Source organism: Dreissena polymorpha, chromosome 1 (assembly GCF_020536995.1).
Source record: "Dreissena polymorpha isolate Duluth1 chromosome 1, UMN_Dpol_1.0, whole genome shotgun sequence".
In the NCBI taxonomy this organism is placed as follows: domain Eukaryota; kingdom Metazoa; phylum Mollusca; class Bivalvia; order Myida; family Dreissenidae; genus Dreissena; species Dreissena polymorpha.
The window spans coordinates 38345596-38489774 of NC_068355.1; the positions used below are offsets into that span (position 1 = coordinate 38345596).

Consider the following 144179-nt stretch of genomic DNA (forward strand, 5'->3'; position numbering starts at 1 on the left):
GTTACAATTTTTATTCCAATAACGACAAAACTATAATAACCAACGCAAATCTGATGAATACATATAATTATAACGTTATGCTTTGGTAAGATATTTAAAATTCTAACCTATTTATCTGTTTATGCAAAGAAATGATGTCTATTCTTGTATACCTCAACATTAAGGATACATATTGACACATAGATAATTCATTTTTTTTGGGGCAAAATATTCCTATGTTTGGCGATTAAAAAAAAATTGCGGAATATATACTCTTGCGATAGACTTACTTTTGCGGGATACTCTCCATGGAAATTACCACCTGAGATTATTTCCCCATGCTCGGCAAAGACCATCTTTTACTTAAGTTAAGATAAAACCAATAAGCTAAAATGTATCATATGCTTACCTCATTTGTTGCTTAAGTTTAAGTTTTACACGATATTCTCATTTCTAAATGTGACGGCGATTTCATAATATATATGTGCTATACGTGTACGTTAACATGTTCATTGGTCAAAGGGTAATAACCCTTAACAACGGGTATGTACACTTCTGCTGTCTTCTTACTATTGATGTAATTTCAAAGCATTACATTAAACATTGAATGTCATAAAATCAATCTAAATGTTGTTCAACAGATCAATCAACCGCTATCAAATTAAAGATCGCGCAGCGCTTTTATTTTGAGCATACACAAATGGATACAGGGTTGTCCGTGGCACTGTTAATCTCCGTGGTGATCACTCCGCGCACGAAGTCGACCGTGTCGTTCGAAATGCCGTGAACCTGCGGCGGAAGTACCTTATATATTTGAGCCTCGTTCTATGACAACTGGGCTTAATGCATGGGCGTAAAGTGTCGCCCCAGTTCGCACAGGCTAATCAGGGACGACATTTTCAGCGTTTATGGATTTTGTTTTTGTTTTAAGAAGTAATTTCTGAGCACATATCCAGTTTATGCGAAAAGTGTCGTCCCCTGATTAAACATGCGGACTGCACAGGCTTATCTGTGACGACACTTAACGCACATGCATCAAGCACTACTTTCCAAGAAAGAGGCTCATTCAATACATGTAGTCAAGTACCAGTAGATGGAACAACTGTTTGTTTTACATACTCATTGACTGTAAGTGATGATGGAAGTTAAACCAATAGACACATTTTTAATAAATTATTATACCAGCTTCAATATATTGCCTTTCTTGATTCTATTAACATATTGTTTGGAACGTAACGCATGTGATACAGCTTCTGAATTGATGGAAATTAATCGTCAACCAATGTCTCGGTGCAGTGATAATACGAACACAACATATTAAAATTAAAAGGTCATCGTGTTAAATGCATTAGAACGAAACATTTCCAATGCGATTTTATTGATAAAAAGGCACCAGACATGAAACTCGTGGCGTTCGTCGTTTTTCATAAGAGTGAACGCAGGCATTTATTAAAAATGTTTTCTGTAACCTGTGGTGCGCAGCGAAGAGTGTATGCATCCTGCACCCGGTCACAGAAACGATGACTTTCTGAAATAGTATGATACGTTACATTGTATTTCGCCCAACTCGTGTGATCTGCTATACGTATTGGTATAAAACAGCTTTTAAAGGTTCCAAACCAATTTGAGAGGGTGTATAAATTTGAAAGTTAAGTAACTACCGGCTATTTCAGACGGATGGGTCTCCGAATGCAAGAGTCCTCTTAGTCGCCTGGCAACGCGGATTTGACCCGGATGCGGCCGAACATTGTGGATGTCTGTAATACATCGGTAAACGCGTTATGAATGAACTGATTAGATATAATGTCATCATATACAGACCTAACAGAATGAATAATTAAATGCTGTCTGATGTAAATGTATGATGAATTTATATACTTGTTCGATCGGCAAGTTTACACGTTGGATGTTTCCCAGTATTTTCGTTAATAAAGGTTTACAGTAAAGCATGGCTTTTGCTCCAAGGATAAAGCATCGACTGTATTATACAATCTTAATTATATTTGGTCAAAATGATCTATGTATCTAACTCACTGCTGTCGAATGCACGGGTCGTCCCCTTAAGCACTTCCAGCGACAGCGCCGCTATCACATCCGCTTGGCGACAGATGGCGCCCGCACGCTCCACAGCTGAAATCACATTTTTCCGTTGTCTTTAAATTTTATTCACTCTCTTTTTGTCTTTATGTACATAATATTGAACATTATAAACGCCGTTTGACCTACATGATTCTGCATTCTATACATGATAGAACGCAACTTTAGATAATGCTTATTTAAATATTATAATAATAACACTGATAATAGTTATTGTAATAACAATTACTATAATAATAATAATTATTATTATTACTATTATTATTATTATTATTATTATTATTATTATTATTATTATTATTATTATTATTATTATATTTATTATTAGTATTAGTAGTATTAATAGTATTATTATTATTATTATTATTATTGTTGTTGTTGTTGACGTTGTTATTATTATTATACGTTTATGAAATGTTAGCAACCTTAAATTGAAGTAACATTTAAAATATGAGGTTTCGTTAGTTATAGTCATAATCTCGTGGCATGTCAATTGCTGTCGTCCACGCAATAATCTTATCAAAAATGCACTTATATGATGCATGTGTAATATATGCAATAAGTTAAATTGCTGCCGATGGAATGATGGAATCAACGCACCTTCCGCTCCAAGGGAGGTTATGAGTTGTGTACCGTTGATCAAAGCAAGGCCCTACCAAAGAAACAAAACACATACATTTTTGCAATGACAAAAATATGTTTAATAATATGTCTAATAGATCCGATTTCACTAAAATGGTCTTTAGTGCATAATAATGCAATGACGGATTGAGTCAAAACAGAAGTTAAATAATATTTCTTTTGCGTTTACCTCTTTCGGTCCAAGCTTGATCGGTTCCAGATTGTTGAATTCCAAAACCTGAAAGACAAGTAAATAAGGCTTCAGTAAAGGCTGCCTAAATTATCCGCTTTCACGATTCCAAGCGATACACTATTGACGGGTCAACGCATCACTTATCTAGACATTTACTCAATATTTGTTTTATGGCAAACATTGACACTCAATAGTCATCGATCTACTAAGTATGTCAAAAATGACATTGTTTAATACACTAACAATTTCATATTCACTAAACGTATTGCTTTTCACGATGATTTGTGCGTTTTTATGTCTTGACACAGCGAAAAGTATAACGATCGGTCGAATCTGTATTGCATTTATTTTATTGGACAATCTAACACATAAATGGAATTTACAAAAAGAAAAAGATATCAAATCTTAAAAATCTGGCATTAAAACAATTTCGATTAGTCCACATACTTAAAGGAATCTATCTTACGTTTGAATTGCACCTTTAAAAAAAGATCGAAATTTGTTCTTGTGTGCGCATGACCAATCGTTACTGCTTACGTATTTGGCATCGGCCCAGCCGCTTTTGGGACTCCACATCTTTCCCTCTCCCATCATGCCTAGCGCGAGATGCGAAAGCGGGGCCAGGTCTCCGCTGGCCCCTACCGTTCCCTTTTCGGGCACCCAGGGCAGGCACGAAGCTAAACCAAACATTATGTGGATCTTCATTGATCACCATGGTCATTGTACTACGAACAAATATAAAGCTACACGAAAACAAAGCTGGCATCGTATGACGCATGGACAGCATCATCAGTTACCGGTATTTTCCTAAATATGTTGATTTAATAAACACAAATGCAACTGAAATGAATGTAATAAATGTAGCAAATGGGCAAAATAGTATTAAGGAACAAACTTGAAAAAGCTAGATGAACCTGCGACTAGCCATGTACAATGCATGATTGTTCAATTATATTAGACATAAGCCATTAACCACATTGACATTTTCCATATACATCTGTATAACCAATATTGATTCGCCGACCAATTCTGAAGCATAAGGCATACAGAATATTCGGATAATGACTCAGGATTCTTATTTGGTATGAGTCATTCGGGACATGCTTAGAAATTTGTTATAAATGCTTGCAAACCAGATGTGCTTCAGTGAGATAATGCGATTCGTGTTCTGAGAAAACTGGGCATAATGCTTGAGCGTAAAGTGTCGTCCCAGATTAGCCTGTGCAGTCCGCAAAGGCTTATCAGGGATGACACTTTTCGCTTTAATGACATTTTTCGTTTAAATGAAGTATCTTCTTAGCAAAACTGCAATTAAGGCGGAAAGTGTCGTCCCTGATTAGCCTGTGCGGACTGCACAGGCCAATCTGGGACGACACTTTACGCACATGCATTAATGCCCAGTTTTGCCAGAACGAGACTCATGAGGTGACCAGCTCTTGCCTACCATTAAAAGCGGCAATGTACTTTTTCAGGGTTTCCATGGATATTCCACTGTATCCTTTCGCCAGAACGTTGATTCTCAGAGCCAGCAGCATCCGGGTCCTTTCTGGTGATAGCGGAGGACCAACACCTGTAGGTATCGAGAAAAGCAACGCCTATATACACATGCCAAATAAAACAAGTTACTGTCTAACAAGGATAGCGAGCTTATTTTTCCTATCATACTTAGGAAGACCTTCATACGACTTCGAGTTGTAATTAAGATACATGTATATTATTTTAAATGAGCCGTAAATATAAATGTACAAATTGTTTACCGTAAAACAGACAGTTAAGTTATTTGTCAAAACATGCATTTAAAAAAATGCAATAATGCAATCGCTTTTCTTTTTTAAATGGATTTGTATTTGGTTGTATTAAAAATGGAACACTTTCATTAAAAAAGGAGTCACAAGAAATAATGATCTACCGGCTGCATGAGAGCGAATTAAGTTTTCTTGCAGCTCCCTGCAAAAAAAGAATGGCTGATTAGGGCTCGTAATATGGCAAAACAATATTCTTGATAAATTATAGTCTAGTTACATTCATTATATTATATAAATCACATGGCAGGTAAATTACGACACCTTTCATTGTACATGCATAGGTTTTTACCAACAAAGAAAGTTTGTTTCCACGAATGTCGCTATAAAAAGTATGGAAGATAAGTCGGTCAAACTTGTTCGTCGTTTTTAACGATTTTAAATGTATTGAAAATATGCAATGAAATGCAGATATTTCCAAATCAACATTAAACATTTGTGTCGTTTGTTAATTTCCGACAAATTGCAGTTAATTATAGATCGAAAGTGATTAGTTTACATGTATACAGACTGCATTTTATTTATGTAAAATATACAGTTGTTAACATACTAGAATTTTTTAAATGTTTAAACGAAAACGTTAACATGTTATATTAAATGTTTTATTCTAATATTTTTTACTTATAAGTATGTACGTAAACATGTATCTATTGAAATAAAGCCGAAATCGTCAAAAGATAAATGTTTTCACAATGACGATTTTTAACACAATCAATCATTTCTATGTGATCGTAGTAGAACAATAAATGTAATAATAATGCTATGTCATTTTGTCAGTTGCCTTTCTCAATAATATTAAACCATTTATGCCTAGTGGACTCTTCCATCTTCTAAATTAGATCAATTTATTTCCAAAATTAGGGATGTCTAGTATATTTAGTTCTATATTTAGAATATTTCTTACAGAAATTACTTTAAGCAAACAGCGCAGACCTTGATGAGACGCCGCATCATGCGGCGTCTCATCTGGGTCTACGCTGTTTGCCAATGCCTTTTTTCTAGACACTAGGCATAAATGGGTTAAATCTTGACTTACACAAGTTTATCCTTGCTTATAACTGTCCGGGCAAATTTGCCGAATCCCGTGGATATTCCATATACCACTGTGAAATACATTATATCGTACATAAATGCACACACATACTTAAAGTAAGAAAAATAAGTACTAAAGGAGAAAACTCATTTAATTTATCAAACAAGCAACGATTACACAATAAATAAGAAAATCTCATATAACCTTGCTTGTATGTGAATTTAATCGGAAATAAACGTCGGATATTTGTACAATCTAACGTTGTGTTGCTTATAAAAAGACGTTCATTATTGTTAACAGAAGGAAACGCTATATGTAACATTTTCTGGAAATTCGTTTACTGAAGAAGGCATGTGGTCGAAATATTTTATATAAAAGAGTGACTGTATGAATTTTTAATAATTTTCTCCCTCTGGGGATGCAATACATAGAGTATAAAAATATAATTCCGTCCCATTTACGTTTACATTGTGTTTTTTTACCTTTGTTCTGACTGAGAATTTCCTCTAAAAGTGCGCGCGCCTTATTCACCGCCTGCTCAGCTTCCGGTGTTAGCTTAATGACAAATACTATAAATTTAGCATTTCATAATTGGTATAATACGAAGTAATATTTACACGCGCAACTAGCGTATTGAATAATAATACTCTTAAACAAACATGCCTATAAACCTTAACGCTTACAATTATTTAAAATTAGAATTTAGTGGGTAGGTTAGGTGAAAAAAAACAGATGAAATAAACTGTATAAACTATATCCGTTACGAATCGACGTTCTTTTAGCATATTCTTTATACAAAATGAATTGGTGGTATCTGTTAAAATACAATGTACGTTTGCGGCAGTGTATGGCGAGCTGGGTCGTTTTCCTTGAGAGTGTATAAAAAAGATGCGTGTCATTAAATTTTGGTTCAAAATAAAGCAGAAACCAGATTCCTTACTTAATAAATTGTTGCTAGATTTCGATGATGTTTATGTTAATGCGCATATTACTAACTGGGGTATTAAACTCAAGATATTGCTCAAGATATTGCTCCAGGATTTAGGATTGCCTTTTTTGTACTATAAATCTGATATAACCACTAGTGATGTTAATTGTATTTGTCAGCGTATAAAGGATATCAGTATACAAACATGGGTTAGTGATATTGATAACTTGCCTAAACTTGATACGTATCGTTTATTCAAATCAAATTTTGATTTTGAAAACTATTTAGATATTGTGGTTAACGATAGGGTTAGAATTTGTTTGACTAGACTTCGCTGTTCTGCACACTCACTATTCATTGAAGAAGGTAGATACAGAAATATTCCAAGAAATGAACGAGTATGTACAAGATGTAATATGGGTGTAATTGAGAATGAATACCATTTTTTGTTAATTTGTCCATTGTATAGAGATTTAAGAAAACTATTGTTACCTAAATATTATCTACGCTGGTCTTCTATTATAAAATTTAAGCAACTTATGTCTACTTCGAATAAAAAAAACATTATTTAACTTCGCTAAATTTACTAGAATGGCATTTAATTTAAGATCTAGTCACAATTAGTATTACGTATGTATAAATGTATATTGTTTATTGTTGTTTTGTGTTTTTGTCAACATTCGCACAACCATTAATCATTATTGCATGTCCATCATATACACCATACTTTTCATCACAATTGTTGTATATGCATTTATGCACACCGTCATTACATGTATTATGTATGTTGATTGGCTATGTATAAATGTATTTGCCAATAAAATTGACTTGACTTGACTTGAATTGACGTTTTTTTTGCATATTCTTTATACAAAATGAATTGATGGTATCTGTTAAAATACAATGTGCTTTTTTAAAACGGTCTTTACTTTCTGTACTCTTAAACTTACAGAAATTTCCATATGACGCCATATACCTTAACTAACAAAGGGATCTGTTTTAAAATATTTTCAAGGTAAAGCAAAATTCGTATGGCAACAATGACTTATATGCAGCAGCATAAATAAAAAAAATTGTGCTTAATTGAACCGTATTTGGTCACTAAAATAACATGACTGTCCCGATGTATGGCAGTAGAATCTACAACCGGAAGTTATGAGATATGTTATCAAAAACATGTGCCAAAATGGATCAACGATCTTGTCCTCGCTTTCATTCTTTCACGTATGGATACCATTCCTTACATTCGTGAAATTCATTAATTCCCTGGCTATGTTATTTTATATAATTTATCTTGTATATGTCTTAAACAAGTCAATATTGCTACCATGATGAATGTTTTAACCTTAAATAAGAAGAAAACATCGGATTTCTTACATAAAAGCTATATTTAGTACAACTTTGGTTTGAATTTCCGTAAGGGGCATTTAACTTCACATTTGATTTAATATCAATCTTCATCGGATATTGCTTTTGCATAATACGCATTACAAAAATGATAAAAAAAACTCGTATTGATATTTGGATCGAAAACCAAACGGCCTTTTCTATGATGTGCAAACACCTAATATGCAATACGATACCTTCAGAAGATAATGTCCCTTTCCCAGCCGGACAAGGTCATCTATTGACAGACTGTTACCATCCAGAGACAGGTACTATAATTGAAACGAACCATTTTTTATCACTTTTGCTCATTATAGTTCATGTTCAAGGTACGTATTAAACTAATTATCTGTATACACAGATGAATGTTTGATTAGATTTTCGAAGATTGCATGGCTTTTGTCATATATAGAATTGTTTTTTGTGTGAATATTGCTCTGCAGCATTGTTGTCATACTTTAGACGGTAATAGTAAATGTATATACGTATGCTTATGCGTATAATTATATGTCATTTAACCATGATGTGATATATTATTAAATATTGCTTGAACATAATGAGTAAAACTTTACAATCAGAGAAACAACAAAGGGCAATAACTTTTATAACACCTTAACATCCCAACGCATCGGCCAAGAATATTGACCTTACCTGAATTTGGAAAGCAGTGATCTATGTACGCACACCAATTTGGATTGCGTTATCTCATAATTTAATAGTACATGATGAACCAAAACATCTGAAGGTCATTTAAGCGTTTGTCTCCTTTACGAGACAAGGATAATCACATAAAATGGTGAATATCCTGTTTTAAGTAAGTTTATTTATAAATTAATAATATTATTGAGATATATATTTTGTATATATTTAAAAAAAATAAAAATTGTAAGTAATCGCTTCTTACCTCAGTTGCTTTCGTTGTACTCGACAATGGACTGATTAACCGTTAAGGGCAATGACATCTCAAAATTGCTTATATGATATAAAAAAAGTCCTGGATTTCTACCAAAACTCGTGCTCATGCAGATTTGTATTTGTTTTTGTTCGGTAAAGAAAGATTTCGCCACTTTGTATTCACTTTAAACAAAACAAATGACTAAGCCATGCATTTAAAGAGAACAGTTCTCACAAAAAAAATCAAATTGAGGAAATGAGGAAATGGATACATTTTCTCTTCCATGTAAACTGGCTCTGCAGGTCCGGTCACTGGATTGGACATGTCACTTTCCAAGACTGAAACATATCACAAGACGTCATGCTGTGAAACCATTATTATTCGCCAGGCATTAATTTTCGTCTATTTCGCCAGTGGACCGATTGACCAATTGAAGATCCTAACGAATGAATATGTCCAATGTTTAAACAAAATTAAGACTAAATTACCGTAGGCATGAGGCATTTTAAAATCCAATGTTATTCTCGCATACATACTTCGTCTGTTTCATAGTGAAGACAAATCCGGTTTGGGTACAAAGGGGTGCACATTGCACAATGTACATAACTGACACTTGTCAAAGATGTAAAACGAGAATGCGGTTAAGCTGTTTCAAGGACCTATACAAACAAAAGGATGCTCAACTTCAATGGCCCGAAGAACAAGCTAATGGACACGAGACACAGTGAGGCCATTTTGACACACCGAGACCGTGAAGTACAACGCGATTAAGTCAGATTACGATTGGTTATTAACCAAGTGTTGCCAACAAAGATGTATGCATTGCAAAGGTTTGTTGAATATGAAACATCTTATTGTTTTATTTGTTATCGACAATGCGTTGTATTTACTAATAAAAACAACTGTGTATAGTTTCGCCAAAACATGCGAAATAAAGCAAAAATGAAGAGTAAACTGTTCTGCGTTATTACATTTGTATTGACATAAGACAGCATTATTCTGAGATTTCTGATTTTATCTTTATGAAAAGTCGGTTGAGTTACAAAAACTTAATAGGACTATACAGTCATAGTCATTTTTCATTGTTTAACCGCTATCAGTTTTGTATACATTATATATGTCGTTGCTTTTTTCGAAAGGCTCTGTCAATACTAGCTCCATATTAATCATGTTGGTATCTTTACAAATTTTACATTTCAGCGCATTGTGTGGTGCACATTTATTTGCATTTTTTGAAAATTAATAGATTTACAAGCTCAAAAAGGTATAAAATTTGTCATTTTTAAATAGTTTAACCACCTTCTGTCCGATTCTGCCTTTAGCATTTATCAAAAGGTCGATGGTTACAAGATATATACTATTCGTGTTGGTACAAAAGGAACAATATATACCGACGATAACGAAATCATTGTCATCCAGGATGTCGCGTATGGAGTCACTGGGATCCAGGATGGCGCCGCCCTTGGCCTTCCGCACCTCGAACACCTTCTCCTTCTGGTCGTCGTTCTCCAAGTTCTTGTTCCGATAGAAGCGGCGTAGCGCCTCATCGCCGAAGCCTCTTATCTTGTCCGTCGGTTTGACGGGTACTGCAAACCATTCGTCTCGAACTCTTACAGATAATTTCATTTTTAGCACACAAATATTTATCTAAAAATGTTTATTACTTTTCCAGGTTTCTGACTTGGTCAATTAATTTTCAATGCGATTTTGAGAGTTCAACGATTTAGATACTCTGACGGTGACACTTAAGACAACTTATCCACAGTGACCAGAGCGATTCTTGATTTCAAATTTAAGTGACTGTCATTTTATGGTGTATGAGCTATGAGCAGGCGAAGGGCCGGCCGAATCGTCAAATTTCCAGTTCGAGCCAGGCAAGATAAGATAAGCGCGTGAAATGTGGCAACTGGCGCTTTTGACGTACACAGGTACTCGATAAGAAATAGAATCCATATGATAGTTTTATATAAACAACAAACGCTTTACATTGTGAAACCATGCAATTATCACATAATCAAAATACTTTTCATTCGAACTACTTGAGAAACGTGTAGTTATGATTTACTAATAGGAAACCATGTGCTAGTGGTACATAACCACTAAAGCCGATTGTTTTGTTTTTCTTTCCAAATGTTTGTAGCACGATTATCTAAAATTTAAAAGCTTTTATTTCCGAATAGTTTAATAAATTGTATTAAATAATTAGAAAGAAAAATAAGTAAGATTACACCTTTAATATTTTGTTATAATCTCTTGTGTTAATGTTTGTTCGATTTTCATATTTATACGTGTTTTAATATATGTCTATCGATAAAAACTTTAAGATCAACTGACAAAACAGAGTGACAAAAAAGTTCATTTCAAGTTAAGAAGTTGTTTGTATTTATTGGTCTCCCGCAATATAATAAGAAGAAATGTCATCGTTTGCTTTTCTTATTATTGAAGAACTATTAACATGTAGCGAGCAAGCTTTTAAAGCAATTTTTTAGGTATTTTTTTTAAACCTGTATTCGCGCAATTTGAGCCGCAATTTCACATTTTAATCGTATATTTTGTAAAACATATATGTATTGATTTATGATTTAAAAGAGCATAATCATTGGTCAGCATCCGAATATTGTTCATGTGACTTGACAACAGCAACATTTGCAACGAGCTTACAGCTGCTTGCAAGCGCAATTCTTTCTGAACGAGTTTTATTTATTTGTTTTAATTGGGTTTTAATAAAATGTACAGATGTGTAAATATTCAGAATAACTAGTAAGTATAAAGTATAGAAAATCGTTTATTTATCTAACGTGGTGTCTTTAAAAATGACCTAACATTTAATTTTTTTATTAAGGTAATGTATTGAGGATACGGTTCTATTAAAGAAATATAGTTTAGTAGTTTGAAAGTAGTTTGATCACATATTAAGTACATAGTCATAGTTAAACTTAATAACTTATAATTCAGAGTAACAAAGTCTATTTTGGAATGAATCATATTGCAAAATATCTCCCTTTTGTTTATTTGGATTTCGTGTATGTTTTTCGGGGGGCTAGATGAAAATGATGTGTACGCAATTTGCAATGCCTACGGCATTCGCGAGGTGCGAAGCGCCTAGCCGGGGGGGGGGGGGGGGGGGGGGGTGCGGGAGGGTGTATTTACTGCGGCAGTCTGTGCACATGATCTCTCCTCGGGTACTATACTGCGGTAACGGGCCAATATATAACTTCCCGGCCCTTACCATTCGTGTAATGACCTCTAATAAAAAGACTATTCATTAAAAAGCAGTCAGAAAGTAGTTTTATCATTTGGCAGTGCCTTAGATCTTCTAATTAGAAAATACCAGGATTGGATATACTGGCCAATATAAGATAGGCCTACATCTGTTGGTGGACTAAACTTCGAAGACAAATGTTCGAAAAAGATGTGAATGATTTAATAATTCTATGAGCATAGTAACGAACCTTGTCGGGAAGCTTTAAGAAGGAGCTGTATTCCAGGTTGTTCTCAATACTTCATACGTCCGACATTATATCTTGTTGTGGTGGTGAAAATTGTTTGTTTTGGGAGGCTTCCATGCAGAGGTTATGAAGAGAGCGTATGAAGTAATTGTATTAATGAAATTACCAATAAATCAAAGAGAGACAATTATAACATTACCTGCTCTACGAGCTGTAAGAGTTATCCACCAGTCAGTTTAAAAATTCCGCCAAATATTGTCTCAATGCGTTACAAAGTAACTTCGATTTTTCAATTTGTTCGCATCTGCGTTTTTGCGTGCGGTTGCTGCGCGTCTGATTTAACACATATATAAAGTCACACTCCTAGGAATCCAAGACCTATTGGGTTTTTATGTGGCAAATTATGTACTATGTTTCGAATACCGTTTGATTAAATATAAATTATAACCTTATCAAAAGTAGTATGCTCATGGCTGAATTCGCACATATGGTATTGCGAAGAAACTGATAGGACCTGTAAATAAACTCCGACTGACACAAAAACACACGAAAATATAATCGCGATTATATTTCAGATTTTGAAATTTACCGCTAAGATAAACGTAGGCATATTTTCCGGGTATTACGCTCCGCATTTTAGTTATTTGATGTAAAACGACTTTTCATTGGTCTTTAATTTAAGATACGCTTTACGATTTGTCGATTTATCGACTATTATCACGTGGTTGACAAAGGACTCAGTAGCAACAAGTTACAAAAGCAAAATGAGACACAAAAATATATCAGACGATACATTCTAGAAAAGTATGGGTTACGGTGAATTTTTCAGATCTGTAGTTGTGAGTATATATTCTCTCGAAACTGTTTTGAGTTGCACATATTTGTCAAACAATATATTTTGTGTACGCATATTTAAAAATGCTGTGTCTTGGAGACGCAAGTGGTAGGGCTATAGTAGCCTATATAAATATTTTGAAAAACACAAGTCTTATGCTATAAATCAAACAACATATCTTAACACAATAATAAACACTGGCTGTTTTAAAATAAATATTAACAAATATTGCCCTTTTTCAAATTATGTTCAGAATTTTTTGCTGATTTTTTAACATAAAAATTTAAGTTTATTTATCAACATTAAATTGAAAGAACAACAACTTCTGAAAGATTTAAATAAACACTGAACATTAACTATTTTATCACAAATATCCTCCAATAACCTTGAGTCGAGCGGTTAAGGAAACAACTAATACTATGTTTGTGGCTGAATCAAACTAAGCAAAAGAAGGATTAGATCTTTAATGTGTTCAACTTTTACTAGTTATAAAAAACAACAAAAAACTAAAGCAAAACAAACTTGACTGAGACAAAAAAACTTGATCCTTCTGTCTGATCATTTACTATTAAATTTGAGTATAATAATTTCAGCCAGTCGTAACTAGAAATTGTATGGATGCGGAAACCCCAATTTACCTTGACCGAGATAGAATTTAAGTAATCTTTCATAAAAACAAACCACCATTGTTAGCAATTTGTATTTAAGACAATCCTTTCACATAAATAATGTTGTAACTATTAAACGTAATTATGTTTTTTTAAACCACTGACTGTCATGTATTATGTTAGATAGCATGTACCATACTTATTAGTGTATGATCAGTTGCTCTTCACATGACCTTTTGATATGTGTAGTAAAATATGTTTAAGACTGAATATGTACTACGTTAAATTCATAATAAATATCTGTTTTGCTGTTTGTTTGAAAAAACTGAACATTTTAGTTAGTTTTATGGAAAATGAATCCTTTTACAGGAAATGCTCTTAAATGATCTATAATTGCTAAACACTTTGCACACATCATCATTATTTGTGAACAGTATGTTGATGTTTGTTTGTCTAATAATAAACACATGTAATAAAATATATCTAATTGTAACAGTATTTCAGTTTTTATTATATATAAAAATTTAGACTGAACAGAATGATATGAAACATTTGAAAAATGCAGAGTTGTTAGGTTGTCATCAAGAACTGATCAGTGAGAAACTAACAACTTAGAAAAAATACACTATCAAATGGTGGATCTCCACTGTGTGAGCATTCTTTAGATCTCCCCCATAGACACCAGATACTGGTTCTAGTCCCAGGAAACGGACTCGAGAGCGTTTCACATAAGCTTTAAGTTAGGCTTTCTTTGCAATTGAGCCAAAATAAATAGGTTTTAACTAAATTGCTGATCTCTAGATTACCTTGCTTGTTTTGTTGGAAACATCTACATTTGTAAATGTAAAATTAATAGTCTATTGTGGTGTTGAAATTGTTTAAATTAAGTTAACAACTTAGGTCAATGCATCTCTATAAATTGCCAACTATATACAGAAAAGAGGGTTATTAGAAAGTAACAATTCTTGGACTTAATTTAAATTGTCATGTCCTATTGACACATTCAATGTAAAGGTTTAAAGATGATGATGAAAACAACGCAATTTAATACAGGTTATATTTTTGCAATGAATTAATCCATAGGCTGCCTAAATGTAGAACATTGACTAATACTTAGCAATATTCCGTGTCACTGAAAGATGTTCAGAAATTATAAAAAACAAAACGGTTGAAGTCAAGAAGGCAATAATAAAAAGACTTATAGCTGCTGTAGACATATGCATTCCTGTCTTACTTTTCGGCAAACGAAATTCTTATCTAACTCTTTATGAGCTATCATGATACACAATCGGTATTTACCAGTAAAAAATATTGCTCCGTCCATTTAAAATTCAAATACTTATTCCGTTATTGTTTGTCTGTTAGACCATGTGACAGCGATATACCATGTCTGTTTGATTGATACGTTTGTTTAATTAACACCTGGCCAGTGATAAATATTACATATAATGTGTTCAGTTATAGTCATTAAAGTCTTAAATCAGAGCTCCAGATAATGTTTTGTGAAATTCTTAAATTACTACCAGATTTTCAAAAAGAATTCTTAACTCTGAAATTTTATTCTTAACGTTACAACTAAGTTTTGGAAAATAATTCTTATTTTTTCTGAATGACCTAAAAATAAATAATAATGGTTATTTTCATGCAAAAAAAAATCAAAATAAACATACTAGCAACTTTAATTATACGAGTTCAACAGTGTCTTTTCAGAATTATACAATTTTATTTTTCCAATACCTTCATATGCCCAAACTGTGTTTAGATTGCATGCCTTAGATGAATTTTTACATATTTCACATTTAAAACGGGTCTCCCCTTCAATCTTTTCAACGATTAGCCACGGGACTTGTCCCTTCCACTCGTTCAATGTTTTTTTGTGTGTTTAAGTTTGGACCCGTCGTGTCGCGTTTTTGTTTAGCTTTTCCGACTGTGTCGGCAACTGAACATACAACATCGTATAAGATATGTTCTATAATGTCTTTCTAAACATTTAACTTCGGCTCACTTTGCGTACAATATGTTAAAAGCGTGTTTTGGACGCTTTGCAGTTTTTTAGGACGCTCTCTGGGCGCCGCCATTGTTTTTTGACAGAAAGACTGTATACGCCGCTTTTATTGGAAAAAATGCGCTTTGTTAAACAAACCCGATAACCATTCTAAATAAGCACCGCAAAGATCTTTAATACGCGAAAAGAACTCAATAAAAATCGATACGAACCGATGTAAAAATAATATTCGTAACTTGATTTTGTAATTCTTAATGGTACGACAAGATTTTAAAATAAATACGTAACGGACTTGAAAATAATTCGTAATTACGAAAATACGACCCTTATCTGGAGCTCTGTAAATAAAAATAAATCACTAACCAATTTTTTTTTAAAGCACAATACAATGCAGAAACCTTATAAGCATGCAAATAGTTAAGAATCATGCACTACTACAATTCAAGTACCATAATAAGTTAATAAAATCAGATGTGCGATCTTATCATCAGTTTCTACTTGTAACCCAGTTCTACAGAACTGATAGACTGTGAAGTTAATTACTATGAATTGCGTATTCAATTAATTTCTAACTTTACTGGACTAAACAGTTATTAAAACCCATATCTGTAAATGGGTGCATGTCTACCATTTTTGGGGTTTATAGAGGTATATTTGAATTCTGAAACAAACAGATGATGTACTACAGCTTTTTTGCATCATAAAGTAAAAAAATCGAACAAACGGAGGGATTTTGAATTTTAAACATATAAGGGAAAATACTGGTCAGTCTTTTTTATTTAGTGAATATGTTAATGGGATGTAAGCAACTAGCAACAACAATTAAACATTTCATATTTACTGTCCCATGCTTATTAATGTCATCGAAGCTGGGAAGAAAATGAAATAATATCTTGTATGTGGCATCGATTTTTGGTTTTCATCGACTTGTTTTATAGAAATCTTTGTGTACACACCGGTCTTATTGACCTGTGTACTAACGCGAAAGGAATTGTGGGTAGCACTTCTTTTACGAGTGAAAAGTGAAAGCGAAAGTAGGTCAGGTAATCGTGCTTCTGCTAATCGCTATCAGTCTTAATCGAGACTCAAAATCAGAATTAAACATAATTATAAACACATTTTCTTTAAACAACATTCCGTTTTAAACACACAATAAAAACGTATTTATTTTCATTATTATCATTTTCATTCCTACGCAGAACTACTTTGGCGGAAGCTTAATTCCCCAAACCAGGGGAATGTGATGCGTCTTAGTATAGAGGTGACAATAACGTAGTGACGTCACCATCTATTTATAGAATCTCATAGAAATAGAAGTGTTTCAGGACTATCATCTTGAATTTTGTGTGTAAAAATCCCTGCTTATTAAGGAGGCATGAACACATTTTATAATGTGCATATACACATTTTATAAAACAAAGCTTTTAGTCTATAAACAACTCTTCTTTTTACACACTTTTACTAACTGGCATAAGAATGTCCAACATCTACTGGTTCTTGTTGTTCCCCGGGGGGGGGGTAACTTCCCAAATTTTACGTTAGGGGTGTCCCGCTGAGACTTCCGAAATGTGACCCATTTTTATACTGGAACTCTGACAAAGTAGACCCATTTTGATACAAGATTTTTGAAAAAGCATACCCATTTGTATACGATACCATTGAGAAAGTGGACCCATTTAAATACTAGAAGTTTGATAAACTGGACCTATTTAAATGCTAGAATTTGATAAAGTGGACACATTTCATACAAGAATTTTAATCTCTTTCATATCAATACAGAATACTTATTGAATTAGCTATTATATCTTTCCTGCTACTGAAATTTACTTGTTGATACCCATTTATATAAACGAATGACATTTATCAGACCCATTTTGATATTGATACTTTCAAATCTATATGCATTTATATACAAGCAAATTTCTGATTTTAATATACTTAGATGCTAAAAACCATACCCATATCTATCATTTAAGGCGAAAAACAAACACACCCCATAAAATCGACACACCCCTATATACCCGTAGGAAGTTACCCCCCCCCCCCCCCCGGGTGTTGTACTCACCAAAATTGTGTTACAACCATGTTTGTTTTCTTCAAGTTTTGTTTCCTTCCATGATGAGACAAGGCCAAGAAAATTATGCACACAAATACCTAATAAAATATACATTTCTTCATCGCCATCAATCTTTTTCCATTTTAAAGCACTTGGTGTTAGCAGGCAATTCTTAGTGGATAGACATTCTTTGATCGAATGACAACAGAACGACCTATTCATCAAAGAAATTTCCATTTAAGTCAACATCGATTTCTTTCGAAAAGTTAATGACACTTTTCTTAATTCATCATTACGGTCAATTGTTCAACAAAACATGACTTTATTCGAGTACATTCGACATTTAAAGAAATCGCAAATTTAGTCTCACCGGTTTTATTCGAGTAATATATTCCAACACTTATATTCCCATGGTTTATAATAATCCATAGTAAACACACACACTCGTACCAAATGCAGACATAAATAGCGTCCTTGATCTGAAAGACGCAATAAAGTGATTTCGTCAGCTGTGTAGTAAGTTAAGGTCTAGGTGTGTAGTAAAATAAGCTCTTTTTAACATATGAGGAATTATGTAAGCTACTTTGCGTCTCGGTAAGAGTGTCTGGCTAGTGGCTACCACGTGGGAGACACTAGTTCAATCCCCCGTTTGTTTCAGGGTTTTTCATTTCAGCTAAAATAGTTTAAACGAAACGCCGCCTTTGGATTGAGAAAGTACGGCTTTTATTTATATACGGTATATACATATTGATTTAAAAAGTATACATTTTATTCACATTTAAATCCAAATTTAAGAACAATGAACGAGAGTTGAAAGGCAATCAAAAGTCGCCAGAGCAGGTGTTGAATAAAGCAACCTGTTGAATAAACCTTATCTTTATCCAACAGGTCTTTATTTGTTATATAAATTCATTTAGCTGTAGGATAAATGGCTATCCCCTTTGTATTTGTTATGTAAAACGATACTAAACGTATTGATGGTGAATGTTGCAATATTGCACATTGTTATCTCCCTTGTATTTGTGATGCTAATGACTACATGCTCATTCATTTTGAGTGTTACTATAAATGGTTATTTCTCCTGCATTAGTGAAATGGTATGGTATGGTATTAGTATTTGTTATGTAAAAAGCTACCAAATGTATTGATTGTGAATGTTGCTATATTGCACATTGTTATCTCCCTTGTATTAGTGATGTAAAATGACTCCATGCTCGTTCATGTTGAGTGTTACTATACATGGTTATCTCTCCTATTTTAGTGATTTAAAATGATCCCAAACTCATTCAGTGTATGTGTTGCTATAATGTACATGTTATTTGTAATGCCTTGAATTACGGATTTCAAATGATTCCATACTTATTCAGTGCAAATTATGCTACAGTGTACATGTTATCTTTCTTGCATTTTTTATGTAGAATGATGCCATACCCATTCAATGTGAATGTTGCTGTATTGTACATTATTATCTCTTCTATATTAGTGATGTAAAACGATCACACATTCATTCAGTGTATGTGTTGCTATATGGTGCATGATTATCTCCCTTGTATTAGGGATGCACATTGAATATATGCTACAAGATACAAGATACAAGATACAAACTTTTATTTCAAGTCGGTTAACAATAAATAACAGTATAACATTAGCTATGTATAGCTATTGACCGACACATATAAATAGTAATATGGTTATGTACAAGGCAAAAATAAATAAATAAATTTTCATATTTCTTGTTAAAATATCAAAGGCATATTTAGTTTACTAACAAAGCACATGATAATAACTTAGCAACTATAAAATAACTAAGCAACTATATAATAACTTAGCAGCTATATAAAAGATATAAACACATAAAAAAGTAAGCTTGTAATTAAAACATAATTATTTACTTAAAGGGTTTACAATAGTTGTGATGAAAGTATATTTACTTAATAATGATTAAGCTTATTTATAACAAAGCATATATCACAGTGTGCATGAAACATAAGAAACATGCAAGCAACAAGCAGCCAAAATTTTAGCAACTTAAACAAGCAAGCAACAAAAAGCCAAAATTTAAGCACTTACATATTCAATGAAAGTTTAATTTACTTATAATGATTTAACTTACATATTTATATTAAAATCAGGTTCATTGCATGAGTAAAAAGAAAAGGGTATATCACAGTGTGCATGCAACACAAAAGCAAGCAAGCAACAAAATCTAAAAAATGTAGCACTTTAAACGAGCTAGCAACAAAAAGCCAAATAAAAAGTTTTTTCAAAAGTACTTGTATTTGGCTTATTAATCACTTTAAGCACTTTTTAAATACACAATGATAAGCTTATATCACAGTATGCATGAAAACATAGAGCATGCAAGCAACAACAAAAAGCAAAAATTTAGCAGCTATGTTTGATACATGCAATAGGAGCAGCGGCAGCTCTCACCGTCCCAAGAGCTAACCAAACTGGAGAACTGGTTGAAATGTACTTGGTCCCTGAAATGTTGGGGGAGAGAGTTCCACAGTTTGGCAGCCCCGAAACGGAAAGAGTTGATGCCGTAACTTGATGTTCTTACTTGGGGGATTTCAGCAGTTCTGGTGTATCTAAAAGAATAGGAATTAGATTTAAGATTTACAAGGTCATTAAGATAAATTGGAGTTTGATTATTGATTATTTTAAATGTTTCCAAAATAATTGATCTTAGTCTCCTAATTTTTAATGAAGGCAATTTTGACTTATTCAATAAAACGTCATAAGTTGAAACATAATCGTCATAAATAAATCTTAATGCTCTCTCTTGAATTTTTTCCATTTTCTTTGTATTTACTTCCCCACAGTAATGCCATACTACAGGACAATAGTTAAAACTGGATAGGATAAAAGAATGATAGATGGTAAGTTTACCTAATTTACAAAGGTGTTTTCCAATTCTTTTCAAAACATTTAATTGCCTTGAGGCTTTTTTACATATGTTAGATATATGGCTATTAAATTTAAGTTGAAAATCGATTGTGACACCTAATAATTTTACTTCTTCGTCACATTTAATAGTGTGATTATTTCCAAGATTGAAGGATGTAATATGTTCTCTAGATTTTTTTCCAATGGCAATGCCTTGAAATTTATCTGGGTTGGCTTGCATTTTATTGTTTGAAAACCAAGCTATTAGTGTTTTGCTATCTTCTTCAAGAGTACTAACAACGTCTGTTAAATTCTGTCCTGAGTATGAAAGGGTGTTGTCGTCAGCATAATTATACAAGCTGCTATTTGAAATGAAATAAAAAATGTCGTTTATAAAAATGTTAAATAAAACCGGCCCAAGAATAGACCCTTGAGGAACTCCTTTGTATAGGTGTAAAAACTGACTATTTAAATTTCCCATACGGACACACTGTTTTCTATGTGAGATGTAATGCTCATTTAGTGTGATTGATGCTACATTGTGCATGATTATCTCCCTTGTATTAGTTGTGTTAAAATATTTCAAAGATTTCATACTTATTCAGTGTGAGTGTTGCTTTTTTACATGTTTTTTTTCCCTTGTATAACGGGTGAGTCCATTATCATTCAGTGTAATTGTAGGTATATTCGTATGTGCGATGTTATATCATTCCCAATTCATCCAGTGTGAATGTTGCTATATTGAACATAGTTATCTCCCCCCTTCCCTCCTCATTTATATATGGGTTTATTGTACATGGTTATCTCCCTTGAATTAATGATGTAAAGTGTATTCCATACTCAAGCAGTGAGAATATTGCTATATTGTACAATGTTATCTCCCTTGTATAAGTGATTAAAAAAAAATGTACTAATTCAGTGTGAGTGTTCCTTTTTACATGGTTATCTTCCTTGTATGTGGGATGTAAAATTTTTCCCTATACATTCAGTGTGATAGTTGCTATTTTGAACATGGTCATCTCCCTTGAATGAGTGGTATTAAATGATTACATACTTGGTCTGTGCGAATGTTGCTTTATTATACATTGCTATTTTATGCATATGTGGGATATAAATCCTATTCTTTTCTCACCTTTCTGTGTGAGTGTAGGAAAGCAGAGGAAGAATGTTTAATGGGAGGAAAAGATCCTAGTGGAACACACGAGGCAGTTTTTTTAGATCATCGATCAAGGAATATCTCTTAAACGCTATTGAACATATATATTCTCTTAATGTACTGACGAAATAAATTTGATGTGAAAACCCCAAAAGCAACTAGAAATAGCGCTGCACGCTGCGTACCCCCACGCCGCACGTTTGACCGAGGGGGCACCCCAGGGTTGGTGATGGGGCCATGCATAGTTAAGATTGACCGTATTGTCCCAAGAGATGTTCAGTATCAATTGGAAGTGAATCGGTGTAGAAATGAAGAAGATAATGTAAAATAACATAAAACAATAGATGTGTTTGTCAGAAACACAACGCCCCCTCCTGCGCTGCTTTGATTTAGTAAAACAAATATATTTGGCAGACTCATTACTTATCTCCCTATAAAGCTAATTACTTCCCTTGAATTTGTTTTTGAACTTTGACCCTACACAATGCCCCCTCTTGCGCCGCTATGATTTATTTAAACAGAATTTATCATTTGGCAGGTTCATTACGTGCCTCCCTTTAAAGCTTATTTCTTCCATTGGATTTGTGGTGTTTTTTTACCTTTGACCTTGAAGTATGACCTTGACCTTTCACCACTCAAAATGTTCAGCTCCATGAGATACACATGCATGCTAAATATCGAGTTGCTATCTTCATTATTGCAAAAGTTATGGCCAATGCACCATACCGGGGGCATAAAAATGAGTGAAAATCTCTGACCCGGCCCCACCCCAATCCTCATAACTTTTGACCCAGGGGTCAGATCAAAATTCCAAATAGTGTAGGGTCGCACATATGCTCATAGCTACCATGAGTGTAAGTTTCAAGGTTCTAGTGCTTATAGTTTAGGAGGAACGGACGGACCGACGGACGGACTGGCGAATTGACGGACGGATTGACGGACGGACGGACTAACAGACGGACAGACAGACAGACGGCGCGGATAACCACAATATCCCCACGTTTTTAAAAATGCGTGTGGATAAAAAATTATCATCTACTGAAGTGTTAGTATGCATATTTAGATAACAAAAGCAGAATATAGGCATATTCAGATACCACAAGCTGAATAACCATGTATTAAAATATCCTGGGTGAATTGATTAAGAATACATATGCACAGTTTTGTTCATACAATCTAAAAATGCAAACACGCTTAATGATAATTTGACTTACAGATAAAATATGTTGGAAACTTTTGTTAATTTATGCATATTATTTTAAATTGGTAAAGTATTTCTTTAATGGTTTGTTTTTTTTGGTTTGTTCTTCCACATGAAACAGGTTTGAATCCAAATGAAGGCAAATTGTTCTTATGTTTTATTTATTTTGTCGCAATTTTTAGACTTAAAAAATATAGTATATTTGTAACAATCTTTGAACAAGGGGCTTTCAATGTCTTAAAATTATAAAAATATGCATTTTTGTTGTTCACTTCTTAGACAACAACCAACCATTTTGTCTTATGAAGAGCCTGTGCTGTAGTAAAGTATGGTTGCTATGAAACCAGTATTCGACTGTGCTCCCAAGCCCTGCATTCAGTCCAGTATGGTATCTTGCCCAGTTGTCATGCCAATTCAACCTGCAATGCAATCAGGTGAGAGGACTTGAACCCTCGCCGCCCAGAGAATTAGACCTTGCCCTTCACAGGGTGCGAGAAGGGGCCCCAGCCCTTACGCAAAGGCCTTTCTGATGCGTGCCTTTACTAGGAAACGGCCGCTGAAAGAGTATGGGAATGATGTTACTACGTCAGCCAAGATTTACACAAACAAGAACCACCCCAGGTTTAGACACTTGTCCAGGAAACAAGTGTGTGTGCAAGATAAGTTATATATATAATATTTACAAAAAAAGAAAAACGAATCGCATGCTAAACCAAAAAACAAACAACATTTTGATTTTGTAAGGTAGCTGCATTTTGTTTTTAATGTAGATAATTTACTTTTTATTGCATGTAAGTTGTGATGTTGACTTTTAACTGCACTTTCTCATTTGTGTTTATCGTGTGGGAACAACTTCTGAGTACTTAATCGCATTATTGTTAATTGGTATTTTCAAACTTGTTTTTTTTCTACAATTATTTGGTGCCTTTTTCATGATTTAAAATGTTATGAAAGGATAAAATAATTTAAAGTTTTACCAAAAACTAAACAACATAAAATTAAGAAGGTTTGTTTTTAAAGTACATTATGTGTGTATTGAATGGCTCTTTAAGCTTTGTGACATTTATTTTGTGTGTGTATTTACTTTAAAATCTGTATAAACAAATATCTTATGAAAAAGAAAAGCAGCAGCAATGCAATAGCTTTACGCTATGTTGATATAATTAAAGAACGTGACTTCAATGAGGGCCAAAATTTTTGGTTTATTTTGACAATGTGGCTTTACAGTTTCAGTTTGACAGTACATATTAAAGCATGTAAACTACTTCGTTTTTGTTTACCTGTGCTGAGTAATTTCCAGCCAGGCCATCCAGTAAATCCTCTTAAGCATTAGAAGGACGCTAGCTCCAGTAGCAGTGAGCACTAAATCTGCTCGAGGGTACCAACTCATTGGACAAGTGTAAGAGGGGGATGCCAGCAAGCTTCACCAAATAATAAACCAAGTTTACATATTACTATTTCATATTGCAGAATGTTAATTGTAAAAATATTACAACCGGGTCAGCAAGCTCAGTTTATAGAGATCTAGACAACATATACAAGGATCGCTGGCCATATTTACAGCCCCACAAAATAACGAGTGTGTTGGTGGTTATCATTTATAGATTTATTTTCTCTTCACGGTTTAAGTGTGTGTGTGTGTGTGTGGGGGGGGGGGGGGCAGTTACTGGTAACTGCAACAAGAATGTGTTCTTAGTTCTGGTTATTCAGCATAACCAGGATACTCAATTTTAACAAAAGTTTAACAATACTGGAAAAGTTATTGTATAAGATCGATGTGCACATAGTCTGTCACTGTAAAAAGTATTGATTATCGCCAATAAAACATTTCAAAATGGAGTGGATAATACAGAACTTGTGTCAAGATTCCATATGTTCAATTCATATACCTACGCCATTCAAAGGCCTATACAAATTTGCAAATTGAACGTATTGAAAAAGTATGTTCCCACTGTCCCCCTGATCAACGGTCAATGCCCAGTAGGTCACAACGTGCATGTTTCGGATGCAACACACCGTCGCATTTATGGGGAAATTGTCATAAAAACGTTAACAATACGTCTGCACCCAACGATCAACGCATTTGTGTGCGTCCCTTCTCGCGACCTGTTCGTGATAATAGAGCAAATAATAACTTCCTTTCCCCAAATCCACGATAATTGCCCCTAGTCCCTGATATTTCACTTCGTTCAAACCCTTGCCAATCCAAATCGGAAAACTGATTGTAGCTACTAATGATTTGATTTTTTGGTCGAGTGCAGTTGACAATCAAGTTTAGTCTAATTTCATTTGTTCAATTTATTGTGTGTGATATTGAGTCTGAGTGTATTATTGGCAAAGTTTTTCTCCACGAACATGTCGATAGTATCAGCTATCGACGGCAATGTCTAACTGTTGGGATGAAAACCATTCCTTTGTGGATAAGTGGTACTGTGTTACTAATGTGTAGAGTTGAGGAGCATAATACCACCAAAATCCCGGCGCATTCTCATGATTGGGTTCCGATCAGCATTCCTTTCTCAGAACATTTGGAACCAACAGACTTTATTGAGCCTTTATTCGAGTTAATAGAAAACATGGAATTTACATCGTTGGTTGTATCGTTGATGTTTCAAAAGCAGATACTCTAGTTAGTGTTGCCAATCTTGGCTCAGAATCGGTAGCGTTATATGCAAAAACAACATTGGGTACATGAGAGTCATATTAAGAATGAAATGATGGCCCACGTATAGCACGAGTTACAGCGGAAGAGCTCTGTCAGTCTCTTCCAAAACATTTGAACGTACTTTTTAAACGTCACGATGTGCATCTAAACGAGTCTAAATAGGCATATTTCTTCTTTGTAAATATAAACTTGTTTTCTCCTCTTCTTCTTACGACAATGGTCGCACTAATTTAGTGCAGCATACAATACCGGAAATGCAGCTCCCATCAGACAACCACCTCGTCGCTTACAAATTAGTAAAAATTCCATTGACAAGAAGGATATATCTAAAATATAAGACAGAGGTATAATTTGGCCATCTAACGGTGCGTGGGCACACCGCGGTGTTGTATTGATTATAGGCGACTCAATGATGTAACAGTTAAAGACGCATACCCCGTCCCAAGAATGGATATATAACAGCATTGACACACTAAGCGGTGCTTAATCATTTTCGTCCATTGATCTTAACATCGGCTACTGGTTGAAAGACTGCATGTGCAACGCTCATGGGATTGTACCAGTTCTCTGGCATGTGTTTTTGTATCGATAATGCTCTTTCTACATTTGAGAGGCTGATGGAGAATGTACACGGAGGTCTGCAATGGGAAATATGTCTCTTGTACATGGATAATATTAGTTATCCATGCTCCGTAATTTCCGATGATGAACTGCCTGCACCTGTTCCAGCATCCCCGCTTCAAACTCACACACCTCTTCTCTTCAAGATACTCAAACTTGATACCAAACTTCGCTATACCTTCACCTCTTCAAGATGATCTCCTCACACTTACCCTTCAACCCAACACTCTTTAAGATCTTCCACCAGCGACACCAAACTTCGATTCAACTCCACTAGCCCAGGATGATGTATACACATTTGCCATTCCCACTCCATCTGAAAACATGTACAAACCTACTACGTCTGCAAAACTTCTCATAATCAAAGCTAGATCCCTTCTTATTCATGGTAACATGCCTCTATTTCCTGCTGACAAACGTGACTTGGCAACTATTGAAGAAGAGTCTGTAGTTCTTTTTCCAATTCTTTTTTGGCTCACAAGAACTGGAAGCTCACCCCAGACCAGCGTCTTCTAGCTGTTGAATTTACCAGTGGAACGGACCAGTCCCCTTTTAGTAATGAGGGTGATCTTCTCAATGCCTTAACTTTTCTCTCCGAGAATTAATCGGCGCTCCTTGATCAATTCAGCCACATCCGTGTTAGAATCTAAATGTAATATTAAAGTAAAAATTGTCAAAATGGAATGTTTTTGTATTTAATTTAAGTAATTACATGAAGTTAATATGTAAACCGTATTTAAATGTTTGTATAATAATTTAGTGTGTACGCATCAACAAGATTATACTTGCTTTGACGGACATTTATTCATTTTAAAATTAAAAAGATAGACATTTGTGTCAATTTCCATACAATGTAATGTTGTGAACATTTTTCATGAAAAATGGACATTTTATTAACAGTGAAAATTTACTGTAAAAATATTCACACTATAAAGTTGCTTAAGATTGTATTATGTGGACTTTGTATTTAATATTTTAAACATAAACTTTTTATGTGTAATATTGAATTGTGTCACATGGACATCAACATGCACTATTAACAGTGTTTCAACGACAGTTTTGTTAAATGGACATTAAAGTCTTTAAAAGTGATATCCTTACCTGAAAACTGTGAACGAACAGCCTCATCTTGAAATCTGAACTGAAGTATACATGAAACTAATGTTATTATAATAAATGACATTTTTGACTATGGAATGTTTATTTTGTGATGTATTTTCTGATTGTTGTTATTGTAGGAGAAGTTCATCTTTTAAAGGTAGGGGAAATGTATGGTCCTGGAGTATTAATTAACTTGTTTATTATTTGTAATTTAATAATGTAAACAAACTGTAATTGTTTTAAGTAGAATTTAAGTATATCAAACCATTATGGTTGAAGTGTTTAGTGTTATATTAGTGTTTTAATGTTATATAAATTGATAGTGTCATTTGAAAATGTTTTATCTAACGATGATGAACAGAACTTGAATTCCAAAACTCACTGTCAATGCCCGAACTTCAACGAAGCTAGTCAAAGCGTCATCTTGAAATAATTATTTTGTTATATTAATTTCTAAGTGATTTAACATTTTATTTTTTTATAATAATACGACTTCAATTTACTTTAATATAGTTTTTCATTGTCGTTAAATGTTCATATTTGTTGTTATTTGTGCGAAATTCGCCATTCCTAAAAATTATTTTTCAGCTTTTGCAATATTTGTATATGTATATATATATTATATTGGAGGATTTGCAGGTGACCTCGTTCCGCACATTGTAGCTTTTGCCGGTGGTATCGCTGAACTTTTCGGCCTCCATCATGTACGGACAGATTGCGCACCTCTGCGCTCCACAATGTCAGAGGTGCGCAATCTGTCCGTACATGATGGAGGCCGAAAAGTTCAGCGATACCACCGGCAAAAGCTACAATGTGCGGAACGAGGTCACCTGCAAATCCACCAATGTAGTCTACGCTGTACACTGCGAACGATGTAAGACCTTTGTATACGTAGGGGAAACGGGAGATACCCCGTACCAGCGACATCTCCTTAACATGTCCCGCATACGGAGTCGACACAATGACCCGGTTGCCGAGCACTTTTACACGAACGGCCACAGCGTCGCGGATTTCCGGGTCATGGGACTCGAAAATATAAATGGACCAGACGAGTACCGGAAGACCATCGAACAACTTTGGAAGCGTAAATTGAGGACGTTCAAACCATATGGACTAAACACAAAAGACTAATAAAAATGGCGCGCAATGTAACGTTCAATAATATAACGTCACTTTCGCTAAACATGATATGCTTCACAAATAAATGCCGCTAAAGAAGACCGAGAGGTCGAAAGCTACGGCAAATTTTATAAAAGCGTTTTATTTAATATAAACGGCTAAAAGCGACTTAATTATATATATATATATATATATATATATATATATATATATATATATATATATATGCTCCTAAAAATGTTTTAATAGTTAAAATATGATGTTATTGATGAATTTTTACCGCTAGAGAACATTTTTTAAGGATTTCTAAATGCATTTGATTGGTTGTTGTAATCCTAAGTCATTATGATTGGCTTAGCCTTATTCCTTAGTCATCTTCATCGGTTGGTGCGCAGAATCCTCAATCCTAAGTGATTAGAGACAGGTATAAATAGCGCCGATAAACAACTTTTGGTAACTGTTAAGATCTGTTTAAATCGATGATTGAGAGTTGCCGTCAAAATCTTTTTATCACTTTATTTAAATTAGTTAACTTACAATTTCGTATGGCGTCATTCACCATTCCTAAGATGGTAAGCCTTATTTAGTCTGACAAAATGAGCGTTTCGTTAGGAACTCCAGAGAGCTTTATTATGAAAGTTTATCGGCTTTATTAAAATTATATACTGTTGAATGATCTATACGAGAACTGGTTCATGTGGGATAATTCAAATATCAATAAAACAAAGATTTTGAAACATTGCAACTGTGTTCTCCACATTATTTAAACTGCCATTCTTGCACGGGCACCGACGACAATTAACAAAATATAACATTTCCCGTGCCTATAGATGGGTTATCCTACACTATGCATATATAACAAAAAGTACTCCATCATCACGTGGTACTCTCATCTGGTTAACATCACAATACAGTCATTTGATTCTCACCAATATTGCAGCATTATGAAGTCAGTAAAATACGACTCCACTAGTATGCTGTCATTACAACAGAATTCCATCACCATATAGTCATCTTAATATGACTCCATCTTTAAGCAGTCATCTTAACAGGACGACATCACCAAGCAGTCATCAAAACAGGACTCCACCACCATGCAGTCATCAAAACAGGACTGAATCAGCATGTAGTCATCTCAACAGGACTCCATCACCATGCAGTCATCACAACAGGACTCCATCACCATGTTGTCATCACAACAGCACTCCATCACCATGTGTTTATCTTAATCAGGACCTCGTATTCATGCGGTAATATTAACATGGCTCCATCAGTATGCATTTATCTAATCAGGACTCCATCACAATGCATTCATCCACACATGAGTCCATTACCATGAAGTCATCTCAACAAGACTCCATCAGCATGCATTTATCTCATCCTCCGGACTCTATCACCATGTAGTCATCGCAACATGACTCCATCACCATGTAGTCATTACAACATGACTCCATCACCATGTAGTCAACTTAAAAGGACTCCATCACCATGCACTCGACACAACAGGACTCCATCATCATGTAGTCAGCAAAACATGACTCCATTACCATGCAGTCATCTCAACAATATTCCATCGTCACTTAGTCATCTGAACAAGACTCCATCACTGTGTAAACATCAGAACAGGACTTCACCAAAATGCAGGCACCTCATCAAAACTGTATCACCATGTTTGCATGTCGACCAGACTTTAGCATAATGCATTCATTGGAACAAGACTTTATCACAAAGCTCAAATCGCCTCATACTGATTTAGTATTTAAAAAAAACTTAAGCAGCATGCACTCCTCTAAAAACGACTTTGTAACCCTATTGACAACTCAATTAACCCATCATGTTTTTAAGACTTCATAACCATGCTTTCATCTCAACAGATCTACATTTCTTTTCAGTCAATTATAACCGACTTGAAGTCACCATAAAATCATTTGAACAGGACTTCATGGCCATGTAATCATCGCAACAGGTCTGTATTGTAATAAAGTTTCGTCTGAACATGACTTCATCACCATGCAATCTTCGCAACAGGACTGTATAATAAAGCATTCGTCTGAACAAGACGTCATAATCTTGCAATCATCGCAACAGGACTTTATCATAAAGCACTCTTCTGAACAGGATTTCATCGCCGTACAATCCTCGCAGCAGGACTTGATCATAAAGCATTTGTCTAAAAAGAACTTCATCACCATGCAATCAACTCAACATTGACTTTTTTCTAAACATGGACAAGTCTTAAATTTTGTTCAGCTTATATTGATCTTATCAGAATGCGATCATCTTAATAACTCTTCTTCTTTATGTTGTAATCTCAACAGGACTTCACCACAAGGCTGTCTTTTAAAGAGGACTTCCATCACCATGCGATCATCAAAATATTGCTGCATAGTGACAGTATTGCATCACCATAATGGCATCTCAACTGGTCGCCGTCAACAGACATCCATGCCGCAAACACTACTTCATCGTTCAGTAGACTCATTATGACTTTAAATGTATCATCATACAGTTATCTCATTAAGTTATCTCAATCATATTTAATCAATGCTTGTTAATGAAATGTCATTTAATCAGAATACATTTATTTAAAGAGGGCTCTTATCAGCATACATTGAGATTATTAAATCACTTATTTGTAATAACAACCGGAAACGTCCGAAAAAAGACGTTATCACCGTGAAGTTATCTCAAGATGACTGTTATCAACATGTTCATAGCATTATTTCAGCAGGTCTTTCTCGCCATGCAGTTATTTAAACGAGTATTTGTTCCAACTTAAAAGGGCATGTCGAAAAATAAAAAAGGTATTCTATTCTTTATTAGAGCATTTAAAATGCATATTAAAACAATAAAGTGACACATTAACGGGCGCAAGAAAATCAATAGTAGTTGTAAAACCGTTATGAATGAAATGTGAAATAAAGAACCGCTTAATTGAATTGAAGTAAAATTCTTATTGAAAGGAGACGTGTATCGAAATCATAGAATTGTGTGTATTTTCCTGAATTTCGTTTTGACCAGTTCACCTATATAACATTGAAACCCGGCCTGACAACTTATGCCTTGTTATAAACATGTCTATATTAAGTGTATATACCCTTTAAAATCAATTCGAACATAAATTCATATCATTTCATTTACATGTAAGCATATTAACAAGACGTCGTGACCATGTACCATGTAATTTATAGAAAATGAATAGGCATAAAACCATACACATTGACAATAGCTCTTCAGCGTGCAGTCATTCAATGGGATGTTTTCATTGTGAAGTCAGCTTACTATGCAATGGCATGGGCACTATTCAGCCGCTAAATGACATATGCAGTGTCACCCCTATACACTATAACAGTGAAGTGTAACAGTAAAGTCCAACGTGCCTTAATAAATTAAGAACATGTAATATCGTCAGTTCAGTATGTTTAAAAAATAACGAAATTGTATTTAAATTTCTAACATGATTTGTGTTCATGCTCGTAGCAGGTTTGTTTCTGTCAAAGCCTGTCCACAAGGGACCAACTGATAACCAAAGGATTGAAATGAATGATCTGCAATAAACATAATTGGAAGTATATGATAATAATAAAACAATGCAAATAGAAGATTTTTTTAAATATCAATTGCCTTACAAGTAACGATGGTCGAATACATACACAATATGCGTATTCAGCAATAAAACGATGTCACGTATGTATATCATGTCTACCAGTGTCTCGCTCTTATGTTTAACATACTTGCACTGACCTAGTGAGCCACAAAATAAGTCTGAACATGTGTTATCATTTGTATGCACATGTATCTAATTATGAACATAACAATACCATGTCTGCACAAAAAAATTATATCTTGCTTGGTGTGCAAGCGCTGTGTCGACTTAGGTCATGTGGTAATGTTATCAACTCGAATTAGCCTTCTCTTGACTGTAACGATCACACAAGAACTTATGACACTTCATCAAGCATTATTCACAGTCAACAGGATTGATAGTGAACGCTTAACGAATAATAGATAACCAGAAACTGATAAAGTCGTGTTGTTCGCCCTGTGCCATTAAAAAATGGTGCAGGGGGATTCAAGAGTCCACATGTCCTTGTGGCCATGCCTTGTTTCATTGATGGCCATGCGATACAAATTAAGAACACATTTTTTACATGCATGTAGGCGTACGAATAGCGGAGGGGGGGGGGGGATACATGCAGAAGGTTTTGCAATAAGTGATGCGAATGAATAATGAGAAAGAGTATCACATACATGATTTGGGCTAAAGCCAATGTCATACTATTAGGTTGCCACATAGATATTGTACGGAGCGTAATTTTGTCCGTTATGTGTTTTATCTCTTGAGGTTTTCCTATTCGAAAGTCAATGATAGGTGTTATTAACAATCCGTTGTCACACAACTTGTGTTCATTGTTATATCTGCAAACGTAAACTTTAATTTGAATCTTCTGTTAGGCTTATTTGATTTTGTTAATTGATATTAGTGATACTTGCTTACATTTAAAGCGAGTTGATTTGTAGTCCGTTGATGGCGAATTTATTTTCATATACCGCAAATGCATTCGAATCAAAATGAGGAAAAAATGCAACAAAAGAAGACAGTATAAGAACGTATTACTTTAAGCTTTACATAGCAAATAAAAAGGAACGAGAATGTATGTTATCGACGACTGAAATTGCATACCCGTAGCCAGGGGGGTGCGTTGGGTGCGTTTGCACCCAAAGATTTTTGACGATTAAACATAAAGTGTACTATAAGTTGCACCCAACTTATTTGACGCAAAAAAGGTTATTGAACCTTTTCAGGAACCCAGTGAGTCTTCGTATTAAAGCGTTACAATAATGTTGTATTCAATATGCAACCGAAATGTCACCAACTAATTTCTCGATGAAGCCATTTCCAAGATACTATAAATAAATAAATCGATATGCGTTTTCCGTACAATGCAAAATTATAAACCTGACTCTCTAATCCATATTAAATCGATACTTATTTATAGATATTTGATACTTAATGGTTGTTTTGTAACTTTTGTCATTAATGTCTGTTAAAGCTATAACTGTATTAGATATCATAACAAAAAGATGAAGCCTACGTATTGTGGGTTGAAATCCGAGTCTTATAACCTTTTTCGACAATGATATCTATGGCTGGAAAAAAAAACAATTTGATTAACTTGAATAAATAATCTTATAAAAAAGAAAATACATTGTAGATGATTATTTATGGAATGTTATGCCAGCTTCCGAAAATGACTGAAATCAAAGGAAACCCTGTCGACTAACGCCGAGGACTAATGAGTTACAGGTTAATAATTTTGCATTATTCCAAGATTTATAACAATTAATTTACACATTGTGCACAGCACTTTCGACAGACTGCGTTGTATTTTTGGTACATCCCCGTACAGCCATTCTCGGATCCCCTAAAGGGTTTTCCAGCAAAAAATATCAGCTATGCCCAAGACAGGATATATTTTTTTGTTGAATGGCAAGAAAACAAATCATTTCTACAAAGCAATGTAGCTTTTTGAAGTTTACCAACACTTAATGGCATCTGTTCTGCTCCACATACAGAACTTTTTACAATGGTACAGTTATGTCAAACTTGACACTGGGAAATATGTCCTACTCTTAAACAGTTGTTATAATGAATTTTAAACGTTATAACATATGATCAGGTGGACGTTAACGTTTAATGTTCATTAACTGTGACGGATCTTGAGCATTATTGGCAAATAATAACATCTTATTTTTCAACGTCCTGGTATACATTGTTAAGGACTTTGAGACCATTATTTTGTTAAACTAGTTTTTACAAATAAGTTATATTTTTTTATAAACGAATTTCAGAAACATATAACAATTAAGGCTTTACAAAGACCCTATAACCACAAATTACTGATAGGGCCAGTAGTTTGTGGTTATAGGGTCTTTATAAAGCCTTAATTGTTATATGTTTCTGAAATTCGTTTATAAAAAATATAACTTATTTTTAAAACTTGTTTAACAAAATAAAAGTAACCAGTTATAATATTTTGATTTCTGTTTCGTATTGATGCAGCTTAGAGAAGACCCAGTTTTGTAAATCAGTGTCTGTTGTACAATACACTATGAGCACGTTTAGAGCAATGCTAGACCTCTGGTACTATCCTTATGGTAGCAAACAAACAATCGTTTTTGATAAAGTCAACTATTTCCATTTAATTTGATCGATTTATGAACGGCAGACGTTTGGAATGGTAAAACACACACATTTTATCAAGATTCCAATGAATAATGATATTTTATACCGTTCTTATTGCTGATTTGACATTCTATAAATGGGTTGTTGCATATGTGTTCGCGCATTCTAGTGTCGGGTTAAACACCGTATAAAATGATGTATTTCCGTGACTGATCGAAAAAGGTGGCTATTGAAAAACGGTAGTGGGGAATACATGTATGTTATAACATATACATGTCTACTGAGTGTGGTCAATTAAAGTGAAATTTCATATAAGAACGCTCTATGACTTTAGTCTCTAAATACAGATAAAAGTCACCAGAATACAGGAGTTAAGGTTTCATTTTCAAAATTTTCTAGGGATAGAATTCCGAAACTCTCAAATTGCAGGAAGGGGACATCCCCTCCCGCACATACCCCATTCAACACTTCGTTGCTCAATATAATCTTTGATGGGAAAGATCGCACCCCTTTTTCAAAACCCTGGCTACGGGCCTGAATTGATTTGTAATTTATGCCGGTAGCATCATAGATTTAGAGCTGTATTGAAGATTGTGTCCCCTTTTTTTCTTTTTATCATTATTGATCGATTAAAACTAAGCGATAGGCCTTTCGATACGCTGTTTTCCTTTTGGTCGAAATTCAAGGTTAGCAATTAGCATTGTGGGACAGAAGTTTTAAACGGAATGTATCCGGTCCCCTGACTCTATGCAAATGTCATACTTTACCACGACACTTATTATTCAATATAAAATTAACATTAAATACTCATTATTCTGTTATAAGGGGTACTAGTAAGCAAACGTTGAAGCGTGTCTGTACATTGATTTTAGGAATATGTAGACCTCATAACAATGTGATCTGTATATACTTATGTACGTATGGACTCGAGCAAGAAAGAATTCAGGATTCATGCGCATAATATTAATACTCGTTCTTTAAGTCATGTAGCACAACTACCATCAGTAAAATCAAAAAATATAGTGTTACTAGTGTGGGTAATCTTTATTAATTTCGACAATAAATGAACACATACAGTCGAATTGATGCATTTATGACTTTATAAGTAACAGGTCTTTTACACAATAACTCTTGTCATGCTGAAGCACAATAGCAAAATTAAACTAAACTTCGTTTACACTGAAAAAAGCGGCACTATAATCGCTTGAATATTGTCGTTTCACATGTTTTCTAATGGTAATGTAAACTTTTCTTGGCATCATTAAACAGATGATAATAATTTCTAAATGTGTGTATTGTCGTTTTCATCGTTGTTCATGACCCTTTACAAGTCCGTCACTTTTCGTTCTTTCACCCATTTTGCGATGTTTGGCAACGCATCCACTCGCTTGTAGTGTTCTTCAAACAGTGTTCTCCCCTCAAATAGGTCGACTCCCGTTTTTTTGAGGCGGTCACGAATTGCGAACATGGAGTTGTATATGAGCAAATCTGCCACACTTACCTGTAAATAAAGGTTATTTTTAAAACTGTGGGTATTTGTTAACACGTGCATGACAACAAATTGAACACATTGATTGGTGATCTCTTGTTAATACAAAAGCAACATTATTATTTATTTACTCGTATAACATATATTTTATTAATTGGAAAAAAATGTCACAACTGTGCTGTTTGCACTCCTTTAAGAGGAAAGACTATTGTATCTCACGTATATTTAACTTTTGTTACTTACTTTCGCTCCAACGTAAAATCCGCTTCCACTTTTGTTCTCTTTCATTCTTTTCTCAACGAGATTGAAGTAGACCGGTGCATTTGTCGTCTTAAACGCGTTAATAAGTTCTGTCTGAAAACGAACGCGTGAACGTTAATTTGTTAATTATACATCTAAAAGTCACCAAATAGGTTAAACGATCAAATTAACACAAACACATCCATAACAATATACATTTAAATGTGTATTAAACTTGTATTATAGAGGTTTAAACTTCATTTATCCCCTTGAGAAGAAAGTATTTGATTTTGTGGATACTGTTTTAAATATAAACACTGTTCTCCAAGTCAAACTGTATTTATTTTCAAGTGTGGCATTTAGCTTATGTCCACGCTTTTCATGAAAAAGTGTACTTCTTACCGTTAAATTATAACGGTATGTGCCTTACTGCTAATTAGAAACAAAATGTTTAGTATCATTTGCGTGTACTTATGCTTCTTTTATTGGACGACCCTTGAAATATTCACCCTATTACCGGTATTTTTCAACGCAATCATGTGAAATTAGTTTGTTCACATGAAACTGGGCCTTTACGTGTAAATAATAAAGAGAAAATAAATTAAGGCGGATGTCACTTATTAAACATAAAAATGTAAAATATAAGTCATAATATTTCATTTTATGTTAATGTTTTTGTTTGTTAAAATGTGATCAAAAAATTGATGAAATTTATATTTCAAAATTTCGTCAGAGATGGGTCTTAGCAAAGATGTTGGTAAGTATTCCAGATCATCTTCTTGGTTATTCGGTTAACAAAACAATAATAGAAAATGGATTCGTAAACAACTGTAACATCAGGCTATTTTTTATAATTATCGTTTCCTGGCGTTAAGTTTCGTCCCACAAAACAAACTAACCTTTTTTGTCTCGTCTTGTTCAGAGTAGATTTTTCCAAGGTGATTATTCCTTATTTCTGCGAAGATCTCCATAAGCTCGTCAATCAATAATGCCTCTATATTGTTTGATCCAAACAGGCCTAAATATTAAAATGGACAGTTGATGTTGCTCTAACAAAGAGTTAATATAATTGCCTCATATATCACAATCTTGTTTTCATGTGCAATCATAAACTGGGCTATTTACAAATGTTAAATTAAACATATTTTTACGAATGACAACTATTGTTTGATACATTTTAACTGTAAAGGTAGCGTATGTCATCGTACCGAACTCCTTTGCCAGGTATCGCGTTATTGCCATACTCTGAGTTATCTGCCGACCGTCCACTTCCAGCACTGGTACCGTTTTTAGCGGAAAATCTGAAAATAGCGATATACATATTATACCGTTATTACTGTAAGTTTTCATAAATGAAAATACACATGCAGATTTCCAAAAGCCAGCGTCCGAAGACTTCGAGGTATCCCGTCTACGTTAAGAAATACATTAAATGTGTTAACTAAATAAATCTAAACACATTAGATATGACACATCGGTCCCGTAAAGACAGCATAACCGCTTGAAGCTATCGGGCGAAATATCTGTCTATAACTGGTACGCATGCTTATTAACACGAATTATGCAAATAAAACGGTCCGCTAACTTATCACATTAATTTGCCAGGTTTTATGTCCGTCATAAGATTGTAAAAACAAACGCGATTTGCCAACGGATTAACGTTATAAGGTTGAATTGATATTAAATGCAATTGTTCGAAAATTAAATTGTAAGGGAAATCTCTGTGTCAAAAAACAGGCTCGCACAAAGTTATTATTTTTTACTAAAACTGTGTTTATCTTATCATTTTGAGCAGTTCATGTAGCATTTAATAATAATGTGTGTACACCGGCATTTGTAAATACGCATTCATTAACTTTTTAACATGATTACAATTTTTTAAAGCATCAAATCGTCATAACTGACACAAGTTAACATCATGTAGTTGCACATAAAACGACACATAAACAAAACTTGTGAATGATAATGGCTCCGTCAGACAATATTTCAACTGCACAACCACAATTGTCCACAATCGGTAGCACAACCACAATTGTCTACAATCGGTACGCATAACTATTTTCACAAATAAAGCGTGTAAAAGCAAGGTATTGATAAAACACGTGCACGAGTTTGATATTTATTTAGATACTGTCTGTTTGATATGGTTGCTTTTTTGTTTGTATTAAAACGAAATTTACCTGGTTTGTGTTGTGGCCATTCCTCTCGGCTGAATCTGATGTCCTGGAAATCAACTCCGGCTTGTTTGAAAATCAAACGAGGCAGCTCAGCTAACCCTCTAAAGTCGAAATAATACAGCTTGTACGATGGCATTTTGTGGAAGTTCTTTCAGACACTGTGTAAATCCAACACAGACGGTATCTAATATACCGCAAACTTAAGGTCTTCTTAACAGCGCAAACATGCACTGATAACAAATGTAAAGCTACCATATTGCAAGCGTAGGGATGTCCTAGATAGTATTTCAGTTGAAGGTCGGTGTAATGAAATAGAACACTAGTTTGATACTAGATTTGATAAGCGGATAATCATGATAGGGATTTGATGTGACGACACTCCGTCATCGGTTATTGTGGCCTTGCAAATAAAAAATACGTATGTCGATAGATTGTAGAAAATGTAGTTCCTTGTAGAATCATTTAAAAATCAGAAAATTATAAAGCGTTACAAACGCGAAACGATTGTATTATTTCGATAATTGAATTTCGAAAGTTATGTTGTTATCGTTACAGTATGTGATATGAAGACGATTGCTTATTTAAAATATAAAATACGTGTTCTGTTATGTCAGCACAGATGGCCAAGTGGTTTTAGTGCTAGACTTTTACGCCATGAGTAGGGGTTCGAGCCCAGATGTAAGGATTTTTTTCTATCTTGATTTTATTTTTGTTTTATTTGGAACTCTTTAGTTCTGATGTTTTTATTTTTCAATTTAAAGCATTAAATTACAAACTTCAAAGTATGCTAAAATATGTGAAAAGGTTTCCAATCTTCGTCATTTCATCCGCTAAATTGGATTCTTTAAAATGGTCAATTTTCAAAAATAAATCTAGAAGAAAACTTTGTTGCGAACGTCGCCCAGCTCATAAGTAAAATTTCACCAAACAGACAGGACTGGGAACAGCTTGGTTATTTGGTACAACGATTACCAGGCCATCCGTTGATTTACGAGTTCAAATCCTCAAATGTAAAGTGTTAGTGAGTTGACTTTTCAATAAGAATATTTCACACACACACACACACACACACACACACACACACACACACACACACACACACACACACACACACACACACACACACACACACACACACACACACACACACACACACACACACACACACACACACACACACACACACACACACACACACACACACACACACACACACACACACACACACACACACACACACACACACACACACACACACACACACACACACACACACACACACACACACACACACACACACACACACACACACACACACACACACACACACACACACACACACACACACACACACACACACACACACACACACACACACACACACACACACACACACACACACACAAACAAGCTACTAACGACTTAAAATCCAAACAAAACATCACCAAACAAAGCATACTCTTTCCAAAATTTATTTAGCTTTCACTTGCGGTTTGTGAAGTAGGCATTTAAAGTTATTTCACCAACCGTACTCAGAAAATAAATAACAAAAGTCAATGAAAATGGGACTAACGGAAAATATGTAACCATAGTGACAATTCTGTTCTTGCTTTGTGTAAACAATTCTAAAACGCTTATAATGCACACATTTGCTGAGTTCTGGTTGATTGCACCTTTGCTTATTACACATTACATGACTGTTTCTGGTCTTTCTTTCACCCATTTTGCGATGTTTGGAAGTGTTTCCACTCGCTTGTAATGATCCTCCAAAAGGGTTCTCCCATCGAATAGGTCCACTCCGAATTTACCGAACCATTGACGAAATCCGAACATGGAGTTGTAAAGGAGTAAGTCTGCTACACTAACCTATAAATTATTGATTTAAATCAATTAAGTGACCACACATTAGTTTTTTAGTTTTATCTTATTGCCAACTGAACAATGTTAGATGGGTCACATTGTTTCTTAACATATTTATTGATTCAAACTGCTTTTTCAATTTGTGTTCCAATTATATGATGTTTAACACGACGATTATTTTTCAACAAGCAAAGGAAACGTTGCTTAGGATTTATCTTGTTTTTCAGATATATTTCGTGATATATATATATTGATAGAATATTTTATTTGTTTACTTCCAAATAAATGTTAATATCGATATGCGTAAAATGTGTTATTAGAATAACTGTGTTTGTATCTTCATCAATATGACACATTGCAAGAACCATATGACTTTACTTTTAATGTCATACTTTGCGGTTTAAGATCAAAACTTGTATGGTGGGGATTAATGACATTTAACATGGCCATAGCTATCTTCGTGTATTTTCTCATCATATTGAATACTTACTTTCGATCCAACGTAAAATCCACTCCCCCCATTGTTCTCCTTCAGTCTTTTCTCAATAAGATTAAGATAAACTGGAGCAGCATCCGTCTGCAAGGCTTTCACAAGTTCAAGCTGTAAATATACGCGTTTTCGACTGAATTCAGATATTTTAACCTACGATGCAGAAATCTTCATACGTTAATATGTCTTGTGTTTATTGTTTTTAATTCGTTCGGTGTGGTGTGATTTTGACATTTTATATATTTTATGGAAAAAACAACAGGATTATATTTTATGGTGATTTACTGGAACTATTGGCGGTGTCTTTATAACAGTTCGCTTACATAAGATGTATACATCACGTGTTATATAGTATCCTGAAATAACGACAATATCATTCTTGCACTACATTATATGAAAGTAAAATTGAAATCAGCCACATATAACATAAGAAATAGCTTACAATTTCTTTTTTTTTAATAGATTTTGCATCTGGACTCAAATAGCTATAATTTATTGTTGTGTTTTTGTGGACAATGCTATCGTTTCATGCAACTGTTCCGGTTATTATTTTATCACTATATTATAAAGTATGGGAAAATAAATAATAATTCTTACTTTTAAATATGAACTATAATTGAACTATAAGACTTATTCTGACGTCACAGTAATAAGTGTACATCATTATATGATAAGTGATACTTGTAGCCAACTAACCTTTTTTGTTTCGTCTTGTTCGTAGTAGATTTTCGTAGCGTGCTTACTCGATATTTCTGCAAACAGCTCCATCAGCTCGTCAATCAATAATTCCTCCATATTGTTTGTTCCAAACAGGTCTAAAACATACAGTCTGAATGTTTATGTGGTTGTTAACAAACATACGGTCAGAAAGTTTGTATGTTATAAACACGTTATATTTTAAAAGGGAAAACACGAAATAAGGTCGTATATATAGTTATATGAGCGTACATGATGCGTATTATTGTTCTATTAACAATCTATCATTGCGTTTAAGTCGAACAAATACTAGTGATGTTAACACAGTTTGGAATAATCATACCGAACTCCTTTGCCAGGTATCGCGCTATGGCCATACTTTGACAAATCTTTTGACCGCCAACTTCCAATACTGGCATTGCGCCGATCGGCATCTCTGTAAGATGCAATCAACAAATGGGCTTGAAATCAATTTGCAAGTCGGTTTGTCGTATAAATGTTAAGGCTTATTTCTGCAAAATCGTCATGGCGTATTTCGTCGCTGTTCTTCGAAAACCGTGTAATTTTTTACAACTTTTCAATAGGCAAAAAAAAAAACATTTTTAAAATATAATAATTCAGATAGTCTAAAAAAGGAACCAAATATTAAAGAGAAAACTGCAAAAGTCCATTTTTTGAATTAAAATGACAACAACAGGCTTTTATATTTTCATAAATAAAAAGTATGCCCATTTTGATTAAGACTATCTAAATTAATATATTTTAAAACTTCAAAAAATATTTAAAAAATGTATTTTGAAAAGTTGGAAAAATTGACTTACGCAGTTTTTGCAGAAACAATTAGTGCACCAATGAGTGTTCAGGATTTTCTCACGTGCTCATAACTATGCCTTCCAATTGGATATGAAATTCAGTATTTTCGCAGAAAATGACCCGTGAACCCGCCGTCCTTATAAAAACAAATAACAATTTGCGCCAAATTTGACTTACGTGGTTTTCGAAGAACAGCGACGATTTGTGGATTTGAAGAATGTCGCACGAAGGAACGACAAAGATAGACATTAGAACGAAATTAATGGTTCACGTTTATGTCGTTTTGGCGGTAATAAGGGACTTTCAACCCCGCCAGAACAACAAAACGAGCGCCAATAACGACGTGTGTCGCCATGTTTGTAGTACAGACGTTTTCCGGTGTTGGAGTCACACCCGGAGACTAGCCGTAACAATATGTCAGAAATCAGCCACCATATATCAATGCCGCTTGTAAACACTGTTTTGTATTTGTATTGATATGTGTTTCTTAAACAGCACGCTTGAGTTTTAATATGGAATCATTGAACACAATCCTATCAAAGAATGTCGTACCATATATAGAATATTAAAAAGCATTTCCATTTAAAAGAAACACGTTATATTATGCGCGTGTTTCGTCCTTAACGCCTGTAATCACATATGTCCAATCACTCAACGTGTTAGTATTTTTAAACCGTTTAGAACTAAGACTTAATAATGTGAACAACGATAACAATTCAATAAGTATTTATTTAGCTTCATGTGGTACTTTAAGTGCAAAAGATGAATAAACTTAAGTTAAGGTAAATTAAAATACCTGGTTTGTGGTGTGGCCATTCATCACGACTATATCTGATGTCCTCGAACTCAACACCGGCCTGTTTAAAAATCAAACGAGCCAGCTCGGCAGCCCCTCTGGCCTCGAAATAATACAGCTTGTACGATGTCATTTTGCCGAATGTATATATGTTTAGTCAATCCAAAAACAAATAGATATAAAATTATCTAAAATGTAGTCTTATTTCAAACGCCCCTAAATATACCGATACCAAATTAAATGCATCCCGGTTTAAAGTGTGTAACCGTTCTATAAAATGTCCCTGTTGGATGCGATACTTTTATATTGTAGTATTGTTGATAACATGAATTACATTATGAAGATTAGATTGTGATACGTTTTGGTCTTTATCATCTTCATGATATAAATAGTGTGTCAATAATTTACGGCATCATATGAAAAATATATGCGCGTCACTTGTGTTATTAAGGTACATAATATATGCGCGTTACTTTTGCTATTAAGGTACATAATCTAGTGAAAGAGTAACAGTTGTAATACTATTTCTTCATGATTTCACATTCTTATTCTTTTAATAATAACTATATCTATTGTTGCGAAACAACGGCACCAAAATGTACATAAATAATTCCATGTTTGCCGATCATCACATTTTCTTTCGAGTAAGGTTAATTGTTACAAAAACTTTGTGTCAATGTTACTTACCAGATCAGCACAATACTTTGGGAATCTTTAGATGTACATGTATGTTGCTATGTAATTGCCAGGGATAATTATGAAAAATTTCCCATTCAATTATGTGGATTATATCGAATAGGTGTATTATTAACATAAATTATAGATTCGTAACGGAGTATTGTACACGCTATATATAACCACATATTCATGAGATGCATTAATATTTATGGACTTGAATTTATACTTCATGATGGTTAGTTCTTAAATTTCGACAAGAAGTGATTTAGCTGAGAAGTGTTTCTTAACTTCATTGTAGTGTGCCTCAACCAGTTGTAATTCGGTTGGTTTAGTGAATTTTTTTCATCAAATTTAATTTTTCGTTAAAATATGATTATTTATCATTCAAAGTGATGTTTTCACTAATTAATATCATAGCCATAACCACCTGTGTATATTTACAGTTTTATGTTTTGTCAATGAATTTTTGCTCGGTGTGAAGTTTCAGATCCGTTTAAACCGATTTAAACCTCAATGCTTTGCATTTACCGTTACAAGGCGGTTACCACAGCTGTAATCATGCTTTATGTTAGACCTAATCTTTAATATCATTCTATAATCTACCCCACACCCACCCCACCCAAAATAATAAGAAACAAACACATCAACACCCAATCAATCAGCAGTAACATAAATGGGCTACTGGTTTCTTGCCTGTGAACATTGGTGTACAAGCGAATTTACTGATTTTATGTTTTATTTCATTGGTCATTGTAAAATAAAGAACTCTTTATACCAAACAAATAGGAAATTGTGGCATGTCAATATGACAACAAACAAACAAACACATATTCTGATAATTGTTCGTAGTCAGATGTGTTATTTAATTATATACATGTCACCTGGTCTTCAGTAAAACGAATTCGCCTGAAACCTGAAAAATTTGAACAACTGATGTTATACTTCTGCAGATGCCAAGTGAGCCTCGGGTTGACAAGTCATTATATGATTTTCTGTCTGCTTTGCTGCTGTTTTTTCATCCTCTGATAGGCTCTTGAAAATTTCAAACTATAATCTCTGGCCAAATATAAACTGTGACAAAAGCTACCGCGGTTCGAACAAACATCTGTAAACTACGCTTTATTCGAAACTTTAATTGTTGGCGAGTTGTTTGCAATCTTAAAAAGCCGTCTCAGGTCGTTCCTGCACCCATTTTGCTATGTTTGGCAGCACCCCAACAAGCTTGAAGTGTTCCTCCAGCAGGGGTCGGCCCTCGTACACGTCCACGCTGAACTGCCCCAACCACTTTCGGTTGGCGTACATGCTATTGTAAAGGAGCAGATCGCCCACAGTTACCTGAAATAGTTCGACTGTTTTAGTTTGTTGGTGATTTTTCCCCGTTATTGACAGTAGTTCAGTCATGTAACAGCGGCCTGTTTACCACCTAACGCTGTTCCTGGTCTGCTAGTTCCATGTTTACATACGTATGTCAGTAACTAGCAACTGGCTACTTAAATCACTTGTATAAAGAAAATTGTCTTAGAAATTATTTCATTACCAATCAACACAACTTATTTGGTCGGGGAATCGAAACTGCCTTCATGGATTTTCAGTCGAGTGCTCTACCGACGGTCATTGATTTATGGTGAGGGATTCTGTTGGCTAACCGTTGCTTCATATTATTCTAGCATATAAGCACACGTAGTTGCATATGACAAACAACATTCTTTATGAGCGACATATGACTTTGCAAAAGATCGATTATAGGGCTATACAGTATGCTTTTTTCTTCTCTCCAGAAATAATACTCCACGCATTTGCAATAAAGCATTGGGACAAAAAAATGAATGAGAAATGACACTGGATGCGCAAAAGGCAGATGGAAGATATTTAAGTAAGTAGCGGAAACTATTTAACGTTAATATACGTTATGTACCCAAACACTTACTTCCGACCCAACATAAAAGCCACTTCCGCTCGTGTTCTCCTTCAGTCGTTTCTCGATTAGGTTCAGGTATTTTGCAGCGCTATCCTTCTTAAAGGTTTCTGCAAGTTCTGCCTGAAAAATGTGAACACCGTGTAGAAGCTTAATCCGGATATTGCGCAATTTTACTGTACATTTATACAAATTTCACTCTGCGAAGCAGTGCGCGCATTATTTTTTGAACGATGTCTCGTATAAAGAATTCCGCATGTTTTTCTTTCATTCTTTTTTTTAACGATTTTTCATATTATAAAATGTGTCGTAAATCTTTGTCGGTAACGTGTCAAATACTTGTTCAATTGCTGGGTCATACTGTTATCAGCCCACATATGTCATAAAACTCTAATAGGCATTAATGAACATTTTGAACAGGCCAAATTTTGTAATAGCTTAAACTGTTAAAAATGGATGTGTGTGCGTTAAGAAACTTTGAAGCTATTGACCAAATATAACTATACAAATTGCATTTTTTTTCATGGAGATTTAAAACTGACAAAGTCAGTAATTATTTGTGTACATTTAAAAAATAAATTAGATTAATTAAGTGGTATACAGTCAGTACAGATTACGTAAAGTTATAGTTTATATCATCATTAGAACATTTGCCTTCAATAACCAATTCAAAACACCTGGTTTACGAGGCCTCACATATTTTAGAATTTTTTTTCACACCCAAATGTAGTGGGCTATCATATATTGTGGTTGGTTAAAATATCCAGTACCTTTTTGTTTTCGTCTTCTTCATAGAAGATTTTCCATAGGTGGTTGTTCATTATTTCCGCGAATATCTCAAACAGCTCATCGATCACGAACGCTTCCATATTGTTCGATCCAAACAGCCCTGAATTATTAATAGAAACTGGATAATGTCTGAATTGCATGCAAAAGCAATTGACAATACTACATGCATTCAATTTTAATACACATTAGATGTTTTCTTTACGTTACGTTTACCTGCTATTTTGTACTAAATGCTTAAAACAAGATTTCACCATGTGCAATTTCAAACAAGGCTTCCATTAGAAAACGTCATGAATTGGAACATAAAAAAACAACAGCACACTAATTTTAATATACAGTACCAAACTCCTTTGCCAGGTATCGCGCGATTGCCAAACTCTGACATATCTTCCGACCGTCCACTTCCAACACAGGCATTGCACCAAGAGGCATCTCTACAAATGTAGAAAAACTTTCCAGAATACTTCCATCACTTGGTTGAAGGGACTTGTTCACAGTGTTGTGTATGTTTGATAATTGCAATTAAATATTTTACGACAAAAACCATAATATTTTACATCTAAAAATTGGGATTAAATACTGGAACTTTCGGAAGCAAACATCAACTGGATATCACTCGACCATTCTGGCTATCAAAGATAACAGCGTTATGCAAACGCAGTGTTAGTAATATGCGTATAATGCAAAAAGTTACTTAGAAGACGCATGCCGGATATGCGGATACTTTGATAACGGTTGGCACTTCGATAACAGAGAACAACAAAAGCCACGCGCGAGAGAAGAGTTCTCAGCTTTTTGCATTTATGTTATGTTCATTTGGTTTTCAGACACGAAACATTAGGTCGATTAATGGCATAGCACTTCGTATTGCGTAGAAAGAAATTCGCGGAGCAACAAAAAAAACGAAAAAAACAATCCATCGATAATCAGTATCAATTGGATGATTAGTACATTTTTCTGCAGCATAGAAATACTTAAAATAAATCAAGACTGTGCTCACTTTTCGAAATAAAAGATCAATATGTCCATACATGTAACATCATGTTACCTTTTAGTTACTAACGTATTTGAATAAATTGCAAATGTTTAAAAAGTCGGATGCCAAATTTTCATGGACTACTTTAACCGATCATCTCAATGACAACCGCACTTCTATCCGATTACTCGACACTTTTTACCAGATACAACGCACTCTTAAGTGAATCAGAAATGAAGAATTCGCTGTGGAATATCTATCTATATATACTGCCAAGCGCCCTTTTAGAGCATTATAGGCAGAGGGGACATTATCGAGTCCGTTTCCTGGGAAGAACCAGTACTAGGTGTCTATGGAGGAGATAATGAGAATGCTCCCCGAGTGGGGAGCGAACCCACGAACTCCCGATCGCTAGGCGGACATCTCATCCACTACATCCACCGCGATCTTGGTGTAGTAAGCAGGCAATACATTAAAAATTATGTACTGACGTAAATTAACGAGAGCGCCGATGGCGCTGAAAGCATAGTTGCAAGATACAGGGAAGTTGCTGATGAAGTAAATGTTTAGGTCAAAATATACTAAATAGTTTCCTTATATGTTTCGATGTAAAAGCGACAACTTTGAGTGAAAATAAATACAACATTTTGCACATAGAGACCCCCATAACCATACCTTTTCTTGACGGGCATTCTTAGCTGAATCGATTTAAGCAATAAAAAGATATATCATGTTCAAACCAAAAAAGAAATCGACTGTTTTTTGCGCCTTTTTCTCGGCCGTTTTCTAGTGGATTGTAACCTTTTGCAGTGCCATTTTATACTTTAATCTCCAACTTTATCCTATTTCAGGGATTTAGTAGTGAACACCTATGCTTACCCTATCAATATCTCCAAACGATAAAACCAGAACAACAGTCTAAAGTGTATAACATGCCTTCCGAGGAAAATATGATGATTTGTTTAGAGAGTACAGCCCTTCATGACTCGATTATTTAGTATATTGTAACCTTAACGATTGCTGACATCACGAGTCGCCCCCCCCCCTTGTTACCAAAATGTTCTATTTTTAGAAACGGGAATTCCAAATAGTGACGAATGTGAATGGTTACAAAATGACATAACTATGAAAATAAATACGTAGAATTACATTATTTCACGCATACCATTATTCAACCATCCGTTTTCTTTTCCGACTTGATACATTTACAGCTTTCCATTTAATATTTTACAGACACAACACTCGTCAAGAATTCGCGCGAATCCATTAAATCCGATGCCACATTTAAACCGTTAGCTCTACTCGTAACGTTATTTCTGGCTCAAAGTAAATCATTTTAACTTCAATTAACACATCTCTATTACTTTCAAACTCTACTTCATCAAATCCATAGAAAGGCAGGTCAGAATCCATGTCATAAATCAGAAAACATTCATCGTACTCCGCCATTTTTTACACATTTTCAAAGAATAAAAGTCTTTATACCCCACTTCCTGCTGAGAATATGTTTTAATTTCTATTTATAATTAACGGATGAAATGTTACATATCCTTAAATCAGGGCCTTATGAATTCAGTTATGTTAACATTTGACCTCTCACAGAACAGTAAACAAAGGAAATAGAAATTAGGAGTGAGGTCACTATCAACAAGAACATAATTGTTTTACGAACGAAATTTGTTTAAGATTCTTAGAAGGTTTTTTCACGTAAAACGGTCTTAGAAAAATTCACTAAAAACGGTGTCAGCAATATTCTTGGAAGAAAACGTTAGAAAAACGTTTCCAAAAAAAAACTGTAAGAATTACCATATACTCAATTAAATAGATATTTCGTCTGATTTTTGATCAGGTAAGGCTTCATAATGGTCAACCGATCGATGTGGGTTTTCGAAATGTCGTATATACCTTAAGCATAGGTGCGTTGCACCTATGCTTAAAACGAATAACCGAAACATTTTCCTTTTCCTTTGAAATATGATCATGATTTTGTATAAATGTGAAAGATAAATGTAAAGTTAATTCGATATGTCTAATGTTTTCAGTCTATATAAAAATATATTGTGCAGTTTTCAAGTCCATCCATGCAACCGCCGGATCTTCGCTTAGAACACGAACTTAAACAATTTAAACTAACATTCTTTGTAGCGAAACTGTTGATCTAAAGCATGTATAATTATGACCTAATGAAGGTACTACGGTCATTACTTACATATTAGAAAGCATTCCATAAACCATTCCTCTGTAAAACTGCTAATTAGGATTTAATATCATAAGCGATGCGGTTCCGCAATTCTTTATACTCAACCAATAAAGGGATTTAGGGTTACGTGAATCACACATCGAGCTAACGTTATTTAGAGCCCTGCTATTAAATAAAACTTAACATGATCGTGTTGATACACATGATCCGTTGTGTTTTCATCTCTCTGAATCTCAAGTTACCACTAAAAAGAAGTTCATTAAGTAGATAATTATTTCCGGACGTCACTTTGGCGCAGAGATGTATTTAGTATTCAATTGTTTGAGTTAACCCATCTGTGAAATAGTTTAGCTCACTCATCTAATGTTTATCCAAGGGATTATAAAATATTGGCGCAAAGGGACACCTGTATATGAGAGAAGAGATAAAAAGCAGTCAAGCATAAAAAGCTTGAGAAACTCATGGAATAGAGCCTCAAGAATCTATATAAGGGCTGAAACTTTCAATTTGTGCAATTACAATTTTAGACTTATTACTGGAAATCTGTCAAAATGTTCAAGTGAGATAAATGTGAGAATCGATTTTAAGCAAGATGGACTTTGAACAGGCACATCAAAGACAGACATGAAATTCAACATATTCATTGTTGACTACAAGATTGCGATAGAAAATTTCTGAGACGATACTATTTAGTCAACTATTTAACCTCAAAACATAACTTTCCAAAACAGGAGCAAGAAGAATGGCTATAAGAGAGCATGTTCAGCCATCTCATAAGTCATTCCAATCAGGATGACATGTACATAATTGACTACAGTGAAGTTGATTCATTATTAGATTTATTAGGAGAGAAGGATGAGGAGGAGAAATAAGGGTATAGATTTTCACTCATTTTTCGGCGGAGCTGTATACGCCAGCTTTTCACCTTACCTGACCTTTGTAACTGTCCAATAAACTTCAAATAAAACTTCCCGCGGCTAATTCAGAATGAATATACTTCATTTATCCCAAAGGCTGATTTGAGCATTCCACAAGAACATTGGAAACATGTCCGCGTCTTTGTAACACTGTTTTACTGCGTGTTCAGCATGAAACATTTTTATCTCTAATGAAAAGGCTTAATAGATAGAACAGTTTTACACTCAATCTCGACATCAATACAGTTTGTGCGTGCATCTTTTATACTTAAAGGCTATGTTCTCATATTTAGTACATACTTCCATATTCCTGTCAGGATGTTAACATGTAAAAGTATATATATATATATCTATAAAGAGCAGTGGAAGCGATGCCTCATTTTAATGCATTGCATCCTTACCCGCGAGGTATCACGGGTCAGTTTGCGGTAAGTGTGTGGTTTATTTACAGGTCATAGCTGCGTCTCCGAATACGCTTATGTGCTGACCTGAGTTCGCGGCCAGTGAAAGAATCGTTATATAATATAGACGCTATCCGTGAACTAGGTGAACTGGAATTTTCTTTCGACCAGAAAGATGTTAAGTGAAGATATTCAGCGATATTATTATGGTATGTCAATAATAAATTCTTAATGTGTTTTCAACAAGACCGTGATAAATATTATTTTTAATTAATTTAACAAGAATTATTCCACTATATTGACTAATGTATTAAGCATGAGCGCGATGATTTTCGATACTGTTAATTATCGAATCAAATAGCAATGCCCGACAAACCACTAAAACAGGTTTGTTCGAAGAACGCGCGTATAAATATTTAAAATATGTTCGAATACTTAGCGTGTGGCCGGTTGACTCATATGTTTAAATTTAACTTCCATTCTTTTTTTGGTTTTCGGTTTCGTATCTATAGGTTTATGCAATACGTAATAATGTAAAATAAGCCGCGAAAACTCCACGTAACATCCCGTACTGCGTGTGATGCAGCTAAGAACTGCACAGAAAAAGATATTCGCTATCCTTGATCTCATTTACTGAACTCTTTACTTTTCACAAACTCCAACCAAAATAAACGCCGTATATCTTTTTTAAAAGATATTTCTTGTTTAGGTTATTTACATGATCTTCTTCATTTCTACATTGAATTTCTTTAAATTTATACTGAACATTACTTATGACAATACGGTCACTCTCAACTATGCATGGCCCCATTACCAACCCTGGGGCGCCCCTGTGTCAAACATGCGGCGTGGGGATACGTGTCGGCCTCTGCCGCGCCATTTCTAGTTTAAACATGTTTTAAGTCAAGATTGAGTCTCCATACATCGCTTTAAATATTACGTGTTCGAGTTCTGTGAATAGTGTTTTTATTCCCTACTTATAATTATGTTTTTAATGCAATATTATGTCATGAATCTCTGCCAGTGCTGCTTTTATTAAAATACACTAGGAGACACTTCTAACGCATCACTTAATCATATCAATATAGCTCCCTTATTTTTGATCGGATTGTGTTGAAATTTGGACCAAGAATAATTCAACACATATCTGATAACTCCTGAAAATTTAATTGAAATTGAAAAACAACAAAATGTAAAACTTAACAAATTAAAAACGTCACTTCAAAAGTCAAAATCGCAAACTCGTACAACGTTAAATAATAGCAATGTGAAAATAAAACGCATGAATTTACACGTCTTTATAACTGACCGGCTTGCAACATGCCGATTGAGCAATTTCGCTCGTGAATATTCATACCAGCCATAATATTTTTCTTAAATTAATGTTATGTTGTTCTTGTGTAAAAAATTACCTAAAATTATGAAATTGAAATTAAATTAAAAATAAAATGTATATCGCCTTTTACTACACTTGGTGATTTTTCTAACGCAACACTTTTCAAACTTACATATCTCAGTAATGAGTAAATATTTTTATTTATAATTGCACATGTGATCATTTGACTACAGTATGTGCAAGCTAACAATAAAATCGTTCATCCGTGACGATCGGACGCTTTAGCAAGTGGGAAAGGTAGCCTGTAAAATGTAAAGTGCGCGATTGCGCTTCTGAATATTCATACGAGCTATATTGTTTTGTAAATAAATTTGATGTTTTTCTTATGTAGGAACCCACCTTAAATTGAAAAAAATTTAATCGCGTTTCAACAGTTTCACGTGCTAAAATACAGAACCACACCTACCCCACGTGCTAAAGCGTCCAATCGTCCCGGATGAATGATTTTATCGTGAGCTTGCATAGAACGTAGTCAAATGATAGTATGTAAAATTTTAAATCAATATCTTTACTCGTAACTGAGATATTCAAGATTGAAAAGTGATGCGTTAGAAGTGTCTCCAAGTGTACTAGTAGTCAACACATTGATCTTACACTCAATGCATAAATCATCAACATTGATTTTGCACCAAATGCATAAATCTTATCAGGTGAGACAATGCACATTATTAGGATAAGCTATATCCATGTTATATTTTTAACCGTCTTCATCGATCCATTATTTCTCGTGCTTATGCACTGACAATACACTCATATTGAATTCACAGATAGATAAATATTTGAGAACACTTCGTAATTGTTTGAAGCATGCATTTTTGCATAATACAATTGTATTGACCCTGAATATACTTTGTGACAACTTCAAAACGCTTTTCACTCAAGTGTGTATTGTATCTAAGTTTGTACTGTTTGAGTATGTTATATCATTTGTAACTGAAGTTGTTGTTTTAATTGACACCTTACTCTAATGCAATGAATTTGAGACGTTTACGCGTTTACGGTTGTGTTAAATCGTTTTCCGGTCTCAAATTTATACCGTCATGCTTGCAAATTTTTATTTAAACCAAATGTTTACGTATTGTGGTATTTTGTTTCTTATAGGTATGTTTTACTACATTAATTTTGAAGTAAGCGGGTACTTAAAAGTAGCTTTATGCGTTTGTTGTAACAGTCATTCTAATAGTCTAGTTACTACAGATTGCTGTTGACAATTATGGTCCGTGAAGTCGGAGTCGGTCGATACAATTTACTGCGAAATCTGATGTTGAGCTGTACAGTAAATTACATATTTTTTTCTCAAATGCTTCACAGCGTTCTAACCAAATGTTTCCCACCAAATGCACTAGCTATTTAAAGTGTTATTACTCTCGTATAATTTTGTTACGCAGTTATAGTTTTCTTTGCCTGTATATGTACTGAGCGCGTGACGATAAATAGTAATGCCAATGTATTGCATTATATTAACACTTTGTCTGAAATTTTTCATGCTGTGTGCATGCTTGGAAATCAAACCGAGTTTTACATAAATATGTAAACGATACATAACATGTCTTTAATCTTCAAAATTTGTGTTAGAACTTCATTAATCTAAGATGCGTTTAAGTAACCACTCAATCACTATAGTTAATTGAATAGAGACGCTTAGTGCTAAATATAACAAAACTGTTCACTTATTCAGAGTACTTTGAATCATCGAGGCGAAAGTTTTAACAATTCAACAACATAACGCATATCTCTCATTATTTTGAATACTATTCAAATACGAAACAAGGGCTGTTTGAAAACATGCATGCCTTCCATATGGACTGTCAGTTGTAGTGGCAGCCGTTGTGTGAATACGTTTTTGTCACTTTTACCTTGACCTTTGACCTAGTGCCCTGAAAATCAATAGGGGTCATCTGCCAGTCATGATCAATGTACCTATGAAGTTTCATGATCATTGGCTTAATTATTCTTGAGTTATCATCAGGAAACCATTTTAATGTTTCGAGTCACTGTGACTTTGACCTAGTGACCTGAAAATTAATAGGGGTCATCTGCCAGTCATGATCAACGCAGCTATGAAGTTTCGTGATCCTAGGCGTCAGCATTTTTTAGTTATCATCCGGAAACCATTTTACTATTTTGAGTCGCTGTGACCTTGAGTTTTGACCTAGTGACCTGAAAATCAATAAGGGTCATCTGCCAGTCATTATCAATGTACTTATGAAGTTTCACGATCCTAGGTGCAAGCATTCTTGAGTTATCATCCGGAAACCATTTTAATGTTTCGAGTCACTGTGACCTCGACCTTTGATCTAGTGACCTGAAAATCAATAGGGGTCATCTGCCAGTCATGATCAATGTTTCTATGAAGTTTCATGATCCTATGTGTAAGCATTCTTGAGTTATCATCCGGAAACCATTTAACTGTTTCGAGTCACTGTAACCTTGACCTTTAACCTAGTGACCTGAAAATCAATAGGGGTCATCTGCCAGTCATGATCAATGTAGCTATGAAGTTTCATGATCATAGGCGTAAGCATTCTTGAGTTATCATCCGGAAACCATTTTACTGTTTCGAGTCACTGTGACAATGACTTTTGACCTAGTGACCTGAAAATCAATAAGGGTCATCTGTCATTCATGATCAATGTACCTATGAAGTTTCATGATCCTAGGCGTTAGCATTCTTAGTTTATCATCCGGAAACCATTCAACTATTTCGAGTCTCTGTGACCTTGACCTTTGACCTAGTGACCTGAAAATCATTAGGGGTCATCTGCCAGTCATGATCAATGTACCTATAAAGTTTCACCACATTCGACCTCAGCTTCCGGTCGCCATTAACGCAAAGAAAAAATTGTAAACAAAGATAAAACCGCCATATAAAAAGAAAACAAAGAAAACAGACGAAACAGAGGGGCCGACCATTACAACATCACCCACTACGCTGTATTGTCCCTTGCCCGTCCATTGATTCTTTTTTTGTCTTTTCGTAATTTTCTAAAAACTTGTAGCATTTCGGACGTCATTTCGGACGTCATTTGGTATTCGGAATTACTTTTGGCTCTTTCATCATATAAGTTAAAAAATAGCAAATGACTAATTAACCATCTTTATTTACTTGTATACTATATTGGGTTGTTTACCGGTGCGGTGCTTACATTTAATGCTTTACACGTACTGTGAACTGTGCTAATTAAAAATCATTGTGATATTCACACACATTACATTTAGGATTGCCACTAAACCAGCATGATTCTTTTCTCTTTCATTTCTTTTCAAACAATCTTGCGTAAACCACTCAAAATGTCGTGTCACAAAAGATCATCCAACAAACCATCATCTATCCCACAACACCATGCCCTTTAAGTGCCTCCTCCAGTCAGCTGGAAGTGTAGCCCCTATCATGTCCTTTCTCACCATTTTCCAACTGGCCTCATGTTTGGCGGGGGTACTCCCCGGACTAGTTGAGCGGACGGTGCCCTTGGCGTCTGGCTGCGTGCTATTGCAGCTCAAGTCCGCTCAAGCGCTTGCCACCCTTCTTTCTAGGGGAATTTTTTTCCTTGGTCAAGTCGCGGTCCGGGCCTTATCCCCGTCGAACATGAGGACGGTCCACGGTCATATAGCAGGGATCCCGGAAAGCCAGGACTTGATGGAACTTCAGACATCTCTTTCTTTCAAACCTGCGATCCCTATTTCTGATATTCTCATCACCAATTTGGAAAGGGTTGAGCCTTATCGCCCTGCCCCACCTGGCTTTCCGAGACTGGTCAAAATCTCTTTCTTAACGTCCATACCAGTCCCAAATAATTTTTTGTCAAGGACACTAGTATAGCCCTCGACATTCGTCCCTACCCTGACACACCTGCCCGTTGTTTCAATTGCCAGGGCTTTGGACATATAACCAGCAGGGGTAAATGCTCAAATATCACCTCTTGCTGCCGCTGCACCGGCGCTACTTGCCAAAAAAGGTGCACAAACAAATTTCGTTTGTGCGGCCAGCACTCGTCATCCTACCAGGGGTGCCCCTCCTATAAGAGGGCTATCCATATAGCCACCTTTGCCAATTTTATGGGGTCACCTGGTCCGAGGCGGAGAGCAGGCTACTTGCACCTGACACTGTGAGCCACAGCGTGGGCGCCCAAAACACCATCATCACAACCGGTTCCGCTTTTTCACCTTAACATGCCTCTCCCGTACCGGTACTATCTCGCCCCAAGCCGGGAGGACATGCACCATAGTTAAGGGGCTAGCGGGTTAGAGTACCCCCCCCCTCAGCCTATTAAAAGGGAACCCTCCCCAAAGGTTACTTTCAATCATACACCTGACTTACACACCACCCCCCTCCCTGTATCGCCTATCCAAGGGGATTCACCCACACAGAGACGCCCTCCTGTGGCTACCAGGGAGTCCTCCCCGTCCAACACGTTGACCGACGGTGCTAGCGACACCACCTGTAGTGGCACATACACTGTCAGACGACTCTATGTTTGATGTGTAGGGGAGAGACTCTCCGGTGTCAGTGCACTCCAGTATATTGGAGAATCTTACTATCTCTGGTGTCTGTGAAATAGAGAAGGAAGCCCGAGTTAGTGTCCCCCCTAACAGTTCCAGAATGGTCGACTCCCAGACATCCCCAATGAGCTCCCCTACCGACAGCACCAGCAAAGGTAACTCGTTTGCTGGGGACTCATTTTTCAAAATAAAGGATCCGCCAGCAACAGGTCCCACATATAGGAAAATATATCTCAGCGAGCTGGCGGATCTGGTTGCTGAGATACTAAAGGACCAGAAAAGGCCCACTGGGAGTCGTGTTATATCCTACATCTATAACAAAATTGATTCTCGATTCAAAAATTGCAGAGAATCACTAACAAAGGTCATCCCCCCTGATAAAATCCATTCTGGAACTGGGGATCCTCCAATAGTAGCAGATCCAGGATGCCCCTCCCCCCCCCAGGCCAGCGGTACCCTCTCCGTTAATAAGAAACATGTTCGGCTTGCCAGAACCCCCGCGAAATTCAAAGAGGCCTGTGCAGGCCATAAACTAGGAGTTAAATATCCTCATCATAAATTAAATCAGTTTAAACGCAAGTTAATTTCGCACCACTATGGACAGTAACCTGCAAATCATTTCATTCAATGTTGGTGGTCTTACTGCCAACAAATTTACAGAGTTAAAATATTTTATTGACAGTAACTCTAGTACCCATATCCTATGCCTACAGGAAACCAAATTTTCCAATAGTACTGTAAAACATATACCTGGGTATAACTGTGAATTTAAGAATTTTGTTAATATAAACCATAATATTGCCGGTGGCCTTGCCATATATATTAAAAACACAATTAATTATGAACACCTGGGAGTGAACAACCAATTTAAACCTGATGGTAGCACTGCTATTGAGGCATTAGCAATTAAATTTGTTGTTGACAAGAACCGGCCTCTTATCCTGGTCAATTTATATTCAAGAGGATGTGATCTTGAAACTCTGAATGGCCTCTTTAAGGAATTAAGGACCATTAAAGGACCCTTTGATGTAATATTCACAGGCGACTTTAATGCACATCACCCTGCTTGGGGTTCCATCAATTCAGATGCAGAAGGTCGGGCGGTAATAGAATGGTTGGACGAGCAAGATCTTATACTGCTCAATGACGGTTCTCCAACCAGACTTAACCCCACTGGTTTAAACTCCCACATTGACCTTACTGCTGTTAATGCCAGGATAGCAAGTGCGTCTGCATGGGCAACCGTTAATGATACCATGGGATCTGATCACCTCCCACAACAGGTTACCTTGCTCAACTATATTGCACAGGGAACTTAGGCTCAATGCTCAGGAGAGCAAAAGTGTTTATTGGAAAAAGCTAATTGGGCTCAGTTTAGGGACCTCTGCTCAGATCTCTCCCTTGCAGATGTTCACTCCCAGGACCCAAATCTGTTTTGTAACAACTTAATTAAATTGTTACGCCTGCAAAAGAGGGCTCAAGCAGGCTTAGACTCCATATGGAAATGGGCAATTGAATGGGGATGCAAAATTTCTCCAACCAAAACAGTAGGAGTACTATTTGGCGACCAATTTCAGCACTCTTTGGACTTAAATTTAGGCGGCACCAAAATTATCTTTGAAAAAGTGGTGAAATTTCTAGGTATGTACCTAGATAAACAGTTAACTTTTACTCACCACTTCAAATATTTGGCAGAAAGGTGCGAAAGGGACCTAAATTTAATGAGAATGTTAAGAAGCACAGGTTTCGGATCAAATAAAAATAGCCTCTTAACTCTCTACAAGTCCCTTATACGTCCAAAGCTAGATCATGGAGCCCAGATCTATGCATGATTGTGCAAAGCCAATGTCCTAAAAATGGTTGATGCCATTCAACACAAGGCCCTAAGGATAGCTCTGAGAGCCCTTAACTGTACACCAGGTGCACTGCTTGAGGAGGAGGCCGGTGTGCTGCCTCTTGACTTGCGTAGAAAACAACAGTCCCTTAACTTCTGGACCAGGGCTAAGTCTTGGCATGGTTCAAACCCCATTAACAAACTTGTCGGCACTGGCACCTTCATCAAGGGGAAAATACTTAAGCGTAAGCATGTCGCCCTACCTTTTGGTGCGAGTATTAGGACCCTGGTTGAGGATTCCGGCCTCGACAAGGTACATGTAGCAGACCTGAGGCCCTCCAAGACCCCCCCTGGACGCTTGGACTCATTGATGTTGACCTATCACTCTCTAATAAAATAACGAAAACTGACTTGCCACAACTCTTCAAGTCAGAAGCTCTCTCTCTTATAGATAATATGTATGCTGAGCATCTAAAAATCTACACTGACAGCTCCAAATGCCCTTACTCTGGTTTGGTAGCCAACTCTTTTGTAATTCCTTCAAAAAACATTAGTAAAATGCACAGGCTCAGCAACAATCTCTCTATTTTTACAGCAGAACTTTTGGCAATTAAATACTCTCTGTGCTGGATATTGGTCAATAAACCTACTAAAACTGCTATTTTATCAGACTCAATGTCATCTCTGGAGTCTATAAAAAACAAAAATAGCAGATCTAGGCCTGATTTTTTAGCTAGCATTTTGAAACTTCATCAACAGTGCCTAGATAAATCTTTAAAGGTCACATTAGTATGGTGTCCAGCACATGTCAACATCAGTGGGAATGAGCAGGTCGACAGGGGGGCCAAGGAGGGCCTCTTGAGGGGGGCCGTAGATACTGAGATCTACTCCCTGACAAAGAAATTTGTAATGGATGAGTGGAATCTCTGGACCAACAATTTGTCTTCCCGTCGACATACTTTTACCAGACCCGCGAAAAACCTCAGGCTACCTAACAGATACTCAGCAAGCATTGTGCTTGACAGAGCCATCACGCGCCGGAGGATGGGAACCACCCTATTACCCGGTGGCGCAGGAAAGTATGTCCTCGGTATAGACCCAGCCTGTCCTAGGTGCCAGGAACCCCTCACTGCGCCCCACATGCTGCTGCACTGTCCTAACCATAAGGCGCAGAGGGACCACCTCCAAGCTGCATTGCACTCCCATGGACTAGTTTTAAACCTTTCCAACGTGCTAGACCCGAAGGGAGCAGCTAGGGGCCCGGTCTTCTCTGCCCTCCCCAAATACCTTCTGGATTGTCAGATAACTGACAAAATCTAGGTCATTGGGAGAAGGAGAGCAGCCAACACCCACCCAATTATCCAGTCTTGTGACTGTTTTCCTTTAAACTGTGTAATCTTTGCAAAAAACTGACGCAATCTAGTAATTACGTTGGATTTGTGTCTCTTTTACACAACTTTTATTTTAGCTTTTAATGGGTTTATTGTTCTACCCCACCCTTTCTAAATCAGGCCAATGGTATTGACCTGGTCTTCTTTATTTTAATACATTTTTTATGAGAGTATGACATTAGTCCACCATTTACATTATTCAGTTTCTTAATATATACATATTTTATGGCAGTTTTTATTAAAAAGAAAGGACGAGGCTGACCAGTAACCTGGGAATGTTGGCTGCATTGCACCCCTCCCTTCCCCTCCGACACCCCCCTTCTCTTTCAAACTCGAAGAACCATGTCAGACAGGAGTGCACGGTGCAGGGTCACGTACACCTTGCAATGCCATATTATCCTTTAAGGGTATTTTCAATTTATGGGATTATTGTAACTCTCCCTATAAGCGATATATCAACAATCATAACAAATAAAGAACTGATGTACAATTTTTAACTTAATCTTGAGAAACTTACTAATTTTGTATAGTAAGTAAATAAGGTGTTCTTGTACCTTTTCTTTTAACTTGCATCATCCCCTATATATTAATTTCTTTAGTATGGATGATAGCTTTTTGTGGGTTATTTCCTGCATTGTTGTATGAATTGGTTTACCAATCCCACATATTACTATAATATTTCAGTATATTAAACATTAGAGTGTATTATTTCTTTCCTTCTATTTACTAATTACCATGTGTAATCCTCCTAGTTCCATTTACGGTGCACTCCCTCTGGTCTAGGGGACAAAACCATCAATACTTCTCCATACAAAATTACCTCCCCTGCATAAACCCAAGTTGATTTGCCCCTGCTGGAAACCCCCTACCCCACCACACCTACCTACACTTCCAAACTTCTTCTTTTAACCCCCCAGGGTGGCAAATTGTTTCTTTTACCTATCAATAAGTGCATATAATATTGTACATTCTGTACATAATCTGCCTTCTTGTAAAAACTTTGTTTGTTTTGTCTAATTTTTAACTGTAAAGTACATTGTTTTACCATTGTTTTTTATGTGGCCCTAAAGAGGTAACCGTTTGGCGACACGCAAGCTATTTCCTGTAAATATATAAATATTATCATTAAATTTCTTGTAAATATTGTCTTAACGCCACTCTGGGGGGAACGTCCTTCTTTCATAGGCCAATCCTCTAGAAGTTCAATACAGACAGGGTCTTAGGTTGGAGCATCACGGCTATATTCCCTGTCTGCAAGCGTTCAACATTGTGCCACACTTACAAATACATGCTAATCTTAATACTAAAAATATAATTTACAACTATAATGCATTACCAATCAATTGTTTGTTAGAAACTATTTAATTTAATTAATTGCATGTTTACATGCAAATCCCCTTCTTTTTTTTCTTTCTTTTTTCCTTATGTGAGCGATTAAAACAGGCTCTGCCTTCCCCTATTAATGAAGGTTTACAAATCTCTATATCTTACCATTGCTTAGATGGTATATACATATACATATCACACTTTCGTGTAATCTTTCCTATCCCTAGAAACATTAAATTAGAAGTATTATTATGTTAATTTTAACAATAAAACCACACATCACAAAGTCTAAAGACTCCAACAAACCCATTGCAGTATATATACTGAACAGTGGGTCTAGTAATGATGTCTGGTTTGGTAGCCAACTCTTTTGTAATCCCTTCAAAAAACATTAGTAAAACGCACAGGCTCAGCAACAATCTCTCTATTTTTACAGCAGAACTTTTGGCAATTAAATTCTCTCTGTGCTGGATATTGGTCAATAAACCTACTAAAACTGCTATTTTATCAGACTCAATGTCATCTCTTGAGTCCATAAAAAACAGAAATAGCAGATCTAGGCCTGATATTTTAGCTAGCATTTTGGAACTTCATCAACAGTGCCTAGATAAATCTTTAAAGGTCACATTAGTATGGTGTCCAGCACATGTCAACATCAGTGGGAACGAACAGGCCGACAAGGGGGCCAAAGAGGGCCTCTTGAGGGGGGCCGTAGATGTTGGGGAACCCCTGGCACCTTCTGAGATCTACTCCCTGACAAAGAAATTTGTTTTGGGCGAGTGGAATCTCCGGACCGACAATTTGTCTTCCCGTCGACATACTTTTACTAGACCTGCGAAAACCCTCAGGCCGCCTGACAGATACTCGGCAAGCATTGTGCTTGACAGAGCCATCACGCGCCTGAGGATGGGAACCACCCTATTACCCGGTGGCGCAGGAAAGTATGTCCTCGGTATAGACCCTGCATGTCCTAGGTGCCAGGAACCTCTCACTGCGCCCCACATGCTGCTACACTGTCCTAACCATAAGGCGCAGAGGGACCACCTTGAAGCTGCATTGCACTCCCATGGACTAGTTTTTAACCTTACCAACGTGCTAGACCCCAAGGGAGCAGCTAGGGGCCCGGTCTTCTCTGCCCTCGCCAAATACTTACTAGATTGTCAAATAACTGACAAAATCTAGGTCATTGGGGGAGGGAGAGCAGCCAACACCCACCTAATTATACAGTCTTGTGACTGTTTTCTTTTAAAAATGTGTAATCTCTGCACAAACCTGATGTAATCAAATAATTGTGTTGGATTTGTGTCGCTTTTACACAACCTTTATTTTAGTTTTTAATGGGTTTATTGTTCTACCCCCGCCCTTTCTAAATCAGGCCAATGGCATTGACCTGGTCTTCTTTATTTTAATACATTTTTAATGAGAGCATGACGTTAGTCCACCATTTACATTTTTATACATTTCAGTTTTTTAATATAATCATATTTTATGGCATTTCTTATTACAAGAAAGGACGAGGCTGTCCAGTAACCTGGGATTGTTGGCTGCATTGCACCCCCTCCCTTCCTCTTTGACACCCCACCCTTTCCCCTTCAAACTCGAAGAACCATGTCGGACTGGAGTGCACGGTGCAGGGCCTTATACCATTATAAACACCTATTTAGCCCTATCTAGGACAAAGTATTGTCGACCTTGCTGAAAGTACTAATCTTGTTCCTTGGAGCACATTAAGGATTATTATAACTGCTATCTTGTGTAGCAATTTCCTTATTTTTGTGAAAACTGCTATTTTATATAGCAAATTGCCTTAATTTTATTATTATTGCATTAACTCATGCTAAAATTGCTACTTTTATAGCAAATATCATAATTTTTTATATTAAATTGCTATTTTATATAGCAAATTGCCTCGGTTTTACTGTCTAATTGTCATTTGGATACCATATAAGGTACTTTAGTATTATTTCCTACAATGTTATCATCAGTATACTAATAATATTGGATAGATTAGAGCTTTTTGGGTTTATCTTAACGTATCTAGGTAATATTTGGTCTTTTTACCATTTTACATTTCACCATTATCAATTTTCCTTCAATAGTATACAAACTATTTTTCATTTACCGTGCACTCCCTCTGGTTCAGGGGAAACAACCATTGTAGACTTCATCATCACAATTATCTCCCTTAGTACAACTGAGTGACACCACCCCTGCTGGCTCTTCTTTTCCCCCACCCACATCGGCCTACACTTCCATAAAATCTCTCCTTCTTTCAACCCTCCAGGGTGGCAACATGTATTTTAAATATATATATGCATATAGTCCTGTACATATTGTAAATAATGTACATCTTATACAAACTTAGCTGTCTTTGTCTTATTTTTAACTGTAAAGTACATTGTCTTACCCTTAATTTTTATGTGGCCCTATGAAGGTGACCGTTTGGAGACACGTAAGTTATTGCCCTTAACATATAAGGGTTTATTACTAAACCCACTTTTAAATATTGTTTTAATGCCACTCTGGGGGGATCTCTCTTTTCCATAGCCCAATCCTCCTTAAGTTCCATACAGACAGGGTCTTATGTTGGAGCATTACGGCTATATTCCCTGTCTGCAAGTGTTCAACATTGAGCCACATACATAAACTTGTACTCATTAATTTTTTAACAACTCAATACTCAATTGCAATATTAATATATAATTGAGAGTTACACACTCTATGTGATATCATATATTGTCTTTTTTTTTTTTTTTTTCCTTTCCTTCTCATATAATTGCATTTGCACATGCAACTTCACTCTACAATTGAGAGTTGTTAAATCAGGCTCTGGCATCCCTATTAATAAATGTTCTTAGATATAAACATATCTTTCTTATGATTAGATCTTGTTGTTTGGCGTTTAGTTTAAACTTTAAACATACACATAAAAATGGTACTTGACTATGCATGTAAACATATTGTGGCAATGTTCAACCACTTTGTGATCTGGAAAACCCTCAAATATTATTATATTGTTACACAAACATAATACACATCTGTGTATTCCTTTTTCTATAATTAATATATTAAATAGTCCTATTTGGATTCAAATTTTTAAACCACAGATCACAAAGTCTAAAGACTCCAACAAACCCATTGCAGTATATACTGAACAGTGGGTCTGGTAATGATGCTGCCACATACAACAGTATGTGTGTTTTCACCATCTTTACTTATACAAATTGGGCTATTCTTTCTCTCTCTCCTCCTTAAAAAACAATACAAAGAATAACATACAATAACAACATCATATGAATGATATAAATTAATAATAAGTACAGTAATGTAACAAAAACATAGTAATCTTTTTTGTATTAACTCATTCTTGTTCTTTCATTTATATTTTTGCATATCAACCATCATTGTTTACTTTTTCTTAAAAGTACAAAGTCAGCCGTGGGAAAATCTATTTTAAAACGGATTGACCTACTGGCAATCCTTAATAAGAAATTTCGGCCAATCAGCGCCATCGTTATATAAACGCATCAACCAATTAAAACGCCGCTTTTTAACCGTGATAGGCCTATTCACTGTATAGCACTTCGTCTTTTTAACGCTTCATATAAAGGTTATATATTTTTAAACCAATAGATTTTTATTAAGGCACCGCACCAACACTGCAAAGTTTTATATTTATACCAATGGTACAGCCCAGTAAAATCGGGCTGTCCATTTTATGGCCGTTTTCGGCTTTTTATGCAGAGTTCTATGTTAAGCAGTGTGCTCGGGCAATGGTTTTTAACCGAAGTCCCGAGGGTAAATAACCCCAATAGTCAGTAGTAATGATGATGCCACATACAACAGTATGTGTGTTTTCACCATCTTTACTTATAAAAATTGGGCTATTCTTTCTCTCTCTCCTTATTAAAATAAAACAAACAATAACATACAATAACAACATCATATTAATAATAATAATTAATAAGAAGTACAGTAACATAACGTAAACATAGTAATTTATAACTATAAAACAAGTCCAAGTTCTTTTCGATTTATTCATCCTTTTTCTTTCATTTTTTATATCACCTACATAGAAAATATTACTGTTTACTTTTTGTAAAGTGCAATATCAAGGTCGTCCGCCGTGGGAAATTTCTATTTTTAAACGGATTGACATACTTGTAATTCCTAAGCATTCTTGAGTTATCATCCGGAAATCATCTGGTGGACGGACCGACCGACATGTGCGAAACAATATACCCCCTCTTCTTCGAAGGGAGGCATAACAATTGTTCTTACAATTCAACTGCATGCTTATGTGGTATGTTGAAACAGTTTTTGCTTGATATTATTGAAATAAATTTACCTGATTTGTGTTGTGGCCATTCCTCCCCTTTATATCTGATGTCCTCGAAATCAACTCCGGCCTGTTTAAACACCAAGCGAGCAAGCTCGGCTGTCCCTCTGCTTTGGAAATAATACAGCTTGTACGAGGGCATTTTGTATATTCCTTAACGTGATTTTACTGTCAATTCCCCCACAGTTCGTATTTTGCTATATTTAAGTGTTAACTGGTTCGTGGCAGATAAATCTCAAGACAACTGAATCCAGTGAGTAGCAAAAAAGCCAATACACTATGTCGTATGCATCAACGCGATTTTCGCAAAGCGCTGAAAGGGGGTTAACAAATAGAACATTTCATCCGTCATGCAACGGAAAGTGAATGACTTTTTTTAAGTGATAATATATGTATATCGGTACTAAAACATTTCAACCACAGGTGGTTATCGTGTGGCTATGATATTAATTAGTGAAAACATCATTTTGAATGATAAATAATCATATTATAACGAAAAATTAACTTTTCTGAAAAAAAATATTTCACTATCAAATATATATATAACAAGGTATGCAACTCAAAATCACCCCATAACGGGGTGCATCGCTTTGAACAGCCATATCTTCATCAATTGTGCAGCGATTTTCACGATCTCGGTCTTATTCAACGCAGAAATGAATTTCCTTTCTGGAAATGTATATGTCTTGCAATATTTTTACAAATGCTGGGTCAACTTTTAAGAAATAACACGATACACAACACGCATGACCCAGTTGACAGTGATCATGTATTCTTTATGAATGAAATCTCCAGTTGTAAAGACACACCTCCGCATTGGACCAATGAAATCACTCGTATGTTTAAAATGTCAGTTAGTTGAAATGTATGTAAACAAAGGTTTCAAACGGCGCTGGACAGTTAGTCTTGATGCAGAATGTAACGACAAGAACGGTAATAATGTTTTTTCATACGTTTTATTGAATTATGGTATCGAACTACATGAACTTTGTAGGGAAGTTGCCCTTTACTCCGTGAAGATTTCAGTCTTAAAGACAGCATGATCACTGTCAACTGGGTCATGCGTGTTGTGTATCGTGTTATTTCTTAAAAGTTGACCCAGCATTTGTAAAAATATTGCAAGACATATACATTTCCAGAAAGGAAATTCATTTCTGCGTTGAATAAGACCGAGATCGTGAAAATCGCTGCAAAATTGATGAAGATATGGCTGTTCAAAGCGATGCACCCCGTTATGGGGTGATTTTGAGTTGCATACCTTGTTATATATATATTTGATAGTGAAATATTTTTTTTCAGAAAAGTTAATTTTTCGTTATAATATGATTATTTATCATTCAAAATGATGTTTTCACTAATTAATATCATAGCCACACGCTAACCACCTGTGATTTCAACCAGAATGTTTATCTGCGCTTTGAAGTATAAATTAATGTTAGAAAATCGTCGCACATATCAGAGATTGTTTAGGAATTACAATTTTCCACAAGTTTAAGATTTAAGATTTATTTAAGATTTATTAGATAACATGTAAATAAAGGCCTCCGGCCCAAAATACAGCATTCATTTACAATAACATTATACAATGATAAATGCCACCTTGTATACATTGTGATTTTACACTTGTGTTTCAACAATATACACAATATTATACAACACAAAATATAACAAAAACAAAACGTTTGTAATCAAGGTAAATTTATATTCCCAATGACATTCATTAATTTCGTAACATAGAAAGTTAATTGTTTTATAACAGTGATATCAGTGCTGCTCATTAAGGGGCCTTTTCACAGATTTTGGCATTTTTTAACTTATTCATTAAATGCTTTATATCGATAAATGTAAACATTGGATCGTAAAAGCTCCAGTAAAAAAATCAAGAATAAAATTAAAAAAAGGAAAAGAACATTGCCCGGACCAGGTTTCGAACCAGTGACCCCTGGAGTCCTAACAGAGTCCTGAAGTAAAAACGCTTTATCGTACTGAGCTATTCCGCCGTGTACACATATTGAACGTATTTTATACCTTATATAAGCAATCTTCGTAGTTTCAAAAAATTTAACGACAAAAATAGAACTCTCCAAATTATTTAATCGTTTCGCGTTGCAACGCTTTATAATTTTTAGGTTTTAAAATCGTCAAAAGATGCATATAATGGCTATATTAGACCATGGAAAGTGTTCAGTATTACTGTTTCCTCACAAATATCAGAACTAAAACGAAAATTTGCGAATCTGAAACAACTTTTTCGGCGTAAGCTGTCTTAAGCCAGCTTTTCACCTTAGCCTGACCTTTGTAAGTGTCCACTAAAATTCCAATAAAATTTCCCGCGGCTAGGTACGAATGAATACACTTCATTTATTCCATTGGCTGATTTGAGTATACCACCAGAACATTGGAAACATATCCGCGTCTTTGTAACACTGTTTTACTGTATGAAACAATGTTATCTCGAATGAAAAGGCTTAATAGATAGAACAGTTTCACACTCAATTCTCGACATCAATACAGTTTGTGCGTACACCTTTTATTTTCAGAGTATTACCAGCGCAAGAGCGTTTATACTTAAAAGGCTATGTTCTCATATTTAGTACTTACTTCCTTATTCCTGTCAACATGTTAACATGTAAAAGTATAAAGAGCAATTGAAGCGAGGCCTCACTTTAAAGCATTGCATTTCAACCCGCGAGGTATATCGGGTCAATTCGCGGACATTCAGAGTTTATATACAGGTCATCACCGGAGTTGGCGGCCAGTAAAATAATCGTTATATAATAAAGACGCTATCCGTGAACTAGGTGACCTGGAATTTTCTTTAGACCAGAAATATGTTAAATGAAGATATTCAGCAATATAATTATGGTATGTAAATAATAGATTCTTAATGTGTTTTCAACAATACAATGATAAATATTATTGTTGATAAATTTAACAATAATTATTCGTCCATATTGCCTAATGTACTAAAGTGATATTATGAGCATGTAACAGTTTATAGGTGTCTATCGCAACCGTTGATTATTTTTGATGTTTCTACTTCATATACACTTATATTAATTAATGCAGCATCATCATACTAAAACAATATACCAGAAAGAGAAAAATAATGCATTTGAATATCAACCGTACTTTCGTTTGACAACTGATCATGCGTTTACGAGTTGAACCTAAATTTAGTTTTAGTGCAGATTTGTTCATACGACACAAAGACACGAAATTGTTTTACGGATCATTTCAGCTTACAGGACTGGGTGGGTCACGTAAGAATATCGAATATAAAATATATTTTTATAAACAACTGGTAGCAAGGTGAGTTGCAGATAATTAATCAGTAACCACATTTTAACTAACTATTTTGACCTGTTAATTCTTTTCAGCTCAATTCAACAGTGCAAAATGCCCATAATATCACTTTAAGCATTTGCACGATGATAATTGATACTGTTAATAATCGAATCAAATAGCAATGCCCGACAAACCACTAAAACAGGTTTGTTCGAAGAACGCGCCTATAAATACGGATACTTCTCGTGTGGCCGGTTGACTCATATGTTTAAATTTCACTTCCATTCTTCTTTTGGTTTTCTGTTTTGTATCTATAGGTTTATGACCAGCAATATGTTATAATGTAAAATAAGCCGCGAAAACTCCCCGTAACATCCCGTACTGCGTGTGATGCAGCTAAGAACTGCACAGAAAAAGACATTCGCTATCCTTGATCTCATTCATTAAACTATTTACGCCGTATATCTTTTTTTAAAGATATTTCTTGTTTCAATTTTGTCAATTTACCAAAGCGTGAAAAGGTCCCTTTAGAATATTAAATGACGTTTCGTTTCTTTGGCGGTTATACCAATTATACAAATAACTTGTTCTTATATCTGTGTACTGGGGGCACTCAAAGAAAGCATGGAATTCGTTCTCCAATACATGTACGTCAAATCTTGTTAAACAAAATAAGCATGTTCGGTTTTCGCGCTGTACGTTAAAATGCCTTCCAAGCTCAATGTTCAATTTATGATTGGAACACCTAAAACGAGCATATGCGCGACGTGACTTAAAGGGTACATCTATAGTTAAATATTTCTCCGGATTTAAAAGTGATTTAAAAAGTTTGTAAGTGTCGCAGCGCGGAGATGCATTTATCTCATTGTGCCAGTCTTGGGTTTTACAGTCTTGTATACGCTGTTTAAAATATTGTAAAAATATAGTCAACCCAAACAAAACCAAAACCATATTTAAATAAGAGTTCCTTAACATACGTTGCCCAATTTTTCCTTCCAATATCGTCTAATGACTTCAGCATTTTGTAACAATTAACTGGATATCTATGATTAGGCATATGAAGTAAATGACACCTGTATTTTATGCATTTCAGATAATACACACAACAAAGTGGTAATCTACCACACTCCCCTAAGACCATGCTGTTATTAACCGTCGAACCGACGCCTAAGAAATATTTGCAAAATTCTAATTGTGATCGTTCTATATGATCTCAGTATTCATAACCCCATATTTCAGCCCCAAATGTGAGTATGGGTACAACCATAGTGTCATAAAGTTTAAAAATGTCACTATGGGTAAAATAACCAAGTGGAACTTGAAACTGTTTGATAGAGAAGAATGCTTTGCGTGCTTGTGCCACCAACTTGGATTTAGCAGCTGTCCACGACAGCTTTGGAGTAAATAACAGACCCATATATTTATAAACTGAAACGACTTTAACCTTTTGACCATTTAGATACCACATTTCATAATTGCGTAAAGGACCACCATTGCGGAAGACTATAATTTCGGTTTTATTCATGTTAATCTGCATACCAGTATCTTCGCAAAATTTTGCAACAGCGTTTAAATGTAACTGAAGGTTATATGCTGTGTCCGCGCAATTAGCTACGTCATCAGCGTACATCAAACAATAAATATCTGGTATGTCATTGGTTATAAATATTCAATGACTACAATGTTCCCTTAGATAGCTTACTAAATTATTTATATATATTGAAAATATTATCGGTGAGCTTAAATCACCCTGCCTGGTACCGATGTTACAGCGGAACGGTTGCGTAATGATACTTCCGGATACTTTTACATGTGCGCGTAAATTTGCGTACATCGATTGCAAAACAAATAGGATCATGCCGTTCATACCTTTGGCATATAAACTGGTAAAAAGTTTGAAATGAACCAATGAATCAAATGCCTTTTTGAAGTCCACATATAGTACGTAGAAACGACCACCAGGTTTAGACGTATATTTTTTAATCATGCTCTGGAGACAAAAAAGGTTATCTACAACCGAGTACCAAGTGTCGACAATGTTTTGCATCTACTTTTAAATGTTTGTGCTGGTAGTAAATAATAAAGCAAATCCACATCGAATACCAACATCATCTTTTACGTAGCGTCTTATAAATATTTATGCCCCCCTTCGAAGAAGAGGGGGTATATTGCTGTGCTTATGTCGGTCCGTCCACCAGGTGGTTGTCAGACTATAACTCAAGAACGCTTGGGCCTAGGATCATGAAACTTCATAGGTACATTGATCATGACTCGAAGATGACCCCTATTGATTTTGAGGTCACTAGGTCAAAGGTCAAGGTCACGGTGACCAGAAATAGTAAAATGGTTTTTGAATGATAACTCAAGAACGCATACGCCTAGGATCATGAAACTTTATGGGTAGATTGATCATGACTTGCAGATGACCCCTATTGATTTTGAGGTCACTAGGTCAAAGGTCACGGTGACCCGAATTTTCGGATGATAACTCAAGAACGCGTTTGCCTAGGATCATGACACTTCATAGGTACATTGATCGTGACCCGCAGATGACCCCTATTGCTTTTCAGGTCACTAGGTTAAAGGTCAAGGTCACAGTGACAAAAAATTGTATTCACACAATTGCTGCCACTACAACGGACAGCCCATATGGGGGGGGGGGGCATGCATGTTTTACAAACAGCCCTTGTTTATTTACACTTTTATTTACACTGTCCGTCTGTGTATGTGTTCTGTTGTCTGTTCGAATCTTCTTTTCTTTCCTACAACTAACTTTTTCATGTATTGCTGGATTTTAACTCGATACATATGTCAAACAAAATAAGGCGACGTATTTCGTGTTAAACCAGTCTCCCTTCCTCAAAGATCAAGGTCATACTTAAAGGTGAAAGGTATGCCATAGAAAAGCATGCCTTTAATATAATAGTTCCATTCCTTGATTGATTTCCAAATTCCTTTACACATGTATCAACCATCGTACGACAGCTTAATTGTCGCATGAAACATCCGTCTCACAACCTCAAAACAACACTTAAAGATCAAGAATTGACATAAAACGTCTTGTCTTTGACATCAGTGAAGTTTCGAGACAAAAGTTGAATGTGAGAAAGTTTAAGCCATATATGATTTTTTAATCGAAATTTTGTCTGGGGCATATCCCGAAAACTAAGATAGTCTTCAACTAAACACATAATTGTTATTGAGACCTTGCTTCATATGAGTCGTTAATATTGCTCCCATATTTGTTGTAGTGATTTCCCTGTTATGATTTGCACTTCAAATTTGAATGGAGCATATTTAACTACTATAAAAGATATCAACATGAAACTGTATTGGTAGATATAACCCATTTTGCGTAAATAATTTTTAAACGAGCTAGAAGTCTTGCTTCCATATTTATTAAACTTATTGCCCTTTACTAGATATTATATTTAAATTTTATCGGGAACTTGAATGTACCCACTTTTAACTTTTTATGTAGATCTCAATTAGTGGATGAGCGATGACTCCTGCTTTAATGATTTTACAGTTATTTCCCTGTTGAATGTTTATGCAGAACTTTGTGCATGGCATGTCGCGACTAGGTATCAAGATGAAACTTAAAACTGAACAAGTACGCCTGGTTGGGAAACCAGTTTTTAAAACTGCCAAGGGCATCTGACAACGTGGGATGCTTTAGTATTACATGCCCGACAAGGATAGTTCTAGTTGTATCTTACAAAAGAACACATTTTGTAAACACAGTACAAACTGCAAAAAGAAGATGCAAACAACAGATGCATTTATCTTCAGGTTCTGTAGAGCAGGCATTTATTGATTGCGTTACTGTCAAATACTTTGATACTATAAAATATGGCCCCAACTCCTAATGGGGAAAACAGATTTGCCCTTGTCCGTTCATATTTCTTTCCGTCCGTGGGATTTTAATGTCAAGCGCCACAAGTACTACTGCAAGTGTGAGGGAACTTTACATACATACTATGCAGCATCTGAACTTATGCACCTTAATATTTTAGAGCATGTTGTTGCCTGCATTTGTGAAGTTATGTAACAGAAATTAATATTGGGTATTCCCCCTACTCATGTATATTTTTCGGATGTACGCATATACATACATGCATGTTCAATTAAAGTGGCCTTTTCACAGATTTTGGCATGTATTGAAGTTTTTCATGAAATTCCTTTATGGGCTGTTTGTTAAACATGCATGCCCCCCATATGGGCTGTCAGTTGTAGTGGCAGCCATTGTGTGAATACGTTTTTTGTCACTGTTACCTTGACCTTTGACCTAGTGACCTGAAAATCAATAGGGGTCATCTGCCAGTCATGATCAATGTACCTATGAAGTTTCATGATCCTAGGCCTAATTATTCTTGAGTTATCATCAGGAAATCATTTTACTTTTTTCGAGTCACTGTGACCTTGAGCTTTGACATAGTGACCTGAAAATTAATAGGGGTCATCTGCCAGTCATGATCATTGTACCTATGAAGTTTCATGATCCTAGGCGTAAGCATTCTTGAGTTATCATCCGGAAACCATTTTACTACTTCGAGTCACTGTGACCTTGATCTTTGACCTAGTGACCTGAAAATCAATAGGGTTCACCTCCCAGTCATGATCAATGTTCCTATGAAGTTTCATGATCCTCGGCCTAAGCATTCTTGAGTTATCATCCGGAAACCATTTTACTATTTCGAGTCACTGTGACCTTGACCTTTGACCTAGTGACCTGAAAATCAATAGCGGTCATCTGCCAGTCATGATCAATGTACCTATGCAGTTTCATGATCCTAGGCCTAATCATTCTTGAGTTATCATCCGGAAACCATTATACTATTTCGAGTCACTGTGACCTTGACCTTTGACCTAGTGACCTGAATATCTATAGAGGTCATCTGCCAGTCATGATGAATGTACCTATGAAGTTTCATGATCCTAGGCCTAAGCATTCTTGAGTTATCATCCGGAAACCATCTGGTGGACGGACCGACCGACCGACCAACCGACCGACATGTGCAAAACAATTACCCCATCTTCTTCGAAGGGGGGGCATAACAAGTTGGATCTAAAAATCTCCAGTAAAAAAAGAAGAATATACTTAAAGAAAGAAAACAAAATTAACCCTCAACGGGGCTCGTACCACTGACCCCCCCCCCCCTTGAGCCATGGAGCAAAAGTCTGCCGCTTTATCCACTAGACCATCAACTCTCATGCCATGCTCGAGGTATTTTTTACTTTACATATTCAATCTTCGAAGAATAAAAAAAATACGACAACAGAATTTTCCAAATTATTCAATCGTTTAGCGATGCAACTCTTTATAATTTTCAGGTTTTTAAATCGTCAAAAGATGCACATAATGGATATTTGAGGGCATGGTAAATGTTCAGTATTACTGTTTCCTCACAAATATCATAACTTCAAGGAAAATTTGCGAATCTGAAACAATATTTTTCAATTTTGTCAATTTACCAAAGCGTGAAAAGGCCCCTTTAATGTTCAGCTCTGTTGTTAGCCTTGTGCTTATATTCTGTAAAATTCGACTCCTGCTTACACATTAATTAAGATTAATGGAGATAATAATTTAAAACAAGCTAAAGCAAAGTCACACAAATATAACAAAAGCGATTTCATCTTCTTACAGAATTAATTAATCAATCCATAATTGCAATCTTACGATGTATATCTTAGATACGTTTTATATTTAGTGAAATCATCAACATATTTGAATTACAATGCATAAAAGTAAGAAATATTTGTTCGACGTATTAACAATTTAATGCGCATTATTGTACTCAATTGAATAAGGAGGAACACAAATGCTAAGATTCATTTAATTGAAGTCAATGTTTAACCTCCTTGTAAGCACGTACTGAATGTGACTCCGAACAAAATAAATTGAACATAAAAAATCTCAAACTATAGGCCAGAATTTTTTAATGTAATGATTTTCGGACCCGCCGACTCCAATTTTTGACGAAACCCAAAAAAATAAAATTCAAAATCTCGATTTTTTTCGGATGCTAAAAGGTGGCTTTTAAACACGAAACGCTTGCCGGGTTTTAGAAAAAGTTCAAATGAGTTATAAATCATCATAATAAACCCAGTTTTAATTACCCACATTAACAGGTGTGATAAACGAACGCTTAAAATCGTGGGCAGAAACATATGACATTCTTACAGATGCTCAGTTCGGGTTCAAACCCAACTGCAGTACTGCTGATGCGATTTTCATTCTTAATCATTTAATAGAAAAGCAACTGCATAGTAAAAAGAAACTTTTCTGCTGTTACGTCGATTACCGGAAGGCATATGACCTTATAAATCGCGGACAGCTATGGCATAAAATGATTTTATCGGGAATCGACGGCAAGCTTATATCACTAATCCGCTCTATGTATAGCGAGGTCAAACTTCAAGTTAAACACATGGGCTCACTTTCGGACCTTTTCAGTAGCAAAGTCGGCTTATTACAAGGAGAAATAACATCGCCGATCATGTTTTCATTATTTATTAATGATATAGAATTTAATTTACAAAACGGACTAAACGCCGGCATAACGTTAGATCAATTGTCTATTTACCTCCTTCTATTTGCGGATGACGCTGTCATTTTTTCAGAAACTATAGAAGGACTCCAGGAATCATTGAATAATTTAGAATCATATTGCGATAAATGGAATCTTACTGTTAATATTGACAAAACAAAAATAATGGTTTTCCGAAAAGGGGGCGCGCTTAGCAAAAAATGCAAATGGACCTACAAAGAAAAGGAAATTGAAATAGTTAGCAATTTTAACTACCTTGGTATCGTTATGTCAAGTGGGGGCTCATTTATACCTGCCACGAATACAATATATGGCAAAGCTACAAGGGCGATGAATTCCCTGTTTTGCATTACAAAAGATATGGACGTGCCAATTAATGTTATGTTCAAGTTGTTTGATGCATATGTCTTGTCAATCCTTAATTATAATTGCGAAGTATGGGGATTTATTACGGCAACTAATATTGAACGTATTCACAGAAAGTTCTGTAAAAGACTGTTAAATGTAAAACTGTCAACAAATTCGATGTCACTGTATGCTGAAGTTGGCCGATTCCCTTTATACATTGATAGATACCTAAGAATTATAAAATATTTTTTAAAACTGAATCAAAAGAAACAAGGAAATTGTATTCTTACTACTGTCATCAATATGCAAAGATTAGAAATTGAAACACAAAATAACACTGTTAATTGGTCCTCCAAAGTTCGCAAGATATTGAACCAAACAGGATTTACAGATGTATGGTTGTTTCCTGGGTCAGTTATTATTGAAAGCTTTATTCCTTTGTTACAGACTAGACTCAGAGACCAGTATGTATCTGAGTGGAGAGTTAATGTTGATTCATCAACTTCATTAATACTGTATAAAGAACTTAAACTGTATTTGAAAGGTCTTTGTATTTAGATGTGATTGACAATAAAAAACATAGAAATATCATTGCTAAAATACGCCTATCATCGCATAATTTGTTAATTGAAACAGGAAGACATTATAGCATTAGCAGAAACGAGAGAAAGTGCGCTTTATGCAATCTAAACGATTTAGAAGATGAATATCACTTTATACGTAAATGTCCGTTTTATTTAGAGGAAAGAACCAAATATATATCATCATACTTCTCAGTTAGACCAAGTATGCACAAATTTTTGACACTTCTGAATAGTAATAATAAAGGAACGCTTAGGAAGTTAGCTATTTACTGTTTAATATGCTTTAAAAAAAGAGATAATTTTATTTTTACCTGACTCAACGTCTATTTGCTCATTTGAGTATATTTTATAATGAACTGAATGCATATATTGTGTTGCCTGTTACCACTGTTTTCGGTACACATGTTGTTTATATGTCAAAATAAGAGCAGTGTTTTGAGCAGATTGTATAATACAAATCTGTTATAAGTTATTTGTGCTTTGATTATTTATATATTGATTTCGAACAATTTTCACGCATGTATGTATTATTCTGAATCATCACGATGAGCTGTTATATGCTTAAGTGAAATAAAATATTTGTTCTCTTAAAAAAAAAAAATTAATACGTGAACCTCCTTCATCATGTACATGTGCTGGAATTTACCAACAGCTACGCCATCATTGTTTGTGCAAGAACGCTACAACGCTTTCATCAGTCTGCTAATTTTCCAATAATTATGCAGCCGTCAAATGAAATCCTGAATGGAATCGGTTTGTAAGTAAATATTTTATTATTTCTTTAAAATTTTATCAAATTGATAGTATAAAAATGACTAAAATTATTATGAAAGCAATAAGAAAAGAACGATTTTAAATTTTAACAGGTGCTCGAAATGCGAAACCCATTTACGCCCATCAACTTTAAATCTACCATATTTTACACACAAATACGGTCATATTTTAGAGAATAAAATTTTATGTGTTGTTTAATGCAGTTATAGTGAATAATTTGTGCATATAATATGTGTTGTTTCGTTATTTTCAATCGGTACGAAACTTCGGTTTTGTTCCAGTTCGTACCAAACGTTAAAAAATCGCAAAATCAACAGTTTTTAAAACGATTTCAAACCATGAATATCCAAATAAAATAGTCAAGTTTATGGGGGTAATAATCAGATTAACGAGTTCTTTATGACATTGAACTATTAATTATGTTATCCTGGGATAAACAGTCACGAAGAGCACTAATTATAACGATTATTAGGGACGCTATTTCTTTAATCAATACCATGACAAAAACGCATGTTAACTTGTTTCAACAGGCATTTGTGTTTAACAGTTCTATTATTATAATGTTCTGGGAACGATATATTTTAATTAAGATACCAACTATTTCTGAAATCAAAAGTAGGTCCTTCACTCGATGTACTATATTTCGGATACGTTAAAATTCTGACATTTATAAAGATAGTGACATTTATGTGTTGATTTGTTGTATATAGTTTGTACAAATATGTTTTGTGTTATTTCAGACAACAAGAATGTATGGTGGCAATTATCCTGGGCCTTTCTGTCAAGAAATAGATGTGAAAAATATTCATTTAATGGAACCTGGAAATTAACCACCACAACTAACAGAAAACCTTTTAACAAAAGGTGTTGTTTTAGAATTTGTGAAATTTGATAATAAACAGAAGTTGATGTATATCATGTCCAAATGACCAAATGTATAAACTGTTTAACAGTTTGAATTGAGATGCTTTATTTTCTGATGTTTGATTTATTTTTTCCTTTCAGATGATTTATATTTGTGTGATTCTAGGTTTTAATAAATAATTCTGAAACATTTATGCAGCATACTGTTACATTATTGTTGTTATATTATGTTGGTTATCTGGTTTATCAAGTGGAAAAAAATGTTATTTATATATAAAAAAAGCTTTTAATATTAAGACTTATGGAGGTACTTATTGTTATTTATGTATTAACATACTTCTCAGAGTAATAAAAATATAGTAAATACCATTATTCATTAATGTAGTTCGGTTACATTAATAATTGTCCTTATTAAGTTTGAATTACGGGCGGTTTTCACACCTCGCAAAAGTGGCGACAACTTTATTTGGGCCAGTGAAACCCCTGAAAATTTTATTATGCTTTTTGTATTTGTCTGCGGTATTGATTTTTACTATTTTTACTAACTATAAATGTTTCTTTTAAACCTCAATAGCTTATTTGTTGTTTGTTGAGATAAAGTATTTTTTAATGCAAAATGTGGATTCCTTGTGAAAAAACCCATAGAGATGGCAAGTTTCAACCAAATGAGACAATTAAAACAATAAATAAATTCAAATTATAGCAAAAAAAAACCAAAGTCCGCAAACGCACAGGTACTATGACCAAAATGCTCAGCAAAAAATCACCAAAAAGTTTATTGTAGACAAGTACAAAAATTGAATAACTTTTAAACTAGTTAAGATATTTTTAAAATTCAAACTAATTTAAAAACTGCACATCAAGACCTACAGTCTGATTATAATCATTTTGCACATCAACATGTTTGAAAAAAATCACTGTGGTTGCTTAGTAAAAAGAACTTCATACCATAACATATTTAAATGAGTGCATATTTGGTCACCCATCTTTTTTTTCCGTCCTCCTACCTGACACTTTTAGAAAAAAAATCCGAAAATCATTTTATTAAAAAAAATTGGCCATAATCTCGGGCCAAATATGACTCGTGACAAAAGCTACCACGGTTTGAACAAACGTCTGTAAACTACGCTTAATTCGCAATTTTAATTGTTGGCGAGTAGTTTGGAATCTTAATAAGCCGTCTCAGGTCGTTCCTGCACCCATTTCGCTATGTTTGGGAGCGCCCCCACAAGCTTGAAGTGTTCCTCTAGCAGGGGTCGGCCCTCGTACATATCCACACCGTACTGCCCCAACCACTTGCGGTGGCCGTCCATGCTATTGTAAAGGAGCAGATCGCCCACAGTCACCTGCAATATTTTGTTTGTTTGTGTTATGTTATCCCGTTTTCAACAGTATTTCAGTCATGTTAAAGCGGCCTGTTTACTCCCTCATGCTTTTCCTGGTTTGCTAGTCCCATGTTTACATACTTGTGTCAGTGACTAACAACTGGCTACTTAAATCAGTGGTATGAAGAAAATTGTCTTAGAAATGATTTCATTACCAATCAACCCACAAATTATTTGGTCGGGGAATCAAAACTGCCTTCATGGATTTTCAGTCCAGTGCTCTACCGACTGTAATTGATCAATGTTTAGGGATTCTGCTGGCTTATCTTTGATTCATATTATACTAGTATATAAAAAGCACACGTGATTGCATAATTATGTCAAAAAAACATGACCGACCAATGATTTTCCAAAAGGTCGATTGTAGAGCTACAAAGGTGATGCGTTTTTCTCCCTCCAGAAATTTACACCACACGCATTTGCAATTAATATAAAGAAGTGAAACTCCAGCTGCTGGAGCAGTATTGAATTTTCATTAAAAACAATTAGTTGGTCCTTTATTTAAGGCAAGTGACCGATTGCCAAAATAGTACAAAACAGCAGCATTGCGAAAAAATATGAATGAGACACTGGATGTGCAAAAGGCACATGATGGATATTTAACTACATTGCGGAAACGATTTAACTTTAATATAGTTTATGTACCAAAACACTTACTTCCGACCCAACATAAAAGCCACTTCCGCTCGTGTTCTCCTTCAGTCGTTTCTCGATTAGGTTTAGGTATTTTGGTGCGCTATCCTTCTTTAAGGTTTCTGCAAGTTCTTTCTGAAATACGTGAAAACCGTGTGGCAGCTTATTCCGGATATTGCGCACTTTTACTGTACAAAAATAGAAATTTCACTCCACGAAGCAGTGCGCACATTCTTTTTTTTTTATAACGATTTCTTGTATAGTAAAGGCTTCCGCCTTTTTTTCTTGCATTCTTTTTAACGATTTTTCATATTATAAAATTGTGATATGTCGTAAATCTGTGTCGGTAACGTATCACATACTTGTAAAATTGCTGGGTCAAAACTATTATTAGCCAACATATGTCATACTATTTTACAAACTCTAACAGGCATAAATGAGCATTCTGAACAGGCAAAATTGTTTAATAGATTAAACTGTTAAAAATATATGTGTTTGTTAAGAAATGATAGAGCAATGGACCAAATAAAATTGTAAAATGTGTAGTGCGTATGCATGTGTCAAATATTATGATAAGATATATTGGTTATTGCAGCTAACCATACTGAGTTTCCACAACAAATACAGTGTGTGTTATCACCATTTAGGGAATGGGGCCGGGTTAATTATCCCCATGCTTTTTGAAAAGCGTGGGGATATTGTGTTTATCTCCGCCGTCCGTCTGTCTGTCTGTCCGTCCATCCTGGCCACTATCTCCTCCTACACTATAAGCACTAGAACCTTGAATCTTACACACATGGTAGCTATGAGCATATGTGCGACCTGCACTATTAGGAATTTTGATCTGACCTTTGAGTCAAAAGTTATGGGGGTTAGGGTGGGGCCAGGTCAGAGATTTTCACTCATTTTTTAATGTTATTTTACATAAACTTCTTCATTTCTACACCCATTCACTTCACATTGATACTAAACATCTCTTATGACAATGCGGTCAATCTCAACTATGCATGGCCCCATTATCAACCCTGGGGCGCCCCGCCCACCTAGACCACATCCACCCAAAATTGTCTTTTACTATAACTGCTTCATTTTTTCACCGAGTTACTTCAAATTGATACTAAAAATCTCTTATGACAATACGGTCAATCTCAACTATGTATGGCCCCATTACCAACCCTGCGTATCCCCGCCCACATAGACCACGCCCACCCAAAATTGCCTTTACTATAACTTCTTCATTTTTACACCGATTTACCTCAAATTGATACTGAACATCTCTTATGACAATACGGTCAATCTCAATTATGCATGGCCCCATTACCAACCCTGGGGCGCCCTCGGCCACATGGACAACGCCAACCCAAAATTGCCTTTTACTATAAATTCTTCATTTCTACACCGACTTATTTCAAATTGATACTGATCATATCTTATGACAATACGGTCAATCCCAACTATGCATGGCCCCATTATCAACCCTGGGGCGCCCCCTGGGTCAAACATGCGGCGTGGGGATACGCGTCGGCCTCTGCCGCGCCATTTCTAGTTTGGATTGGGAAAAATCGCGGCGTCTTTCTTTTAATTAGAAAATGTTGGGTTGTTGTTGTTGCTTAGCTAACAATGCTTTAAAATTGCAAATAAAAGTGTTTGTTTTAAATATGATATTTACTCAGGTTCAACTTATAGAGTTGGTTGGGAACTAAATGTTGAGATCTAAACAAAACATTTGTTTAACCTTCAATTGGGAAAATGTATACTTTTTTCATTGTTTATACATTTATGTAAGCGTATATCATGTGACTTTGTATGCATGTTTATATATTGGATATTGGTTAAGAGCTAAAAGTGGCGTGTTTTTTTTTTCGTTTAGATGCATGGCAATTTAACCCATTTATGCCTAGCATCTAGAAAACAAAGGCCTTGGCAAACAGCGTAGACCCAGATGAGACGCCGCATGATGCGGCGTCTCATCAGGGTCAACGCTGTCTGCTTTCTGGAATTTCTGAAAGAAATATTCTAAATATAGAAATCAATGTACTAGACATTCCTTATTTTGGAAATAAATTGATCCAATTTAGAAGGATGGGAGAGTCCACTAGGCTTAAATGGGTTAAAACCGTCAAAGTCAGGATGTATTTTTGTACATTTAAGAAATAAGTTAGATTAATTAGAAAAAAGTTGGAAAAATATTCTGAAAAGGTTAATTCAAGTTATAATTTATATCATTATAAGAACACTTTCATTAAATATGCAATTCAGAACACTTAGTTAACGAGGCCGCAAATATTAAGGAATATTGTATATACAATTTTACACAGCCTATTTTAGTAGGCTGTAATATATTGTGGTTGATAAGAAATATCCAGTACCTTTTTGTCCTCGTCTTTTTCATAGTAGATTTTCACAATGTAGTTGTTGACTATTTCCGCGAATATCTCAAATAACTCATCGATCAAGAACGCTTCCATATTATTCGATCCAAACAGCCCTGAATTATTGATGGAAACTGGATAATGTCTGAACTGCATGCAAAAAGCGACTGACATTACTACATTTACATACATGTCATTTTGATAAACAGCAGATGTTTTCTTTACGTTGATTACATGCCATTATGTATTTAAACTCTTTAAAAAAGATTTCAAGATTTTTACCTTGTGCAATTTCAAACAATGCTTCCATTAGAAAACGGCATGCATTAGAGCATAAATAAAAACAACTAATTTTAATATACAGTACCAAACTCCTTTGCAAGGTATCGCGCAATCGCAAAACTCTGACATATCTTTCGACCATCCATTTCCAACACAGGCATTGCACCCAGTGGCATCTCTACAAATGTAGAAAAACTTTTCAATCCTGGGACATTCAGAAGAAAAAAATAAATAGATACCTCTGGACCATTTTGGCCAAGGAAGATAAAAATTTTTCAATAATTCTTTATACTACGCGTAATATTTCAAAAAGATACTTAAAAGATGAAAATGTTACAAACGGTTTATTATTTTACCGAGTCAACTGATGGTTATCGATAAACGAACATATATTTTAACATGTTTCTAAGTGAAGACTGTTACTTGGATTGGTTGGATAGTCTCCATACATCGCTTTAAACATTACATATTCGAATTCTGTGAATTGTACCGTTCGTATTCCTTGTTAATAATTTTGTGTTTAATTCAATGTTTATTCATGTATATCTGTCATTGCTGCTATTATTTAAACATTCATCGACATTGATCTTACACTAAATCCACATAACATTAACATAGATCTTACACCAAATGCATACATCTTATCAGGTGAGCCAATGCACATTATAACAAAAAGCTATTTTCGTGTGATATGCGTAACCGTCTTCGTCGATGAAGCATGCGTGTTTGCATGCCATAATTGTGTAGACCTTGAATATACTTAGTGACAGCTGCAAACGCTTATTTTCTCAAGTGCTAATTGTATTTTAATGTACATATCATACATAATTTGTAAATGTTGTCCGAATCTAAATCCGTCCGAATATTAATATACGCAATTACTTTTGCTTTAATTGCAGGGGCGTAACTAGCATTTACTAGTTGTAGGCCCGGATATGATACATACAAACGTGGGGTTCGAGGGTCCTCCCCCTGAAATCTTCTACATCCTAAAACGCCTGTGATGAGATTTAAAGAATATCTAAACAAATTATAAGATAAGACAAGAGATGTGTTCGTCAGAAACACAATATGCCCCCTATTTCGCTGCTTTAAAAAAAAAATTTGTTTTAACCTTTGACCTTGAAGGATGACCTTGACCTTGAACTTCCATCACTCAAAATGTGCAGCTTAATGAGAACGCCGCTTTGAACATTTTTTTTTACCTTTGACCTTGAAGGATAACATTGACCTTGAAGGATGACCTTGACCTTGAACTTCCACCACTCAAAATGTGCAGCTTCATGATAACGCCGCTTTGAATTTATTTTTTTTACCTTTGACCTTAAAGGATGACCTTGACCATGAAGGATGACCTTGACCTTGAACTTACACCAATCAAAATGTGCAGCTTCATGAGAACGCCGCTTTGAATTTTTTTTTTAATTATTATTCTGACCTTTGACCATGAAGGATGACCTTGACCTTGAACTTCAACCACTCAAAATGTGCAGTTTCATGAAATACACATGCATGCCAAATATCAAGTTGCTATCTTCAATATTGAAAAAGTTATGGCCAATGTTAAAGTGTTCGGACGGACAGACGCCATATATTTGACATTTGACCTTGAAGGATGACCTTCACCTTTCACCACTCAAAATGTTCAGCTCCATGAGATACACATGCATGCCAAATATCAAGTTGCTATCTTCAATAGTGAAAAAGTTATGGCCAATGTTAAAGTTTTTTTCGGACGGACGGACAGACTGACTGACATACTGACGGACAGTTCAACTGCTATATGCCACCCTACCGGGGCATAAAAAGACTTTTGGTCTGTTTTTCTTTGATATTTTACTGTATTACCTCAATATCAGAGAACTGAATTTTATTGTATTATCTTTATACCAGAGAACTAAATTTTAAAACAATATGGAACAGAGAAACATTTAAAAGTGTAACACTCCAATTTTTCACAAGTCAAACCATGGAAATTATTTCCAATAATACTGTCTGCATGTCTATAACGGCACGTTTTTTGTTCGGCATCAAGGGACCGAACCGACCCTGATTCAGTCAATGGATCGGGATACGGGGGCATGTGCTCCATTTTAAATCTCCGCAGTCATAAACATCATTTGGAATGCTTCTTAAAAATCCAATGATAATCGATTACAACTTACTGTAGTGTTGAAGGGATACAAGTAGATCTACATGTAGATCTATGTAAACTTGTAACAGCAAGTCACGTGAAAAGAAGCGAGCTAGAATATATGCACATAGAAAGAAGTAGAGTTGATAATTGGAAGATTTGTCCTTTGAACACGACCAGAATCCATTGCATGTTGATTATGTCAATATGAAATGCAGATTTCTAATACCTCACCCCCTCATGGTCAACATTGTTGATGCGTGTTGCAAAGTTGAAGCATTTTTTTCTTGTTTAAAAAAAAATGTAGTCCAGGGCCTGCTGTGCCTAATAGCAGCTACGCCCCTGAATTGTGTCTTCAAAATGCATTGTATTGAACAAGATAGTGATTTATCAGTTCTAATATATTTAAATCTTTGTATTTACGTCGTGTTTATTCCATAATATTTTGTTGTTGTTGTATGATGAGTCCGATTTTAACAGCATAACTGAAATTCCTGCACTGTCAAAACAGTGTACATAGATGACGTCATATCTAGGAATACGGGGTAGTGTTATTTCCTGAATTTGATTTCAAATAGGTGTTCAACTTCTCATGGTCACTCTTCTGTTTGCTTTCTTAGCCGATTTTTATGATAAATTACATATTGTTCATTCATGTATATTGTTAAAACATAATGGTTTGCTCTGAACTATTTGAGACGCTAGCTGCGTAGTAAATACTTAAGTTTTTATGATGCAGTATTTAGTATTGTATTATTATACATGAATATTTAAAGCTATTCATTGTTCCAATGTATCAAGCATAACCTGTTCTGTGATTGAGAAATTACATTGATGATAATTGTTGATTTATTATAATTAAAATTAAATTCTTGTTTACATGCAGCCTCATTACTTCCATATATGCTGCAGGATGCTGCACGATTATGATTGGCTGCAGCCAAAATTGCAGCATCCGACGGGTATATAAGGAGTTTCTCCGCTCAGTTTTGTCAACAGTTGCTTACAACAAACATCACTGTTCATGAACTACAAAACCCTACAAAAAGTAGGAAAGAAATATTCCATTATTCCTAAAAATAACAGTAGTGTCACGAATTTAAGGTATTAAAGCATTTTTGGTAATGTGTGTAACATTAACTACTAAGTGAGGGTTATAATATTAAATAAGTATCAATGAAGGTTTGATAATGTTTTTATATAAGAACTTTAGAACTATTTAATGATAAAAAACATTTCAAAACGCAGAGCAACACTGTTCGTCAAACGTTCGTCATTTATTATTGAATACGTCTGAAATGAGTATTATTGTATTATTCAAATATATTTTATGAACGAACGAATAAAAAGACAGTATTTCGAAACTTTAAACGATCTCCTTCACCTTTATATTTAGAGTTTGTTGCTAGACTTAAACTCAAATCAACATCGAAAACAATGCCTAGAGAAAAGCGAATTCCGGCGAATCTGCCATGAAAGGTAGCTTTAAATATCTAATTATTTTACTGGTTTAGTATTATAATTGTATTTCATTTGTAAACGAAGTTGCTGTTTGACTCGACACGTTTATCTCAATGTAAGTAATTTGAGACGTTTACTTGTTTATGGTTGTGTTAAACCTTCTTCCGGACTCAACTTTATACCATCATGGTTGCAAATTGTTTATATGGACAAAATTTTCACGAAGTGTGGTATTTTAAAACTGATAGATATGTTTCACTACAGTAGTTTTAAAGTATGCGACTACTTTAGCTAGCACTATACAGTTTTTAACCTTAGTGTCGAATTGGCAGAGGAGAAATTTCTAATAAATAGGGATACAATGAAACTGAGCAGCAATAATAGTATAGTGTTTTACAAGTTTAAAGTATCAGATTTGAGTGGTGGTGGTTTGAAATGCATGCTTAGTGAATTCGAAAATGTGTCCAGTGCATAGCCAGTGTCTCTGCTGGGCTGCCAAGGTCATGAAATACGTACATGCTGGTTTCTAGCTACGGCTAATTTTGCATGAATTTTAAAAGTGCCTCCAAGCAACTGAACTTCTGTGAAAAACCACGTGGATGACCCTAGGATTCTTCGGTGCTGGTCAAATATCTGGTTAGTGATGCAGTTAAACAGACAGTGTTTAATGAACTGGCATGTGCAGTTTAGTGGTAAATTTGTGTTGAAAATCACGGAAATGGCCGCTAAAACAGTTGACATTAAGACCCCCAAATTGGCTGATTTTCCATGATAAAAATATAGAGCAATTGGGTGCACCATGGCTATCCATGTATTTTTTGGAAGACATACCCCCAACAATACTGAAGATATGTTTTGTATGATTTCAGGTGTAGACATTGTGTAAGCAGAGAGGACGGACAGTGCCCCCACCCCGGCAGCCAGTAGCCGATTTGTGAAAAACTGCAGTGTACCCCCTAAAGGTGGCTTCATGCGTTTGCTGTAACAGTCAATCTAATACTTGAGTCAAGTTACAACAGATTGCTTTATTGGAAATCATGGTCCGTGAAGTCGGTCGACGCGATAACCTGACATCTAAAGTTGTTTTTGCCTGTTCGACATCAAAAAAATATAAGAATAAGCGAACCGAAGTAACAATTATTTACAGATAAGTTAATACAAACAAGGGCTGTTTGTAAAACATGCATGCCCCCCATATGGGCTCTCCGTTGTAGTGAAAGCCATAATGTGAATATGTTTTTTGTCACTGTGACCTTGACCTTTGACCTAGTGACCTCAAAATCAATAAGGGTCATCTGCCAGTCATGATCAATGTACCTATGAAGTTTCATGATCCTAGCCATAAGCATTCTTGAGTTATCATCCGGACACCATTTTTCTATTTCGGGTCACCGTGACCTTGACCTTTGACCTAGTGACCTGAAAATCAAAGGGGGTCATCTGCGAGTCATGATCAGTCTACCTATCAAGTTTCATGATCCTAGGAATAAGCGTTCTTCAGTTATTATCCGGAAACCATTTTACTATTTCGGGTCATCGTGACCTTGACCTTTGACCTAGTGACCTGAAAATCAATAGGGGTCATCTGCGAGTCCTGATCAATCTACCTATCAAGTTTCATGATCCTAGGCCTAAGCGTTCTTGAGTTATCATCCGGAAACCATTTTACTATTTCGGGTCACTGTGACCTTGACCTTTGACCTAGTGACCTCAAAATCAATAGGGGTCATCTGCGAGTCCTGATCAATCTACCTATCAAGTTTCATTATCCTAGGCCTAAGCATTCTTGAGTTACCATCCGGAAACCATTTTACTATTTCGGGTCACTGTGACCTTGACCTTTGACCTAATGACCTGAAAATCAATAGGGGTCATTTGCGAGTCATGATCAATCTACCTATCAAGTTTCATGATCCTAGGGCTAAGCGTTCTTGAGTTATCATCCGGAAACCATTTTACTATTTCGGGTCACCGTGACCTTGACCTAGTGACCTCAAAATCAATAGGGGTCATCTGCGAGTCATGATCAATCTACCCATGAAGTTTCATGATCCTAGGCGTATGCATTCTTGAGTTATCATCCGGAAACCATTTTACTATTTCGGGTCACCGTGACCTTGACCTTTGACCTAGTGACCTCAAAATCAATAGGGGTCATCTGCGAGTCATGATCAATGTACCTATGAACTTTCATGATTCTAGGCCTAAGCGTTCTTGAGTTATCGTCTGACAACCACCTGGTGGACGGACAGACCGACCGACAGACCGACATGAGCAAAGCAATATTCCCCCTCTTCTTTGAAGGGGGGCATAAATATGATGTTGAGCTGTACAGTTATTTGCATTAGTTTTCCTCCAATGCTTCCCTGCATTCCAACAAACTGTTTCCCACCAATTCACTACCTATTAAACGTGTGAATGCTCTCGCGTAATTTTGTCAAAAAGTTATAGTTTCGTTTGTTTGTATATGTATTAAGCACGTGACGAGAAATGGTAATGTCAATGTATTGTACCACATTCACACTTTTTGTTAAATATTTCATGCCATGTGCATGCTTAGAAATAATTACACTTGAGTTTTAAATAATAATGTTTACAAACAATACATAACATATCTTTTATTGTCATAATTTATATTAGAGCTTCTTTAATTTAATTTAAGATGCATTAAAGTAACCAGTCAAGCACTATAGTTCATTAAATAGAGACGCTTACCAGGGGCGGCTCCAGGATTTCTGGTTAGGGGGGGGGGCGGGATATTGAAAGATTTGCTGGGGGTAAAGGGGGCCCCTAGGGCCCCTGGCGGGTGCAGGGAAAAGCTCTGCTAGGGGGTCCAGGGGGCGATGCTCACCGTAAGCTTCACGATTTTAGTGATTTCGAAGGCTTTGACAACCACTTCTCGAGCATGTCACGCCTTATACTTTCATCAAAGTACCTTTTTATAATGCCAAAAAAGTGCATAGTTTGTCGTTTAGGGGGTCCAGGGGGGCGAAGCTCCCCCCCCCCCCAAGGAGCTTCACGATTTTAATGATTTTGAAGGCGTTGACAACCACTTCTCGACCATGTCACGCCTTATATACTTTCATCAAAGTACCTTCTTATAATGCCAAAAAAGTGCATAGTTTATAGTTTTGGGGGCCCAGGCTTCGCCCCCCGGAAGCTCCACGATTTTAGTGATTTTGAAGGCTTTGACAACCACTTCTCGAGCATGTCACGCCTAATATACTTTCATCAATGTACCATTTAAAAATGCCAAAAAAAATGCATAGTTTATCGTTTAGAGGGTCTAGAGGGGCGAAGCCCCCCCCCCCCCGGAAGCTTCACGATTGTAGTGATTGTGAAGGCTTTGACAACCACTTCTCGAGCATGTCACGCCTTATATACTTTCATCAAAGTTCCTTCTTATAATGCCAACAAAATGCATAGTTGATAGTTTTGAGGGGTCCAAGCTCCGCAATTTTAGTGATTTTGAAGGCTTTGACAAGTTTTAATAGGTGATTTAGATGTAGTTAAGTGTAAAACATGAAATGAATTGACTTTACTTTGGATATTTTAGGGGGGGGGGGCGTACGCCGCGTCCCCCCCCCCCCCCCCTCCCCCCACCCCTGCAACCGCCTATGCTTACTGCTAAATGTTACAAAACTTTCAACTTTTTTATTTTGATTACTTTGAAATAACGAAGCGAATGTTTCAACAATTCAACAACATAATGCGTACCTCTCCTTATTTTGACTAGAGTCGATGCGGCTAATTCCGTACGCATTCGGACAAGAATCAATATGGATGGTTATCGGCCGTTTTCTACCGAGAAATGAAAACTGTAGTGGACGCGGGGACCATTAGGCTATATTTACTTGCTTTTTATATCGCGAAATTTGATTGGATACTTCAGAAAGTGTTGTCATGTACACTAACCTCTAATTTGCAAATACGAAACAAAATTTTCTTACAATTTAACTTCATGCTTATGTGGTATGTTGAAACAGCTTATACGTGTTTTATTAAATTTACCTGATTTATGTTGTGGCCATTCCTCCTCTGTGTATCTGATATCCTCGAAATCAACTCCGGCCTGTTTGAAAACCAAACGAGCCAACTCGGCTGTCCATCTACCATCGAAATAATACAGCTTGAACGATGTCATTTTGTATATTCCTTAACGTGATTTTACTGTCGATTTCCCCACAGTTTGTGTCTTGCTATGTTTGTGGCAGCTGGAGTGCTTGTATAGCATGAAAAGCCAACACACACTGTACATAGCATAAACTACCGAGATTTCCGCAAGACGGCTGAACGGGGGTTAAAAACTAGAACATTGCGCCCGTCATGCGACTTAAAGTGAACAACTTTTTTTCGGCAAAGCTGTTTAACGTCACTTTTGACCTTAGATGACCTTCATTCATGATAGATCCGAAGTGAAAAACCCGAATTGTGCATTGGCTAATAATAAAACAAAACACCGTAAACATTGGTAGTCTGGTTCCCAGACTAAAACATTGGATGCATATCATTTGAACTGAACTATGAATATATTGTAAATTACAATAATTAAAAACTGTCATGATACAAAACATCCTCTTAACATTATTTCGAAACGTTTCTCCTTAGTTTACGAAGCAGTATAGCATTAATGACATGTCTGTACACTTAAAAGAATCTATTGTTTACATGCCGTAGCGGCCACACTAAACACTACAAAAACAGGCTAGATTGCACTTTATCGGTACGCAGTTGTTTACTACTATCGACAAAGCGGGGGTTTGGGGCGGTATCCCGCGATACTAAGGAACTACATGTGTGTTGGAAATATATCTGTCTTTGATTTATTATAATCCATATTTGCGTTTATTAGTGTTAATATGTTTCTTTGTACTTTGTTTTGTTAATTTTTTATATAAAGTTCTGTTTTTCTGCAAAAAAAAATCATATCACTATGATGCTTGCAATATTGAGTCTTTTATGTTTACATTCTACTAATATCTGTACACATTATAACACATTATCTTTTATTTCATTCCAACATTATGTTCATAGTTTTTCAGTGGCGAATATGTTTTCTTTTTCTATTGAAACTAATGTATTACTCGTTAAATTATGAAAACCTAGTCATTACAATACTTATTGACAATAAAACATACAATTTCACCTCTTCTTGTTCTTCATTTTTATTTGTTAATACATTAAAATATATTATCTTATTATCACTCACTACCTTCATTAAAATACATGATTGCTTCATTCCATCTCCTTTCACTGGTCGCAAAGATTACAACATCAACGCCGTATATCTTTTTAAAGATATTTCTTGTTTTTATTGATGAAATATGTATACCGGTACTTAGAAATGTCAACCAGAATGTGTATCAGCGCTTTGAAGTCAATATAAAAGTTATAAAATTGTCGCACATATCGGAGTTTGTTTTAGAATTACAATTTTCCATATGTGATGACAATTTGTCGCGTCTGCTTTCAAAGAAGTTTATCTTTGTTCTGGTAATATATAAAAAAAAATCAAAATCGAAGATCAAAATAGCGTCTTATTAATATTTTAACCCATTTATGCCTAGTGGATTCTCCCATCCTTCTAAATTGAATCAATTTATTTCCAAAATTAGGGATGTCTAGTATAGTTATTTCTATATTTAGAATATTTCTTTCAGAAATTCCTTTAAGCAAACAGCGCAGACCCAGATGAGACGCCGCATCATGCACACTTATTTTACAGATTGTAAAGCACGGGAAATTTTTATCGGTATCGCAGCAATAATTGTGCGTTAAATTGCTACTGCAGCCGATTAGCATTTAGTGTTTATCATCATATCCTTCCGTCTGCCAGTACGATGTTAATTTGGTAAAACAGTTGTGTTTTACACAACTTGCACAGTTATTAATTATAACCTTTTTTTCAAAAACCTTAAGGGCCGTTGATCTTTTTGACTTTGAACGTTTGAAATTTAACATTCACTATCCTGTCCATGAGGCTAAAATACATGGCCATACACAAAAAAAAAGAATTACACCAAGTAACGATTTTTATGGAAGTACGAAATCAAAATTCTTAACTAATTAAGGCCCATAAAACCTGCGTTCCACTAGGCTCCAGGTGGTTGCTAAGATACTCCGAATAAGTCTTATTAGGAAAACAAGAAATATCTTTAAAAAAAGATATACGGCGCTGATTGTGGTCGATGTTTATGAACGATCAAAAGTTATCTCTATGAGATAAAAAGTAGCGGATGCCTTTTTACTGCGCAGTTCTTAGCTACATCACAAGCAAATCAATTACGGGGTGTTGCGCCAAATTTCGTGGCTTATTTTGCTTTATGTGATATTATTACTCAGATATCTATATTTATAGAATAGAAAAACACAAGAAACATGAAAATAAACGAGTGCATATAGGTCAGCCGGCAATACTCGAATCTTATTTAATTGCATAATTATAGTATAGTGAATTATTGTGCTCATGCTTAATAAACTGGTCTAAATGGATAAATATGTCTTATTAATTTTATCAAAATTGGTCCTTATCATGCAAATGTTGAAAACATATTAAAAATCGATGATTGACATACCACAATAATATCGCCGAATATCTTTATTTAGTATCTTTCTGATCAAAACAGACTTCAAGTGCACAAAGTTTACGAGACGACGTTTATATAAAGATTTCTGCAACTGACCGCAAACTGACCTTGATACCTTGCGGATTGGAATGCAATGCATTAAAGTTGGGTAACAATTCTGCTGCTGAAACGACGGCTTGTTTACGCCAACTGTACACGACCAAGGCAACAGCTGTGCCTAAAATATTGATATATCGACAAAGCGACTAAACGAACTATTTACTCCATCAGACAAAAATAGCATAGATTCCATTTTTTTCCTTCAATGAAAAGATCGCAACCTCTTCTTCGAACTCCGGTGATGAACTGTATATAAACTCTGACTTTCACACACTGGCCGCGAATTGACCCGAAACCTCGCGGGTTGAAATGCAATGCAAGTAAGTACTAAATATGAGAATATAGCCTTTAGTATAAACGCTTTTGCGCTGGTAATTCTCTGAAAATAAAAGGTGAACGCACAAACTGTATTTATGTCGAAAATTGATTGTAAAACTGTTCAATCTATTGAGCCTTTTTATTAGAGATAAAATTGTTTCATGCAGTAAACAGTGTTACAAAGACGCGGATATGTTTCCAATGTTCTGGTGTTATACTCAAATCAGCCAATGGAATAAATAAAGTGTATTCATTCGTACCTAGCCGCGGGAAATTTTATTTGAATATTATTGGACACTTACAAAGGTCAAGTCAGGGTGAAAAGCTGGCTTAATACAGCTTACGCCGAATAAGGGAATCCGGTGAACGAAAGGTAGAAGGGTAAAATTAGAATACAATGGTTAGAATATATGAACGTCTGTGACACCGGAATGTGTAGAATGAAGGGACCGACTGATATTTCAAGTTTATCTAGAGCCAAATATGGATTACAATGGACCATTACCGTTTAAATGCTTTATTGATACTGTTTATCCACAAGTCCATTAAATTCAAGTGGAAGAAATCATAAAAATGAATACTTTACCTTTGTTGAATTTAACTGATTGATCCATTGGTCATGGGTGTATAACACGTCGCTTATTTGTGTTTTAAAGGCATTTTATCTTTGTTTAAGTGATTGGAAATATAACAACAGTGTCATATTCTTATCCCTTACGAAGCAATTAAAAACATGTTATATCCTCAGTTTTTGCATATTTGTTTTCGATATAGACAGCTGACAGCTGTTATTGAAAATGATTTAAGTTTTCGGCACCACCTTCCCACCTCAACCGAAAATTATCGAATCGCCCCTGAAAATAGAATTGTTATTGATCGGTCTACGCGTTAACATCGTGATCATCTTTGCACCAAACCAATCACTTGTGTTAATGGAACACCGAGTCTTGTTCTAAAATCACCAGGCCCATACCCAAGCATTGGGCCCTGGGGCCTAGGCCCCCCCCCTAGCTGGCTGTCGAGAAATTTTTCTCTCATGAAAGGACCCACAGTACACTTTCCCTCAATACAAAAGAGCAGATGTGTTTTATGTCCCTGATAAACAAGGGAATTAGCGGTAATGTTCTCGCCAGTGGAGTTGAGCCCATAGGCAATGTTATCTTATCGCCTTGTACACAGATCCCCTATCAGTCAATGACCCCTTTTGTAAGTTTCGACTATCGATGGTTGATGTCACACGTCTTTAAGAACAAAGAAAGAGAAGCAGCGGATGAAAGCAACTCATACAGGAGGTCGCAGGTCTGAAAATTGCTGACGTTAATAATTTGTGAAAAACAAATAATGTTTGAAGCAATTATAGAGGTGATATGAATAACCGTCATTATTTTAACCGGTAAGTTTCTTTGTATAAGTCCATGGCACTTAATTTCGCCAAAAATCAATGGACCGGAACGAAACTCAAACTTCATCTGTAAGTCATATAGTTAGACTCACAAACCAAATATCAGGTCAATATATTAAAGCATTTTGAAAAAAAGTCCGGAAAATCAAATGCCGGACGGACAGACGGACGGTAGGAAAGCGCGACTGCTATATGCCTCTATACCGGGGGCATAAAAATCAGCTAAATATCTGAATGAATTGCGTAAAAAAAACTCTGGAAACGGTTATTATAGAGAACATGTTTAACTCCAATGCCCATAACTTCACCAAAAAATCGTAGAACGTAACGAATTTAACACTTCATCTTTAGATCATGTAGACGATTGTGCTGGTTTATCTGTGCTGATGATGGTGAAAGTAAAAATGTCTCTTATTCTTGTAGTATCGGCCCTCCTCATTGTATCGTGCCTTTGACGAAAACCACTCAAAAAGTGCTGGCTAGTAAATGTTTTTCCATTTTTAGAAGTTTGAATTTATTTATTTTGTTTATTTATGACTATTACGGCGATCTTTATCACGATTTCCGGTTTTCATTTGAAAGAAGGTCATGTTTATTCCAGGCCGATATTATGATTACACATAATTGTGTTAGTTTGTTTTTGGTTTATTAGTAGGTTTATCAAATGTTGTATAAGCCGCTTTTTTAAAACAAAAAAATATAAAAAATAATTTAAGAGTAACATGAACAAAAGTTTCGTTTTTCCATTAAGAAACTATGTATAGAAAAAGAACAGGCACATAGTAACAAACATTAGCAACCAATAAGAATATAATTGAGAATTGGTGTACATGATACTGATTACTACATGGAGCTTAGTCTCGCAAGTATTTTGGCAAAACATGACCGCTTTTAATGCAGTTTTTGTTGTTATGTCCTAGAATACACATTAGACTATAGATTGACGTATTAAACATTTCAAAAAAAAATTCGGAAGGGGAGACCCCTCACGTACCCTCCCCCGGTTTATCATCCCTCGTACCCCTTTTTCCGATCTGAACAATATATAACTCCATTACCTTTTGTTTTCATGCACCCATCCCCCCCCCCGTCTTTGAAGAAAGCAGCATAAAGCAGTCTAACTGTTCTTCTGTTAATGGGTTCTGTTGTCTATGCGAATCTTTTTTCTTTCCTACAACTTTTCCATGTATTGCTGGATTTTGAAATAACTCGACAAAAATGTCAAACGTAATAAGACGACGTATTGCGTGTTAAACCAGTCTCCCTTCATCAAAGGTCAAGGTCATACTTAGAGGTTAAAGGTATGATGTCATAGAAAAGCATGTCTTGAATATACAATTTCCATTCCTTGATTGATTTTCAAATACCTTTGCACACGTGTCAACCATCATACGACGGCGTGTAAAATCCGTCTCCCTTCCTAAAACGTCAAAGCCACACTTAAAGGTCAAAAATTGACATGAAACGTCTGTGTTTTGAGACAAAAGTTGATTGTGGGAACGTCTCTTTTTAATAGAAATTTAATGGAAATTGTGTCCGGAGCATATCCCGAAAACTAAGATAGTCGTCAACTAAAAACATAATTGTTATTGAGATCTTAATTCAGGACGTGTTTTGCATATAAGTCGTTTCTAAAGCTCCCATATTTGTTGTAGTTATTGCCCAGTTATTTTTTTGCACTTCAAATTTGTATATTTATACTGCATATTGTAACAACTATACGAGGTATCAACATGAAACTGTATTTGTAGATACAACCCATTTAGCGAATATATTTTTAACAAGAGCTATAACTCTTGCTTCCATATTTTTAGTGTTACTGCCCTTCATTACATTTAAATTTTATCAGGAACTTGTTTATTATTATTATTAAATGAACCCCCTTTGCACTTCATAGGTAGATCTCAATGAGAGGAAGAGCGATAAATCCTGCTTTAATAATTTCACAGTTGATGCCCTTTTGAATGTTTTTGCTGAACTTTGTGCAGGGCATAACGTGACTAGGTATCGAGATGAAACTCAATAATGAATAAGCACACCTGGTAGAGAAACCAGTTCTTAAAACTGCCAATTTCATCTGACAACGCTGGATGCGTTGGTATTTCATGCACGACTGTGATCGTTTCATTTGTATCTTACAAAAGAACACAATTTGTACACACAGTAAAATCTGAGAAAGAACTTGCAAAAACGGATGCATTTATCTTGAAGTTCTGTAGAGGAGGCCTTTATTGATTTCGTTACTTTCAAAAATTTCGATACTATAATATCAGGTCCGCCTCCTGATAGAAAAAAAAAGATTTGCCCTTGTCAGTTCAGAAGTCTTTCCGTCCGTGGGATTTTTATGTCAAGCTCCACAAGTACTTCTGCAAGGGTGAGAAAACTTTACATACATTCCATTCAGCATCTGAACTTATGCAGCCGAATATTTTAGAGCATTTTGTTGCCTGCATTTGTGACGTTGTGTAACAGAAATCAATATTGGGTATTCCCCCTACTCATGTATATTTTTCGGTTGTACGCAAATACATACATGCATGTTCAATAAATGTTCAAATATGTTGTTAGCGTTGTGCTTAAATTCTGTCAAATTCGACTCCTGCCTACATATCAATTGAGGTTAACAAGGACACTAATTTGTTGAGTTTTTTTATATGTATTAAAGGGATCTTTTCACGCTTTGGTAAATTGACAAAATTGAAAAAAGTTGTTTCAGATTCGCAAATTTTCGTTTTAGTTATGATATTTGTGAGGAAACAGTAATACTGAACATTTACCATGGTCTAATATAGCCATTATATGCATCTTTTGACGATTTTAAAACCTAAAAATTATAAAGCGTTGCAACGCGATACGATTGAATAATTTGGAGAGTTCTGTTTTTGTCGTTAAATTTTGTGAAACTACGAAGATTGCTTATATAAGGTATAAAATACTTTAAGTATATGTACCCGGCGGAATAGCTCAGTAGGCTAAAGCGTTTTTACTTCAGGACTCTGGCAGGACTCCAGGGGTCACTGGTTCGAAACCTGGTCCGGGCAATGTTCTTTTCCTTTATTTAATTTTATTCTTGATTTTTTCCTGGAGCTTTTACGATCCAATGTTTGCATTTATCGATATAAAGCATTTAATGAATAAGTTAAAAAATGCCAAAATCTGTGAAAAGGCCCCTTTAAAACAAGCTAAAGCAGTCACACAAATATAACAAAAGCGATTTCATCTTATCACTGAATGAATTAATTAATTTATAATTGCAATCTTACAATTTATATATTAGATACGTTTTATATTTCTAAATCAACATCGACATATTTAAATAACGATACATAAGAAACATTTAATCGACGGATAAACAATTTAATGAGCATTATTGTACTCGATTGATTACGGAGGAACACAAATGCTAAGATTCATTTAATTGAACTCAATTTTTAATCTCCTTGTCAGCACGTATCGAATCTCTGGCCAAATATGGCTCGTGACAAAAGCTACCAGGGTTTGAACATACGTCTGTAAACTACGCTTAAATCGCAACTTTAAAGGTTCGCAAGTTGTTAGGAATCTTAAAAAGCCGTCTCAGGTCGTTCCTCCGCCCATTTCTTTATGTTTGGCAGCGCCCCCACAAGCTTGAAGTGTTCCTCTAGCAGGGGTCGGCCCTCGTACACGTCTACGCCGAACTTCCCCAACCACTTGCGGTGGCCGTACATGCTATTGTATAGGAGCAGATCGCCAACAGTCACCTGCAATATTTCGACCGTTTTGTTTGTTTGGGATATTTTTCCCCGTTTCCAACAGTACTTCAGTCACATAAAAGCGGCCTGTTTACCATCTCGTGCAATTCCTGGTTTGCTACTTCTATGTTTACATACTTATACCAGTAAATAACAACTGACTACTTAAATCCGTGGTATGAAGAAAATAGCCGTAGACATGATTTCATTACCAATAAACTAATACCTTATGTGGTCGGGGAATCAAAGGTTATGCGTTATTCTTCTCTCCAGAAATTACACTCCACGAATTGGCAGTAAAGCATTGAGACAAAACATTAATGAGAATTGACTATAGATGTGCAAAAGGCACATGCTAGATATTTTAATGTGTTGCGGAAACAATTTAACGTTAAATTAAGTTATGTATAAAAACACTTACTTCCGACCCAACATAAAAGCCACTTCCGCTCGTGTTCTCCTTTAGTCGTTTTTCGATTAGGTTTAGGTATTTTGCAGCGCTATCCTTCTTAAAGGTTTCTGCAATTTCTGCCTGAAATATGTGAACGCCATGTGGAAGCTTAATCCGGATATTGCGCAATTTTACTGTACAAAAACAGAAATGTCACTCCATGAAGTAGTGCGCGCATTCTTTTTTTAACGATTGCCCTTATAATAAAGGCTTCTGCATTTTCTGTTTCTTTTTATTATTTTTTCAACCTTTTTTCATATTATCAAATTGTGATATGTCGTAATATGCATTATTAACGATATATGGCTTAGAAATCTGTGTCGGTACCGTGTATAGCTGGGTCAAAACTGTTATTAGCCCACATGCGTCGATAATGTTTTACAAAATCTTTCGGTATAAATGAACATTCTGAACTGGCAAAATTGTGTAAAAGCTTAAACTGAACACAAAAAATGTGTGTGCGTTAAGAAATGATGAAGCTATAGACCAAATACAATTCGTTCAGGTGTAGTGAGTATGTATATGTAAATATTATTGTATATTGGTTATTGCAGATAATCATACTGAGTAGTTTTTATTGCTTCCATTTATGTAAGCGCATATCATGTGATTGAATATGCATGTTTATATATTGAATATGTGTTAATAAACATTTAAATTGGCTTGTGTTTTTAATGCATTGCAATAGAAAACCGTAGAGATCAGTATGTATTTCTGTACATTTAAGAAATAAGTTAGATTCATTAAGTGGAAAAATAGTTTGTAAAGGTTACATTTTATAGCATTATCAGTACACTTTAATATATTATGCAAATCAAGTCAATTAGCTTACGAGGCCGCTAATATTTAAGGAAAATTTTAAATACACTTTAACAAAGCAAAATTGAGTCGGCTATTATATATTGTGGTTGATAAGAAATATCCCGTACCTTTTTGTCCTCGTCTTTTTCATAGTAGATTTTCACCAGGTGGCTGTTCATTATTTCCGCGAATATCTCAAATAACTCATCGATCAAGAACGCTTCCATATTATTCGATCCAAACAGCCCTGAATTATTAATGGAAACTGGATAATGTCTGAATTGCATGCAAAAAGCAACTGACATTACTACATACATGTCATGTTAATACAAAGCAAATGTTTTCTTTACGTTATGTTTACCTGCAATTCTGTACTTTAACGCTTTAAGCAAGATTTCAACCTGTGCAATTACAAACAATGCTTCCATTAGAAAACGTCATGAATTGGAACATATAAAAAAAACATTAATTTAAATATACAGTACCAAACTCCTTTGCAAGGTATCGCGCGATTGCCAAACTCTGACATATCTTCCGACCGTCCATTTCCAACACAGGCATTGCACCAAGAGGCATCTCTACAAATGTAGCAAAACTTCCCAGAATACTTCAAGTACATGGTAGAAGAGACTTGTTCACAGTGTTGTGTATGTTTGATAATTGTAATTAAATATTTTCCACCAAAACCATAATATTTTACATCTAAAACTGGGACTCGATCATGGGACCTTCGGAAGCAAAAATCAAATGGACACCTCTGGACCATTAGGCTATGAAAGATAACATCGTTTGTCATTAATGTTTATACTACGCGTAATATTGCAAAAAGATACTTAGTAGATGAAAAGCGTTACAAACGCTTTATTATTTTACTGAGTTTAATTAATGGTTTCCAATGAACGAACATACATTTTAAACATGTTTCTTAGCCAAGGCTGTTATCTGGATAGGTTGGATACTCTCCATACATAAATATTACATGTTCGAGTTTTGTGGATTGTAGCGTGTGTATTCCCTACTAATGGTTTTGTGTTTAATTCAACGGTATGTCATGCATTTCTGCCAGTGCTGCTATTATTTAAATACTAAAAGACAAAACATTGATCTTACATCAAATGCATTTATCATCAACATTGATCTTGCACCAAATACATTAATCTTATCAGTTGAGCTACATGTAATGCACATTATCAGCTATGTTCATGTGATGTTTGTAACCGTCTTCGTCGATCCATAGTTTATCGCGATTTAGCGCTGACGATGCACTATTCTGTAACTGATAAATATGTTTTACTACAGTAATTTTGAAGTATGCGGGTACTTAAAGGTAGCTTTATGCGTGTACTGTAACAGTCACTCTAATACTTGAGTCAAGTTACTACAGATTGCTGTTAGAAATAATGGTCCGTGAAGTCGGTCGACGCGATAACTGGACATCTATAGATGTTTTTGCCCGGTCGACATTAAAAAATATAACAATAAGCGAACCGAAGTAAGAATTATTTATTTAAAGATAATTTCTGCAAAATATGATGTTGGGCTGTACAGTACATTGCATTATTTTTCCTCCAATGCTTCCCTGCGTTGTAACCAACTGTTTCCCACCAATTCAATACCTATTTAAAGTGTGGATGCTCTCGCATAATTTTGTTGTGAAATTATAGTTTTCTTTGCCTGTAATTGTATTAAGAACGTGGCGATAAATACTAATGCCAATGTTTTGTACCACATACACACTTTTTGTTAAATATCTCATGCCATGTGCATGCTTAGAAATAATTACACTTTTGTTTTAAATAACTTTGTAAACAATGCATAACATATCTTGTATTGCCATAATTTATATTAGAACTTCTATCATTTAATTTAATTTAAGATGCGTTTAAGTAACCAGTCAATCACTATAATTAATTGAATAGAGACGCTTGCTGCTAAATGTTACAAAACTTTTCACTCCTTATTTTGACTACTTTGAAACAACGAAGCGAATGTTTCAACAATTCAACAACATAACGCGTATCTCTCCTTATATTTTGATTACAATACAACTACGAAACAACATGTACTTACAATTCAACTACATGCTTATGCGGAATGTTGAAACATTTTATACGTTAAATTATTGAATTAAATTTACCTGATTTGTGTTGTGGCCATTCCTCCCCTGTGTATCTGATATCCTCGAAATCAACTCCGGCCTGTTTGAAAACCAAACGAGCCAACTCGGCTGCCCCTCTACCATCAAAATAATATAGCTTGTACGATGCCATTCTGTATATTTCTTAACGTGATCTTACAATCAATTCGCCCACAGTTTGTGTTTACCTATATCTCAGTGTAAACTGGATCGTGGCATATAAATCTCGAGACAGCTGGAGTCAGTGTGAATAGCGTGAAAAGCCAATACACAATGTCGTATAAACTAACACGATATCCGCAAGGCGCTTAAATGTAGTTAAAAACTAGAACATTGCGTCCGTCATGCGACTCGTGGTGAACAATTTTTTTTTGTTTGATGAAAAATGTAAACCGGTACTTGAAAATCTCAACCAGAATGTTTTACAGCGCTTTGAAGTCAATATCATTATTTTTTAAATCGTCGCACATATCGGAGTTTGTTTAGAATCACAATAGCCATCTGTGATGACAATTTTTCGCGTCTTCTATAAAATAAGTTAGACTAATGTTTGCGCTGGTAGTACATCAAAATAGAGTCCTTATAAATATTTTATTGATACTTTTTATGTTAGCGTATGTATTGCAGGGGAAAGTTGTATTTGTATCGGTTTCTCAGCAATTATTGTGCGTTAAATTGCTACTGCAGCTTATTAGCATTTAGTGTTTATCACCATATTCTTCCGTCTATCAATGCGATGTAAACTTGGTTAAACACTTGAGTTTAACAGAACTCGCACAATAATTTTGTATAAGCATTTTTTCACAAACCTTATTGGACGTAGATCATTTTTTGACTGTGAACGTTTGATTTAAACAATCACTATCATGTCCATAAGGCTAAAAAAACGGGCCATACACAAAAAAGGAATTACGCCAATTACCAATTTGTATGGAAGTACGAAATTTAATTCTAAACTAATTAAGGCCCATAGAACCTTCGTTCAACTAGGCTCCAGATCGTTGCTAAGATACTCCGAATATCATCCTTATAATAAACTTTGCTTCGAGAGTCCGGTGAACGAAAGGTTAAAGGGTCGAATTAGAATACAATGGTAGGAATATATATGAACCATCAGTGACATCAAAAGGTGTAGAAGGAAGGGACCGACTTAAATTTCAAGTTTATTTAGAGCCAACATAGGAGTACAATGGACCATTACCGTGAAAATGCTTTATTGTAACTGTTTATCAACGCGTACATTATATCGAAGGTGGAAGAAATCATTGAATGGTGGAAGAATGTATTGTAATAATTTACCTTTGTTGAATTTTACTTACTGATCCATTGGTCATGGGTTCAAAAACTTTTGACGTGTCACTTATTTTAGTTGTAAAGGCCTTTTAATTCTTTTAGTGAGTGGAAATATAACAATAGTGTCGTATTTTTATCCGTAAGGAAAGCAATTAAAACGTGTTAAATCGTCATTGTTTGCAGTTTTTACCATATAAATAGCTGATAGCTGGTATTGAAAAGGCAGTGGCTAGTCGTACGGCCCCGTACGGGTAGACACGAGGCTACCCGTACGGCCCTGTACGGGTAGACACGAGGCTACCCGTACGGCTCTGTTCGTATAGCCTTTCCTATGGAGATTGTCTAGCTAGCCGTACGGCTTATAAAGTATAGAATTGTCCGTCAGTGCTTTTAATCAGTAATATGTTTGTTCAGGCTCAGAAACTTGCATACTCATCTACACTGGAGCAGTATGAATCAAACAAGGCGCTACTGGTGGAGAGACAGGTTCATCAAGCAATTGAATATTTCCATCAGTCTTGGGATCCCATCAAGGACCAGTGGGTCATCGGTCTGGCTACTTCAAGTTCCTTGGGTAACAACATCAACAATCGACTTGAAAGTATAAATCAGAAAATCAAACAGGTCGTCAACAAAAATGCCAAATTTGATGACTTTGCACGGGACATTATAGTGTTCTTAAACATTCACAGAACTGAGATAAACGGCAAACTGTGCAAAGTGACCGCTAAAGTGCCTATTGTAGCCCATTAAGACGACTCGGTTGCTGCTGAGTACAGAAAGGAACTTACTGAATACGCGTATTCTTTGGTTGAGAAACAGATTAAAAGGTCTGAGGAAGTAGAGCTTGAATTTGTTGAAGATGAATGTTATAAGATTACAAACACAGAGTCTAGTGTTACGGACTCCAAATGTGAGTGTGCATTTTACGTGCAATATCAGTTGCCATGTAAACACATATTCTCAGTAAGAACGCAGCTGCACATGAACCTGTTCGAAAGAGCACTGATAAACGAACGTTGGTCGAAACGTCATTATTTGGGTACTTTCATAAGCTATCAGCATGAAAATAATGTGTTCTCTCTCCACGTGCAAGATTAGAATCGCAGCAACAGCGATACAGAGCAGCGTATCATGTTACACAAAAACTAGCCTCATGCGCAGCGGAGGTTAGAGGGCATATGTTTGACGTACGACTTCAGCAATTGACAACATTACTACGAGCATGCGAACAGGGAGAAGAAGTTGTGATTGAAAAAACATTTCAACCTCATGAACCTTCAATTGACAACAGATTACCCGAATTAGAGACAATCACCGACACTCTCATCCAGCGACGATGACGACGGCGTTCCGAATGTAGCTGTGGCAACGACTGAAGGCCTCAATTCAGAGGGTATCACAACAGTAAATGATACAAGTGCCATTGCATCAGCGCGAGTTTACCAGCCGATAGTGACGCGGGACCTACATCGGCTGTTACTGAGGAAAACACTGATAGCAATCCCGGGAGGCTTGATAATGACACTGTTAACGTTCCAGAAGACATTGATGCAGAGCCTATGCTATCAAATGACACAGCGGACGGTGAACGTGCAACAAGCAGCGGTTATGTGATTTCAGCATTATCAGACTTAGGTAGCATCACTCTCCCGCCACATATCCGGAAACGAGGCCGCCCTAAAGGATCTGAATTAACTGTTGTTGGTTTACCGAAAAAGAGACTGAAACTTAAACGTCGACCGGTGCCTTTTTGTCAGTTAGAGATAAGTGTAAAAGACAAAATGATGTTGAGATGGTGTGTCAATGATGCTGTTGCCGAGCGGTGCATTAATTCGGAAGGAAGACTAGTAACTGAAGAGGAGGTCGAATGTTGTCCTGAGCGTATTGATATGGCTGCCGCTGAAACATGCATTGACTGTCTCGAGAATTATTTCGAACCGGACGCATGGGTTGCTTTGTTACATGTTTTTGACAGTGTTAAGTTAATGTCAAGTACATGTAAAGTTTGCAATGAGGAGTTAGAAACTAGATGTGTGTGCTGCGACCTGTGTCTCGGTTGGTTACATTACCATTGTGCAGCAATATCGGATACTCCTAAAACGAAGTTATGGTTCTGCAGTGAATGTTCTAGATAATGTTATATGTTGTCTGATACACGCTTGAATACGTTTTTACGACTTTAAGTTGTGGTTCTTGGTCACTGCACTTCTCCTAGTTGCCATCTGTTTATATTTCAAGTTTCAGGTAAATCCCTTCAGTAGATTTAGAGTTATGCTCCGGACAAAAATTTACTTTAAACTCATATAAAAGGGGAGATAATTCAAACAATAAGGTAGATAGAGTTGTGGTTCTTGGTCACTGCACTTTTCCTAGTTGCCATCTGTTTATATTTCAAGTTTCAAGTAAATCCCTTTAGTTTATTTAGAGTTATGCTCCGGACAAAAATTTACTTTAAAGTTATATAAAAGGGGAGATAATTCAAAAACTAAGGTAGATAGAGTTATGGTTCTTGGTCACTGCACTTCTCCTAGTTGCCATCTGTTTATATTCTAAGTTTAAAGTAAATCCATTGAATAGATTTGGAGTTATGCTCCGGACAAAGTTTCAGCCGGACGGACGGACGGACAGACGCACAGGACCAATTACTATATCCCCTCCGAATTTTTTTTTGGCGGGGATAATAAAAGTTTGAATATGTAAAAACGACTTAAAAAAAGCAATCAGTGTCGTTCCGATGATTTATTTGTTTGCATAGTAGACATAACTTGTCGTGAAATGCCGCCTCATAATGTGAAAATAGGGTATATAACTTAGTGTTGTATATGCTTTTGTGAAGTGCTATTATCTGAAAGCAATAAAATCATATTAATTGTTTTCGTTCATTAATACTTTTGAAATTTTTTGTCAATGTACGTTTCCCATTCCCTTTTCTCGTTTTAACATGTTTACGTTAAGTTTCCTTTTATTTGTTGTGTTATACACTTTTCTCATTGTGATGTCGCAATTTTCATTGACTTAGTTAAGATTATTTACCATATATTTATTGTTTACATTTGATATTTGCATGTACAATGCGTATTTATATACTCCATAACTGAGATTTCTATTGATAGTTGTAATTGTTGTTTTGCAAAATAAATTTACATTTTCAAATCTCACTTGTTTACACCCTTTATATACTATGCACGACTCGGATTTCCACCACGACGAAACAAAAACCAGACTGCAAATACACGAGAATGATTAATTAATCCTGTCAACAAACTTTTGTAGCCGAGGTAGTATCGCTTGATTTTCATTATACAATTAAAAAATGTGGGTAAAATAAAGGACACGAATGAAAATTTACTAAGTATTATGATCTCAAATACTGATAGTTACGTATGTTTGTTAATGTACCATAGCATGCACATTTTTAGCAATTACACAAATACTAAATTTAAAGGGTTTATTTTTTTTTATAAATATTTTTAAGTGATGTTAAATTGCATAATAAGTTGATTATTTGCTTTCTTAAATAAAACTAGGTAATGGTGGAATCGAGAAACGTGTCAATTACGTCTTGGCTAATAGCTCCCACTCACCGCAGGTCGCTAGTTAAATTTTAACGAGTCAAAAAAAAACAACAACAATAGTGTCAATTATTAATACGTACCCCTATTTGTTATCACAAAGGTATTGATTAATTGCTTTATTACTTTGATTGTTGACACGTTATTTATTACCGTCTAAGTTGCGGCATGTTGTTCTAACTAGTCGCCAGCGATAGTTGACAGTATGTCAGGCAAAAAAAGTAAAATCGTATGAATTATTCCATGAAAAAAACAACATAATTAAACATTTTTTCCAGATTAACCTTTTCCCGACAAGGCAATGTACCATATACATCTCTAAATCTCCTATTCATTGCTAAATTCGAACATATCCGCCATTGTGTTAGTTTGTTTAGGTTTATATTAACGTGTCAAATCTCCATAGGAAAGGTTATACGAACAGAGCCGTACGGGTAGCCTCGTGTCTACCCGTACGGGGCCGTACGGGTAGCCTCGTGTCTACCTGTACGGGGCCGTACGACTAGAGGCTACACGTACGGCCCCGTACGGGTAAACACGAGGCTACCCGTGCGGGGCCGTTCGACTAGCCACTGCCTTTTGAAAATGATCAAAGTTCTTGCCACGAACCCCTTCCCACCTCAACGAAAAATCCTGGAATCTCCCCTGAAAATAGACATTTTATTGGTCGCGGTCTACTCTTTAACATCGTGATCATTTTTGCATCAACCTAATCCCTTGTGTGCATGCACGGAGTGTATATTGACATCTAGAGTCCGTGGTGCATGGAACACCGAATATTGTTCCCTAAAATCACTCTAACAGAAACTGGTGTCCAATCATTTACATCGAACTTAACTTAATTAGTTATTTACTCATTTCTATTTCATGTTAAATGTCATTAAATCGATTCTTCGTCTTGTCACTAGGCTCATTTACCGGTATGGCCGGGAAAATAAATAGGACCGACAAATGCACTGCATTTATTCTAAGGCGCTTATAAAACCTGAAAGCAAGCGTTTTGATACGCGACTCGTATGTTGACATAAGACATTTTCAAAGAAAATGGGTGTTATAGATTTCACGACAAGTTTATGGAGGGATCCATACAGATGGTGTGTCTATACTTAAGTTGTGTTATGTTGTTATGTATGGTAAAATGTGTTCACTTACCAAGTCATGTGAAAAACATTTGTGTTTACCGGCAAGTGGCGTAGCCGCTATTAGGCACAGCAGGCCCGGGACTACATTTTTTTTTAGACATGAATTATAAACAAAAATGCTTCAACTTCGGAAAACGTTAAAATGTTGATCCTGAGGGGGGTGAGGTGTTCGAAATCTGCATTTCATATTGACATAATCCTCGGACAATAGATTCTGGTCGTGTTCAAAGGACATATCTTCCAATTGACCAGTCGCCAAAGTATTGATTGACCAGTCGCCAAAGTATTGATTGCTCCGCCCACATTTTTCGATCAGCCAATCAGATATCGATTTTTCACACACCCCTCAGCAACGCTTATCTGGCCGCCATTTTGTCCGACAAACAAAGCGTGTTGTACATATGGAATGGACGTAATTTTTAAGAGTTTACACAGATTTGATATCAAATGCATGATCATTACTGTTCGATCATTATTCAAAATTGTAGGTGCTATTAATACTTTATAAAAGGTTATTATTTTATCTTTATTTCTTGAACATATGAACAAGCAATGAGAAAACAAACACAATAAATAGTTAAACCACACCAGGTGTGTGTTCTATAAAACGTGTTAAGCAGTTTGGGCAACATAATAATTGCCACACGTGCTTATTAATCTCAGCGTAATTGTCCATGATTAATAAATAACAGTATGTTGCGTGGATCTCAGAATGAAGGAACATTAAGGCATTGTTAGGTACTGTACACAAGAAAAGAAAACAATTTAATTACTAAAATGATTTCCAATTATATATTTATTTTCTGTGGATCATAAACAAGGGAAATCATTATAAATTGTTAACTTAAATATTGTTTTAACTAAAGTAAAAACAACAAAAAGGTGATGACAACGCGGCCTAGCCAGCTTAAAGCGACTTCAAGTGAAAATGTACGGCTTATAATACAACAACAACATTTCTAATACAACATATATTGATACGGGGAGAAATATGAAAATTGCAATTAACATATAAGGGCCATCTTGTTATAAATAAGCAAATGCATAATATGCTGTATGTATTCAATTCAAATGTTCGTGAACAGCACCGTAATACCAACATTTCATTTTTTGATAGTGAAATGTAACAGGTTCGCATTAATCATAAATGAAATAAAATGCATATTAGACTATCTCTTAATGAAACCACGAAATTAGGCCTGTATTAAATTATGGTTACAATCAAAATTTAATTTATATCTAAATAAAAAAAATCGTTGTCTTTTTAAAAATAACACAATAAAACAAAGATTTAAACATTTTTAATAAACAAAAAACCCATCATGATATGGATATGTCATTTGCATTTAATAAAAATGTTTTCAAAATTATATATGAATAGCAACCGGGTTCACTGTCAGACGGTTGAATACAAGTTCAAAATCAATATGAAATAAATGCTCATTTTTACAACGGATTTTTCATCAACTCCCTATATAATATGTATAAGAAACGTTTCTGATAGTCAGTCTGCCGTTAACTCATTTATTTTGATTACGCCATTTCTCTCTAAAGTATTTATGATTGTATTAACGTTTTACAAAGCAGTTTAGTTTAGTGTGCGGCTTTAATAATTTATATTATAGAAAAGAGCATAATACATCATTACAAATATAGAATTTCCCTCACATAATCCGCTATAATTGCGATCTGCTTGTCGGAGTTTTCTTATCACTAGACCACATGACTATGTGGGCGGAGCGATCGATAATTTGGTGACTGGTCAATTGGTGCCAGACAATTCACCCCCAAGACAATTCACCCCCTGGACAATTCACCCCCAGAATTTGTTTTCCTTGGACAATTCACCCCAAAGACAATTCACCCCCAAGACAATTCACCCCCATATTTTTATATGAGATTTTATTGTCATTTGCTTTTGTCATATTTGATAATAAGTTGTGAGCAGATGTTCTGGGTAGTCTCATTTATAAGACGCGCAAAGAATTTAGAGATACTTTTTATATGGGCTAATTTCTTTGGAACGTCTCATCGTTGAAGGACCTTTCTTGTGGTGGAAACCAGAAAGTTTAAATTTTCATCAATTTGCGTAAAATTGCAAAATAACATTACCAACTCATTCAGTTTTAATTCAGAAGTCCATTTTTACATCAAATATCGTCGATTCGAAGTTAGAAAGGCATAAATTCTTCAGTTAAACTTCTGCTTAAATCTGCAAAACAATCACTGACCTGTAGCCATGTCATGAAACTGATTTAAATATGAACCAATCAGAAGAAGGCATTACGGTGTAACGTGTACGCGTAATTTTATTTAACATGAGCTTTTAACACCAACTTTTACCTAACTAGATCTAGTATGCTTATCTTTGTCGATTTAATAAGCATATGTTCAAAACAGATACGGTGCAGTTTCTATTCACTGTTCTAAGTTTCAGTGAGTGTTTATGCATGTCTTTTTCGCACCTCTGTCTGTGTTGTTTTATGTACTTACATTCTATGTTACATAAGACGGTATACTGTACAATCTGTATCAATCTTATTTATGTACAGTATAAAAATAAAAGATGTAATTTATTTCAGAACCTTTTTAATTGTCAATTTAGAAAAAAACAATGCTAAATTAATGCAGAAAAGTATAACATCGGTTTACTATGTAACACGCTGCACCATAACAGACGAACGCTAACTGTATTTTACGCTGTTTATTCTTCCACTTTAAACCAGATGCTTTACATCGAGGTGGTGTTATCGATTTATATCTACACAGCGAGTAAATCGAGAGATATTGAACAATTGAATAGTGGTTGGATTAAAATTGCTCAGGCGTGCAAAATTCAAAGTGTCATTACGTAATTTTTACGGAACATTATCGAGAAATGAATTATCTACATGTGTACACAGGTATGTAAATATTATTGCAATCCGTTGATATTAAGTATCTTATATCGGGGCTTGAATGTTGTGCACAAAATTCTTGCGCAACAATATAGACAAAGAACGGAAAATTCCCACCATTAAATTGGTCTTTCCACCTTTGTACACTCCAAATATTACCCATATAAAAAGTAGCTTAATATTTAAGATCGTCAAAAATTTGGACTAATGTTCTGGGGTTATAATTTTGACTTTGCAGCACAATTTTGACGTGAAAATAATAAATGTAGTATGTAAATGAAAGATGACATTGTGATTTTTGTCAATTGCAATTCAACCAATGCATTTTTCTATAAACTGTGTTACAACATATAAAATTGAAATAATATTTGTGCATTTGTTTTTAATAATATTATGAGGTTACTATTTTATTATTAGTACTTTGTCAAATATTGAAGTCTATTAATTAGTTTCATTGAATTCTTAGAATTGTACATTACCACAATTACTTATTTATTCATTTTAGATAGGATAATTAATTTAATAAAATAAAATGGTTTAATAGATAAGAAAACCTTAACTAAAGAAAGGAAATTTAATCTGGTTGGGAGCGTGCCATTAATGGGTATTACAATCAGTCATTCACACCCCTGACCAGGCTTTATCAAAGTGTCAAAACAGATTAATCAAAGTGTCAAAACAGAAAAACAAAGACTTCAGTTACACACATTGACAAATAATTATGTTGGGCTGGGCAATTCTAATACCTGGTAATACCTGTATTAAAAACTTCACTTTTTGTTCACCTGATATTTTGATTATTATTTTTATTTAAATGCCTGTAAAAATAATTATTTTTATTCTTATTATCCATTAAGTTCTTGGGTTTTCTCTCATTGAAGGATTAGTGATAGAAGTTGTGTTTTGTAATGTTGTGTATTGAAACATATTTAAGTCTGCAATTATCAGTATTCATTTCAAATCCAGTAATTCACACTATTTTCTGTTATAATTTTTAAAATGCTACTCATACACGAGTACTAAATGATTTATTAAATCCATTATAATACTGCTAGTATGGTCCTACTAAAAATGTTTTGAAATGTATTTTTTACAAAAATTGTACTCAATTCAAGTCCACTTCAATCATACAGTATGTTAACTCATTCCATACTACAGCCTTATCTCTAAGCATACCCTATCAGTAATAGCCTTATCTACCACTACAGTAGCCTCATCAGCTCTGAATGGTGACAGATTATCTGTTTACCTTAGTGGTGTGAAAAAGGTTGATTTTAGGTGTTGTTACTTTGTTGACTGATTATGTGAAAAATATTTTATTATTATATTTTCCATTTAAAAATAAATATAGTAATATTATGACAATTTCGAAATCTTGCATATCTGATCAAATAAAAAACATTTAGTTATTTCCAAATAATGTATCCAATACCATTATTGTGTATTTATACACTTTTTACAAATATAAACTGTTTGTTTGAATAAAAACAATCTTAAATAAAACAAAAACACAAAATTAATTATTTAATGACATAAAAACAATTATAATATATTGTTAATAATAAAACAAACATCAATAGATAAAACAGCACAGTTATGTTTCAATTGCAAGTAATTTTATGGAAAAAAAGAAAGACATTCTGAGAACATCTTAATATGCTTATATTAGAACTTTATAAAAATTAAATATAATACAAATAACTATCCTTAAAAAAAACAGATATTCGGAATTACTAAATCCGAAACAAACAGCAAACAAATTAAAACAAAAAAAACCTGGGGGGTGAATTGTCCAGGGAGCAGGGGTGAATTGTTTAGGGGGTGAATTGTCTCCTGGGGGTGAATTGTCTTGGGGGTGAATTGTCTCGCTTCCCTTCCAATTATCAACTCTACTTCTTTCTATGTGCATAGATTCCAGCTCGCTTCTTTTCACGTGACTTGCTGTTACAAGTTTACATAGATCTGCATTTAGATCCCCTTGTCTGCCTTTCAACACTACAGTAAGTTGTAATCGATAATCGATGGATTTTTAAGAAACATTCCGAATGATGTTTATGACCAAGGAAAATTAAAATGGAGTACTTGCCCCGTATCCCGATCCATTGACTGAATCCGGGTCGGTCCCCCTGCTGGCTGTTTTAACATGTTGGTGCATTAATAAGTTTATTTTTTTAAGACTAAAAAAGAGTGAAGAAACTTTACTAAATGAATTTAACAATATATAAATTTTGTTAATGGATGTGTGCACATCCCTTGATTTATGGTAGAATCCTAGTTGCAATAATTCCACTCTCATCTTTATAACCCAAAGGGCTGCTGAGAGTTGCAATGCGCTGTCTATTTTCCTAAGGTGCAAAATTTGATAACCACTGCAAGGGCTTAAGAACACTGATACTGCAAAAACTTATCAATGTTAACCTGTCTCAAGCACAAACTCTTGCAAATGGTACCAATTTCAGCAAGAAAAAAAATTGCTTTTTATTATGTCCCCCACTATAGTAGTGGGGGACATATTGTTTTTGCCCTGTCTGTCTGTTGGTCTGTCTGTTTGCGCCAACTTTAACATTTTGCAATAACTTTTGCTATATTGAAGAGAGCAACTTCATATTTGGCATGCATGTGTATCTCATGAAGCTGCACATTTTGAGTGGTGAAAGGTCAAGGTCAAGGTCATCCTTCAAGGTCAGAGGTCAATTATATGTGGCCAAAATCGCTCATTTTATGAATACTTTTGCAATATTGAAGATAGCAACTTGATATTTGGCATGCATGTGTATCTCATGGAGCTGCACATTTTGAGTGGTGAAAGGTCAAGGTCATCCTTCAAGGTCAGAGGTCAATTATATGTGGCCAAAATCGCTCATTTTATGAATACTTTTGCAATATTGAAGATAGCAACTTGATATTTGGCATGCATGTGCATCTCATGGAGCTGCTCATTTTGAATGGTGAAAGGTCAAGGTCATCCTTCAAGGTCAGAGGTCAAATATATGTGGCCCAAATCGCTTATTTTATGAATACTTTTGCAATATTGAAGATAGCAACTAGAAATATGGCATGCATGTGTATCTCATGGAGCTGCACATTTTGAGTGGTGAAAGGTCAAGGTCAAGGTCATCCTTCACAAGGTCAAGGTCATCCTACAATGTCAAACATCATATAGGGGGACATTGTGTTTCACAAACACATCTTGTTTACTTTGTTTTTATTCGTACGCTCTATCCACCATTTTGGAAAACTGTCTTAATGTTGCCTACTTTATCGGTTAGGTCTCAGTACACCAATTTTTTGCACATCATTATATTTGATGTAGCCTAATTCGATAACGATGTCGAACAGATGTCAAATATTTTTAATGTTTCACATTTCAAAAAAAAAATGTCAGATATAATAGCAGGGCCAAAAAAACCCTTCTTTGCCAGGGGCCTCTTTTTCTTCCCCTTAATCAAAAAGGCCCTTTCCCCTATAGAAATTTATTTAAAATCATGCATTTTTCCTAAATTTCCAATCTACCTCAGTATTTTTCATTCCCCAAAGCCAGAAAATTGTGTCTTTTTTTCCCCGAAAAAAAGGCTGTGGGCCTTTCCCCAAAGTTGGTGTTTTGGCCCTGAATAGTGTGTTGAAACATCATCGTGTTTTTTAGGTTGCATGCAAAGGATAACCTCCGTAGGCTGCCATTAAGGTACATTTAATGTGTTTTTGAAGTTTATTCATCGCTTTCATTAATTGATAATGATCAACATCTTTTTAGTGATGTGCATGGAATATCTCCACAGAACTGCGATTGTGTTTATGAAGGGGTGAATATGGCCTCCCAGAGCCACCAAAGCAAAAATTATCAAAGGCTCTGGGAGTACGTTTATACAGACTTGGTAGAATCCTAACAAAATAAGGACTGTTTAACATGTGTATCATTTGACCTCGGTGTGTGGCCTTAACCTTAGGGACCTGAGTCTTACCTGTGACGCACTGCAACAAAAAGGAAAACACTTGTAGAAAATTATAACAGAATCCCAATTCCTTGATTTATAGTGGAGTAATTGCTAAATTATGATTAATTAATACAATTTGTAATATTTGACCACAATGTGGGACCTAGACAGACTCCCAGAGCCTTTGATAATTTTGCTAATACATCTCTGGGAGTCCATATACAGCCCTTCATTAACACCAACGCATTTCTCCGCAGCTTATCCATGCGCATTTCTAAACAGACAGTTACAGACTTCAGTCATGACCAATTAAGGAAAGCGATGAATCAAATTCACAAATACATTAATTCGCCCTGAATGGCCACCTACCGACGTTTTCCTTGGCATGAACCATTCAAAACATTCAAAAACACGACAATGTTTTAACACACTATTCTTGTTGACATTTTTATAGGGAAATTTGGAGCAGTGTAAATATTAGAAAATTGTTATTGACTTAGGCTACATCACAAATAACAGTGTTCAAATGATTACTGCAACCTAACCGATAGCGAAACTTTGAGTCAGCAGCATTCATTGCGAAAGTTGTCCAATATAGTTGATAGAGCGTACGAAAGAATAACAATGTAAATAAAAAGCAATTAATTCTTGTTTTAATGGTACCATTGCATGAGTTTGTGCTTTAGACAGGTATGTGTTTTTCTGTCTGTCCGTCCGTGCACAATTTTTTTCCGAGCTATTTCTCAGCAACTAATGACCGGAATTCAATGAAACTTTATGGGAAGTTTCACTACCAAGAGGAGATGTGCATATTATCAGCGGGTTCTGGTCGGATAATTTTTCACAGAGTTATGGCCCTTTGAAATTTTCTATAAAAAAAATTATTGTCTCCCCAACTACTGTGCCCTCAAGACGTTTGCTTTTATCTGAATATATAGTGCAATATTGTGACAAAAAAAAACTTTGGGGAGCATCACCCGTCTCGGACGGTTTCTTGTTTCATCAAGCAAGACAACTCCTACATTAAATGTTATCAATATCAGGAATGTGAAAAGGGTAAATTAAGATCTTATCCACAAGGGCCTGTGACGACTTTTGCTTTAGTAAAGAGTAATTTGACGCTTCAAAACGTTAGCCCGGAACATCACCATGCCTGGGTAAAACCCTTTTGGATAATGTCTGGTATTTATATTTTAAGGTCTCTGGTCAAGAGCGTTGCACTATTCAGTCTTGCAGTGTTCATTGCACATGAGTTTGAGGCAGCTGAACTTGAGGCTGCGGCAGAGACTGCAGCCAAACTTGGGAGCAGATGATGATGCAGGAACTCATCCTAATGAAGCTTTTGGTAAAAGTTACAATGATTAAATATCTGGTTGTCTGTAAATGTTTATCTTGTTATTATAGCTCAGTTATGTTGAAAGCCAGATGGTTTTTGAAGCCTTTTGAGTTGGATGTCTCAGTTGAACAAGCACTTGGATCCGATCTCATGTATTCTCAAATGTTTTGTGGTTTGAGTTGACAGCTGAGTACATGTATTAAATACTTCAAGAGTATTCACAAACTCTTGCTAAAAACAAAGTTTAGTCAGCCTTAAAACTCTAAACAATATTCACAAAAAGTTGAGCATTAGTGTCAAGCTCACAAAAAAATTGGTGGGAAAACTCAAAATTGGGTCATAAAGTTGACATTACTTTTTAACCAGGTTTTCCGAAGGAAAAAACTGGTTATTAGATTGGCGAATGCGGGCGGGCTGGCTGGCGGGCGGGCGGAACAAGCTTGTCAGGGCCATAACTATGTCGTTCATAGTCAGATTTTAAAATCATTTGGCACATTTGTTCACTATCATTGGACGGTGTGTCGGGCGAAAGAATTACGTCAATATCTCCAAGGTCAAGGTCACACTTTTAGTTCAAAGGTCAAAAATGGCCATAAATGAGCTTGTCCTGGCCATAACTATGTCATTGATTGTCAGATTTTAAAATCATTTGGGACAATTGTTCACCATCATTGGACGGTGTGTCGGGCGAAAGAATTACGTTGATATCTCCAAGGTCAAGGTCACACTTTGAGTTCAAAGGTCAAAAATGGCCATAAATGAGCTTGTCCGGGCCATAACTATGTCATTGATTGTCAGATTTTAAAATCATTTGGCACGTTTGTTCACCATTATTGAACCGTGTGTCGCGTGAAAGAACTATGTAGATATCTCCAAGGTCAAGGTCGCCACGACTAAAAATAGATTGATTTTAAAACAAGCCCTTTATCAGACTTTTTTTTTATATTGAAAACCTGGTTTTGTGACAAATTTGTCCCTTGTTTGATACTAGGCTCTGTTCAAAGTAAGTTGATCATATGTGCAAATCTTATTTTAAAAAGTTGGGAAAAAATTTGAGTCAAAATATTGATTTTTAGCTCAGAGTTTTCGGAGAAAACCCGAGGTATTGTCATAGCCAGCTCGTCGTGTCGTGTTGTCCGCCGTCTGCCAAATTAGTCATGCTAAAACTTGCACATTTTGCTCTAAAATCAAAGTGCTTCCACCTACAACTTTGAAACTTCATATGTATATGCACCTTGATGAGTTCTACACGCCACACCCATTTTGGGGTCATTAGGTCAAAAGTCAAGGTCACTGTGACCTCTAAAAAAAAATGTATTTCTGACATGCTTTCATTTATTAGCTCATCTATTTTTGGAAAAAAAATTATGAGCTATTGTCATCTACTTGATGTCGGCGTCCGGTTAAGTTTTGCATTTAGGTCCACTTTTCTCAGAAAGTATCAATGCTATTGCATTCAAACTTGGTACACTTACTTACTATCATGAGAGGACTGGGCAGGCAAAGTTAGATAACTCTGGCGTGCATTTTGACAGAATTATGTGCCCTTTTTATACTTAGAAAATTGAAAATTTTGGTTAAGTTTTGCGTTTAGGTCCACTTTTCTCAAAGTATCAATGCTATTGCATTTAAACTTGGTACACTTACTTACTATCATGAGGGGACTGGGCAGGCAGTTAGATAACTCTGGCGTGCAGTTTGACAGAATTATGTGCCCTTTTTATACTTAGAAAATTGAAAATTTTGGTGAAGTTTTGTGTTTAGGTCCATTTTATTCCGTAAGTATCAAAGCTATTGCTTTCATACTTGAAACACTTACTAACTATCATAAGGGGACTGTGCATGCAAAGTAATGTAACTTTGACTGGCATTTGGACAGAATTATGTGCCCTTTTTATACTTAGAAAATTGAAAATTTGGTTAAGTTTTGTGTTTAGGTCCACTTTATTCCTACAGTATCGAAGCTATTGCTTTCATACTTGCAACACTTATTAACTATCATAAGGGGACTGTGCAGGCAAAGTTATGTAACTCTGACTGGCATTTGGACGGAATTATGGGCCCTTTATACTTAGAAAATTGAAAATTTGTTTAAGTTTTGTGTTTTGGTGCACTTTACCCCCAAAGTATCATAGATATTGCTTTCATACTTGGAACACTCGCAAACTATCATAAGGGTACAGTAAAAGGACAAGTTGCATAACTCTGGTTGTCATTTTTACGGAATTATGGCCCTCTTTTGACTTAGTAACTTTGAATATATGGTTAAATTTTGTGTTTCGATCCACTTTACTTCTTAAGTATCAAGGCTATTGCCTTCAAACTTCAAATACTTGCATGCTATCATGAGGTTACTGCACCTGGCAAGTTGAATTTTACCTTGACCTTTGAATGACCTTGACTCTCAAGGTCAAATTATTAAATTTAGCTAAAATTGCCATAACTTCTTTATTTATGATTAGATTTGATTGATACTTTGACAAAACTACTCTTACCTGACATACCACAATAGACTCCATCCAAACCATCCCCCGTGACCTCCCCCCTCCCCCCCCCCCCCCCGAATCCCACCTCCCCCTAATATATATATATATTTTTTTTTTAGATCATCTCACAAATGACCACCACACCCTCACACTATACCCCCCCCCACCCCACCCCACCCCCCCAATTTTTTTTTGGAAACGGTTAAAAAACAAATATTTATTTTTATTATTTTATGTTTGAAATACCGTCCAACCATCGCACCCAAGAATCGCCCCCCACTTCCCCACCTCTCCCCGCCCGAATCCCCCCCCCCCCAATTTTTTTTTTTTTTTAAGATTTTTTTTTGCAAATGACCACCACACCCTCACACTATACCCCCCCCCCCCCACCCACCCACCTACCCCCCCCCCCCCAATTTATTTTTGATACGGTTAAAAAAAACAAATATTTATTTTTATCAGTTTATGTTTGAAATACCGTCCAACCATCGCACAATCCCCCCCCCCCCCACCCCCTGAATTTTTTTTTGCATTTTTTTCGCATTTTTGGAAGATAATGTAATAAATGTCCACACCCCCACACTATACACCCCTCTTCACTCCACCCCTCCCTTCTTTGTGATTGAAAATGAGAGTCCCTTCACCTTTAAAAAGAAAAATAGATGAGCGGTCTGCACCCGCAAGGCGGTGCTCGTGTTTAAAACTGCACCTTCAGCCGAGTTTTGGCACCCGTTATGCGGTGCTCTTGTTGTATTTTTGTAATACTGGGCTCAAGGTGTCTTTTAAACATCATAATTGAATTGCTCCTGCATTTGTAATTCACAAAACCACAAACCATATTAAACATTACATCACTTCTCAGTTCAATGAAATAAGCATATATTGTAACCTACAACTCACATCACCAAACAGTTTTCTAATGATGACCACTAAAAGATAATTTAATACGAAATAAACGCTTATTACTTTCTTACTGATATGGATGGAAAGTGAGCGGCATTTTAAACTTAAACAGTAAAAAAAGATATAAAATAGCAAAAAATACATGTCTTGACACCGACGTCGCCATCTTGATTATCATGTGATTTCCCTTCTCTGTTATATTGTTAGATGGATAATTTATATACCTTGCCAATGAGACCCTTGTGTTTAAAAATAATTATGAATGGAAATATGGAAAATAATAAAGTATATGTAACCTTTTTCACACCCTACACAATTCAAAATCATTCGTGGTGTAGTGGCAGCGCATTACCTTTTGCCTTGAGGGGTTCAAGGTTTATCCCCAGGATAAACACATTTTTTAAATTAACCATTTTCCTTGTTACCGGTATTATGATTACTTGAAACTATTCCAAATACTGCCGTTTATTAGTTAAGTCATTTTTATTCAAGACAATTTTTAAAAAATCAGACATCTGTGAAAAGTCCTTTTAAGATGTATTTATATCTTTTTCAGGATGTCGATGAACGGATGAAAGAAGGAAGATAGCTAATTAATGATGTTTTAGTATATTTTTTTTATACTGCATACATAAGTACATTAAACAAATGATCTTTTTCAACACAAAATATGTTATTGTATTTCATGCTTTTTCAAAACTTGATTGATATTTATGCAAAATAATACACATGACAATTTTCTCACAAAATTTCCTTTTAAAGGTCTTTGTAACATTGATCTGGGAAGGATGTAATAAGTTATTGTACACATGATGACACAGAAAAATAATTAAGACATCTAGAAACATAGCAATGTCATGACACCAGATCTACAATGTGTTGTGTAATAATTATATAAAATTAAATTAATTATGCAATCTCAAGTTAAGTCTGCATTTGAGCTACCTACACATGTCTGAACAATACCTTAATCCAAAGTGAAGTTAGTGTGCGGAAACTTTTCATTATTGGAAACAGTGATCTGATCTTGACCTGATTCAACTGACGTCAAATGCAATCCCTAGCTATGACTGCAGGTGAGCTACCCTAACCTGACTGACGTCAAATGCAATCTCAAGCTATGACTGCAGGTGAGCTATCTAAACCCGACTGACCTCAAAGGCAATCCCAAGCTATGACTGCAGGTGAGCTACCAAAACCTGACTGACCTAAAATGCAATCCCAATCTATGACTACCCGTGAGCTACCAAAATCCGACTGATCTCAAATGCAATCCCAAGCTATGACTACCCGTGAGCTACCTTAACCTGACTGACCTCAAATGCAATCCCAAGCTATGACTACCAGTGAGCTACCTTAACCTGACTGACCTCAAATGCAATCCCAAGCTATGACTACTAGTGAGCTAACTTAACCTGACTGACCTCAAATGCAATCCCAAGCTATGACTACCCGTGAGCTAACTTAACTCGACTGACCTCAAATGCAATCCCAAGCTATGACTACCAGTGAGCTACCTTAACCTGACTGACCTCAAATGCAATCCCAAGCTATGACTGCAGGTGAGCTACCTTAACCTGACTGACCTCAAATGCAATCCCAAGCTATGACTGCAGGTGAGCTACCTTAACCTTACTGACCTCAAATGCAATCCCAAGCTATGACTGCAGGTGAGCTACCTTAACTCGACTGACCACAAATGCAAACCCAAGCTATCACTGCAGGTGAGCTACCCAAACCCGACTGACCTCAAATTCAATCCCAAGCTATGACTACCCGTGAGCTACCAAAATCGGACTGACCTCAAATGCAATCCCAAGCTATGACTACCCGTGAGCTACCAAAACCTGACTGACTTCAAATGCAATTCCCAGCTATGACTACCCGTGAGTTACCAAAACCCGACTGACCTCAAATGCAGTCCCAAGCTATGACTGCAGGTGAGCTACCTTAACCTGACTGACCTCAAATGCAATCCCAAGCTATGACTGCAGGTGAGCTACCTTAACCTGACTGACCTCAAATGCAATCCCAAGCTATGACTGCATGTGAGCTACCTTAACCCGACTGACCTCAAATGCAATCCCAAGCTATGACTGCAGGTGAGCTACCTTAACCCGACTGACCTAAAATGCAATCCCAAGCTATGACTGCAGGTGAGCTACCTTGACCTGACTGACCTCAAATGCAATCCCAAGCTATGACTGCAGGTGAGCTACCTTAACCTGACTGACCTCAAATGCAATCCCAAGCTATGACTGCAGGTGAGCTACCTTAACATGACTGACCTCAAATGCAATCCCAAGCTATGACTGCAGGTGAGCTACCTTAAACCGACTGACCTCAAATGCAATCCCAAGCTATGACTGCAGGTGAGCTACCTTAACCTGACTGACCTCAAATGCAATCCCAAGGTATGACTGCAGGTGAGTTACCTAAACCTGACTGACCTCAAATGCAATCCCAAGCTATGACTGCAGGTGAGCTACCTTAACCCGACTGACCTCAAATGCAATCCCAAGCTATGACTGCAGGTGAGCTACCTTAACCTGACTGACCTCAAATGCAATCCCAAGCTATGACTGCAGGTGAGCTACCTTAACCTGACTGACCTCAAATGCAATCCCAAGCTATGACTGCAGGTGAGCTACCTAAACCTGACTGACCTCAAATGCAATCCCAAGCTATGACTGCAGGTGAGCTACCTTAACCCGACTGACCTCAAATGCAATCCCAAGCTATGACTGCAGGTGAGCTACCTTAACCTGACTGACCTCAAATGCAATCCCCAACTATGACTGCAGGTGAGCTACCTTAACCTGACTGACCACAAATGCAATCCCAAGCTATGACTGCAGGTGAGCTACCTTAACCTGACTGACCTCAAATGCAATCCCAAGCTATGACTACAGGTGAGCTACCTTAACCTGACTGACCTCAAATGCAATCTCAAGCTATGACTGCCCGTGAGCTACCAAAACCCGGCTGAAAACGGAAACGGACACCGCCCTATGTAGAGGTATAATATCGGGTGCGGCATACCAGTATTTTAATGTAACGATAACGTAACAATGATCTAAAAAATAATGACTAACTTTGACCAACTTTGATTTAAGTCAAACACGTAATGGCTTTTTATGCTCCCGGATTGAATGATCGGGGGCATATTGTTTTTGGCATGTCTGTCTGTCTGTCATGGTGTGTGTCTGTCACTAAACTTTAACCTTTGTCATAACTTTTGCAATATTGAAGATATTGACTTGGTATTTGGCATGCATGTGTATCTCATGGAGCTGCACATTTTGAGTGGTTAATGGTCAAGTTCCTCATTCAAGGTCAAATGTAAAAAACAAACAAAATCCAAGGGATACAGGGATGCTACGTTGAAAGTTGATTTTAAAAGATCCAAAAATTTTCGTGTATACGGGGAACTCTCTAATTGATGATTGCTTAATGGGACTTCTTGACAGATTTTCGTATTTAAAAAAATAAATGCGTTTACTAACGAATATTTCATATTGGGAAAAGTTTTATACGTGTACATGTATAATAGCAAGCAAAAAGTTGAATACAAACATGTACTTTCACCGGGATTTAAACTGTGACTTATAAGGAAACGCTAACCTTTTACCACTGCTTCTTTTGGGCTTTTGAAGGCTACACGTATTTTAAACTTTATATTCGTATGGCACGCATATGCCAATTCATCCCGTGGATGGTGTATTATACTCATGCTAGGGATTGCCTCGATGTAAAGATGCAAATTTTTCCAAGCTGGTTTACGCTCGTACGCACTGGCAGTTATTGATACAACAAAGAAGTACTATGACATCTATTTAAGGGCAGCAACTATTTAGCTGGGACGCTTGGTGTTACTTAATAGAACATGAACTAGCACGCCAGCGAAACAATGCAACCATAACTATGATTTATATGAATGCAGACATAACTGTTAAGTAGTTTCATAAAAATATAGCTACCGGCAGCTTTATATGTGCTCTTGCGTTTGCTCGTCCCGCAACTTAAAAATGATCAAATCTATGTTAAAAATATAAGCCTGGTTATCTTTAAAAAAAAATCGTTTAAGCTAACCTGAGCAAAAGGTTCTCATAGTTAGCTCATGCGATCGCCCTTTATCTGTCGGTAGTCGTGGTTCGTCAACATTTGGAATTCGGTTAAAAAGCCATTGCCTGACCATACTATATAATTAGTATATATTTTTAATGATACACACTGTATGGGCGTGACAGCCCTATATTTATCATTACTTTATATTTTTCTCTAAGGCATACTCGTAAACTTTTATATTCAACACGGTGATTTAAACAATGCTGGGATGCAGAACAGTCATGGTTATGAATCTAACCCTACATCTGCCAGTGACATGCCATATGACTGAGTATATCGCTTGCAGAATTTAGATGTTTTGTATGTGCCTTTCGCATTTGCATGATATATTTCATATAAGTATGTGTTTTGACATGGTTAAAATAGACTTTACACATTGTACGTATCGGATCGAACTAAATACAAATGTAGTTCATATGAAGCGGATTGTGTAGATTGCCTATAACCGTTCTTTTCATTTTACTCTTTAAGGATCGAGTTGGGGACTGTTGCGACCATAAAATGTTGCCATAATGATGCAAGTAAAAAGTATAGTAATACACGCATGCAAGTAAAATATATCTAGTAATAAGCGCAAGGCTCTCGGAGTGCCTCAATTCCCTAAGAGTGCAAGCGCACGACAAAAAGAAAAAGAAGAGGGCCCGGAAAAGAAACATTCAATAATATGTTACCGTTCAAAAACAAAGGAAATACATAATCAAGTTCTATAAAATAAAAAATATCGTTAATTAAATGGTATCGATCAGTCCTGATATACAAAAGGATTAAGCATGTTAGTAATACAAATGTGCCCCATTGGTACAGAACTGGTGTATAGATTATTGCTCAAACATAAGGCACTGTCCCTTTACATAAAGGCTAATTATAAAGTTCATTTTCAAATATTGTGTTAAGACAGAAACGAGAGAACGTTAACATAAAATGAATTTATATTATCTACATATATACAAATGTATACTATTTATATGCCCGATTTGAGAGGGTTACAAATGCCCAACCCTCTCCAGGATCACAATAAAATAAGAAATACGTTATTTATAAAAACGACTGATATATCAATAATACCAACAATTTGATTTTTTTGCACAAAGACGAGTAGAGATCAAACTTATTTGTTGCGGAGCATAATTATATTCTTTTAATAAAGGTTCTTGAAGATTTAACAATAAATGTTTTCACTGGCTTGTTCATAGTTTATAACCCCAGTTTCGAATGGTCTGGGCGTTTTTCAATGTAACTTCTGGTTATTTTTCTCCAGGTTCTGGCTGTAAGTTGCGCATATTCATAGCGTGTAGATCAACGATGAAATATTACAATTCCGGTATTAAATATTCGTTTAGCTGAGAGTATGTTGATTAATAGCTCGTTTGAGATGATTCAATAGGTTTTGGCGAGAACACGTATGCTTTATACACGAATTGTCAAGTGTTCTTGAGACCAGTATTAAGACGTTGGGTCACACAATAAGGTTCGGCAACAAATCAGACTTTTCGAAAGACAATATTCGCGCATTATTTGGACTAACACGTTGTTTATTCAAATACGTGAGGTAGCCGCTGCGAGAAATTCAAAGGAGTTTCGTCGTAGTTGTTTCCCCTGAAAATGCAATATAACGGACATTTTGTTAGCCAGAAACTCGCATGTTTTCCCAGATTTTGTGTTTACATTTTAAATATTGGATAATATTAGCTGTATGAAAATATCACAGTTCATCAACATTGTGTGGGTTAATGTATTGGAAAAAAGTCAAAGTATTGTTGGAAGTTTATTGAATAAATGTAAAATGAGCGAAACAAATGGAATAAATGTTCTTAATATGGAATATAATTTTCTGTTCTAAGCAGGCGGAAAAACAATACATGCATTCTATATTAATTTCACGTACAGTTATATATCATGCGATGTTGGATAATTTAGTGTTTCTGGTTCTGTTTTAATCAGGATCTTAATAATAGTATTCGTGCTTATCACACTTTCAAGCGGTGTTCATTTATAGCGATTAATTATATGTGCCACAAATTTGAATACATAGAAAGATATACATTAAAATGTTTAACCACTATACCACGTGTTATAATTCCTCTAAACGTTCACACTATATACACTGTCATTTGCATTTTTGTTCCAATATTTCCTAACTTAATTGTGTGAGTATTTCGAAGTTGGTAAGGACCTTAACCCATTTATGCCTAGTGGACTCTCCCACCTTTCTAAATTGGATCAATTTATTAAAGGGATCTTTTCACGCTTTGGTAAAATGACAAAATTGAAAAAAGTTGTTTCAGATTCGCAAATTTTCGTTTTAGTTATGATATTTGTGAGGAAACAGTAATACTGAACATTTACCATGGTCTAATATAGCCATTATATGCATCTTTTGACGATTTTAAAACCTAAAAATTATAAAGCGTTGCAACGCGAAACGATTGAATAATTTGGAGAGTTCTGTTTTTGTCGTTAAATTTTGTGAAACTACGAAGATTGCTTATATAAGGTATAAAATACGTCCAGGATGTGTACTCGGCGGAATAGCTCAGTAGGCTAAGGCGTTTTTACTTCAGGACTCTGGCAGGACTTCAGGGGTCACTGGTTCGAAACCTGGCCCGGGCAATGTTCTTTTCCTTTTTTAAATTTTATTCTTGATTTTTTACTGGAGCTGTTACGATCCAATGTTTACATTTATCGATATAAAGCATTTAATGAATAAGTTAAAAAATGCCAAAATCTGTGAAAAGGCCCCTTTAAAAAAATTAGTGATGTCTAGCATATTTATTTCTATATTTAGAATATTTCTTACAGAAATTCCTTTAAGCAAACAGCGCAGACCCTGATGAGACGCCGCATCACGCTGTTTGCCAAGGCTTTTTTTCTAGACGCTAGGCATAAATTGGTTAAGGAGCCAGAGGCTAAACTATGTTTGGACTCGGGAGAGTGCTCCAGCACTCCAACTTAATTGACTCACAAATGTCGGGGCAAATTTTCAATAATAGCTGCAATTTGAGCAATGTCGTTGTTACTGAAAGATTTTTCAATTGTGGTGTCTTGTGTTGTTTGGGAAAGCAGGAGCACCCGGAGGAAATCCCACATGTCCGGTATGGCGACCACTAACCACTGCCGGGAACGTGAATTGAACTCGGGTCGCCTAGGTGTGAATGTGCCAACCACTGCGCTAGCCGCACAGCCGCCTAACTAAATAGTATAGCAACGTGAAACAATATGAATTAGGAGTACAAATAGTACTCAGTTGACGAAATTTCCTTTTATCAATGCAGTCATATGGAAAAGTACAAACACAATTCTTATGCGTTATTGATAAAGACATTAGCACGAATCTTATGCACGCACAATAAAGTATAAGAAAAAATCATTAACATCGAGGGCTGAACATGAAACTACATGTATGGTAAATAATATTGAACTGTTAAACTAATACATCAGTTCCACGATGGACTCATTATTCGACAATTAATAATCAGTTGCTGGGGAAAAAGGGAACGGATGCTTTTTTCGGCGATGTGTAGTAGACATTACTGCATTTGAATTCCGTCCCATTCCATGCTAGTCGTTCGAGGTCCGCGGTGTTCGTGCTGACTCGTATGGTTTTGGTCTTGGGAAGGCGTTCTTCGACGATTTAATTTACTTCCTTCTAGTCGCATGATGTCCGTGCTAGTGTACGTGCCAATAAGGATTAGGGTAAGCATACATTAGCGTTTGGCGATGTCTCGACGGATTTGATAAAAAATTTACATTTATGTTTTAAACTAGTTGCGAGATGTACACGATATAGTTGTGAAAGCCCGATTTATGGCGGGGTGTTTGTTTTCCATCTAGTCGCTCGATGTCAGTGTTGCGCTAGACAACGTTCGGTTTAGGTATAGGAAATGCATTCCTTTTCGCCTTGTCGAAGAAGTGGCGGCATTTGATTTGAAATGTTATAAAGCCTTGCTCTAGGAAATCGGGGATTAATGCTCGTAGGTAAAGTGTCGTCTCAGATTAACATGAGCAGTGCGCACACGCTTATCAGGAAAGACACTTATCGCTTCATGGAATTTCCGCTTTCATGGAATTTTTTCTTTTAAGCAAGGCTCTACTTAAAGAAAGTCTAGGCAAATAGTGTCGTCCCAGATATACCCATTTGGTCGTCACAGGCAAATCTGGGACAACACTTTATGCACCATAATTAAGCAACGTTTTCCCGGAGAGAGGCTCACTCGCACTTCAATAACCTCGCTAGATGTACACGCTAGTGTGCGTGTGGGTTAGGCCTAGGAAAGGCGTTTTTCGGCGAGGTGTCGTACACGTGACGGCACTTGGTGGAGCAAAACAGGCGACCGTCCTTTAGCAGGAATTGTTGGTTGATCAGGTTCCCGTAGCAACAGTGGCAGCAGAAGCAATGTGGACAGGCGTGCCAGTGGTATTCGCCGTGCGAGAGGCCCGGAGAGTCGGCCGTGATGATTCGGCCGCACGTCGTGCACACCTGTAGAAAGAAAAGAGAAAATAATTGGGCCTCGCTCTGGGAAAACGGAGTTAAATGCATGTGCGTAAAGTGTCGTCCCAATTCAGAGACGACACGTTTTGCTTAAACTATCTTTTAAAACGAAAATTTTCATAAAAGCGACAAAAGTCGTCCACGATTATCCTTATTTGGCAACTAGTAGTAAAAGATAATACTGCGACGAACTTTGCACTATTATACTCTTTTACTACTGAAGTTAAAACTGACATGATTGGAGTTGGTGTTTGCAAGACATCCTTAGTTGCATCATTTATAAAAGTACATTAATGTATTTCATTACAAATATATATTACAATTTTGTACTAAGAGACTTAGTTTCAGTCCTCTTTAATTTAACCTTCATCCGCCCCCCCCCCCCTTCTCTCAAAGACGTGTTAATATCCATATGTCGTTTATGATTCAATAATTTATAAAGAAAGATGTTATACGAAAACCGCCCTATGTAGAGGTATAATATCGGTTGCGGCATACCAGTATATTAATGTTACGATAATTTAACAATGATCTTAAAAAAAAATGACTAACTTTGACCAACTTAAATTTTAGTCAAACACGTAATGTCCTTTTTAGCGATGAAATACAATAAAGCGGTGTACTAATATATAAGCATAACAGAGTAAAGAAACAGCAAAAGATGGAACAATCACTATTATATGCAATATTCTCTATGTGTAAGAGTCATTCCGGAAAAAGAGGAACACTTGGGTCATGCGAATATTGTGTTGGTTATAACTTTGAAATTTCTTAAATGTTATTTTACATATCAATTTTTTGTTTGTACTACATAATACAGCGTATTAAGTTGTTGTTCATGTATTAAGTTGTTGTTCATTACCGAAATATGTTGCACATTCACTTGTGTTTAACATTTGTCTATCGCATGTCATTTAGCAAGGGCCCCTTTAGTTATATAACAAAAATATCGAAATAGTACAAGTATAAGGGGACATGGACCAGAAACTGTACTGCGTACGTTCATGATTAGCATCAGTCAGAATTGATTCTCAGTGAGTTAAGTATCTCATCAGCTTGTGTCAAGAACTCTGTTTTTGTCGAGCCCGTTTGCTAAAAGCTCCACATAGCTGTTTGCCATAGTCGAGTGTTGTACCTACGTTATTCCTTGCATGTTAGGACTTAAACTTCATATTGGATCGTGGAGTTTTAAAATAACTTGAAATAGCCGGGCACGACACGTTATCTGTAAGCAGCTTGTTTTATAAATGATTGACGAATTTTTACCAGCAACAGTAACTGTTCGGACTAACTATAGGTTAGCATTCAAATCTACACGGGTGGCAAAGGGGAAAGAAAAACTGCGCACGATTGGATTGGGAGATCCTGCATATCTGCAACGTGGCCAGAATTTACCACCATCAAAACACATACGTGAATTTAAGTGTGAAGATAGAATAGCAAAATGCTAAAGCAAAGAGGTTTATTCATTCTATTATGAATGCTATGATAACACACTGACGTACCACACTATTTCGCATGACCCAAATCTAAACTGGAATTCCACCGTCACGGAGTATCTGCAAAATTTATATTAAACGTTTTGGTCCTTTCAAAACCCAAATGAAACATCAGCGTTTGTGTACTTATGGAATAATATCGATTCTAATGCCTTGCTAAATAGCTGATCAATACGCTGAATGCAATAAATTTGATCGATGAGTCCTCTAATATTTTGACCTTGCACTGTTTAGCCGATCAAAGCGCTGTGCACATTGTCTTTTATTGATGTACCTTTACCTTATTTTGATATTAGCTAAACTGTATATCCGATCAAAGCATTAAACGAATGAGGTGTCCGCGTATGCATTGTCATTTTCTTGCAGTTGCGCCTATCAAAGCACTGAACGCGGCGAATTGAATCGACATGACCGCCAATGCATGATATTTCACTGCCATATAACGAATCGAATGCGTGGAGTGAATTGAATCCAAATGGAATAAGATCATAATGGAATCTAATCAATTTTTTGCTTATATATTTATGCTTTTACCGCCATCTAATGCATCTTATGCATTTGAACCGCGCTCTGTGTAAAGGGGGTTTAATGCATGTGTAAAGAGTCGTCGCAGATTACTCTGTGCTGTCTGCACATTCTTATCAGGGACGACACTTTACATCTTAACTGAATTTTGTCTAAGTATTTACTTTCTCTAAACGAAAAATATCATACAAGCGGAAAATGTCGTCTCTAATTAGCCTGTGCGGACTGCACGTGCATTAAACCCCATTTTCCCAGAACGACGCTCGTGTGTCATACCTTGCTATATAGTCGATCAAAGCCCCCCACCCCACCCCACCCCCCCAATTTTTTTTTTGGAAACGGTTAAAAAACAAATATTTATTTTTATTATTTTATGTTTGAAATACCGTCCAACCATCGCACCCAAGAATCGCCCCCCACTTCCCCACCTCTCCCCGCCCGAATCCCCCCCCCCCCCCAATTTTTTTTTTTTTTTTAAGATTTTTTTTTGCAAATGACCACCACACCCTCACACTATACCCCCCCCCCCCCACCCACCCCCACCTACCCCCCCCCCCCAATTTATTTTTGATACGGTTAAAAAAAACAAATATTTATTTTTATCAGTTTATGTTTGAAATACCGTCCAACCATCGCACAACCCCCCCCCCCCCCCCCCCCCCCACCCCCTGAATTTTTTTTTGCATTTTTTTCGCATTTTTGGAAGATAATGTAATAAATGTCCACACCCCCACACTATACACCCCTCTTCACTCCACCCCTCCCTTCTTTGTGATTGAAAATGAGAGTCCCTTCACCTTTAAAAAGAAAATAGATGAGCGGTCTGCACCCGCAAGGCGGTGCTCGTGTTTAAAACTGCACCTTCAGCCGAGTTTTGGCACCCGTTATGCGGTGCTCTTGTTGTATTTTTGTAATACTGGGCTCAAGGTGTCTTTTAAACATCATAATTGAATTGCTCCTGCATTTGTAATTCACAAAACCACAAACCATATTAAACATTACATCACTTCTCAGTTCAATGAAATAAGCATATATTGTAACCTACAACTCACATCACCAAACAGTTTTCTAATGATGACCACTAAAAGATAATTTAATACGAAATAAACGCTTATTACTTTCTTACTGATATGGATGGAAAGTGAGCGGCATTTTAAACTTAAACAGTAAAAAAAGATATAAAATAGCAAAAAATACATGTCTTGACACCGACGTCGCCATCTTGATTATCATGTGATTTCCCTTCTCTGTTATATTGTTAGATGGATAATTTATATACCTTGCCAATGAGACCCTTGTGTTTAAAAATAATTATGAATGGAAATATGGAAAATAATAAAGTATATGTAACCTTTTTCACACCCTACACAATTCAAAATCATTCGTGGTGTAGTGGCAGCGCATTACCTTTTGCCTTGAGGGGTTCAAGGTTTATCCCCAGGATAAACACATTTTTTAAATTAACCATTTTCCTTGTTACCGGTATTATGATTACTTGAAACTATTCCAAATACTGCCGTTTATTAGTTAAGTCATTTTTATTCAAGACAATTTTTAAAAAATCAGACATCTGTGAAAAGTCCTTTTAAGATGTATTTATATCTTTTTCAGGATGTCGATGAACGGATGAAAGAAGGAAGATAGCTAATTAATGATGTTTTAGTATATTTTTTTTATACTGCATACATAAGTACATTAAACAAATGATCTTTTTCAACACAAAATATGTTATTGTATTTCATGCTTTTTCAAAACTTGATTGATATTTATGCAAAATAATACACATGACAATTTTCTCACAAAATTTCCTTTTAAAGGTCTTTGTAACATTGATCTGGGAAGGATGTAATAAGTTATTGTACACATGATGACACAGAAAAATAATTAAGACATCTAGAAACATAGCAATGTCATGACACCAGATCTACAATGTGTTGTGTAATAATTATATAAAATTAAATTAATTATGCAATCTCAAGTTAAGTCTGCATTTGAGCTACCTACACATGTCTGAACAATACCTTAATCCAAAGTGAAGTTAGTGTGCGGAAACTTTTCATTATTGGAAACAGTGATCTGATCTTGACCTGATTCAACTGACGTCAAATGCAATCCCTAGCTATGACTGCAGGTGAGCTACCCTAACCTGACTGACGTCAAATGCAATCTCAAGCTATGACTGCAGGTGAGCTATCTAAACCCGACTGACCTCAAAGGCAATCCCAAGCTATGACTGCAGGTGAGCTACCAAAACCTGACTGACCTAAAATGCAATCCCAATCTATGACTACCCGTGAGCTACCAAAATCCGACTGATCTCAAATGCAATCCCAAGCTATGACTACCCGTGAGCTACCTTAACCTGACTGACCTCAAATGCAATCCCAAGCTATGACTACCAGTGAGCTACCTTAACCTGACTGACCTCAAATGCAATCCCAAGCTATGACTACTAGTGAGCTAACTTAACCTGACTGACCTCAAATGCAATCCCAAGCTATGACTACCCGTGAGCTAACTTAACTCGACTGACCTCAAATGCAATCCCAAGCTATGACTACCAGTGAGCTACCTTAACCTGACTGACCTCAAATGCAATCCCAAGCTATGACTGCAGGTGAGCTACCTTAACCTGACTGACCTCAAATGCAATCCCAAGCTATGACTGCAGGTGAGCTACCTTAACCTTACTGACCTCAAATGCAATCCCAAGCTATGACTGCAGGTGAGCTACCTTAACTCGACTGACCACAAATGCAAACCCAAGCTATCACTGCAGGTGAGCTACCCAAACCCGACTGACCTCAAATTCAATCCCAAGCTATGACTACCCGTGAGCTACCAAAATCGGACTGACCTCAAATGCAATCCCAAGCTATGACTACCCGTGAGCTACCAAAACCTGACTGACTTCAAATGCAATTCCCAGCTATGACTACCCGTGAGTTACCAAAACCCGACTGACCTCAAATGCAGTCCCAAGCTATGACTGCAGGTGAGCTACCTTAACCTGACTGACCTCAAATGCAATCCCAAGCTATGACTGCAGGTGAGCTACCTTAACCTGACTGACCTCAAATGCAATCCCAAGCTATGACTGCATGTGAGCTACCTTAACCCGACTGACCTCAAATGCAATCCCAAGCTATGACTGCAGGTGAGCTACCTTAACCCGACTGACCTAAAATGCAATCCCAAGCTATGACTGCAGGTGAGCTACCTTGACCTGACTGACCTCAAATGCAATCCCAAGCTATGACTGCAGGTGAGCTACCTTAACCTGACTGACCTCAAATGCAATCCCAAGCTATGACTGCAGGTGAGCTACCTTAACATGACTGACCTCAAATGCAATCCCAAGCTATGACTGCAGGTGAGCTACCTTAAACCGACTGACCTCAAATGCAATCCCAAGCTATGACTGCAGGTGAGCTACCTTAACCTGACTGACCTCAAATGCAATCCCAAGGTATGACTGCAGGTGAGTTACCTAAACCTGACTGACCTCAAATGCAATCCCAAGCTATGACTGCAGGTGAGCTACCTTAACCCGACTGACCTCAAATGCAATCCCAAGCTATGACTGCAGGTGAGCTACCTTAACCTGACTGACCTCAAATGCAATCCCAAGCTATGACTGCAGGTGAGCTACCTTAACCTGACTGACCTCAAATGCAATCCCAAGCTATGACTGCAGGTGAGCTACCTAAACCTGACTGACCTCAAATGCAATCCCAAGCTATGACTGCAGGTGAGCTACCTTAACCCGACTGACCTCAAATGCAATCCCAAGCTATGACTGCAGGTGAGCTACCTTAACCTGACTGACCTCAAATGCAATCCCCAACTATGACTGCAGGTGAGCTACCTTAACCTGACTGACCACAAATGCAATCCCAAGCTATGACTGCAGGTGAGCTACCTTAACCTGACTGACCTCAAATGCAATCCCAAGCTATGACTACAGGTGAGCTACCTTAACCTGACTGACCTCAAATGCAATCTCAAGCTATGACTGCCCGTGAGCTACCAAAACCCGGCTGAAAACGGAAACGGACACCGCCCTATGTAGAGGTATAATATCGGGTGCGGCATACCAGTATTTTAATGTAACGATAACGTAACAATGATCTAAAAAATAATGACTAACTTTGACCAACTTTGATTTTAGTCAAACACGTAATGGCTTTTTATGCTCCCGGATTGAATGATCGGGGGCATATTGTTTTTGGCATGTCTGTCTGTCTGTCATGGTGTGTGTCTGTCACTAAACTTTAACCTTTGTCATAACTTTTGCAATATTGAAGATATTGACTTGGTATTTGGCATGCATGTGTATCTCATGGAGCTGCACATTTTGAGTGGTTAATGGTCAAGTTCCTCATTCAAGGTCAAATGTAAAAAACAAACAAAATCCAAGGGATACAGGGATGCTACGTTGAAAGTTGATTTTAAAAGATCCAAAAATTTTCGTGTATACGGGGAACTCTCTAATTGATGATTGCTTAATGGGACTTCTTGACAGATTTTCGTATTTAAAAAAATAAATGCGTTTACTAACGAATATTTCATATTGGGAAAAGTTTTATACGTGTACATGTATAATAGCAAGCAAAAAGTTGAATACAAACATGTACTTTCACCGGGATTTAAACTGTGACTTATAAGGAAACGCTAACCTTTTACCACTGCTTCTTTTGGGCTTTTGAAGGCTACACGTATTTTAAACTTTATATTCGTATGGCACGCATATGCCAATTCATCCCGTGGATGGTGTATTATACTCATGCTAGGGATTGCCTCGATGTAAAGATGCAAATTTTTCCAAGCTGGTTTACGCTCGTACGCACTGGCAGTTATTGATACAACAAAGAAGTACTATGACATCTATTTAAGGGCAGCAACTATTTAGCTGGGACGCTTGGTGTTACTTAATAGAACATGAACTAGCACGCCAGCGAAACAATGCAACCATAACTATGATTTATATGAATGCAGACATAACTGTTAAGTAGTTTCATAAAAATATAGCTACCGGCAGCTTTATATGTGCTCTTGCGTTTGCTCGTCCCGCAACTTAAAAATGATCAAATCTATGTTAAAAATATAAGCCTGGTTATCTTTAAAAAAAAATCGTTTAAGCTAACCTGAGCAAAAGGTTCTCATAGTTAGCTCATGCGATCGCCCTTTATCTGTCGGTAGTCGTGGTTCGTCAACATTTGGAATTCGGTTAAAAAGCCATTGCCTGACCATACTATATAATTAGTATATATTTTTAATGATACACACTGTATGGGCGTGACAGCCCTATATTTATCATTACTTTATATTTTTCTCTAAGGCATACTCGTAAACTTTTATATTCAACACGGTGATTTAAACAATGCTGGGATGCAGAACAGTCATGGTTATGAATCTAACCCTACATCTGCCAGTGACATGCCATATGACTGAGTATATCGCTTGCAGAATTTAGATGTTTTGTATGTGCCTTTCGCATTTGCATGATATATTTCATATAAGTATGTGTTTTGACATGGTTAAAATAGACTTTACACATTGTACGTATCGGATCGAACTAAATACAAATGTAGTTCATATGAAGCGGATTGTGTAGATTGCCTATAACCGTTCTTTTCATTTTACTCTTTAAGGATCGAGTTGGGGACTGTTGCGACCATAAAATGTTGCCATAATGATGCAAGTAAAAAGTATAGTAATACACGCATGCAAGTAAAATATATCTAGTAATAAGCGCAAGGCTCTCGGAGTGCCTCAATTCCCTAAGAGTGCAAGCGCACGACAAAAAGAAAAAGAAGAGGGCCCGGAAAAGAAACATTCAATAATATGTTACCGTTCAAAAACAAAGGAAATACATAATCAAGTTCTATAAAATAAAAAATATCGTTAATTAAATGGTATCGATCAGTCCTGATATACAAAAGGATTAAGCATGTTAGTAATACAAATGTGCCCCATTGGTACAGAACTGGTGTATAGATTATTGCTCAAACATAAGGCACTGTCCCTTTACATAAAGGCTAATTATAAAGTTCATTTTCAAATATTGTGTTAAGACAGAAACGAGAGAACGTTAACATAAAATGAATTTATATTATCTACATATATACAAATGTATACTATTTATATGCCCGATTTGAGAGGGTTACAAATGCCCAACCCTCTCCAGGATCACAATAAAATAAGAAATACGTTATTTATAAAAACGACTGATATATCAATAATACCAACAATTTGATTTTTTTGCACAAAGACGAGTAGAGATCAAACTTATTTGTTGCGGAGCATAATTATATTCTTTTAATAAAGGTTCTTGAAGATTTAACAATAAATGTTTTCACTGGCTTGTTCATAGTTTATAACCCCAGTTTCGAATGGTCTGGGCGTTTTTCAATGTAACTTCTGGTTATTTTTCTCCAGGTTCTGGCTGTAAGTTGCGCATATTCATAGCGTGTAGATCAACGATGAAATATTACAATTCCGGTATTAAATATTCGTTTAGCTGAGAGTATGTTGATTAATAGCTCGTTTGAGATGATTCAATAGGTTTTGGCGAGAACACGTATGCTTTATACACGAATTGTCAAGTGTTCTTGAGACCAGTATTAAGACGTTGGGTCACACAATAAGGTTCGGCAACAAATCAGACTTTTCGAAAGACAATATTCGCGCATTATTTGGACTAACACGTTGTTTATTCAAATACGTGAGGTAGCCGCTGCGAGAAATTCAAAGGAGTTTCGTCGTAGTTGTTTCCCCTGAAAATGCAATATAACGGACATTTTGTTAGCCAGAAACTCGCATGTTTTCCCAGATTTTGTGTTTACATTTTAAATATTGGATAATATTAGCTGTATGAAAATATCACAGTTCATCAACATTGTGTGGGTTAATGTATTGGAAAAAAGTCAAAGTATTGTTGGAAGTTTATTGAATAAATGTAAAATGAGCGAAACAAATGGAATAAATGTTCTTAATATGGAATATAATTTTCTGTTCTAAGCAGGCGGAAAAACAATACATGCATTCTATATTAATTTCACGTACAGTTATATATCATGCGATGTTGGATAATTTAGTGTTTCTGGTTCTGTTTTAATCAGGATCTTAATAATAGTATTCGTGCTTATCACACTTTCAAGCGGTGTTCATTTATAGCGATTAATTATATGTGCCACAAATTTGAATACATAGAAAGATATACATTAAAATGTTTAACCACTATACCACGTGTTATAATTCCTCTAAACGTTCACACTATATACACTGTCATTTGCATTTTTGTTCCAATATTTCCTAACTTAATTGTGTGAGTATTTCGAAGTTGGTAAGGACCTTAACCCATTTATGCCTAGTGGACTCTCCCACCTTTCTAAATTGGATCAATTTATTAAAGGGATCTTTTCACGCTTTGGTAAAATGACAAAATTGAAAAAAGTTGTTTCAGATTCGCAAATTTTCGTTTTAGTTATGATATTTGTGAGGAAACAGTAATACTGAACATTTACCATGGTCTAATATAGCCATTATATGCATCTTTTGACGATTTTAAAACCTAAAAATTATAAAGCGTTGCAACGCGAAACGATTGAATAATTTGGAGAGTTCTGTTTTTGTCGTTAAATTTTGTGAAACTACGAAGATTGCTTATATAAGGTATAAAATACGTCCAGGATGTGTACTCGGCGGAATAGCTCAGTAGGCTAAGGCGTTTTTACTTCAGGACTCTGGCAGGACTTCAGGGGTCACTGGTTCGAAACCTGGCCCGGGCAATGTTCTTTTCCTTTTTTAAATTTTATTCTTGATTTTTTACTGGAGCTGTTACGATCCAATGTTTACATTTATCGATATAAAGCATTTAATGAATAAGTTAAAAAATGCCAAAATCTGTGAAAAGGCCCCTTTAAAAAAATTAGTGATGTCTAGCATATTTATTTCTATATTTAGAATATTTCTTACAGAAATTCCTTTAAGCAAACAGCGCAGACCCTGATGAGACGCCGCATCACGCTGTTTGCCAAGGCTTTTTTTCTAGACGCTAGGCATAAATTGGTTAAGGAGCCAGAGGCTAAACTATGTTTGGACTCGGGAGAGTGCTCCAGCACTCCAACTTAATTGACTCACAAATGTCGGGGCAAATTTTCAATAATAGCTGCAATTTGAGCAATGTCGTTGTTACTGAAAGATTTTTCAATTGTGGTGTCTTGTGTTGTTTGGGAAAGCAGGAGCACCCGGAGGAAATCCCACATGTCCGGTATGGCGACCACTAACCACTGCCGGGAACGTGAATTGAACTCGGGTCGCCTAGGTGTGAATGTGCCAACCACTGCGCTAGCCGCACAGCCGCCTAACTAAATAGTATAGCAACGTGAAACAATATGAATTAGGAGTACAAATAGTACTCAGTTGACGAAATTTCCTTTTATCAATGCAGTCATATGGAAAAGTACAAACACAATTCTTATGCGTTATTGATAAAGACATTAGCACGAATCTTATGCACGCACAATAAAGTATAAGAAAAAATCATTAACATCGAGGGCTGAACATGAAACTACATGTATGGTAAATAATATTGAACTGTTAAACTAATACATCAGTTCCACGATGGACTCATTATTCGACAATTAATAATCAGTTGCTGGGGAAAAAGGGAACGGATGCTTTTTTCGGCGATGTGTAGTAGACATTACTGCATTTGAATTCCGTCCCATTCCATGCTAGTCGTTCGAGGTCCGCGGTGTTCTAATGTTCGTTCCGACTCGTATGGTTTTGGTCTTGGGAAGGCGTTCTTCGACGATTTAATTTACTTCCTTCTAGTCGCATGATGTCCGTGCTAGTGTACGTGCCAATAAGGATTAGGGTAAGCATACATTAGCGTTTGGCGATGTCTCGACGGATTTGATAAAAAATTTACATTTATGTTTTAAACTAGTTGCGAGATGTACACGATATAGTTGTGAAAGCCCGATTTATGGCGGGGTGTTTGTTTTCCATCTAGTCGCTCGATGTCAGTGTTGCGCTAGACAACGTTCGGTTTAGGTATAGGAAATGCATTCCTTTTCGCCTTGTCGAAGAAGTGGCGGCATTTGATTTGAAATGTTATAAAGCCTTGCTCTAGGAAATCGGGGATTAATGCTCGTAGGTAAAGTGTCGTCTCAGATTAACATGAGCAGTGCGCACACGCTTATCAGGAAAGACACTTATCGCTTCATGGAATTTCCGCTTTCATGGAATTTTTTCTTTTAAGCAAGGCTCTACTTAAAGAAAGTCTAGGCAAATAGTGTCGTCCCAGATATACCCATTTGGTCGTCACAGGCAAATCTGGGACAACACTTTATGCACCATAATTAAGCAACGTTTTCCCGGAGAGAGGCTCACTCGCACTTCAATAACCTCGCTAGATGTACACGCTAGTGTGCGTGTGGGTTAGGCCTAGGAAAGGCGTTTTTCGGCGAGGTGTCGTACACGTGACGGCACTTGGTGGAGCAAAACAGGCGACCGTCCTTTAGCAGGAATTGTTGGTTGATCAGGTTCCCGTAGCAACAGTGGCAGCAGAAGCAATGTGGACAGGCGTGCCAGTGGTATTCGCCGTGCGAGAGGCCCGGAGAGTCGGCCGTGATGATTCGGCCGCACGTCGTGCACACCTGTAGAAAGAAAAGAGAAAATAATTGGGCCTCGCTCTGGGAAAACGGAGTTAAATGCATGTGCGTAAAGTGTCGTCCCAATTCAGAGACGACACGTTTTGCTTAAACTATCTTTTAAAACGAAAATTTTCATAAAAGCGGCAAAAGTCGTCCACGATTATCCTTATTTGGCAACTAGTAGTAAAAGATAATACTGCGACGAACTTTGCACTATTATACTCTTTTACTACTGAAGTTAAAACTGACATGATTGGAGTTGGTGTTTGCAAGACATCCTTAGTTGCATCATTTATAAAAGTACATTAATGTATTTCATTACAAATATATATTACAATTTTGTACTAAGAGACTTAGTTTCAGTCCTCTTTAATTTAACCTTCATCCCCCCCCCCCCCCCCTTCTCTCAAAGACGTGTTAATATCCATATGTCGTTTATGATTCAATAATTTATAAAGAAAGATGTTATACGAAAACCGCCCTATGTAGAGGTATAATATCGGTTGCGGCATACCAGTATATTAATGTTACGATAATTTAACAATGATCTTAAAAAAAAATGACTAACTTTGACCAACTTAAATTTTAGTCAAACACGTAATGTCCTTTTTAGCGATGAAATACAATAAAGCGGTGTACTAATATATAAGCATAACAGAGTAAAGAAATAGCAAAAGATGGAACAATCACTATTATATGCAATATTCTCTATGTGTAAGAGTCATTCCGGAAAAAGAGGAACACTTGGGTCATGCGAATATTGTGTTGGTTATAACTTTGAAATTTCTTAAATGTTATTTTACATATCAATTTTTTGTTTGTACTACATAATACAGCGTATTAAGTTGTTGTTCATGTATTAAGTTGTTGTTCATTACCGAAATATGTTGCACATTCACTTGTGTTTAACATTTGTCTATCGCATGTCATTTAGCAAGGGCCCCTTTAGTTATATAACAAAAATATCGAAATAGTACAAGTATAAGGGGACATGGACCAGAAACTGTACTGCGTACGTTCATGATTAGCATCAGTCAGAATTGATCCTCAGTGAGTTAAGTATCTCATCAGCTTGTGTCAAGAACTCTGTTTTTGTCGAGCCCGTTTGCTAAAAGCTCCACATAGCTGTTTGCCATAGTCGAGTGATGTACCTACGTTATTCCTTGCATGTTAGGACTTAAACTTCATATTGGATCGTGGAGTTTTAAAATAACTTGAAATAGCCGGGCACGACACGTTATCTGTAAGCAGCTTGTTTTATAAATGATTGACGAATTTTTACCAGCAACAGTAACTGTTCGGACTAACTATAGGTTAGCATTCAAATCTACACGGGTGGCAAAGGGGAAAGAAAAACTGCGCACGATTGGATTGGGAGATCCTGCATATCTGCAACGTGGCCAGAATTTACCACCATCAAAACACATACGTGAATTTAAGTGTGAAGATAGAATAGCAAAATGCTAAAGCAAAGAGGTTTATTCATTCTATTATGAATGCTATGATAACACACTGACGTACCACACTATTTCGCATGACCCAAATCTAAACTGGAATTCCACCGTCACGGAGTATCTGCAAAATTTATATTAAACGTTTTGGTCCTTTCAAAACCCAAATGAAACATCAGCGTTTGTGTACTTATGGAATAATATCGATTCTAATGCCTTGCTAAATAGCTGATCAATACGCTGAATGCAATAAATTTGATCGATGAGTCCTCTAATGTTTTGACCTTGCACTGTTTAGCCGATCAAAGCGCTGTGCACATTGTCTTTTATTGATGTACCTTTACCTTATTTTGATATTAGCTAAACTGTATATCCGATCAAAGCATTAAACGAATGAGGTGTCCGCGTATGCATTGTCATTTTCTTGCAGTTGCGCCTATCAAAGCACTGAACGCGGTGAATTGAATCGACATGACCGCCAATGCATGATATTTCACTGCCATATAACGAATCGAATGCGTGGAGTGAATTGAATCCAAATGGAATAAGATCATAATGGAATCTAATCAATTTTTTGCTTATATATTTATGCTTTTACCGCCATCTAATGCATCTTATGCATTTGAACCGCGCTCTGTGTAAAGGGGGTTTAATGCATGTGTAAAGAGTCGTCGCAGATTACTCTGTGCTGTCTGCACATTCTTATCAGGGACGACACTTTACATCTTAACTGAATTTTGTCTAAGTATTTACTTTCTCTAAACGAAAAATATCATACAAGCGGAAAATGTCGTCTCTAATTAGCCTGTGCGGACTGCACGTGCATTAAACCCCATTTTCCCAGAACGACGCTCGTGTGTCATACCTTGCTATATAGTCGATCAAAGCACTGGATGCAGTAAGGATTGTTCTGCTGGGCGATATAGCGAAGTCCCGCCAGGGGTGTATCACAGTACCAACAGCAGAAGTGCTGCACGTGCCACGATTGGCCTTCCGCCTGTGTGTACTCGCGAGAGAAAATGATCTGTGGAGTAAACTTACACTTTATTGACCTGTTTGTATTTTACCAACACAAGGTAACACGTAAGTTGATTTTTTTACTGTGAATAAACTGAGATTAGTCGGTTCATTTTTGGTAATTCAGTTTGCAATACTAAACGACATTTTTATGTTGTAAACTTAAAAACTACTTGTACAACATTACAATTTGGAATGTTGTAATAATAAACAGGAACCGCAAACTGCAAGTTGTTTAGTATACATTCGCAATAGTCAGAGATCGACAATGTATTGATATTTTTAATAAAAGGTCATATTGGGATCTCCATAATCTCCGATAAGATAACCCATCTTATCCGTAGATCCAATCAACTCTAACTCATTTAGTTCATCAATGGTACATGTAGTTGCATTCAAAGAATAACGAAAGGTAGTGCCTGTCGAAAGGATTTTATAAAGGTCAGCTGTTTTTTTTGTGCCCCGAGATCTTTGTTTTTTGCCCCAAAATCTTGCCCATTACACAGTTAGTCTTTTTTAAAGGATAAAACTGCTTCGAATGTGTTGAGACATACGTACCTCGTCGCATGCAGAACACCGCGGGTACACGAGCTCCGCGTAGTGGCGACCGCAGTAGATGTCGCCCACGCGGCAGAAGTAGATGTTGTCAACGAGCAGCTCCTTGCACGTGGCGCACGTGAAGCAACCTGTATGGAAGCACGTGCCGGGACCCAGTCGGTTAGTTATCATCGCGAAGGCCTTCGGGTCGATTGTCAGTTCGCATCGTTTGCATCTCTGGAACGAGAATTACCGTAGCACATAGTAAAGTGATATTCTCGTGTTGCCTAAAACATATCAAAACATATCCCGCAAATCGTACTTGAATCGAATTGATTGTTGCTTCAGATTGTATTTATCGGCCCATAATATCATTCTCGTTCTGATGCGAGATTCTTTAATCACCCGCTTAAATTCCTACGTACCAAATCTTTGTTCGACAACAAGTCAAATCCTACCCTTCATAACTTAAATACGTTTTTATGCCCCCGGATCGAAAGATCGGGGGTATATTGTTTTTGGCCTGTCTGTCTGTCTGTCTGTCTGTCTGTCTGTCTGTCTGTCTGTCTGTATGTGTGTGTCACAAAACTTTAAAACCTTGGTTAAACTTTTATAAATTTTGCAATATTGAAGATAGCAACTTCATATTTGGCATGCATGTGTATCTCATGGAGATGCACATTTTGAGTGGCGAAAAATAAAGGTCAAGGTCATCCTTCAAGGTCAAAGGATAAATATCTTTTTTTTTTCTTTCCTAAAACTTTAACCTTCGTTAAAGTTTGGTCATAACTTTTTCAATTTTGAACATAGCAACATGATATTTGGCATGCTTGTGTATCTCATGGAGCTGCACGTTTTGAGTGGTGAAAGGTCAAGGTAAAGGTCATCCTTCAAGGTCAAAGGTCAAAAATAAAAAAAAAAATCATTTCTCCATTTAATCTCTTACTTACTTCTCGTGGAGCTGCACATTTTGAGTGGTGAAAGGTCAAGGTCATCATTCAAGGTCAAAGGTCAAATATATGGCTTCAAAGCGGCGCAATAGGGGGCATTGTG

At 36.0% G+C, this 144179-nt stretch overlaps 6 protein-coding genes and 3 long non-coding RNA genes across 19 annotated transcripts in view; 2 read left to right on the forward strand and 7 right to left on the reverse strand.

Moving 5' to 3' along the window:
- Positions 1-10761, reverse strand: part of LOC127877362 (histidine ammonia-lyase-like) — a 16486-nt gene extending 5725 nt beyond the window's left edge. The window contains exons 1-16 of the mRNA XM_052423116.1: positions 10326-10761; positions 9206-9272; positions 8944-8974; positions 8237-8311; positions 6208-6280; positions 5729-5795; positions 4800-4837; positions 4335-4460; positions 3428-3567; positions 2888-2935; positions 2677-2728; positions 2014-2109; positions 1641-1736; positions 1449-1507; positions 688-768; positions 270-335 (exon numbers count right to left, since the gene is read on the reverse strand). Coding sequence (XP_052279076.1) covers positions 270-335; positions 688-768; positions 1449-1507; positions 1641-1736; positions 2014-2109; positions 2677-2728; positions 2888-2935; positions 3428-3567; positions 4335-4460; positions 4800-4837; positions 5729-5795; positions 6208-6280; positions 8237-8311; positions 8944-8974; positions 9206-9272; positions 10326-10560 — 1350 coding nt within the window. The 5' untranslated portion in view covers positions 10561-10761. The remainder of the gene's footprint in view (positions 1-269; positions 336-687; positions 769-1448; positions 1508-1640; positions 1737-2013; positions 2110-2676; positions 2729-2887; positions 2936-3427; positions 3568-4334; positions 4461-4799; positions 4838-5728; positions 5796-6207; positions 6281-8236; positions 8312-8943; positions 8975-9205; positions 9273-10325) is intronic.
- A 12514-nt stretch (positions 10762-23275) lies between these two features.
- Positions 23276-28003, reverse strand: LOC127865066 (uncharacterized). The gene is made up of 4 exons (XR_008042469.1): positions 27903-28003; positions 27521-27560; positions 24414-27065; positions 23276-23689 (listed from the first exon to the last, which is right to left on the reverse strand). It is a non-coding gene; the product is annotated as an uncharacterized LOC127865066 (long non-coding RNA).
- Positions 28004-35851: 7848 nt separating this feature from the next.
- On the reverse strand, positions 35852-38946 carry LOC127865039 (S-crystallin SL11-like). Its single transcript, XM_052404921.1, has 5 exons — positions 38736-38946; positions 37764-37856; positions 37455-37573; positions 36559-36669; positions 35852-36327 (listed from the first exon to the last, which is right to left on the reverse strand). The coding sequence occupies exons 1-5, from the start codon at positions 38866-38868 to the stop codon at positions 36151-36153; spliced, it is 633 nt and encodes a 210-aa protein (XP_052260881.1). The 5' UTR covers positions 38869-38946; the 3' UTR covers positions 35852-36150.
- A 1242-nt stretch (positions 38947-40188) lies between these two features.
- LOC127865041 (glutathione S-transferase 1-like) lies at positions 40189-43692 on the reverse strand. Its single transcript, XM_052404922.1, has 5 exons — positions 43388-43692; positions 42122-42214; positions 41779-41897; positions 41083-41193; positions 40189-40598 (listed from the first exon to the last, which is right to left on the reverse strand). The coding sequence occupies exons 1-5, from the start codon at positions 43518-43520 to the stop codon at positions 40422-40424; spliced, it is 633 nt and encodes a 210-aa protein (XP_052260882.1). The 5' UTR covers positions 43521-43692; the 3' UTR covers positions 40189-40421.
- A 1091-nt stretch (positions 43693-44783) lies between these two features.
- LOC127865042 (glutathione S-transferase 1-like) lies at positions 44784-102650 on the reverse strand. 3 transcript variants are annotated; one of them, XM_052404924.1, is made up of 5 exons: positions 102252-102650; positions 47111-47203; positions 46751-46869; positions 45993-46103; positions 44784-45400 (listed from the first exon to the last, which is right to left on the reverse strand). In XM_052404924.1, the coding sequence occupies exons 1-5, from the start codon at positions 102382-102384 to the stop codon at positions 45224-45226; spliced, it is 633 nt and encodes a 210-aa protein (XP_052260884.1). In that variant the 5' UTR covers positions 102385-102650; the 3' UTR covers positions 44784-45223. The 3 variants fall into 3 exon arrangements, with proteins under 3 accessions (XP_052260884.1, XP_052260885.1, XP_052260883.1); XM_052404925.1 differs by lacking the exon at positions 102252-102650 and adding an exon at positions 66059-66311; XM_052404923.1 differs by lacking the exons at positions 44784-45400; positions 45993-46103; positions 46751-46869; positions 47111-47203 and adding exons at positions 98346-98871; positions 99284-99394; positions 100243-100361; positions 100600-100692 and having other exon boundaries at positions 102252-102556.
- On the reverse strand, positions 79217-91100 carry LOC127865043 (glutathione S-transferase 1-like). The gene is made up of 5 exons (XM_052404927.1): positions 90737-91100; positions 83216-83308; positions 82846-82964; positions 80501-80611; positions 79217-79804 (listed from the first exon to the last, which is right to left on the reverse strand). Exons 1-5 carry the CDS (start codon positions 90867-90869, stop codon positions 79628-79630), a joined length of 633 nt encoding a protein of 210 aa, XP_052260887.1. The 5' UTR covers positions 90870-91100; the 3' UTR covers positions 79217-79627.
- Positions 102651-108065: 5415 nt separating the features above from the next.
- Positions 108066-132180, forward strand: LOC127865055 (uncharacterized). 2 transcript variants are annotated; one of them, XR_008042456.1, is made up of 3 exons: positions 108066-108213; positions 116289-116435; positions 132068-132180. It is a non-coding gene; the product is annotated as an uncharacterized LOC127865055 (long non-coding RNA). The 2 variants fall into 2 exon arrangements; XR_008042455.1 differs by lacking the exon at positions 132068-132180 and adding an exon at positions 120372-120484.
- LOC127865024 (testin-like) overlaps positions 127529-144179 on the reverse strand; it is a 38036-nt gene continuing 21385 nt past the window's right edge. For 4 of the 8 annotated variants that reach the window (XM_052404887.1, XM_052404883.1, XM_052404886.1 and 1 more), the window contains 3 exons: positions 143148-143363; positions 142438-142596; positions 138385-140124 (listed from right to left, as the gene is read on the reverse strand). In XM_052404887.1, coding sequence (XP_052260847.1) covers positions 139891-140124; positions 142438-142596; positions 143148-143363 — 609 coding nt within the window. In that variant the 3' untranslated portion in view covers positions 138385-139890. Of the gene's footprint in view, positions 128421-129937; positions 129992-138384; positions 140125-141642; positions 141697-142437; positions 142597-143147; positions 143364-144179 lie in introns of those variants that run through there. The other 4 variants (XM_052404891.1, XM_052404890.1, XM_052404889.1 and 1 more) reach the window with 4 other exon arrangements.
- Positions 142524-144179, forward strand: part of LOC127865067 (uncharacterized) — a 1944-nt gene continuing 288 nt past the window's right edge. Inside the window, exons 1-2 of the long non-coding RNA XR_008042470.1 lie at positions 142524-142655; positions 143112-143306. This is a non-coding gene — a long non-coding RNA (uncharacterized LOC127865067). The remainder of the gene's footprint in view (positions 142656-143111; positions 143307-144179) is intronic.

Excerpts from the sequence above, each read along its gene's own strand:
- LOC127865039 (XM_052404921.1), bottom strand. The coding sequence starts at position 38,868 with ATGCCATCGTACAAGCTGTATTATTTCGACTTTAGAGGGTTAGCTGAG. Across the intron at positions 37,857-38,735 it reads ATGGCCACAACACAAACCAG|ATTTTCCGCTAAAAACGGTA; the intron begins GTAAATTTCGTT and ends CGCTATTTTCAG. Across the intron at positions 36,328-36,558 it reads GATTTTACGTTGGAGCGAAA|GTAAGTGTGGCAGATTTGCT; the intron begins GTAAGTAACAAA and ends CTTTATTTACAG.
- LOC127865041 (XM_052404922.1), bottom strand. The coding sequence starts at position 43,520 with ATGACATCGTACAAGCTGTATTATTTCGAGGCCAGAGGGGCTGCCGAG. Across the intron at positions 41,898-42,121 it reads ATACCTGGCAAAGGAGTTCG|ACCTGTTTGGAACAAACAAT; the intron begins GTATGATTATTC and ends TGTATGTTTTAG. Across the intron at positions 41,194-41,778 it reads AACAAGACGAAACAAAAAAG|CTTGAACTTGTGAAAGCCTT; the intron begins GTTAGTTGGCTA and ends GTATATTTACAG.
- LOC127865043 (XM_052404927.1), bottom strand. The coding sequence starts at position 90,869 with ATGACATCGTTCAAGCTGTATTATTTCGATGGTAGATGGACAGCCGAG. Across the intron at positions 80,612-82,845 it reads AAAAAGACGAGGACAAAAAG|AAAGAACTTGCAGAAACCTT; the intron begins GTACTGGATATT and ends CACGTATTTCAG. Across the intron at positions 79,805-80,500 it reads GCTTTTATGTTGGGTCGGAA|GTGACTGTGGGCGATCTGCT; the intron begins GTAAGTGTTTTG and ends AAAATATTGCAG.
- LOC127865042 (XM_052404924.1), bottom strand. The coding sequence starts at position 102,384 with ATGGCATCGTACAAGCTATATTATTTTGATGGTAGAGGGGCAGCCGAG. Across the intron at positions 46,104-46,750 it reads AAGAAGACGAAAACAAAAAG|GCAGAACTTGCAGAAACCTT; the intron begins GTACTGGATATT and ends CACATTTTTCAG. Across the intron at positions 45,401-45,992 it reads GCTTTTATGTTGGGTCGGAA|GTAACTGTGGGCGATCTGCT; the intron begins GTAAGTGTTTGG and ends GAACTATTTCAG.